The 144,179-nt window shown below is 41.1% G+C and overlaps 1 protein-coding gene across 1 annotated transcript; it reads left to right on the plus strand.

The window, feature by feature from the left end:
* Positions 3,812 to 96,523, plus strand: LOC108637259 (multidrug resistance-associated protein 4-like). Its single transcript, XM_018056305.1, has 17 exons — positions 3,812 to 3,819; positions 5,046 to 5,274; positions 6,074 to 6,111; positions 6,503 to 6,597; positions 18,411 to 18,557; positions 20,598 to 20,677; positions 37,187 to 37,337; positions 44,247 to 44,366; positions 45,465 to 45,575; positions 51,468 to 51,568; positions 52,836 to 53,027; positions 63,175 to 63,330; positions 76,320 to 76,463; positions 88,964 to 89,053; positions 93,993 to 94,165; positions 94,593 to 94,698; positions 96,290 to 96,523. The coding sequence occupies exons 1-17, from the start codon at positions 3,812 to 3,814 to the stop codon at positions 96,521 to 96,523; spliced, it is 2,175 nt and encodes a 724-aa protein (XP_017911794.1).

The following is a 144,179-nucleotide window of genomic DNA, read 5'->3' on the forward strand; positions in this document are numbered from 1 at the left end:
CTGTGGTACATATACACAGTGGAATATTACTCAGCCATTAAAAAGAATACATTTGAATCAGTTCTAATGAGGTGGATGAAACTGGAGCCTATTATACAGAGTGAAGCCAGCCAGAAAGAAAAACACCAGTACAGTATACTAACATATATATGGAATTTAGAAAGCTGGTAACGATAACCCTGTATGTGAGACAGCAGAAGAGACACAAATGTATGGAACAGTCTTTTGGACTCTGTGGGAGAGGAGAGGATGGGATGATTTGGGAGAATGGCATTGAAATGTATAATATCATATGTGAAATGAATCGCCAGTCCAGGTTTGATGCATGATACAGGATGCTCGGGGCTGGTGCACTGGGATGACCCAGAGGGATGGTACGGGGAGGGAAGTGGGAGGAGGGTTCAGGATGGGGAACATGTGTACACCCATGGCTGATTCATGTTGATGTAATGGCAAAACCAATACAATATTGTAAAGTAACTAACCTCCAATTAAAATAAATAAATTTATATTAAAAATAAAAAATAAAATGTAGCAGCAGTTTTTTTTATTGTAGAAAAGAAATTAAAGCTACTGGTTGGATGATTCCTGCTGTAATTTGGATTCCGTTCTTTCATTTTCATGTTTGGAAGGTGTTCAGCCCTAGTGAAAAAAGACTTGCTTCCTGGATGGGACTGGGAATGTTGTAGAGACTGATGGAAGCCACGCTGGCATTAATTTTGTATCTAGTACTATTTTGGAAGAAGTACCTAGAAAAATACACTCTGGCAAAAGTTAGCCAAGAATCTACTTTTTGTTTGAGTATGTACATCATTAATCATGAATAATCATCTAGAAAACTGCCTAAGATAAATGTACACATTTTTATATGACATGGATTCCTTTTTCCATTCCTACATAGAGATAAAAGTGTTTTAGTTCAGTCAAGTGTTTAGAATTCCAGTAGTAGTTGTTTTTCTTATGAAACATGTAAATGGGTTAAGCTGAGTTTTAGGCAAAAAAGCCTTAGCTGTTAGTGCCTTCTTCACGGATTGCTTTTTAGAATTTTTTAGTGTAATTATTGTTTAAAGTTTGCTGCTGATGACTGTGAGGACCTAGTCAGATTTATTGATTTATGTTTATTCAGTTTGTATTATTGGATTTGGTATTTAAACTACAGATCTTTGCTGTGTTGTCTTTGTCTCATGTTTACAAAATATGTTCCCAATTTGGAGCAGCCCCATTAATCTGCTTTTGTATACTGTACATTTTACATTTTGTAGATGTATTTGTCAAGTCTTGAGGGAGAAGATCACAGTCTTAGTGACGCATCAGTGGCAGTACCTGAAAGCTGCAAGTTGGATTCTGATATTGAAAGGTGTAAGTAATTTCTAGATGCTCTGTGGAACTTGCTAGCACTCAGGTGTGCTGAAAGCCAGGCCTCTCAGCAGGTCACTCTCCTTGGGTTCATGGTAAACACCTTCTTCTCCTCAGTTTTCCAGCTCCTTCTTCTCAAACGTGGTGTTCATGCCTCTGGTGATAAATCCAAAGACCTGTAGAAATGTCACTACTATACTCTGAGCCACATAAACCCTAAAGTATATAAAAGTGCTACCACAGGGTTACTGAGTCATCACTGTTCTTGTGAAATTTGTTAAGGATAATGATGCTATTTTATATAAGAACTTTTTGTTTTCCCCTTCCAGGATTTAAGTCAAAGTATATTATTTGGAAATTAGAGATACTAAGACCTGTTTGTAACCATGTGATTGTCATATGCAGTTTGCTAAAGAGCATCTTCCATTAAACACCAGAAGCGAGGTTGGGTATCTGAGCACCCGGGTCAGAGATGCCCACTCTGCTGGTGTCCCCAGTTGCTGGTCTCACTGTCTCTTTCTGTGCCTGATATGTGTGGGAGCCTGTGCAGCAGGACAATAAAGCTCTGCCTTATGGGGCTCCTGTTCTTATGGGGACAAATGTGACAAAGAGAGAGGGGTGGAGCTGACATCCTGGCTGCCTGCTTAAAGAGCTGGTGCCTCACAGTGGCCTGAGTAGGCATGAAGGTGGGGGCCATGCAAGTCACCTGGGGTAGGCAGGGTCTGAGGCAGGGGGTCCTAAGGAGGGAGCTGACCTGGCAGGTTGGAGGAACAACAGGAAGACCAGGTGTGTCTGGGGAGAGTGAGCAGGAGGGATGTGGAGGGAGCTGGTCTCTGAGCACTGGGCAGTGGGTGGAAGTGGGATGGAAGTCTTGGACAGTCCAGAGCAGAGGGGTGATATGGTCTGATGTGAGATTTAAAAGATTCCTTGCTATTCATCTGGTCCCATTTGCAGAAGGGAGAGGATGGCTGTCCTTTTGAAATTGTCAGCACTTGCTTGCAGAGTACAGTAGCAACCTTGTACCCACCAGTCGTTTCCTTCTGCATCTTACAGATGTGAAGTGGAAAGTGGTAATTTCATTTAAAAGGTGCATGAATTTTGCCTTCCAAGTGAAATAACACAATGTATCCTGAATAATTTTCCAGTTCTGTGGTGTCAGATGGTACCCAAAGTCTTCACTGAGTTTCTCCCAGGGGCCATCTCAGGGGATAGGGTGAGAGGGGGTCCAGTGAGCGTCCTGGGTCTTCTTCCACCTGACTTGTCTTAACCAGAGCTGCCCTCATTTTGTGAATTTTTCATTTTAGGGTTTTTTTTAAATAATATTTTGTTTGCCACTGACTAAATCAGCTGCATCTTGTTTCATGGGGTGAGAAAATTGTGACAATATCTGCATATTACTTTATATGACTTTGTAAGGGAGGGAAACTGTGCAAGGATGTGTCACACATATTCAAAGAAAATGATTAGATTGGCTGTAGCTTAAACAGAGGCCTCATTTGGGGAAGCCTCGTTGGCTGCTTGTGGTTGGTTGTTCCTAAGTCTTTTTCTTGGATCTGGGTGCACTGATTGTGGCTTAGCTTTTGGTTTGCTGGCTGCCAAGGCATGAGCGCCACCCCAATCTCATGGCCTCCTTGTTTAGTTGCTTCAGCAGGTGGAATATTGAATTTTCAGTTGGGAACTTCCTGCATTTGTGGGGAAGCTGTACAATACTGTGAGGATGTAGCTCCTGGGTTCTCTGTCCAGGGCTGGTTCCTACATGTCCTGTCCCAGCTAAGTGCATGATACTATGAAAATGACAGTGGTCAGTGAAGTTTTGATGAATGACTGTTACCTGTGTAGTTGTGTCAGTATTTTTCTTTCCTGGAATATCCTCCCCAATCAATGTTTTTAAAAATTCTGCTTCTCACATGAGGTGTCTCTCAGTTCTCGTGTTGTCTAAAAAGACAGTGCTGATCCTCCCACCCACCTCTGTACTTCTTGCTTCCCTAAGTGCCCACAGTAGTTATGTCAGTGGCCTCCATTCTTAACACATCATCACACATTTCTTTCATATCCCTCAGAACCTAACACAGGGTTTAGCAGAGAATAAAATGTTCTTTTCTGTGTAGAGTTGAACTGCATTAGATTTGTCAACCACAATGTCAGACCCAAGGATCATTTTCTTAGGAAAATCATAATTTATGACAGTTAACTTTAGTTGATTAGTGTTCAGATTATATTACTATTATCTAGTGCAAATATATTCCTCTTAAATTCTTTATTTTAGGGCACAATAGTACAACGTGGGACTTACATTGGGCTCCTGAAATCTGGGGTAGATTTTGATTTCCTTTTAAAGAGGAATGAGCAAGAACCATCTCCAGATTTGGAATCTTCTACCCTGAAGAATCAGTCCAGACCCTTGATGAGAGGTGCTGCTCCAGAGCTCCAAGATGTGAGTTTCTCGTCCTGCAACATGCCGCTGTATGTCTGCTCTTGGTAGACCTATGGAACTTCAGTCTGTTCCACTTGTGACATCTTCATTTGTCCTAAAGTAGATCCTAAGAGTCCAAGGCCCTGTTCCATGGAACTGGTAGAGTTAGAAGAGCATGATGGGAGCAAGCCTGCTTATGGTTCTCCTTCGGGTGTAGAATGGAGGATCTTATGGGGATCAGTAGAGGGTGCACTGCTATGATTTCCTGGGTGTATGTGACTCACCGTGATATGTGAACTCTTTCATTTACTGTAGTTACATACTACTCACTGTGGTGGGCCTCAGCTTCCCTTATGCATCCAGAGGATTAATGTGAAGACCCCTTAGACTGAGTCCTGATGTTGCCACATTAAATCAGCTACTTTTCCTATATGTTGGAATGTTCTGGCACTGCAGGTGACTGATGGTAGTATTTTGCCTCATTGTCAGATGATTTAGGATGGATCAGAGGTAGCCTGTGCAAAGAACCTGACAAACAGCAGACTTTGGAGTTAGTACCCATCTTCCTTTCTTATCTTTTAAGACTGAGAACCACGTCTAATTCACCTTGAATCCCAATGGTCAGGGTTTCAAGGAGGATTAGACATCATCAAGCTGAGGACATGCTGGGCTGCTGTGACTCTATAATGCATTCTAAGTCCTTCAGACAGAAATGCGGAAATGCACTAGATCTCCCTTAAAAACATGCACAGGTATTCTTCAGTATCCAAACTCTGGATGATTCTGATAAGCATTTGGATTAATTCCTCAGTTTCGAAACTCAGGAATCACTTTCTGAAATTTGGGAATCAAATAGATTCAGATGATATGCTTGTCTCTTACTATCCAAACCCATTTTACTCAAATTCACCCTGTGACCTCAGTTTACTGTATTTAGCTAGTGTTTTGAACCACAAGTATGCTGTATGTTTCATGTTTCTATGATTGAGTGACACAAATTATCTAGAAGGATACTTAAGCTTCATATCATTTTGTGTATTATTTTGGAACAAGCTTCTGCTGAGAGTCATGACTGACTTTAAGCAAAGCCACCCAACAGTGAATAAACTTGTACAAATGATACTTTCTTATTTCTAACAGATTCTTAGGAGCGGGATGGCTGGGTCTAAGCGTAAATACACACATGGTATGGCCAGATATTCCCACACTCCTCTCCATAGGAGATGGACCACCTTGCACTTCTACTTGTGTATGAGATGTATCTGTCTCCCCACAGCTTTGCTGTGGAGGGCTTTGTTGAACTTTTCACATTCAGGGGTTCTTTATTTAAAATTTTGTCTCTCACTGCCATTTTTCCCTCCCAGACTGAGAATATAGAGGTCACACTTCCTTTAGAGGACCATTTGGAAGGAAAAGTTGGTGTTAAGACCTACAACGATTACTTCACAGCCGGTGCTCAATGGTTTAGCCTCATTTTCCTTATTTTAGCGAACATCGCAGCTCAGGTAAATAAGGACATTTATTTTGGTGTGTGCCCTCAACTTGGTATTTACATATTTATACTGTATTTATGTTATCATTATTTTTAATATGTATATGAAAATTTTTATCTCAGAGAACTGGCTCATGCAGTTGTGGGATCTAGCTGGCTGAATGTGAAATGAGAAAGGCAGGCCTGAAGGCTGGAACTTCAGGCAGAAGCTGACCCTGCTATCTTGAGGCAGAATTTCTTCTTCCTCCAAGAAGCCTCAGGTTTTGCTCTTAGGGCCTTTGAGTGACTGGATGAGGCCACCACAGTGTTGAGTGTGATCTCCTCTACTGAAGTTCTGATGATGGATGTGAGCCACATCCACAAAATACCTTCACGGCAACATCTAGACAAGTGTTTGGTTGAATCATTGGACACTGGCCTGCCCAAGCTGACACAGACAGCTGACCATCACAGTACCTGTCAAATGTTTTTTTCTTGGAAAAATCCCCACGTTCGGACTATGATTACTGCATTTGGCAGTTCACTTGTGTTTACTTTGAAATACGTTATCTGTGGGGAGCAAACTAAGTGAAGCTTATCGGTATTATGTACATGATAGAGAACTTCCAGGGAAAAAAGAATATCTTTTAAAGAGTTTAAAATGTAAGATGCCCTCCCCTGACCTGTAGCCATCTGAGGTGTGGGGATTGGCACAGACCTGGGCTGAAAGGACCATCTCTTGTTTTCTGGAGCCTTTCCATCCCCCAGCCTGGTGAGCGGGGTGTGAGGCTCAGTGATGCCAGTGTGTGAGTGACTGTTGTTTCCTGCTCCAGGTTGCCTACGTCCTGCAGGACTGGTGGCTTGCATACTGGTGAGTGATTCCTGATCTGACCCAAAGTGCTGTGAAATCTGCATGAAACCTCACTTTCCCACAGTCAGGGGGAGAAGGGAGGGGCTTGTTCAGCCTCCTCTTCTGACCCTCACATAGTTTCCCTGAAGAAAAAGTAAAGTTCCTGCTGGTGGAGAGTGACGCTCACATTGTCTCTCCCCAAGTCTGACCCTCAGCAGCTTCCTCATAGATGATTTTGAGAACTGAAGGTTGTGATTCAAGTTGAATCTTTATAAGGTAGATGGACACAGAGCCCTGTGAACTGGGAGCCATTTTTCTAGCATAAAATACATTTCTCAAATTGAGATTTTTTTTTTTGTATTTGAATACATTCTGTCTGAAGCATAATATTTTTTTCTTCCCTGTTCCACAGGGCGAATTTACAAAGTGCCCTGTATTTTGGGGCATATGAAAGAGGAGAGACAGTTGTGATGCTTGATCTGAACTGGTATTTAGGCACCTATTCAGGTAAAGTTGTATTCTCCAGTCTATTATATGAAAGTCTGAGGTGCTTACAAGGAGCCTGTGTGAGCATCTAGGGCTTCCAGGCACAATTCAGTAATGTCTCAACAGATTTAAGAGTTTGATTTGCATTTGCTCTGTGAATTAACTAGAACAATTATCTTTAAAATCTAGGAGAAAGAAGTTGAATGGAGATTCTTGATTTATTGTGCACTGGATTTTGGTAGTTAAACCAGGATTGCACATTCAGAAAATCAGCCACTGTAAATACATGGCATTGTCTATTCTAATAGGTTGGTTTAGCTAAATCTTATATTGTTATATGGATGGACAATGGGATTAGAAACAGATCCCTACTCTGTGGTTCAGATTGTTCCAGTTCTGTCTGAATAAGCTCTGGCTTTTATTGATTTTAGTTAAGCCGTTAGTTAAGTGGCTTGGTCAGTCGCGTCTGACTATTTGCGACCCCGTAGACTGTAGCCCACCAGGCTCCTCCGTCCATGGGATTCTCCAGGCAAGAGTACTGGAGTGGGTTGCCATTTCCTTCTCCAGGGGATCTTCCCGACCCAGGGATCAAACCCAGGTCTCCCGCATTGCAGGCAGACGCTTTAACCTCTGAGCCACCAGGGAAGCCATGCAGGTATGCAAAGTCCCCTTCACCACACAGCTCATCTCTTGGGCATCACTAATTACTTGAGAAGCTAAGGAGGGGGAATCCAGCATCTGGGGATAGATTCCTTCTCTTTCTTACCTTGAGTTCACAGTGTTATCTTATCTCCAGCTGTGTGATTAATTTAACGTGACTAATATTAACATAACTCACTGTATTCACAAGAGCTTAGAATATATATAATATTACATAGTGTTTAAAGGATGTCTTCATCTAAAATTTTAAATATCTTTTTATCCATTCATTTGTTGATAGACGTTTAGATTGCTACCATGTCCTGGCTATTATAAATATTTGCTACTATGAACATTGGGGCATAATAATAAATAATAATAATATTAATTAATTAAATTTTAAGTTAAAAATAAAAATAATAAAATAATTTTATATTGGATTATAAATGATTGAGCTTCACTGGTGGCTCAGATGGTAAAGAATCTGCCTACAGTGCAGGAAACCTGGGCTTGATCCCTGGAGAAGGGAATGGCATCCAACTCCAGTATTCTTGCCTGTGATATCCCATGGACTGAGGAGCCTGATGGGCTATGGTCCATAGGGTTGCAAAGAGTTGGACATGACTGAAGTGACTTAGCATGAACACATAGATGTTTAACAATGTTGTGATTGTTTCAGGTGGACAGCAAAGACACTCAGCCATACATATGTGTATTCATTCTCCTCCAAATCCCTTCCCCGCCCCCCATCCAGGCTACCATGTAACTGAGCAGAGTTCCCTGTGCTATACAGTAGGTTCTTATTGGTTACCCACTTTAAATACAGAAGAGTGTGCATGTTGATCCCAAATTCCCTAACTGTCTCTTCCCCCTTCTTCTTTCCCCTGACAACCATGATTTCATTCTCTAAGTCTGTCAGTACATTTCTGTTACAGAAATACATTCATTTGTATAATCTCTTTTTAGATTCCACCTATAAGGGATGTTTTACAATATTTCTCCTTCCCTGACTTACTTCATTCAGCTTGACAGTCTCTAGGCCCACCCATTTTGTGGCAAATGGCATTATTTCATTCTTTTTTAATGGCCGTGTAGTAGTCCATTGTATGTATGTACCACCTCTTTGTCCATTCCTGTCAATGGTTATTTAGGTTGCTTTCACATGTTAGCTGTTGTAAACAGTGCTGCAATGAACACTGGGGTGCATATATCCCAGTATGTATCCATTTGGACCATGTTTTTCTCTGGGTATATGTCCAGAAGTGGGGCTCCTGAACTACCAGGGTCATATGGTAGTTCTATTTTTAGTTTGTAAAGAACCTCCATACTGTTCTCCATAGTAGTTATATCAATTTACATTCCCACCATAGTGCAAGAGGGTTCCCTTCTCTCTACAGCCTTTCCAGCATTTATTGTAAGATTTTTTGCTGATGGCCATTCTGATTGGTATGAGGTGATACCTCATTGTAGTTTTGATCTGCATTTCTCTAATAATTAGTGACACAGACTATTTTTTTCATGTTGACCATCTGTATGTTTTCTTTGGCAAACTATCTATTTATGTCTTCCACTCATGTTTTGATTGGATTGTTTGGTTTTTTGATATTGAACTGCATAAGCTGTTTGTATATTTTGAAGGTTAATCTTTTGTCAGTTGCTTAGTTTGCAGTTATTTTCTCCCATTCTGAGGATTGTCTTTTCGTCTCATTTATGGTACTTATATATAATGGAATATTACTCAGCTGCAAAAAAAGAATGAAATTAGCTCATTTGTAGAGACATGGGTGGACCTAGAGTCTGTTATACAGAGTGAAGTAAGTCAGAAAGAAAAGCAAAAAAATGCATATATTAACACAGATATGTGAACTCTAGAAAAATGGTATGGATGAACCTAATTGCAGGAATAGAGATAGTGATGCAGAGAACATAAGTATGGAAACATATCGGGGAGGTGTAGGAGATGAATGGACAGGTTAGGATTATACACTACCATACACTAGATAGCGAGTGGGAACTTGCTGGATAGTACAGGGAACTCGGTACAGTGCTCTCTGAGGACATTGAGGGGTGGGACTGGTTGAGAGGGGGAGGTATAGGAGGAGGGGTTATATGTACATATTGCTGATTTACTTCCTTGTACAGAAACTAACACAACATTGTAAAGCAACTATACGCCAGTAAAAATAAATAAATAAATAACAATATCCCCACAGGAAACACTTGTATAAACTTTCTACAAAGAATGTGTTATATAAAAATCCACTCTTTGAAATTTGGTATTTATTTTATGAATCACTTGCTAAGAAATCTAAATACGTTAGCTGTTTACCTTCTTAATTGATGGACTATGGGGGCTTAAAGGAAGAAGGAAAGGATTCTGTTATATATTCATATAGAGTAGTGGGCTAAGGCAAATGCTTGTTGATGGAATTCAGGAATCTGAGCAGGTTTCAGAGTTTAACACTGATGTGTCAGCTGAATGGAAAAACACTATGTGAAGGAATATTTATTACAAGGGTCATCACCCCTTTATTTACCATTGTGAGTTGAAGAGATGTTTGGAGGGCTATTTTCATTTTTATATGCTATCTTCATTTATATCAGTTCAGTTCAGATCAAGTTGCTCAGTCGTGTCCGACTCGTTGCGACCTCATGTACTACAGCACACCAGGCTTCCCTGTCCATCACCAACTCCCAGAGTTTACTCAAACTCAATGTTCATTGAGTCAGTGATGCCATCCCACCATTTCATCCTCTGTCATCTCCTTCTCCTCCTGCCCTCAATCTTTCCTAGCATCACGGTCTTTTCAAATGAGTCAGCTCTTTGCATCAGGTGGCCAGAGTATTGGAGTTTCAGCTTCAACATCAGTCCTTTCAATGAACATTCCAGACTTATTTTCTTTAGGATGGACTGGTTGGATCTCCTTGCAGTCCAAGGGGCTCTCAAGAGTCTTCTCCAACATCATAGTTCAAAAGCATCAATTCTTCGGCCCTCAGCTTTCTTTATAGCTCAACTCTCACACCCATACATGACTACTGGAAAAACCATAGCCTTGACTAGACGGACCTTTGTTGGCAAAGAAATATCTCTGCTTTTTAATATACTGTCTAGATTGATTATAACTTTTCTTCCAAGGAGTAAACGTTCTTTTAATTTCATGGCTGCAATCACCATCTGCAGTGATTTTGGAGTCCCAAAAAATAAAGTCTGTCACTGTTTCCACTGTTTCCCCATCTATTTGCCATGAAGTGATGGGACCAGATCCCATGATCTTAGTTTTCTGAATGTTGAGCTTTAAGCCAAATTTTTCACTCTCCACTTTCACTTTCATCAAAGGCTCTTTAGTTCTTCATTTCTACAATAAGGGCAATGTCATCTGCATATCTGAGGTTATTGATATTTCTCCAAGCAATCTTTATTTCAGCTTGTACTTCATCCAGCCCAGCATTTCTCATGATGTACTCTGCATATAAGTTAAATAAGCATGATGACAATATACAGCCTTGACATACTCCTTTTCCTATTTGGAACCAGTCTGTTGTTCCACGTCCAGTTCTAACTGTTGCTTCTAATCTGCATACAGATATCTCAAGAGGCAGGTCAGGTGGTTTGGTATTCCCATCTCTTTCAGAATTTTCCACAGTTTATTGTGATCCACACAGTCAAAGGCTTTGGCATAGTCAATAAAGCAGAAATAGAAGTTTTTCTGGAATTCTCTTTCTTTTTTGATGATCCAGCAAATGTTGGCAATTTGATCTCTGGTTCCTCTGCCTTTTCTAAAACCAGCTTGAACATCTGGAAGTTCATGGTTCATGTATTGCTGAAGCCTGGCTTGGAGAATTTTGAGCATTACTTTGGTAGATGTGAGATGAGAGCAAATGTGCAGTAGTTTGAGCATTCATTTCCTTTCTGTGGGATTGAAATGAAAATTGACCTTTTCCAGTCCTGTGGCCACTGCTGAGTTTTCCACTTTTGCTGGCATATTGAGTGCAGCACTTTCACAGTATCATCTTTTAGGATTTGAAATAACTCAACTGGATTTCCATTACCTCTGCTAGCTTTGTTCATAGTGATGCTTACTAAGGACCACTTGACTTCACATTCCAGGATGTCTGGCTCTAGGTGAGAGATCATACCATCGTGATTATCTGGGTCGTGAAGATCTGTTTTTGTACAGTTCTTCTGTGTATTCTTGCCACCTCTTCATAATATCTTCTGCTTCTGTTTGGTCCATACCATTTCTGTCCTTTATTGTGCCCATCTTTGCATGAAATGTTCCTTTGGTATCTCTAATTTTCTTGAAGAGATCTCTAGTCTTTCCCATTCTATTGTTTTTCTCTATTTCTTTGCACTGATCACTGAGGAAGGCTTTTGTATATCTCCTTTCTATTCTTTGGAACTCTGCATTTAAATGGGTATATCTTTCCTTTTCTCCTTTGCTTTTTGCTTCTCTTCTTTTCACAGCTATTTTTAAGGCCTCCTCAGACAGCCATTTTTCTCTTTTGCATTTCTTTTTCTTGGGGAGGTCTTGCTCCCTGTCACCTGTACAGTGTCACGAGCTTCCATCCATAGTTCATCAGGCACTCTATCAGATCTAGTCCCTTAAATCTATTTCTCACTTCCACTGTATAATCATAAGGGATTTGATTTAGGTCATACCTGAATGGTCTAGTGGTTTTACCTACTTTCATGTCTGAATTTGGCAATAATAAATTCATGATCCTAGCCACAGTCAGCTCCCAGTCTTGTTTTTGCTGACTGTATAGAGTGTCTCCATCTTTGGCTGCAAAGAATATAATCAATCTGAGTTTGATGCTGATCATCTGGTGATGTCCATGTGTAGAGTCTTCTCTTGTGTTGTTGGAAGAAGGTATTTGCTATGACCAGTGTATTCTCTTGGCAGAACACCAAGAGCCTTTGCCCTGCTTCATTCTGTACTCCAAGGCCAGATTTGCCTGTTACTCCAGGTGTTTCTTGACTTCCTAATTTTGCATTCCAGTCCCCTATAATGAAAAGGACATCTTTTTTGGGTGTTAATTCTAGAAGGTCCTGTAGGTCTTCATAGAACTGTTCAACTTCAGCTTCTTAAGCATTACTGGTCAGAGCATAGACTTGGATTACCGTGATACTGAATGGTTTGCCTTGGAAATGAACAGAGATCATTCTGTGTTTTTTGAGATTGCATCCAAGTACTGGATTTTGGACTCTTTCGTTGAATATGATGGCTACTCCATTTCTTCTAATGGATTCCTGCACACAGTAGTAGATATAAAGTTCTTCTGAGTTACATTCACCCATTTTAGTTTGCTGATTCCTAAACTGTCAAATTTTAGGAATTCGATGGCATTCACTCTTGCCATCTCCTGTTTGATTGCTTCCAATTTGCCTGGATTCATGGACCTAACAGTCCAGGTTCCTTTGCAATATTGCTCTTAACAGCATCAGACCTTGCTCCCATCACCAGTCACATCCACAACTGGGTGTTGTTTTTGCTTTGGCTCCATCTCTTCATTCTTTCTGGAGTTATTTCTCCACTGTTCTCTAGTAGCATATTGGGTACTTACCAACCTGGGGAGTTCATCTTTCAGTGTCCTATCTTTTTGCCTTTTCATACTGTTCATGAGGTTCTCAAGGCTGGAATACTGAAGTGGTTTCCTGTTCCCTTCTCCAGTGGACCACATTTTGTCAGAACACTCCACCGTGACCCATCAGTCTTAGGTACTCCTACATGGCATGGCTCATAGTTTCATTGAGTTAGACAAGGCTGTGGTCCATGTAATTAGATTGGTTAGTTTTTTTGTGATTGTGGCTTTCAGTCTGTCTGCCCTCTGGTGGAGAAGGATAAGAAGCTTATGGAAGCTTCCTGATGGGAGAGACTGACTGAGGGGGCATACTGGGTCCTGTTCTGATGGGCAGGACTATGCTCAGTAAATCTTTAATCCAATTTTCTGTTGATGGGTGGAGCTGTGTTCCCTCCCTGCTACTTACCTTGGGCCAAACTATGGTGGAGGTAATAAAGATAAACTATGGTGGAGGTGCATTTTCTTGGCAAAACTCTATTAGTCTTTGCCCTGCTTCATTCCACATCCCAAGGCCAAATTTGCCTGTTACTCCAGGTGTTTCTTGACTTCCTACTTTTGCATTCCAGTCCCCTATAATGAAAAGGACATCTTTTTTGGGTGTTAGTTCTAAAAGGTCTTGTAGGTCTTCATAGAACCGTTCAACTTCAGCTTCTTCAGTGTTACTGGTTGGGGCATAGACTTGGGTTACCGTGATATTGAATGGTTTGCCTTGGAAATGGACAGAGATCATTCTGTCGTTTTTGAGATTGCATCTAAGTACTGCATTTCGGACTCTTTTGTTGACCATGATGGCTACTCCATTTCTTCTGAGGGATTCCTGCCCACAGTAGTAGATATAATGGCCATCTGAGTTAAATTCACCCATTCGCAGTGCATTTTAGTTCACTGATTCCTAGAATGTCGACGTTTACTCTTGCCATCTCCTGTTTGACCACTTTCCAATTTGCCTTGATTCATGGACCTGATATTCCAGGTTCCTATGCAATATTGCTCTTACAGCATCGGACCTTGCTTCTATCACCAGTCACATCCACAACTGGGTATTGTTTTTGCTTTGGCTCCATCCCTTCATTCTTTCTGGAGTTATTTCTCCACTGATCTGTTTCACCTACTGACCTGGGGAGTTCCTCTTTCAGTATCTTATCATTTTGCCTTTTCATACTGTTCATGGGGTTCTCAAGGCAAGAATACTGAAGTGGTTTGCCATTCCCTTCTCCAGTGGACCACATTGTGTCAGCAAACACCCTCTTCCAACAACACAAGAGAAGACTCTACACATGGACATCACCAGATGGTCAACACCAAAATCAGATTGATTATATTCTTTGCAGCCAAAGATGGAAAAGTTCTATACAGTCAACAAAAACAAGACCAGGAGCTGACTGTGGCTCGGATCATGAACTCCTTATTGCCAAAGTCAGACTTAAATTGAAGAAAGTAGGGAAAACCACTAGACCATTCAGGTATGACCTAAATTGAATCCCTTATGATTATACAGTGGAAGTGAGAAAAAGATTTAAGGGACTAGATATGATAGATAGAGTGCCTGATGAGCTATGGTCGGAGGTTCATGACATTGTACAGGAGACAGGGATCAAGATCATCCCCATGGAAAAGAAATGCAAAAAAGCAAAATGGCTGCCTGGGGAGGCCTTACAAATAGTTGTGAAAAGAAGAGAAGCAAAAAGCAAAGGAGAAAAGGAAAGATACAAGCATCTGAATGCAGAGTTCCAAAGAATAGCAAGAAGAGATAAGAATGCCTTCCTCAGCGATCAATGCAAAGAAATAGAGGAAAAGAACAGAATGGGAAAGACTAGAGATCTCTTCAAGAAAATTAGAGACACCAAGGGAACATTTCATGCAAAGATGGGCTCGATAAAGGACAGAAATGGTATGGACCTAACAGAAGCAGAAGATATTATGAAGAGGTGGCAAGAATACACAGAGGAACTGTACAAAAAAGATCTTCATGACCCAATTAATCACGATGGTGTGATCACTCACCTAGAGCCAGACATCCTGGAATGTGAAGTCAAGTGGACCTTAGGAAGCATCACTATGAACAAAGCTAGTGGAGGTGATGGAATTCTAGTTGAGCTATTTCAAATCCTAAAAGATGATGCTGTGAAAGTGCTGCACTCAATATGCCAGCAAACTTGGAAAACTCAGCAGTGGCCACAGGACTTGAAAAGGTCAGTTTTCATTCCAATCCCTAAGAAAGGCAATGCCAAGGAATGCTCAAACTACCGCACAATTGCACTCATCTCACACGCTAGTAAAATAATGCTCAAAATTGTCCAAGCCAGGCTTCAGCAATACGTGAACCGTGAACTTCCAGATGTTCAATCAAGTTTTAGAAAAGGCAGAGGAACCAGAGATCAAGTTGGTAACATCCACTGGATCATGGAAAAAGCAAGAGAGTTCCAGAAAAACATCTATTTCTTCTTTATTGACTATGCCAAGCTTTTGACTGTGTGGATCACAATAAACTGTGGAAAATTCTGAAAGAGATGGGAATACCAGAGCACCTGACCTGCCTCTTGAGAAACCTACATGCAGGTCAGGAAGCAACAGCTAGAACTGGACATGGAACAAGAGGCTTGTTCCAAATAGGAAAAGGAGTACGTCAAGGCTGTATATTGTCACCCTGCTTATTTAACTTATATGCAGAGTACATCATGAGAAACGCTGGGCTGGAAGAAGCGCAAGCTGGAATCGAGATTGCCAGGAGAAATATCAATAACCTCAGATATGCAGATGACACCACCCTTATGGCAGAAAGTGAAGAGGAACTAAAAAGCCTCTTGATGAAAGTGAAAGAGGAGAGTGAAAAAGTTGGCTTAAAGCTCAACATTCAGAAAACGAAGAACATGGCATCTGGTCCCATCACTTCATGGGAAATAGATGGGGAAACAGTGGAAACAGTGTCAGACTTTATTTTTGGGGGCTTCAAAATCACTGCAGATGGTGATTGCAGCCATGAAATTGAAAGATGCTTACTCCTTGGAAGGAAAGTTTTGACCAACCTAGATAGCATATTGGAAAACAGAGATATTACTTTGCCAACAAAGGTCTGTCTAGTCAAGGCTGTGGTTTTCTAGTAGTCGTGTATGGATGTGAGAGTTGGACTGTGAAGAAAGCTGAGCACCAAAGAATTGATGCTTTTGAACTGTGGTGCTGGAGAAGGCTTTAAAGAGTCCCTTGGACTGCAAGGAGATCCACCAGTCCATCCTAAAGGAGATCAGTCCTGGGTGTTCTTTGGAAGGAGTGATACTAAAGCTGAACCTCCAATACTTTTGCCACCTCATACGAAGAGTTGACTCATTGGAAAAGACCCTGATGCTGGGAGGGATTGGGGGCATGAGGATAAGGGGACGACAGAGGATGAGATATCTGGATGGCATTACCTGACTTGATGGACATGAGTCTGAGTGAACTCCGGGAGTTGGTGATGGACAGGGAGGCCTGGCCTGCTGCAGTTCATGGGGTCGCATAGAGTCAGACACGACTGAGCGAATGAACTGAACTGAACTGAACTGAATGAATATAATGGTGACTTCCCTCAAAAGATCCCATGCATGTAATGCTACAGACTGTGCCCCCAACCCTGCTGCAGGCCACCACCGACCCACACCTTCAGCGGAGACTCCCGGACTCCCATAGGCAAGTCTCCTGTGGGGTCACTGTTCCTTCCTCCTTCGGTCCTGGTGCACAAGGTTCTGTTGTGCCCTCCACGAGTCTATTTCCCAGTCCTGTGTAATTCTGGCAGCTCTATGGTGGGGTTAATGGCGACCTCCTCCAAGAGGACTTATGCCATACCCACACCCAGAGCCCCTGTCCCTGCGGCAGACCACTGCCGACCCATACCTCCACGGGAGACACTCAAACACAGTTCTGTCTCAGTCTCTGTGAGGACCCTGGGTCCTGGTGTGCACAAGGTTCATGTGAGCCCTCTGAGCATCTCTGGCGGGAATGAGGTTTGATTCTAAACGTGAATTTGCCCCTTCTACCGTCTTGCTGGGGCTGCTCCTTTGCCCTAAACATGGGGCATCTCCTCACAGCTGCTCCAGTGCCTACCATCTTACTAGGTTTTCTCTGACCTTGGATGTAGGGTATCTCCTCATGGCTGCTCCTTCTGACTTTGTATGTGGTTTTATATGCATAGTGATACTCATTTATCATTGATAAAAAATTTTAAATGATAATATTTATTTATAAATGCTTTGTGTTTCCTTAAAACACTTAGTGAGAGGTTAGTTGCTTGTTTAGATTATCTATAAATTATTATTTAGGTTATAATTATCTCTTGTCAAAATATAATAGTTTCTTGCTATTTCTTGAATAGCAATAGTTTGCAAACTAACTGTTAGTTGCAAACAATTAAGTTGTCTGTTTGCAACTTAATATGGTCCTTCTGTACTCTTTAAAACTACTTGGACCTAGAAATTGCTATGTTATTTTAAAATTTATTTTATTTTTATTAATTTTGACTGGAGTATAGTAGCTTTACAATGTCGTGTGAGATTTTGCTCGTACAACAAAGTGCCATCAGTCATACGTACATTACACATATGTCCCCATTTTTTTTAAATTTCCTTCTCATTTAGGTCACCACTGAGTAGAATTTTCTGTGCTATAAAAGTAGGTTCTCAGGTAGCTACTTTACATATAAGTAAATTTTCATGTAAATTTACTGTTTACAAGGAAATGGTAAGTCATTTCTCCTGTAACTCTTCCTTCTCATGCTGATATCTAAAACTGAAGTATGCCTTGATTGTGGAATATGTAACTAGTGGGATTTGAAATGTGGCAAAGGTCAGAAGATCAACTATTTTTCATAATTATCTTTCTTTTTGTTTTTAAAAAGTGTATAACTAAAGTTTTTTTTTTTTTCTTTTTTAAGTTTTATTTATTGGCTATGCTGGGTCTTCATCAGCTGTGTGGACTTTCTCTAGTTGCCAAGGGCAGAGTCTACTCTAATTGCGACGTGCAGGTTTCTCATTGCATGCCTTCTCTTGTTTCAGAGCATGGGCTCTAGGGTGTGTGGACTTCAGCAGATGCAGCCAGTGGGCTTTAGTAGTTGTGGTTCTTAGGGTCTAGAGCACAAACTCAATAGTTATGGAGCACAGGCTAAGCTGCTCTGAGACATGTGGGATTCACCTGGGTCAGGGGCTGATCCCATGTCTCCTGCATTGGCAGACAGACTCTCCAGCACTGAACTACCAAGGGAGCCCTGTAATTATCTTTCTTTTGAGTTTTTATTAGAACTTGTAGGTGAATTAGGAAAGCCTGGAATGAAACTGTAATTTATATAAGAATTTCCCCCCTGTGTTGTTTCTATTTAATGAGAGGAAAATAGTGATTTTCATATTCTTCTTTATAACTGTATTTTGTGACAGCGTCAAGTTCTTATACAACCCATTTCATATGTATATTTACATATATATACATTTATATATATAAATTTATTCTATAGTCTACATGTATAAATTTTTATATAAATCTTATTTATAAAATAAAATACATAATATCTTTATAAACTGTCTTCCATGCTTTAGCATCATTGAGGATAAGGCAGAGATCTTGTGCTGAGTGATGTTTCTTTATTTCAGGGTTAACTATATCTACCATCCTTTTTGGCATCACAAGGTCTCTGTTGATATTCTACATCCTTGTTAATTCTTCACAAACTTTGCATAACAAAATGTTGAGGTCCATTTTGAGAGCTCCAGTATTGTTCTTCTATAGAAATCCAATAGGTAAGTCAGACACCAGGTTTCTCAGTGAATATGTCTTGTTAACACATTTAGTTCCTGATTACATTTGATTTTGAAAATGGAAGAGATGCTTAGAAGAAAATCACCATTCATTTTCTATGAAAAACTTCACTAATATTTTTTCCTACCAGAGAAAATCTGAATAGGAGTATGCAACCTTTTATTCCAATTTGTGTGTGTCTATAAAGATAAATGAATGTTTACTTTTCAGGATGATTTATGAATCCATTTGTAAGACATACGAAGCACCCAAGATATGATGCAAATGTGTGGAAATAATTTTGACTAGTTGTTGAAATGTTCCTGTGTTAATAATGTTAAGCTAACTAGGAAGGACCTTCTTCCAGGAACATCTCTATGGAGACAGGCTGTGTGTTTCTCTTTTTCATTGCTCATCCATTTCTGGGATCACAGAGGTCTGGCATGTGCTCATATTTTGAGGTTTACCTAAATGGTAATGGAAAATGGATTAAAACACAAGATCAGTTAAATGTATGCATCGTCTTCTATAAAGTCAACTCTCTAGTTTTATAATGAACTTCTGGTTACATTTAAGAGGCTTTGTGGTACATAGCAGGTGGATCTTCAGTATTAAGTAACAGTGTCCCTGATGGTTTCCCAGTGGTTGCTTCCTCTACTTTGAGGCCTTTGACCTGTATTGCTTCAGAAGACAGCCCCCTGACCTGGGTTTCTGTGAAGAGTTAGTTCTTTAGTGAACATACCCACTCTGTTCAGTTGGTTACACTTGTGCTGAGGCCCAGGGTGGCTTTGTTTTCTCACAGGTGATGATTGACAGGGCCTGTCGAGGCAGGGATGTGACTGGAGGGAGGACAAGTGTAGGCTTAGCCTGGTCATCAACTAGTCATGTGACTGAGGCCAAAGCAGGTAGATTCTACTGGCCAGGCAAATCTCCAGGCAGGATGTTGTCATGGTCTTAAGTGTGGACTCTGGAACCAGCTGGCTGGGTTCAGTCCTATTGCTAGTTAGCTAATAGTAATAGTTACAGTTATGGTAATACTTCTGTGCTAGTTATTTAATTTCTCTGTGTCTTGATTTTCTTACCTGTACAATGAGGATACTGTTCACACACTTACCAATATCTTGGTATTGTGGGCATTAAGCAGGTTAACAATTCACAGCACTTAGCACATGGGTGGTGCCTAATGAACCTTAGTGAGTATGATGACATGGTGTCTGGGAACTTCTCTCCTGTGAAATGGGAATAACCACTGCCCTTTCTGTTCCACAAGACTGCTGTGAGGATTAAATAAGAATGTTGAGGGCAGCATCTTGTGTAGATTTATTCAGCGCATGTTGTTTAGTCCAGGCAGTGAACAGAGCACAGGATGGTTAACTGCAGAGGCCCACACAGTTCTCATCTTATTATGAAGCCAGAGTGAGGAAGGGTTTGGAAGAGTTCATGCTATTATGGGTGTGAAGTTGCTCCACTTTGCCTGTTAACGTGAAAACTACAGTCATAAAGTTGAGAGCATTAAGTGGGACTGAATTTCTGTTCTCACAGCTTCTGAGTGTTCATGACCACAGTTAAGCAGGCTCTTTATATTCAAGACCTGTAGGCTTCTCCAGATGCTGACTTACTTATTATTCAAGGATTTGGGATCAAGTTTAAATCCTGAAGGCCACTAATCTTAGAACAGTCAGCACACTATATTTATCTTGTGTCCCCCTCCTGTATCTCTTAGCACAACTTTATTCATTCAAGAAAATAGAAGCCCAAATAAGTACTGCAAAGATAGGCCTGCTTTGCCCAAAAGGCTTAGGGGCTGTAAATTACTTACTCTTTTAGTGGTGTATTAAATTGAACTCTTTCCTATCTTTTATTTTCAAAAGTGGAATTTGTAATGTCCCCTGCATTGGCAAGCAGATTCTTATCCACTGTATCACCAGGGAAGTCCCTAAATACATGTGCTTTAAAATTATTGTTTTGATTTGTTCATGTATTGTTTCTCTTAAGGTTCCTATATGAGGAAATGAGTATTTTCTTGTATCCTGTTCTTGCAGGAAGGATTTTAAATCGCTTCTCAAAAGACATTGGGCATATGGATGACTTGCTGCCCCTGATATTTCAAGATTTCATCCAGGTAATGTACCAGTCCTGCCAGAATTCTCCCAGGGGAGAGCAGAATACCTGTTTCTCAAGGCCTTCTCTCAGGGGCTGAGGGTGGGCTTTCAGCCTGGTGTTGTGCCCTGTTACCTTCAGTAAAGGTTACATTTATGAGAGAAAGGTGCAGTTTGGGAGGCTGAGCTAACATGAGGAACACCTGGGTCAGGAGTGGCTGCACCGTCTTGTCAAGGCTGGTCTGAAGCAGTGACATGCTGGGTAAGTGGTTCTCCCTCTGCCTTCCAGGTTTCTGGTGTGGATTCCCTTACTGTGAGCACATTTCATAACAGGGAAAAGAAATAACCTCTCATGGAAAGATAGCCTAGATGAACTAAATTATGCATTGTATTGGGCTTCCCAGGTGGCTCAGTGTTAAAGAATTCACTTGCCAGTGCAGGAGACACAAGAAACAAGAGTTCAATCCTTGGGTCAAGAAGATCCCCTGGAGAAGGAAATGGCAAGCCACTCCAGTATTCTTGCCTGGAAAATTCCATGGGCAGAGGAGCCTGGTGGGCTACAGTCCATGGGGTTGCAGTCAGACATGCACAGGCACTGAATTACCACAGAGGACAGGTATTTACTGCACTATTTTATTTGGATAAAGCCAGTTGTGGTTACTTACAAAGAAAAAATTGGTAAAAATAAGGTGAAAATACTACTTTAACAAGGACAGTGTTGTTTAGTTGCTAAATTGTGTCTGTTTTGTGACCCCATGGACTATAGCCCACAGAAATGCAGCAGAGATCTGACTGCAGACAGTGTCAACTGTGGGCACGGCTTCAGCAGTTACCAGTGTGAACTACACTGAGACTCAGAAGCAGAGGACTTTTACTGCGAAGAGGTCTGATTTTTTTTCTATTCTGCAGACTTATTTTATAAATGTGCCCTTCTGGGTTTAACTACATAATTTATCCCCAGAAATGATTTTCCCCTGAAAACATTTCATAATGTTTTCACATTTTAACAGTGATTGTTAATTACTTTGAAAAGATTTTGTGAATGGTTCTGTTTCTTTCCTATAGCAATGCAGGCCAACTTGGGTTTCTGCCATGTGCTTACATGGTTAGTTAGTTAGTGGTCATAGTCAGATTGCCACATATTTTGTGCATGACATATAGAGGGACAGGGATAGATGCTACCTGATTTCAGTAGGAAACATTCCCATTTAATGAGGAGGGAAAATTCCAGTCTCACTGATTTCCAATCCCAGCTCTGCCACCTGTAGTTCAATTATCTTGAAGTTGGAGGTGGAGGTGTCCTGTAGGTCATTGGAAGTAAGAGTTTGGTGTTTGAGGGGGAGACCTGGGATGAGCATGGAGCCTGTGTACCCTTCACTGAGCAGGTAGTAGCTGAAACTGTGAAGATGACAAGATTGCCCAGAGAGAGGGAAGCATTTTAGGGGCCAATATAGGAAGACTCGATATCAGAGAGAAAGCAGAGAGAGAAGGGGAGGAGAGGAGACACACAGTGAATAGCAAGGGAGAAAGAAGGAAGTAGGTTGGGGAATCAAGGAAGGACAGATCTGCTCAGTGCAAATGAGAAGGTGAGTCTGTGAAAACTTGTTGGTTGATTTGGAATCAGGAGGTGTTGGTGACCCGAGAAGCAGGTTTCAGATGTGAGGAGGACAGAGTGCCAAGGGCTGAAAATCCAGGAGGTGTGGAGGGAGTTGAGGTGAAGACAGGCTACTCCTGGAAGGAGTTTGAATGAAGCAGGAGAGAGGCCCATCTGGAATATAGGGTTGAGGGGGTATTGCTGGGTGTTGGGGTGTACAGTTCGTGAGTTGCATGTGTGTGTGAGGTGGTGGGTGGCATTTCTCTCTCTCCCTCCTTCCCTTCAACAAACAGTGATTAGAGTTGAGGTCCTGAAGAACAGGGGTGAGCTAGACCCATCCCTTCATGGGTGGTCTCCTCCAGCCTCCTTTCAGGAGGGAGACATCCAGAGATTCACCCCTTGCTGCCTTTGGAATCCTAATTGTGGGAGCTCTGTGGAGGAAGTCCTGGAAGGCAAACTGGATGTGGGGGCTGGAGGCAGTTAGGGAGCCTGGTCCAGGAGGTGGGCGGAGCTTCTAGGAGGAGACCTTTCATCCCAGATGAAAAGAAAAGGCTGCTGTGGATGGTGGGGCTGGAGGTGCTGCTGGAAGCAAGGTTCCTGTGTAAGAACCTATCTTTCTCTCCCTTCACCAACTGAGAGGAGGGAAGGAAAGGGGCTGGAAGGGGGTTGCTCAATTTTATTTTAAAGGACATAGTTTGTGCCAAGTGTTTTCCATTCATTTTTTATGATTCTGCTTATCCTTGGTGTATTTGATAAACCTTGGAAGATTCTTGATCATTTTTATTTTTATTACTTCTAAAGTGTTTATTTCATATACTTTTCCTCATTTAATTCTTTCTCATTCCCTTAAATGATATCTCAGATAATTTATTTAATATTTTGTAATAGTGATGCCAAGTGTGGCTAAGGGAAGCCCTGAATTCTGAGTAGTGGTCCGCACTGCAGGACAGTCCATCCACTCAGACGATGTCACTCAGAGACCACATCCCACTAGAGGGCGATCATGCGTGTGTGCCCCATCCTGTGCACTGACTCTCACAGCGGCCAGAGAAGTTGCCTGTTCAGTCACAGTATAGTTGTTGGGCAGATTGGAGCTGTTCACCATTTTTAAAAGGGTGAAGGAAAAGCAGCCTAAAAAAATCAATTTATGTAGTGTGATTCCACCTGATAATCATTTATGATGTTGACAGTTTTAAAGTACAGTGGCGTGGGAAGCCCTGCAGTCTCCCTTTCCAAGCTTGAATCCCAGCTCTCCTTCCTGTCTCTACCCCACAAAGCCAGTCTCCTCTCAGTAAAATAGAGAAAATACTACCAACTCCATAAATGTTGTGGGAAGACAAAATGAAGTTGTTTTAATCTTATTCTTTTCATAACATCTAAATGCATGTTGAGCACTAAGTAGTAGGTAGTTATTTTTAAAACACCGTTATGTATTTTTAAGTGAGAAAAGTTGTCTGATGACAGCGGCATTATGTTGCATTAAATTTATTGTCAGACACAGTTTCCAGGCCCGTAAGTACCTTCTCAGTGTTTGTATTCTCTAGGTTTGTAATTCTTGAAGATCTTAAGGGACACTTTCTTATGTAGACTCACAGAATAAAAATCAGTTGTTTTCAAAACTGACCATTGGGCACTAAATATTTCACATTAACATAATTTTCATACAATTTTCCAAAGTCCTAAATAAGACTGAGTAAGGAGTCTCAATTATGCACTGTTTTTGTCATTGATATCATCACCTTCAAGAAGTCTTCCTACAAATAAAACAAGTGAAAATGAAGGTAAGATATGGAAGTTAAATTTAGGCATTTTAATTATCCTTAAATTAAAAATAAATAAATTTAAAAATACCAAAAATATCACTTATTAAATTTCAAAAAAGGGACTTTTCTGAGCATCAGAAGTTGCATACAGCTGCCCTCAGCAAAATGCTTTAATTTATTGAGGAAAACTAAATTGCAAAACCTTTCTTCCTCACACACACCTTATTCAGGAAGAGAAAACAATGACAATCATCAGCTTGGCTGAGTTTAAATGACTGAATCCTCATGTCCTTTCTGCCTTCATGGATCACAGCCTTGTCCTGGTGAAGGGGCTTGTGTAACTCAATGAAGCTGTGAGCCATGCCATGCAGGGCCACCCAAGATGGACAGGTCATAGTGGAGAGTTCTGACAAAACATTGTCCACTGAAGGAGGAAGTGATAAACCACTCCAGTATTCTTGCTGAGAGCCCCGTGAACAGTATGAAAAGGCAAAAATATATGACACTGTAAGTAGAGCCCTCTGGGTTGGAAGGGATCCAATATGCTACTGGGGAAGAGTGGAGGGCAATTGCTAACAGCTCCAGAAAGAATGAAGCAGCTGGGCCGAAGTGGAAATGACACTCAGTTGTGGATGTGTCTTTTGGTAAAAGTAAAGTCCAATGCTGTAAAGAATGATATTGCATAGGGACCTGGAATGTTAGGTTCATGAATCTATGTAAATTGAATGTGGTCAAGCAAGCAGGAGATGACAAGAGTGAATATTGACATCTTAGGAATCAGTGAACTAAAATGGACAAGAATGGGAAAATTTAATTCAGATGACCATTGTATCTATTTCTGTGGGCAAGAATCCCTTAGAAGAAATGGAGAAGCTGTAATAGTTAACAAAAGAGTCTGAAATGAAAAAAAAAAAAAAGAGTCTAAAATGCAGTCCTTGGGTACAAACTCAAAAACGACAGAATGATCTCAGTTCTCTTCCAAGGCAAACCATTCAACATCACAGTAATACAAGCCTATGCCCCAGCTACTAATGCCAAAGAAGCTGAAGTTGACTGGTTCTATGAAGACCTACAATACCTTCTAGATCTAATACCAAAAAGAGATGCCCTTTTCATCATAAGGAATTGTAATGCAAAAGGAGGAAGTGAAGAGATGCCTGGAGTAACAGGCAAGTTTGGCTTTTGGAGTACAAAATGAAGCAGGGCAGAGGCTAACAGAGTTTTGTTAAGAGAACACATTAGTCATAGCAAACAGCCTCTTCCAGCAACACAAGGGACAGTTCTACACAAGGACATCACCAAATGATCAACACCAAAATCAGATTGATTATGGTCCTTTTCAGCTGAAAATGGAGAAGCTCTATACAGTCAGCAAAAACAAGACCTGGAGCTGACTATGGCTCCAACCATCAATTCCTTATTGCAAAATTCAGGCTTAAATGAAGAGAGTAGGGAAAACCACTAGGCCATTCAGGTTTGACCTAAATCAAATCTCTTATGGTTATACAATGGAAGTGAGGAATAGATTCAAGAAATTAGATCGGGTAGACGGAGTGTCTGAAAAACTAGGAACAGAATGAACCACTGCTGTTGCCATTTAGTCTCTTAGTTGTGTTCGACTCTTTGTGACCCCATGGACTGCAGTGCTCCAGGCCCCTCTGTCCATGGGATTTCCCAGGCAAGAATACTGGAGTGGGTTGCCATTTCCTTCTCCAGAGGATCTTCCTGATCCAGGGATCAAACCCGCATCTCCTACACTGGCAGGCAGATTCTTTACTACTAAGCCACCAGGGAAGCCCAGTGAGCACTTTTAAGATCTTTTAATGATCATTCTGCTCTCTGAACTGAACAGGCTGTTATTCCCTAAGTAGCTGGGAATCTAGAACTGGCCCCCTCATGGGAGAGACCAGATAGAACCACAAGAAACCCAACAGGGTTAGAAAATTCAGACAGAAGGGGAAATATATGATATGTGATACAGTATCTATATGTGGTACAGTATCAGGCAGAAGTTAAAAGAAAAGACTTGGGGTCATAATGACTGAATTGTTTGAATTTGGGCAAATCAATTAGTCTCTCTGAGTATCAGTTTCCTGCCTTGCAAATGGAGAGGATAATCCCTCCTCATGTTGATGTGAGAATGAGATTATATAAAGCCTGTGAAATACTTGAGATTGGGGCTCATGACAAGTCTTATGAAGTGTCATCCATTATTGGTATTTGGAAGCATGGCATAACCATTACTTCTTGGCTTATTGGCTAGATCTAGAGAATTGTGGATTTCTGGGTTATGAGAAAACTTGTCATAGCCTCTAGCAATAAAGCAAGGTCTTATTTTTCTAGTTTTTTGGTTGGACAGGCTTTTAAACAAAACCATTAACATTTTCACAAGCATTATTTTCTTTTCTTTGCTGCTTTTTTATATATTTCACTTACAAGTCATTTAGAAACCAGTGTGGCTTGTCATAAACAGCTGCTCACAACACAGCATCCTTTTGGAGGATGAAAGATGCCATGGGACTTCCTTCCATAGGTGGTGGGGACCTATCCTCTGCCTTAGTCATCCTGACAACCTAACCAGGCTACTTGCTTCCACCAAGAATGCCGACCTGGAGTAGACACAGTTCAATTTCCTGAGATTCATGATTTTACAAAATACAGATTTTGTATTTCCACTGGTATCAGTGTACCAGTTCATGGTGCATAAAATAGTAAATGTCAAATTGATCTTTTCTTTGATCTATATTGAATAATCTTGTTTGGTTTTGTTGATTCAGAGGTCCAGCACTTTTCCCCTTAGTTCAGTTCAGTTCAGTTGCTCAGTTGTGTCCGACTATTTGCGACCTCATGAATCGCAGCACGCCAGGCCTCCCTGTCCATCACCATCTCCCGGAGTTCACTCAAACTCATGTCCATCGAGTCCGTGATGCAATCCAGCCATCTCATCCTCAGTCGTCCCCTTCTCCTCCTGCCCACAATCCCTCCCAGCTGCTGCTGCTGCTGCTGCTAACTCGCTTCAGTCGTGTCCGACACTGTGCGACCCCATAGACAGCAGCCCATCAGGCTCCCCCATCCCTGGGATTCTCCAGGCAAGAACAGTGGAGTGGGTTGCCATTTCCTTCTCCAGTGCATGAAGGTGAAAAGAGAAAATGAAGTTGCTCAGTCGTGTCTGACTCTTAGCGACCCCGTGGACTACTGCCTACCAGGCTCCTCCGCCCATGGGGTTTTCCAGGCAAGAGTACTGGAGTGGGATGCCATTGCCTTCTCCGTCCCTCCAAGCATCAGAGTCTTTTCCATTGAGTCAACTCTTCGCATGAGGTGGCCAAAGTACTAGAGCTTCAGCTTTAGCATCATTCCTTCCACAGAAATCGCAGGGTTGATCTCCTTCAGAATGGACTGGTAGGATCTCCTTGAAGTCCAAGGGACTCTCAAGAGTCTTCTCCAACACCACAGTTCAAAAACATCAATTCTTCGGCACTCAGCCTTCTTCACAGTCAAACTCTCACATCCATACATGACCACTGGAAAAACCATAGCCTTGACTAGATGGACCTTAGTCGGCAAAGTAATGTCTCTGCTTTTCAATATGTTCTCTAGGTTGGTCATAACTTTTCTTCCAAGGAGTAAGTGTCTTTTAATTTCATGGCTGCAGTCACCATCTGCAGTGACCCTAGAGCACAAAAAAATAAAGTCTGACACTGTTTCCACTGTTTCCCCATCTATCTCCCATGAAGTGATGGGACCAGATGCCATGATCTTCGTTTTCTGAATGTTGAGCTTTAAGCCAACTTTTTCATTCTCCTCTTTCACTTTTATCAAGAGGCTTTTGAGTTCCTCTTCACTTTCTGCCATAAGGGTGGTGTCATCTGCATATCTGAGGTTATTGATATTTCTCCCGGCAATCTTGATTCCAGTTTCTGTTTCTTCCAGTCCAGCGTTCCTCTGATGTACTCTGCATAGAAGTTAAATAAGCAGGGTGACAATATACAGCCTTGACATACACCTTTTCCTATTTGGAACCAGTCTGTTGTTCCATGTCCAGTTCTAACTGTTGCTTCCTGACCTGCATACAGATTTCTCAAGAGGCCGGTTAGGTGGTTTGGTATTCTCATCTCTTTCAGAGTTTCATCTCTTTTTCCACAGTTTCTTGTGATCCACACAGTCAAAGGCTTTGGCATAGTCAGTAAAGCAGAAATAGATGTTTCTCTGGAACTGTCTTGCTTTTTCCATGATCCAGCGGATGTTGGCAATTTGATCTCTGGTTCCTCTGCCTTTTCTAAAACCAGCTTGAACATCAGGAAGTTCATGGTTCACATATTGCTGAAGCCTGGCTTGGAGAATTTTGAGCATTCCTTTACTAGCATGTGAGATGAGTGCAATTGTGTGGTAGTTTGAGCATTCTTTGGCATTGCCTTTCTTTGAGATTGGAATGAAAACTGACCTTTTCAAGTCCTGTAGCCACTTGTGAGTTTTCCAAATTTGCTGGCATATTGAGTGCAGCACTTTCACAGCATCATCTTTCAGGATTTGAAAGAGCTCAACTGAAATTCCATCACCTCCACTAGCTTTGTTCGTAGTGATGCTTTCTAAGGCCCACTTGACTTCACATTCTAAGATGTCTGGCTCTAGATTAGTGATCACATCATCATGATTATCCGGGTTGTGAAGATCTTTTTGTACAGTTCTTCCATGTATTCTTGCCACCTCTTCTTAATATCTTCTGCCTCTGTTAGGTCCATACCATTTCTGTCCTTTATCGAGCCCATCTTTGCATGAAATGTTCCGTTGGTGTCTCTAATTTTCTTGAAGAGATCTCTAGTCTTTCCCATTCTGTTGTTTTCCTCTATTTCTTTGCATTGATCGCTGAAGAAGGCTTTCTTATCTCTTCTTGCTATTCTTTGGAACTCTGCATTCAGAAGCTTATATCTTTCCTTTTCTCCTTTGCTTTTCGCCTCTCTTCTTTTCACAGCTATTTGTAAGGCCCTCCCCAGACAGCCACTTTGCTTTTTTGCATTTCTTTTCCATGAGGATGATCTTGATCCCTGTCTTCTGTACAATGTCATGAACCTCATTCCATAGTTCATCAGGCACTTATCAGATCTAGGCCCTTAAATCTATTTCTCACTTCTGCTGTATAATCATAAGGGATATGATTTAGGTCATACCTGAATGGTCTAGTGGTTTTCCCTACTTTCTTCAATTAGAGTCTGAATTTGGTAGTAAGGAGTCCATGATCTGAGCCACAGTAAGCTCCTGGTCTTGTTTTTCTTGACTGTATAGAGCTTCTCCATCTTTGGCTGCAAAGAATATAATCATCTGGTTTCGGTGTTGACCATCTGGTGATGTCCATGTGTAGAGTCTTCTCTTGTGTTGTTGGAAGAGAGTGTTTGCTATGACAAGTGCATTTTCTTGTCAAAACTCTTCCATAAATGCTTAGGAGTTTCAAAACAGCAAGTCTTCACTAAGAAAAAGGATAACTTGAATGAGAAAAATGATACAGAATAAGAAAAGAAACTTCTCTTTAAAATATATATTAAAGAAGAAAAGAAACATCTCAAAAAATGTTACTTACTGCCATGTCCCAAAATTTGTCAGTCTTTGGAAGGCTTAGAGTTGGCAGGATAATTCAGACAGGACAAAAACTATAGTAGACATGAAGTTTATTGGTCATATTATTTTAAAAGTGCATCTTCAAACAAAATAGACCTCAGATGTGAATTTCACTGTGACTAAAGAAAAGCCACAGTCACTTTGATACAGGTGACCTCATCACCACATCTAGGAAAAATTGTACTTGCTCTTATACGTTCTTGGATAATATTAAACCGTTCTAGTGGTTAGAATGAGAGGCCTGTTAGGGCTCAACTTCATGAGATTCTTAAGATTCTTTGGGCTCATCAATCTATGAACACCTCATCCCTCCTCCCCTGGCTGCTGGCACCCAGAGCACACTGATGATAGTAATGGTGGAGTTAGAGTTTCTGTATGTTATGCATGAACTGGTTAACACTTTTGTGTGTGACCTCATTTAATTCCCATTACCATCTTTTTCATGTTGTTGGTATATCCCAGTTTTTACTAAGATTGAGAATGGGTGTAGAGTCTTACCCTCCCTTTTAATATGCAGGAAGATTTGTCCTAAACCCTGTCTTAGCACAGTACTGGGCTAGTGGAATAACCTCTCTAGGTATAGGCTGTCATTCTCTGCAAATTAAAGGACTTTTCTGAACTGTAAAAAATCACCATTTTCTCTAAAGTGAAAGATTTCATCTAAGAATTTCTTTTAATTTGTTCATGTGGATTCATGGACTTTGGATAGAATTTCCCAAATAGTGTGCTCCAATTGGGAAATATATAAAAGTAATGATTCTCTTTATTTGGGGGGCATCAGGACTTGAGTCACTTACTTCTGGGACAATATGTTTCTTTCTATATATCCATTATTGTCTCTTTGCCAGTGTGACAGAGGTGTAGAAACATTGGCCATGGTGATATGGGCCACCATATGGGCCTGAAATCCAAGCAGATGGGGGGAATTATGTGTGTAGGTTTAACTGGGCTTTTTGGAATTCCTGGGAATGTAGGAGAAAGAAATGAAGTTGACTTCAAGGAAGGGATGTGTATTGTACACCACAATCTTTTGTATCCTTCTTCAAATGACTTTTTGTTTATATACTGTTTTCATCTTCTGCCAACTTCTATAAAGAGTTTGAGATAGCTGGCAATAAAAGATTCACAAATGTATATTCATATAACTTTAAACACATACACTGTTTATATATATAACATTCTATCCACAATGTATTACCTACAAGTAGATGTCAGAAACAACCTCTTTAAAATATTTCAGAATTTAGTGGCATGAAATCTGAGGAATGTAACCTAACTTTGGAGCTCTGAGAGCATTAATAATGGGTCTTCTTCTTAAAGAGATGGGAATACCATACCACCTGAAAAAGGAGAGTGAAAAAGTTGGCTTAAAGCTCAACATTCAGGAAACTAAGATCATGGCATCCGGTCCCATCACTTCATGGCAAATAGATGGGGAAATAGTGGAAACAGTGTCAGAGTTTATTCTTTTGGGCTCCAAAATCACTGCAAATCGTGATTGCAGCCATGAAATTAAAAGATGCTTACTCCTTAGAAGGAACGTTATGACCAACCTAGACAGCACATTAAAAAGCAGATATATTACTTTGCCAACAAAGGTCCATCTAGTCAAGGCTATGATTTTTCCAGTAGTCATGTGTGGATGTGAGAGTTGAACTATAAAGTGAGTGCCAAAGAATTGACTCTTTTAAACTGTGGTGTTGGAGAAGACTCTTGAGAGTCCCTTGGACTGCCAGGAGATCCAACCAGTCCATCCTAAAGGAGATCAGTCCTGGGTGTTCAATGGAGGGACTGATGTTGAAGCTGAAACTCCAATATTTTGGCCACCTGATGCAGAGAGCTGACTCATTGGAAAAGACCCTGATGCTGAGAGGGATTGGGGGCAGGAAGATAAGGGGAAGACAGAGGATGAGATGGTTGGATGGTATCACCAACACAATGGACATGGGTTTGGGTGGACTCCGGGAGTTAGTGATGGACAGGGAGGCCAGGCGTGCTGCGGTTCATGGGGTCACAAAGAGTTGGATGTGACTGAGCAACTGAACTGAACTGAACTGAAGTGACCTGCCTCCTAAGAAATCAGTATGCAAGTCAAGAAGCAACAGTTAGAACTGGACATGGAACAACAGACTGGTTTCAAATAGGTAAAGGAGTATGTTAAGGCTGTATATTGTCTCCCTACTTATTTAACTTATATGCCGAGTACATCATGGTAAATGCTGGACTGGATGTAACACAGTTTGGAATTAGGATTTCCCGTAGAAATATCAGTAACCTCAGATATGCAGATGACATCACCCTTATGGCAGAAAGCAAAGAAGAACTAAAGAGCCTCTTGATGAAAGTGAAAGAGGAGAGTGAAATATTTGGCTTAAAACTCAACAGGCAGAAAACTAAGATCATGGCATCTGGTCCCATCACTTCATGGGATATAGATGGGGAAACAGGGGAAACAGTGACAGACTTTAATTTTGGGGCTCCAAAATCACTGCAGATGGTGACTGAAGCCATGAAATTTAAAGACCCTTGCTCCTTGGAAGAAAAGTTATGACCAACCTAGACAGCACACTAAAAAGCAGAGACATTGCTTTGTGGACAAAGGTCTGTCTAGTCAAAGCTATAGTTTTTCCAGTAGTCATGTATGGATGTGAGAGCTGGACTATAAAGAAAGTTGAGCCCCAAAGAATTGATGTTTTTGAACTGTGGTGTTGGAGAAGACTCTTCAGAGTCCCTTGGAAAGCAAGGAGATCTAACCAGTCCATCCTAAAGGAATCAGTCCTAAATATTCATTGGAAGGACTGATGCTGAAGCTGAAGCTCTAATACTCTGGCCACATGATGCAAAGAACTGACTCATCTGAAAAGACCCTGATACTGGGAAAGATTGAGGGCAGGAGGAGAAGGGGATGACAGAGGATGAGATGGCTGAATGGCATCACTGACACGATGGACATGAGTTTGAGTAGACCCCAGGAGTTGATGATGAACAGGGAGGCCTGGGGTGCTGCAGTACAAGGGGTCGCAAAGAATCAGACATGACTGAACGACTGAACTGATTGAACTGAATGCATACCTAAGGAAAAAGCATTGGCTCAGCTTCCATGGAGCCCTTCATTTAGATTTTTCCTCTGCTTCCCAGGTTATCTTCCAGGCTGTGTTAGTCTTAAAAGGCCCTCACCTGGGGAGAACCAAATTATTGAAACTGATTAATGTTGTCCATCAAATGATGTGAGTCTGCTCAGTTCAGTCAGTTGCTCAACTGTGTCCAACTCTTTGTGACCCCATGAACTGTAGCATGCCAGATCTCCCTGTCCATCACCAACTCCTGGAGTTTGCCCAAACTCATGTCCATTGAGTCAGTGATGCCATCCAACCATCTCATTCTCTGTCGTCCCCTTCTCCTGCCCTCAATCTTTCCCAGCATCAGGGTTTTTTTCAAATGAGTCAGCTCTCCACATCAGGTGGCCAAAATATTGGAGTTTGGGCTTCAACATCAGTCCCTCCATTGAACACCCAGGACTGATCTCCTTTAGGATGGACTGGTTAGATCTCTGGGCAGTCCAAGGGACTCTCAAGAGTCTTCTCCAACACCACAGTTCAAAAGAGTCAATTTTTCAGCACTCAACTTTCTTTATAGTCCAATTCTCATTTCCATACCTGACTACTGGGAATAGCGTAGTCTTGACTAGATGGACCTTTGTTGAAAAGTAATGTTTCTGCTTTTTAATATGCTGTCTAGGTTGGTGATAACTTTCTTTCCAAGGAGTTCAGTTCAGTTCAGTCAATTCAGTCTCTCAGTCGTGTCTGACTCTGCGACTCCATGAATCGCAGCACGCCATGCCTCCCTGTCCATCACCAACTCCCGGATTTCACTCAAACTCATGTCCATCGAGTCGGTGATGCCATCCAGCCATCTCATCCTCTGTTGTCCCCTTTTCCTCCTGCCCCCAATCCCTCCAAGCATCAGAGTCTTTTCCAGTGAGTCAACTCTTCGCATGAGGTGGCCAAAGTACTGGAGTTTCAGCATCATTCCTTCTAAAGAACACCCAGGACTCATCTCCTTTAGAATGGACTGGTTGGATCTCCTTAAAGTCCAGGGGACTCTCAAGAGTCTTCTTCAACACCACAGTTCAAAAGCATCAATTTTTCAGTGCTCAGCCTTCTTCACAGTCCAACTCTCACATCCACACATGATTACTGGAAAAACCATAGCCTTGACTAGATGGACCATTGTTGGCAAAGTAATGTCTCTGCTTTTGAATATGCTATCTAGGTTGGTCATCACTTTTCTGCCAAGGAGTAAGCATCTTTTAATTTCATGGCTGCCATCACCATCTGCAGTGATTCTGGAGCCCAGAAAAATAAAGTCTGACACTGTTTCCACTGTTTCCCCATCTATTTCCCATGAAGTGATGGGACCAGATGCCATGATCTTAGTTTTCTGAATGTTGAGCTTTAAGCCAACTTTTTCACTCTCCACTTTCACTTTCTTCAAGAGGCTTTTTATTTCCTCTTCACTTTCTGCCATAAGGGTGTCATCATGTGCCTATCTGAGGTTATTGATATTTCTCCCAGCAATTTCTCTTTTGATTCCAGCTTGTGCTTCTTCCAGCCCAGCGTTCCTCTGATGTACTCTGCATAGAAGTTAAATAAGCAGGGTGACAATATACAGCCTTGACGTACTCCTTTTCATATTTGGAACCAGTCTGTTGTTCCATGTCCAGTTCTAACTGTTGCTTCCTGACCTGCATATAGGTTTCTCAAGAGGCAGGTTAGATGGTCTGGTATTCCCATCTCTTTCAGAATTTTCCACAGTGTATTGTGATCCACACAGTCAAAGGCTTTGGCATAAGTGCCAAGGAGTAAGCGTCTTTTAATTTCATGGATGCAATCACCTTCTGCAGTGATTTTGGAGCCCAGAAAAATAAAGTCAACCACTGTTTCCACTGTTTCCCCATGTATTTGCCATGAATGATGGGACCAGATGCCATGATCTTAGTTTTCTGAATGTTGGGCTTTTTTTTTAAAATATAAATTTATTTATTTTAATTAGAGGTTAATTACTTTACAATATTGTATTGGTTTTGCCATACATCAACATGAATCTGCCACAGGTATACACGTGTTCCCCATCCTGAACCCCCCTCCCACCTCCCTCCCCGTACCATCCCTCTGTGTCGTCTCAGTGCACCAGCCCCAAGCATCCAGCATCATGTATTGAACCTGGACTGGGGATTTGTTTCATGTATGATATTTTACATGTTTCAATGCCATTCTCCCAAATCATCCCACCCTAGCCCTCTCCCACAGAGTCCAAAAGAATGTTGAGCTTTAAGCCAATGAGTTTGCTAAAAAATTGTAATTTGAATTTTTAATTTACATTTTAGCAGGTTTTTATGACAACCAGCAATGGCAAGCCAGATAACTTAAGACCAGACTTAGAAGGCCCTGGCAGAACCCCTCCCCAAGAGCATGAAAGTTATAGCAGACAGAATGCATATTTAATGCAGTAGCTGGAAGCAGCTGTTCTTCTGTAGGTCTAATAGGAGAGAGGTCAGTCAGGCCAATTTTTTTTCTACTAATGACTGGAAAGTATTGCCTCAGAATCCCGTCTTCTTCACTCTGGGTATTATTTTGATACCACAGCAGATGTGGGAAAAACAGGAAAAGTACATGGGTCTCCATCCAGATAATACAGTTTGGTTCCCAAGGACTCCTGAACACGGAGTCACAGTTCTGGACATTTCCTCCTCCTTCCAGGCTCCTCCTGCCTGCAGCCAAGACTCTAGGATTCCCCGAGTACAAACCGCTCCTGCCTTTCTCCTTGACCTGCAGTCCTTCCTGGGAAAACTTAGGATAACCACTTACCCTCCCATCTTTATCCCATATCTGTAAATGAAAATGGAGTTCTTACTATTCTCATTCACAAGATGGTTGTGAAGATCCTATGAAAAAACTGATCAGGAAGAGCTGTGAAATGATAACCCACATCCTTGTGATAAAGATATGACCACCCCTCACCCATCCCTCAGAGATGCACCTGGGCCAGCTGCCCTCGGTGACAAAGTGGGGAGGCCCTGGGGTGGCAAGCACAGGATGCAGGTGCTGGTGCTGAGAGGACCCAGAACAACCAGTGTTAACTCAGACAGGCATCTTAACTTCTCATCTCACCTCCTTTCTGGTCAAAATTTCCATCAATTGTAGTTGCTGCCTGCAAGTTTTTCTTGCCGCTCTTTCTATTCGTTAAACCAGCCTGTAACATTCAGCCATAAGTCTCTTAGAATTGTCTAAAAATGTTCCTGAATTCTTCTCTGTGTTTCCCCAGCACTCTCTGCCTTGTGCAGATCACCATGAATTTGTATCCACCTGAGATCATAAGCTTTGGAGGCCTTGGCCCAGACTCAACCTGCACATCCTCACCACCACACCCCACTGTCATAGCAGGCAGACACTAAATGTTGATTGCATTCTTAAAAAGTAAGGGTATCATACTTTTCCTGGTAAAGATGGATGCTTAAAGCAGCAACAACCAATGATTTTGTTTTCTCTTCTACCTGCTCTCTTTTTTTGACCAAGATAGAATAACCAAGATAGAATAATCTCATGGGATAATGTGATGCTTAAGAAAATGCTCATGGAACTCTAAGCCCATTGTCTTATGTACAGTAAACATTTGGTGAATGGAATCTGTTGTTGCTACAATCATTAACTTTTGGAATAGGCATTTTAAATACTTACTATAATGATAGATGGCTGTATATTGGGGGCAAGCTTAAATATGTCATAAAGCCTCGTGACGTGGACTTCCCAGTTTCGTGACTTAGGCTTTGCAGTGTCCATCGAGTTTTTTTTTCCTCTCCCTGTGCCTCACTCTCTCCATCTATAAAATAAGACAATGCTGTTACTAGATAGAGCTGTTGGGAGGATTAATGGGTTAATACATGTGAAGGTGCGAAGGTATAGCTCTGTATACAGTCAACACTCAGTAAGTATTAACTATGGATAGAAAATCTAGAAAGACAAATTCCTACTTCCAAAGGTCAACATTTAAATTTTGTCCTACTTTTCTGGACACAGAATTTGTATTTAACCACTTCTTTATTCCTCCATGTATAGCTGAGGCATTTGGATTCCTCACCTGTGATGCCTGCTTGCTCATCTCTCTAGTAACACCTGTTGACTCCTGAGAGTTTGGGATTCAGCTCCTACTCTCTGAGCCCCATATATTCTCATGATGTATGGCAAAACCAATACAATATTGTAAAGTAAAAAATATTAAAATAAAATCTGAGGGGAAAAAAAAGTAGTAATGCCTGCCTCAAACAGCTTCTGCGTGTATCACAAAAGCTGATACCTACAAAAGTCTTACTATCCTGTTCAACATATGCACTAAGTATCATGAGGACCGCCTATAATTTTATTTATTTGAAAGGGAAAGCATTCCCTGCTGTCCCAATAAGTCTTTTTGAGGAAAGAAGTTTAATCCTAATAGAACAAATCATTACAGTTTATCTTTGGCAAGTACCCTTCATAAGGAGGCCTCTGCATCTATTTTTGCTTTTTCAGACATTTCTTCTTGTTGTTGGTGTGGTGGGCGTGATGGTGGCTGCGATTCCTTGGACTGCTATACCTGTGATTCCCCTTGGCATCATTTTCTTTGTCCTCCGGTGGTATTTCTTAAGGACGTCACGAGAGGTGAAACGCCTGGAATGTACAAGTGAGTACAAAGGGCTCTCAGGTTGGGATGGCAGTGCAGGCTGGCTTCTGTTTATGCCATAATTAACCAGACCCCTGAAATTCTGCACTCTGTCTTCTGGAATTTCTCACAAGTCAATGTTAGATAATTGCATGTTATGGCCACTGTGAGTCAGCATGTTTCTTTTTTTTTTTTTAATTTTTTAAATTTTAAAATCTTTAGTTCTTACATGCGTTCCCAAACATGAACCCCCCTCCCACCTCCCTCCCCACAACATCTCTCTGGCAGATAGAGCTGGTGCAGGTCAGATGCAGCTTTGCATTTTAGCACAAGGAGGATGGATGTGAGCACCATGAGGACAGGGACCATTTCTGTCTTGTTCATGACATATTTCCTAACACAGGGTATCCACTCCGTAAATACTTTTCTTAAAAATATTTTATCATGTTGGAACTAATGTAGAAGGAAAATAGACAATTTTTCTCCTCCTAAAGTTACCAGAAATGACAAGGAAAGGAAAAGATTAGAAAAGTAAAGGAGACCTCATGAAACATATGTCAGAAGTGATATATTTTAAAAATACTTTTTTTCACATGTTCAAGTAAGTTGCAGTTGTTAAACGTATTGAAAAGACATATGTTAGTCGCTCAGTTATGTCTAACTTTTTGCGACCCCATGGACAGTAGCCCACCAGGCTCCTCTGTCCATGGAGTTCTCTAGGCAAAAATACTGGAGAGGGTAGCCATTCTCTTCTCCAGAGGATCTTCCCAGACCCAGGGACTGAAGCCAGGTCTCCTGTATTGCAGGTGGAGTCTTTCCTGTCTGATCCACCAGGGAAGCCCTATTGAAAGATAAGCCTTGTTATTTGCAGGTTTGCTCTTTATCATTACTAGTATTTGGGGGCGATTCCACACTGTTTGTGGCTCCCCTTTCTTAAAGTAATTCATATAAACGATGCTGAAAAGAAATCCTTGGAGGACACGAGAGGGAGGTCTGTTCAGTATACATTTAGTTTATTACTCCATTCAGCTTCCTGCTGCTGCTGCTGCTGCTGCTGCTGCTGTGTCACTTGTGTCTGACTCTGTGTGACCCCATAGACAGCAGCCCACCAGGCTCCCCTGTCCTTGGGATTCTCCAGGCAAGAACACTGGAGTGGGTTGCCATTTCCTTCTCCAATGCATGAAAGTGAAGAGTGAAAGGGAAGTCACTCAGTCATGTCCAACTCTTCTCGACCATATGGACTGCAGCCCACCAAGCTCCTCTGTCCATGGGATTTTCCAGGCAAGAGTACTGGAGTGGGGTGCCATCGCCTTCTCCGATTCAGCTTCCTAGTTTTAGAATAATGGGAACAGGGACTTTCCTGCGGTCCTATGGTTAAGACTCTGTGCTTCTGCTGCTCTACTCCCTGGTCAGGGAACTAAGAACCTGCAAGGTGCATCCAAAAAAAAAAATTTAAAATAGGGGATCACATTTTATGACTAATCATTCTATTGTGTAGATAATCACAGGTAATGAAATAATTGAATTTATCTTAATATTAATGCATATACTTCAATATTAAAACTAATAAGATAAGTAGAATTATTATATATTTTTAAAAGTTATAAAAACTGTAGCCAAAAAGTAAGGTGGGAATATGTTCATATCAGAGATCTCAACCATAAATAATTGTTACAAATTAATACCAGCTTAGATAGCATATTCAAAAGCAGAGACATTACTATGCCAACTAAGGTCTGTCTAGTCAAGGCTATGGTTTTTCCAGTAGTCATGTATGGATGTGAGAGTTGGACTGTGAAGAAGGCTGAGCACCGAAGAATTGATGCTTTTGAACTGTGGTGTTGGAGAAGACTCTTGAGAGTCCCTTGGACTGCAAGGAGATCCAACCAGTCCATTCTGAAGGAGATCAGCCCTGGGATTTCTTTGGAAGGAATGACGCTAAAGCTGAAACTCCAGTACTTTGGCCAACTCATGCGAAGAGTTGACTCACTGGAAAAGACTCTGATGCTGGGAGGGATTGGGGGCAGAAGGAGAAGGGGATGACAGAGGATGAGATGGCTGGATGCCATCACGGACTCAATGGACGTGAGTCTGAGTGAACTCCGGGATTTGGTGATGGACAAGAGGCCTGGCGTGCTGCAATTCATGGGGCTGCAAAGAGTCGGACACGACTGAACGACTGAACTGAACTGAACTGAACCTAGAAACCAAGCCAAGAAGAGAAGAATGTTGAGCCTCATGGTCTTTGTATCTACCAAGTGGAAAAAAAATCTCAGTTATCCAGTCAAATGAGTTTTTTCACTGTGGCAATTGCATGTTTTATTTTTATAATTAACACATAAGATGCTTGCTTCCCTGTTGACTTCCAAATCTTCCTGAAATGCAGGAGACCCTGGTTCGAACCCTGGGTCAGGAAGTTACCCTGGAGAAGGAAATGGTAACCCACTCCAGTATTCTTGCATGGGGAATTCCATGGAGAGAGGATCCTGGTGGACTATACTTCATGGGGTCACAAAGAGTTGGACATGACTGAGCAACTAACAATTTCACGTTTAAGGAGATATTTTCTAATTAGTTGCAAAAAGGATACTGATCATCCATTTCCTAAAAGCTGTAAAAAATTTTTTTCAGTCATCAAGTGAACCAGCTAACTTTTGTAAGGTCCAGTTTTGTGAGGTGTTTGGATGGATGGAGAGCAGTAGAGTCCAGGTGTGTGGCGTTCTGCTGATGTGACTTGTTTGATGGAAGGATCTGAGGAGATAAGAGGAATGATAAGCTCCATCCAGTCTTCTGTGAAGACAAGGCTTCAGACATTTTATGGTTTGAGGCTGCCCATGAAATGGGATCATTCGAGAGTCTTGCTGAAAAGCAGCTCTCTGGGACATTCAATGAGGAGTTGTTCCAGAAGGAACACTTGACAGAGATTTTTGCCTGGGGAAGGGCCATTTCACATCCATATGGAAGTGGAGAGAAGGGCACCTCTTGAGGCTCTTTTCAAGAAGCAGTACAGGATTTTCTCAATTTTGAGCTGGAGAGTCTGAGAACTTGTGCATCGTCTCTGTGGAATATGTGGATTTTCCTGCATCCTAGTACTCTGCAATAAGTTAGACACTAAACTCAATCCAGAGATCCCTTCCTATACACCCCAGGTAACCAAATGTGGTGAGCCAGTTGATTAGAACTGTTTATGTTCTCTCTAGGTGGTGGGTCTGTGCCTTAAATGCTGACATCACTGTTTTCTCTAAATAGTAACTGAAAGTATGTTTAGGGCTTCCCAGGTGGCTCAGTGATAAAAGAATCTGCCTGCCAATGCAGGAGACACAGGAGAAATGGGTTCAGTCCCTAGGTTGGGGAGATTTCCTGGAAGAGGAAATGGCAACCCAGTCCAGAATTCTTGCCTGGATAATCCCATGGACAGAAGAGCTTGGTGGGCTACCATCCATGGGGTCACAAAGAGTCAGACACAACTGAGCAACGGAGTGTCTTCAGGTCACTGCTGGAGCCACCAGCAAAAAGAAGGACACCTGACTGCTGTGGCCAGAAGGCATAATCCTGCCTGTGCTGTGAAAGGCTGCTGACGTCCTGAGGTTTAGTTTCAGATCCTACTGCGTAACTGCCTCTGGAAGCTTAGGTTGACATTTTCATCTTAATGACATTTGGCAGCTAATTATAATAGGGTTTTGAGGGGCACATTTTTGCAAAGGTGAGCATAGCAATGGACAAGTACATAAAACCAGGATGGCATTTGGTTGCATTTCTCCAACCAGTTTTTTGCCTTTGGCAGTGCCTAAATGATGAAGTCATATCCAAATTCTGTCTGAAAGGTACTGGGATCAACTAGCAAGGTCTGCTACAAGCATTGCTAGGGGAGGGTTAGGATGTGTGTCAGGTGTATTAGGACCATGGATCTTCAAGTCTGCTGTTTAAGGAGTTCTCATACTAGATCCCCAGGAACTTAGTTCAACCTCGGTGCTTAATAAGATGTGCAGTAGTGGGGAAGGCTGTTGGATGGTACCTGAGGGTTTTCTGAACATAAATAACAAAGTCTGGAGAAAAATGCACATCGTCGCACACGAGCATCCTTAACCCTGATTATGCTCCCTCTGAGACACTGCTGTTGTGATTAAAAGCACAACCTTGGGATTAAGAAAGTTATGTCTCACACCCAGGTCTGTCACTTTGGTGGGTTAAAATAGTTAATCTTGGGCAGTGAGTGCTCTTGATCCCTGTCTCTGGGGTTCTCATGAGGATTTCTTGAACTGATGCTTGTACATTACTTGCTGGCCATGACCAAAGGCACTGGACCCTTGGACATGAGGGAATTAGGAACTTACTCACAACCAGCAGGTCTCACATGGCTTGAATGATCATCTGCGGCAGGGCTGTCAGCCTGGGGTCGTCCTGCCCAGGAAGATCTGCAGTCCTGGTGGGGTGTGTCCCCAAGTGTCCTCAGGGTTGTGGGAAACACAGGCGTCAGTCCTGTGAACTGTAGGTTTACACGAGTCTGTGACTGCAGACAGACACCGTGACTGTGACATAGTCTGCTTCAGGACAGCGAGCTCAGTGCTTGTGGGAAAAGTGTTACTTTGGGCAACACAGCACCAGAGCCTTGACATCCCCTCTCCCCGTGTACTAGCTAATTTTCTCTGCAGACCCTCCAGTTCACTCTTCCTGGCATCCTGCTCAGCCCTAAATGGGGTTTGAGAGAAGCAGGATAGATTTTTACAGGCCCAGATTCCCTCAGCCTGTAACTCTTGGGCGTGAGGTGAGGTAGGTGATGGGGTGTTTGGTTCCCAGGTGTTCAAGGCTGAGATGACACCTGGTTTCTAAAGTCCACCCCACCCTCCATCCCTGCTGGAGAGAATCAGCTGCACTTTGATCTCCTGACAGGGAAGCAGGTGAGGGAGGCCATGCTGAAGCGTTCACTCCAGGACTCTCCCTGGGTGAACAGCCACGTCTGTTTCCTGCTCACAAGCCTTGTCTGTGATGGATAGTGTTGACATAACCTCATTTGCTCAGGAAATGAGAGCCTGGTTCTAGTGAGTTTTCTGTGCTCTCTGGAGCTGGACTCTCGCCATCCTTCTGACAGGGTGATGGGCCCTGGAATACCCCTGCATCATCCCTGTGAGCACCCTGCTTCCAGACCGAGTTCTGAGGGTGGGTTGGGGCACCTGCTGGACTGAAGAAAAGGTCTGAACACAGTCCCTTGCCTTTATTATTTTGAACATGAGCTCCATCTGAGTTTATGTTGCTCTTATAAGCACAATGGTATAGGAAGCTAAAAAGTCAGTAAAGAGAGAAAAAGCAGTGTAGAAGCTGGAATGAGAACACATGTACTCAACTGGATGATAAAGGCACCACCGAGTCACTTTCAGCTCTTTGAGTGAACAAAGGACAAAGCGGAAGTGCTAGATCATGTCGCGGTTCAGAGATGTAGCAGGGCAGTTATGAAAGCACCCATCAGGCTCCTGGAGTGGAAGTCAAGACCATTCAAAGGCTCCTCATCTGCTGGGTCCTGTGGGCACAAGGGCGATGCAGTGCCGGGTGCTCCGTGACCAGCACAGAGGCTCCTGGCTCAGGTGCAGGGGGAGGCCCAGGACAGGGGAGGCAGCAGACTGTCCCTTCCCTTACTTGTCTCACCCTGTCCTGGGTCTGGCTGTGGTCCAGGGTGGGGATGTACTGAGTCTATCCCAGTCCTTAGGTTACTCATCTAAGGTGGGGAGAAAACACAGGTAGCTCATCAAAATTCAGTGTGGTAAGGACTTTAATGATGAATTAAATTTTAGAATGCTACTGATTCAAAAATTAGTGAACAATGAAAAAGAAAATATATAGCCATTTGAAGCAACATGGATGGATTTAGAGAATAATATTTTTTTAAAAGTCAGAGAAAGACAAATATGGTATCACTTATACATGGAATCTAAAAATAATACAAATGAATCTGTACACAAAATAGAAATAGACTCAGAGACACAGAAAACAAGCTTACCAAAGCAGATTGGGAGGGAGGGAGGGACAAAGTAGAAATATGGGATTAATAGACACACTACTATTTGTCAAATAGGTATGCAACAAGGATTTGCTAAAGCACAGGAAATTTTATTCAGCATTTCATAATAACCTGTAATGGAATATAATCAGAAAAAAATAACTGAATGAATAACTATACACCTGAAACTAATACATTGTTGTAAATCAATACAGTATACTAACGCATGTATATGAAATTTAGAAAGATGGTAACAGATAACCCTGTATGTGAGACAGCAAAAGAGACATAGATGTATAAAACAGTCTTTTGGGCTCTGTGGGAGAGGGAGACGGTGGGATGATTTGGGCGAATGGCATTGAAACATGTGTAATATCATATATGAAATGAGTTGCCAGCCCAGGTTCAAGGCATGATACTGGATGCTTGGGGCTGGTACACAGGGACAACCCAGAGGGATGGTACGGGGAGGGGGGAGGGAGGGTGGTTCAGAATGGGAAACATGTGTATACCTGTGGTGGATAATTGTTGATGTATGGTGAAACCAATACAATATTGTAAAGTAACCTCCAATTAAAATAAATTTATATTTAAAAGACTATACTTCAATAAATTTTTTAAAATTTGTGAACAATTTACACCTGGAGAGATGCCAGAAGAATTTGGAGGGAGACATGTTTGAGAGGACCTTGATCAAAGAACCAGTAAAGAATTTCTTTATCTAAATCTAGCTGTGAAGGAATTTGGTCAAACATAGTTTCAAAGAGAATCTTTCATTCCCATGTCATTAAAGTGAAGCCTGATGTGAGCAGGAGTGAGGGTCACATGGAGGATTCCTATTGGTGGGATGTGTCACCACATATCCCAGGAGTTAGTGGGTTTTCTCTTATCCAGCCTCCTTGACTTTCTCTGTCGTGTGTCTATCTCTGCTTCCCCAGCTCGGAGCCCAGTGTTTTCCCACTTAGCATCTTCTCTGCGGGGACTCTGGACCATCCGGGCATACAAAGCTGAACAGAGGTTTCAGGAGCTGTTCGACACATATCAGGATTTGCACTCAGGTCTGTAAGTTTCTGGAAATAATTTCAGATGGGATGTGCTGCCTCCTGAGGCCTGACCTCCCTCTCAGGTGGCCTAGTAGGCTAGCACCCCTCTCTCTGTCACCCGCATGTCCCCCTCTGCACACCCACCTCCCCCACCCCTTCCTCTCTGCATCCCCTCTGTGCTCCCCTCTTCCCCATCACCCCCTGCTTTTCTCCCCCGATGGCTTGCATTGTCCTTCCATCACTGTCCTGTGGACTTCTGTCTCTTTAGGGCAGGACTCAGTAAAATTTTGTTTTTTGCAAAAATCCAGATGGAAAATATTGTAGGCTTTGTGTGCTATACTGTGTCTGCTGCAACTACTCACCTTGGCTGTTGTAGCACAAAGACAAGCAAAGATAATACATCAGCAAATTCTTGTTCCCCAGGCTGTAGTTTGCCAACTCTTTTCAGAGCATGGCGGTAGCAGACATGATTGATGAAACTAATTTCCTGATTTGCCACCCACTTGATTATACTTTGTATCGGTGAATTTGTTTTTCTTAGGTAGAAAATTCAGAATTTCCTCTAAGTCTATAAAATCCTGGTCAAACTTTTCAATTGTTACTATATTTTGAAGATAAAATGGCATTTTGAAAACCACATGCAGATCCTGTTATCTGATGGTCATATAGACAGTGGCTCCTAAGAATAAACACTACAGGGCCCTGTGGTGAGTGCAGAAGGTGCTGGAAACAGTGTGAGCTGTGCTCTCTGCTGTGTGAGAGCTTGGAACAGTCTAAGTGTGAGCGGACAATCTTCATGCTGGGCCCAGCACTGCAGAAAATGCAGCAATGAGACGATTTTCCATCTTATTTCTTGTAATTGTATTTCTGTTGATAACCTGTGGATTGACGTTTTCAATGCATGCTTCCTGGACTGATTCCTTTGTGTCCCATACCTTGCCTTGTGTTAGAACCTAGTTTTCTGGAACCTTCAGGTTCCTTGAATGTGTGACTTTGCTGTCCTACCTGTGTAAAATCTTCTGTACCTCAACTAGGAAATACTCTCCCTCATTAGAAGCAGCTAACATGGTTTTTCTGTTTATGTATTATGCTTATTACGGTTCACAAATGCAGAGGCTTGGTTCCTGCTTTTGACGACATCCCGATGGCTCGCTGTGTATCTAGATGTCATCTGTGCCATCTCTGTCACCGTTGTTGCCTTTGGGGCTCTGATTCTGGTAGAAAGTAAGTAAATGTGTGAATATTTGTAGTATGTTTACAGTTTATAGCTTTGTAGTTATTAAACTCTTGCCATCTTGTCTAATATATACTGTTTGGTTCTAATGAGTTAAAGTGTTTGCAGCATATGACTCCACAGTGTGTCCATGTGAAGACATTTGTGTCTTGAAAACTTTTATATTTTTTTCCATTTACTTATTTATTTGCAGTAGGTTTTTGTTGAGACCTCTTTAAAAATTTTTGATTGGTGTATGGTTGATTTATGATGTTGTGTTAACTTCAGGTGTACAGCCAAGTGAATCTGTTATACGTATATCCACTTTATAAGAGATTCTTTTTCCATACCGCATGGACATTGGGTTGCATGTATCTTTTTTTTTTAGTAATTTGCATTTTAATTAACTTCAAATAAATTGTCCTTTAGAAAATAATTTCTGGTTTGGATTTTCTGAATCTTTAAGAGCAAAGACCAGATATGAAAGTGCCTCCAGCAGACCTGTGGTGTCTTGGACCCCTGCTGTGGCTGGCTCAGACCATTCTTTTAAATTTTACTGGTTTACACAGTTGTCTTAGTTTATGGTGTATAGCAAAATGAATCTGAAATACGTATACATATATATATGCCTTTTTTGATTCTTTTCCTATATAGGTCATTACAGAGTTCCCTGTACTTTACATTTGTTTCTTATTAATTATCTATTTTAATATTTTGTATATAGTAGTATGTATGTGCCAACCCAAGTCTTTCAGTTTATCCCTCCCTTCCCTTATCCCCTGGTAAGCATAAGTTTATTTTCTACATCTGTGACTCTACTTCTGTTTTGCAGATAAGTTCATTTGTTGCCTTTTGTTAGAATTCTTGTATAAGCAATATCATATTCTGTGTTTCTCTGTCTGACATACTTCACTTAGTATAAAAATCTCTAGGTCTATCCATGTTTCTGCAAATGGCATTCTCTTCCCTTTGTTATGGCTGGATAATATTTCATTGTCTATATGATACCACACATCTTCCTTACCCATTGCTTGGTTGATGGACATTCAGGTCGCTTCCACATCCTGGCTATTGTAAATAGTGCTGCAGTGAATATTAGGGTGCATATATCTTTTATAATTATGGTTTTCTCTGGATATATGCCCAGGAATGGGCTTGCTGGATGATGTGGTAGTGCTGGTTTAGTTTTTAAAGGAACTTCCATATCATTCTCCATAGTGACTGTACCAGTTTACATTCCCAGCAACAGGGTAGGAGCATTTCTTCACATCCTCTCCAGCATTTATTGTTTTTAGATTGTTTGACGATGGTCATACTGACTAGTGTGAGGTGAGACCTCACTGGAGTGTTGATTTGCATTTCTTTAATAATTAGAGATGTTGACCATCTTTTCATGTGCTTTTTGGCCATCTGTATGTGTTCGTTGGAGAGTGTCTGTTTTAATCTTCTGCCAATAGTTTGACTGGGACTTTTTTTTATATTGAACTTCATGAACTGTTTGTGTATTTCAGAGAGTAATCCCTTGTCAGTCACTTTGTTTGCAAATATTTTTCCCCATTCTGAAGGTTGTTTTTTCAGTATTGTTTATGGTGTTCTTTGCTGTACAAAATCTTTTAAGCTTAATTAGGTCCCATTAGTTTATCTTTTATCTTCATTGCTCTAGGAGGTTGATCAAAAAAGATCTTGCTGAAATTTATGTCAGAGAGAATTCTGAGTTATATATCAGAATACATATAACTAAGAGTTTTCATCTAAGAGTTATATATTGTCTGGTGTTACCTATATGTCTATAATCCATTTTGAGTTTATTTTTGTGCATGATGTTAGGGAGTATTTTAATTTTATTCTTTTACACATAGCTGTCCAGTTTTCCCAGCACCACTTATTGAAGAGACTGTCTTTATCCACTGTGTATTCTTGCTTCCTCTGTCATAGGTGACCTTAGGTGCACGGGTTTATCTCTGGACTTTCCATCCTGTTCCATTGATCTATATTTCTGTTTTTGGTGCCAGTAGCATATTGTTTCAGTTACTGTAGCTTTGCGGTATAGTCTGAAGACAAGGCGCCTGATTCTACCCAGCTTCAAATTTCTACTCTGTTTTTCTCAAGGTTGCCTTGGCTTTTCATAGTATTTTGTGTCTCCATACACAGTGTAAAACCTTTTGTTCTAATTCTGTGAAAAATGCCATTGGCAGTTTGATAGGGATTGCACTGAATCTGTGGATTACTTTGGGTGGTTTGTTTGTTTGTTTGTTTATTTACTGTAGGTATTTGTTGAGAACTTTTATCCTTTTATCTTTCTTTAAATTGGTTGAGGTCCATGCAACTGTAGTAAGCTGACTTGAACATTCCAGGTAATGTCCTGGACATGGATGGAGAGAGCCAAATTTACTGTTAAGCTTTTTGTGCAGCTTAGGGTTTAGGTCTAACTTTAGGGCTACTTGGATCTCTTGGCTGTAGGTGCCTGGTGTACTGGGCAGAGAAAGATTCTCTGTAGCAAAGAACAGTGTCCTCACTGCTGTGTGGGTACCAAATGAGCAGCTGTTGGGGTGCATGGCATGAATTCAGCATTCCTAATATCAATAACCTCAGATATGCAGATGACACCACCTTTATGTCAGATAGTGAAGAGGAACTAAAACGCCTCTTGATGAACATGAAAGTGGAGAGTGAAAAAGTTGGCTTAAAGCTCAACATTCAGAAAATGAAGATCATGGCATCTGGTCCCATCACTTAATGGCAAACAGATGGGGAAACAGTGGAAACAGTGTCAGACTTTATTTTTTTTGGGCTCCAAAATCACTGCAGATGGTGACTGCAGCCATGAAATTAAAAGACGCTTACTCTTTGGAAGTAAAGTTATGACCAACCTAGATAGCATATTGAAAAGCAGAGACATTACTTTGCCAACAAAGGTCTGTCTAGTCAAGACTATGGTTTTTCCAGTGGTCATGTATGGAAATGAGAGTTGGACTGTGAAGAAAGCTGAGCACTGAAGAACTGATGATTTTGAACTGTGGTGTTGGAGAAGACTCTTGAGAGTCCCATGGACCACAAGGAGATGCAATCAGTCCATTCTGAAGGAGATCAACCCTGAGATTTCTTTGGAGGGAATGATGCTAAAGCTGAAACTCCAGTACTTTGGCCACCTCATGCAAAGAGTTGACCCATTGGAAAAGACTCTGGTGGTGGGAAGGATTGGGGGCAGGAGGAGATGGGGACGACAGCGGGTGAGATGGATGGATGGCAGCATTGACCCGATGGACACGAGTCTGAGTGAACAATGGGAGTTGGGGATGAACAGGGAGGCCTGGCATGCTGCGATTCATGTGGTCTCAAAGAGTCGGACGCGACTGAGTGACTGAACTGAACTGAACTGTTCCATAGTAATAACCCTGAATCACAGTATTTGATAATGGAACAACGAGAGTAATACTTTAGATTTTAAAACACTGGCTGTTAGAACCCATTGCCTTGTTTTTGTGGTTGCAACTGCAACTACATTGGATGTAGAAAGTGAAATTATACAATGAAAATTGGAGCCATAAGAACAAAAATCTGAATAACGATGTGTGAAAGTGAAAGTCACTCAGTCGTGTCTGACTCTTTGTAACCCCATGACCTGTTGCCTGCCAGGCTTATCTGTCCATGGAGTTCTCCAGGCAAGAATACTGGATTGGGTTGCCATTTGCTTCTCCAGGGGATCTTACTGACCCAGGGATTGACCTGGGTCTCCTGCATTGCAGGCAGATTCTTTACCAACTGAGCCACCAGGAATGACCTTGAATAATGACATGACCCTCACCTATATAGTACCATAAAGTGTATCTCAGTCCAGTTGGAATTAATAGGATAAATGACAGAAATCATAAGGACCTACGAGAATCAGAAGAGATTAGGAAGAGCTGGCAATAATACACAGAACTGTACAGAAAAGATCTTACTGATTTGGATGACCATGATTATGTGGACACTCACCTAGAGCCAGACTTCCTGGAGTGTGAAGTTAAGTGGGCCTCTGGAAGCATTACTATGAGCAAAGCTAGTGGAGGTGATGGAATTCCAGCTGAGTTATTTCAAATCCTAAAAGGTGATGCTGTTAAAGTGCTGCACTCAATATATCAGCAAATTTGGAAAACTCAGCAGTGGCCACAGGACTGGGAAAGGTCAGTTTTAATTCCAATCCCCCAGATAGGCAATTGCAAAGAATGGTCAGGCTACCATAAAATTGCACTTAATTCTCATGCTAGTAAGGTTATGCTCAAAATTATTCAAGCAAGGCTTCAACAGTACATGAACTGGAAACTTAGAGATGTACAGGCTAGGTTTATAAAAGGCAGAGAAACCAGAGAACAAACTGCCAACATTTGATGGATTTATACAGAAAGCAAGAGAATTCCAGGAAAACATCTGCTTCATTGACTACACAAAAGCCTTTGATTGTGTGGATCAGTACAAACTGCTGAAAATTCTGAAAGAGATAGGAATGCCAGACCACTTTACCTGTCTCCTGAGAAACCTGTATTCGGGTGAAGAGCAACAGTTAGTACCAGACATGGAACAATGGACTGGTTCAAAACTGGAAAGAAGTACAACAAGGCTGTATATTGTTACCCTACTGATTTAACTTATATGCAGAATACATTATGTGTAATACCAGGCTGGATGACTCACAAGCTGGAATCACAATTGCCAGGAGAAATATCAATAACCCTAAATATACAAATGATACCATTCTAATGGCAGAAAGTGAAGAGATTGAGAGTCTATAGTAATAAAATATCCCACTAATAGAAAGAAGAATGGATGCTTTTTAATTGTGGTGCTAAAGAAGACTCTTCAGAGTCCTTTGGACTGAAAGGAGATCAAACCAGTCAATCCTAAAGGAAATCAGTCCTGAATATTCATTGGAAGTATTGATGCTTAAGCTGACGCTCCAATACTTTGGCCACCTGGCACGAAGAGCCAACTCTTTAGAAACCCTGATGCTGGGAAAGATTGAGGGCAGGAGGAGAAAGGGATGACAGAGGATGAGATGGTTGGATGGCATTGCTGACTCGAAGGACATGAGTTTGAGCAAGCTCTGGGAGATAGTGAAGGATGGGGAAGCCTGGTGTGCTGCAGTCTATGGCATCACAAAGAGTCAGACACAACTTAGTGACTGAACAACAACAGTAACATTGTTAATGCTCTCTAAATTCAGAGTATTTTTATTTTTTTTATTTTTCTTTTTTTTTTTAAATCTTTAATTCTTACATGCGTTCCCAAACATGAACCCCCAATTCAGAGTACTTTTAAAATTTACTTTTTCATTTGGCTCCACTGGGTCTTAGTTGGGACACACAGGATCTTCAGTCTCAGTTGTGACAGGCAGGACTTTGGTTGCAGCAGGTGCCCTATCAGTTGTGGAATGCGGAATCTAGTTCCCTGACCAGGGATTGAACCTCAGCCCCCTGATGGGAAGCTTGGATTCTTAGTTATTGGACCACCAGGGAAGTCCCTCATGGTGGTTTTTTTTTTTTTTTTAAACTGTATTATTATCTCAATCAACAGAAGTAATATTATGAGTAATACTATCATTACATGCAAATGATTTAAATGTTATAAAGGAGTCTTTTCAGTACTATATATAAAATAGAAAACTAAAAATGACCTTCTGTATTGCAAAGGGAACTCTAGTTGATACTCTGTAATGACATATATGGGAAAAATAACTTTAAAAGAGTGGATGATATATATATGGCTAATTCACATTGCTGTACACCTGAAACTAACACAACTTTGTAAATCAACTCTACTTTAAAACTCATAAAAATAAAGGAGTCTTCTTCATAAAGTGACAGAAGGAGCTGCATGAGGGCTTGAGAAGGAGACTGACTTTATTCCTCTTCTTCCTCGTTTAGCTTTGGATCTCGGGCAGGTTGGCCTGGTGCTGTCTCTCACATTCACACTCACGAGGATGTTCCAGTGGTGCGTCAGGCAAAGCGCCGAAGTGGAGAATATGGTGATGACTATCTTTCCATTCTTAGCATTTTCAAGTCTCCTTGCTGTTAAATGGCATAAGAGCAATTCTTATGTAAAATAGTAAAACTAATATTTCACATCATAGTTAACAAAGTTTTTTAACATTTTTCTTCATCTGCTTGAAGTTTTTTTTTTTAATTTTTATTTTTACTTTATTTTACTTTACAATACTGTATTGGTTTTACCATACATTGACATGAATAAAATACATACATCTTTTCTCAGTCTTATGTGTGCCATGTCAGAAGGTTTTATATTCGTCACAAGCTGTCCTCAAATACAACAAATGTCTCTGTAGGAGAGAGGTTCTGAAATCCTGGAGAGAAGCTAATTTCTTAGCAGCTTGGTTATCTTTGTTTCTTAATAGGTGATTCCTCATATTTTGTAAAATAAAAAATTCATTTTTTTGAGGTTTCTTTAATTAATATGTTCCTATCTCCTGCCCCTCCCCCATTTTATCATTTATTCTTGTGTGTGTTGAACACCTGAAATTTCTGGTGGCCCTTCTTTCTGGTAGGATAAGCTCCCTATCACCCACTCCAGTGTTCTTGCCTAGAGAATCCCAGGGATGGGGGTGCCTGGTGGGCTGCTGTCTGTGGGGTCGCACAGGGTTGGACACAACTGAAGTGACTTAGCAGCAGCAAGCTCCCTCTCAGAAACTGCTCTCAAAGATGTGGAGTCATGGTTGTTTAGGAGGCCTTGGTCAATATGTAAATTATGCACTTTTGAATATTTGCAGCTTCTCCTAAAGGGAGAAAAACAATAAAAATGAAATCTTTCCACTTCTCGCTTCTAATAGAATAGAAAATGACTAATAATTAAATGGAGGTTTGATGACCATCCAGTTCTGTTATCTGTAATACATGACTCTTCTGTAGCCACACATTACTGACTGGTGTCCATAAATATTCTTTTCTTTGACAAAATGCTCTTGTTTTTCATTCAGGTGTGAAAAGTGGATCAATAAAGTCTTAGCATTCATTTCTCTAATTCTTTTAGTGTTAATATAAATTTGGAGGAAGTGGCTGTAAGTAAAAGTATTGAAGATGACAAACAAATTTGTAGTTCATCCAAGGCCTCATCAGACTCTCATTTCTGTCCTTTGTGGATGCTAAGACCTGGGATATTGTGAACTGTATAAAATCAGATATAAAGATAAAAAAAGCAAAATGTCTCATTTACAGTCTCTGAACCTCCATAAACAATACTCTCTGATACTAACTCATGTGATGTCATATGTGTTTCAGATGATTTCAGTAGAAAGGGGGATTGAGTATACAGACCTTGAGAAAGAAGCACCCTGGGAACTTGAGAATCGTCCACCGCCATCCTGGCCCCATGGAGGAGAGATTGACTTTTATTATATTAACTTCAGGTACAGCTTGGATAGGCCTCTGGTACTGAAGAACCTGAGAGTACCCACTGTCCCAAGAGAAAAGGTTAGTTTAAGCCATTTGCCTCTTTAAAATCCAGCTAAAGTTTTAGCACCAAATCTGCTCTTGGTTTCCTTGTCAGTGTGTTGGGGGTGGGGAGAGAGCTCTTTGTACCTCATGGATGCAGATTTAATCAGTGATATGTAGGTGAATCTTTCTTGGAAACTGACCACGGAATGGGGATGCAAGCATTTTTTATCCCCTGTATTGTGAGCTCCCTCATGGCGGTTGGTGGGCCCTGGGCTCCTGGGCTCAATTTTAACCTGACCCAGGACACTATATGTGACACCTGATTATTCATACAAAGTCTGGGAAGTCAGTCCTAGCTCCCTGTCCCTAATTCTCCACTATCTCCTTTCCATCTTTTCTTCTTTGTATTTCTGAAATCTTCTCTTCCTCCCACGGTGCCCTGTTTGCAACCTGCTCCTGTCTCTTGGTCTTTTCTGAAGACTTGTCCTCCTACACATCCACGCTGAGCTGCCATCCCCCTGCCCTCCCCCCAAAGACTACTTTCTTTAGCACAGATCTGATCCTTACTGGGCTGGGAGAGCTGGTGCGGGATCCAGAGCACAGCCCCAAGTCCACTCCAGCAGGGGCCATTGGATGAGCTCATTGTTACTAGAATGGAGACCAGAATTATGACTCAGTCAAGGGTGAGGAACCAGGACCTGTGATGGAGGCAGGACCTAGAGATTTGCTCAGAGTCAAAAGCAAATTGAACAGAGCAGGGAAGATCCACATGGGAGATGGCAGAGAGGCTTGTGACCTGAACCGGCCAGTGTCCATGGCTGCTGTGATGTTCCTTTATACTCAACTTGAGGCCCTTGGCCTGGACCAGGGCAGACTCTTGAAGAGAATAAACCAGAGCAGACAAGTTGATAGGAAGCTCTTCCTCACCTCCCTCTGCTGCCAGAATGTCTCCTGACTTACACACACCACTACACTTGGGTTGTGTGTAGGTTCTCCCAAAGCACCACATCCTCCCAGCTTCTGGTGTGCAGTCTGCCCCCTGCCTCAGACACCTCCCCCTCTGTCATCTGGATGGTGAAAGTCTCCTCATTTTCTGAGGTGATTCTAATGCGTCTTTGAGACCCTCAATTCTTTCTTAGGGTCTTATATATTCTTTTAAGGTAGCATTCACAGTACAACTGTGTTCATAGCAGCCAAAAGTTTGAAGGAACTAATCCTTACAATGGAATATCCAATGTTTAAAAGGAGGAAATTTATGACCAATGGCTAAACCTTGACAACATCTTCCTAAATGTCAGACATGAAAGGAACAAATACTCTGATTCTGCTTATGTGAGGTGGTGAAATTCTATGAATTTGACACAGAGTGGCCAAATTCAGGAAGACAGGAAGTAGGATGGTGGTCTCCAGGGACTTGGGGAGTGGCAATGGGTAGTTGTTTGTTTAATGATTATAGAATTTCAGTTTTATGATGCAAAAAAAAAAAAATTATCGAGCTTGGTTACACACCACGTGAATGTACTGAACATTAAACCATCCACTTAGAAATGGTTAAGTAGTTAAATTTTATGTTATGCGAACTTTATTGTAATTAAAATGTAAGATAGCATCTGTGCATGTTTTGTAATTTGAGGTCTCTATCTCACGGTACCTTGAGGCTTTTTAAAATCAAGGAGCATCTTATTTTCATGTTTGTTCCCTAGAAAGTGGCATTCTGCAGGGCTTAGAGAGGGTGCTGAGGGACTGCTGTCTGCAAGGGTGAGTAACACACAGGTGTGAGCAGCCAGTAACCAGAACATGCACACACGACAACTGCATGAACAACTAAAAGAACTGCTCTTTAACTCTTTCCACCACAACCCGCTAGTGGACTATAGCTGTAATTTAATGAATGATATCCTTGTAACATGAAATACATATTCAACTTATTGCCAAATGATACCCAGGGAGCAGCTTCAGTTAGTTGCAGCGTTAAAGATGACTCATAATTATTTCCAGTTCCATCGCAGTTCAGGAAGAGGCTGAGGACTGTTTTGTTGGGAAAACATTAACCACAGCTCTTGATACACTCCTGTCCCTGAGAGCACTGGAGGTGATGTTAGCTTACTCTCAGACAGTGTGTCTGTCAGATTTCCTGTTGTAAATGCGATTCTGTTAACTTGCACTTGTCTTAATTTTCCCCAAAGCCATAAAATAGGAATTATTTAAGAAACTCTGCAGCACAACTTACGAACATAATAGATTCTATTCTTCCTTCTTAAAAACTGCAAATCATAGGACTATTGAGATTCCAAAATATTTGAGAACAGATTGAATTTAGAAACTGAATTAATGACTGTGGTAGCTTGACTTTTGATCTCTGACTTGGTCTATTCCCTGTATCACAGATCAGTTCAGTCGCTCAGTTGTGTCCAACTCTTTGTGACCCCATGGACTGCAGCACCAGGCCTCCCTGTCCATTACCAACTCCTGGAGCTTGCTCAAACTCATATCCTTGAAGTTGGTGATGGCATCCAACCATCTCATCCTCTGTCATCCCCTTCTGCCTTGACAACGCTAGCTTCATTTCTGTGTTTGGAGATAATACCCATGCAGTGTGTTCAGGAAGTGATTCTACTCCACCTGTGAACATCCCAGGTTTCCTTCCCTGCTAATCTGTCTCACCCCATCACTCTGGGTCACCCCTATGGTGCTGGGTTTGACTGAAAGAGGCTGCTGTGGGGGATGTGGGAGTGAGCCTGCCCAGCCAAAATGGGGCTTTATTCTCTTTCCATTGTTTCCTCTGCTGTCCTGATTCCTGAAAGTTAGAGTCAATAGGAAAATGTAGTAGGTACTACATAGAATTCTAATTCATGGAAGAAATAGCAAGTAAAAATAAAGACCTCAGATGAGGTAAATAGCACCTTAATCTTCCCAGTTAGATTCTGAACACAGGTTACAGTTTTCATTTAGATGGTTTTGTGGTTGATTTAATGATTTTAGAGTTCTGGGACATTTTAAAGCATTTATCCAGCTCTCACGATAGACTGGTTTTGGTTTGTTATTTTTTTTCTTGCTCAGAGCTCTTACTTCTATAATATACTTTTAGAGATGCTTACTAGACCTTGCTGTAATGTGCAAAAATATTAGTTTCCTACATTTTCTCCTTTTTTACATAGTATCTCCTCAGCAACCCCTCTCCTCACTCCAGATTGTCCCACTTCCCTTCAGTTCAGTTCAGTTCACTTCAGTTGTTCAGTCATATCCGACTCTTTGCGACCCCATGAATCGCAGCATGCCAGGCCTCCCTGTCCATCACCATCTCCCGGAGTTCACTCAGACTCACGTCCATCGACGGCTTTCTAATTTCTTGTGACTCAGACTGTGGTGTCAGGGCCAGCAGCTCCTACCTCTCTTGGAGCTTTCTATAAATGCAGAGTCTCAGGCCCATCCGGACCTCTTACTCATTTGAACAAGACCTTCTGGTAAATTCCTTTCTCTCCCATAGGCATTTCTTATGAGTGATAACCTGTGATTTCTATTAAACATCCTTTGACAGGTTGAAGTTGAGCTCAGAAGTTACCCAAGTCCCTGTTATGACTGAGCATGAGGCTCTAGAAAGTTCTGTGCCACTTCCCCTATAGATTTACTCACCTTCAAATTCCGCAAATTGCGCTTATGCTTTATAATTCAACTCTGTGAGATTCCACTGCATTTCTTTGCATCCTCTTGGTGGAGTCTCGTCTTCATCACTGGCAGTTTTCATCCTGCTCCTACCTTCCCCACACAAGCTTCCTACAGGGACTGGAGGGATTTCCCACAGGCTCAGCCCTGCCTGGACCTGGAGTCAGAGACAGCCTTGTGCAGCAGTGTGTGTGCGGCTCTTTCACCACCTGATGGGATAAAGAATGAGTCTCGCTCCCCAAGCAGGGCAGGAGGTCTGTTTGGTTTGTCTCCTGGGGAACCATTGCCCCACCAGGCTGCAGGTTTCTCTTCCAGCCCACCTGGGGTGCTGGTTCTTCCTGCTGACAGCCAGCCACCTGACCTCAGGTACTCTCTTCCTCAGTGATGTCATCCCTCTTGTCCCACTCACCGTGTTATATGTACCCATGTCCACATCACGCTTCACCTCTCTGGCCACAGGATCTCTATGGTAGGCCTGTTCCTTTAACTGCAGCTATACCTCTCCCCACTTTCTCTGTTCTAGCTATACAGAAACATGATAAGATACCAGGCCATCCAGGTTTAAGAAGTTCATCAGCAGAATGGAAAAGAGGCTGACAGATGTGGGTTTGAGTCTCATCCTATAGAGATGGGAATACCAGATCACCTAATCTGCCTCTTGAAAAATCTGTATGCAGGTCAGGAAGCAACAGTTAGAACTGCACATGGAACAACAGACTGGTTCCAAATAGAAAGAGGAGTACGTCAACGCTATATATTGTCACCCTGCTTATTTAACTTATATGCAGAGTACATCATGAGAAACGCTGGGCTGGAAGAAACACAAGCTGGAATCAAGATTGCCAGCAGAAATATCAGTAACCTCAGATATGCAGATGACAGCACCCTTATGGCAGAAAGTGAAGAGGAGCTAAAAAGCCTCTTGATGAAAGTGAAAGAGGAAAGTGAAAAAGTTGGCTTAAACCTCAACATTCAGAAAACGAAGATCATGGCATCTGGTCCCATCACTTCATGGGAAATAGATGGGGAAACAGTGTCAGACTTTATTTTTTGGGGCTCCAAAATCACTGCAGATGGTGACTGCAGCCATGGAATTAAAAGACGCTTACTCCTTGGAAGAAAAGTTATGACCAACCTAGATAGTATATTCAAAAGCCGAGACATTACTTTGCCGACAAAGGTCCGTCTAGTCCAGGCTATGGTTTTTCCTGTGGTCATGTATGGATGTGAGAGTTGGACTGTGAAGAAGGCTAAGTGCCGAAGAACTGATGCTTTTGAACTGTGGTGTTGGAGAAGACTCTTGAGAGTCCCTTGGACTGCAAGGAGATCCAATCAGTCCATTTTGAAGGACATCAACCCTGGGATTTCTTTGGAAGGAATGATGCTGAAGCTGAAGCTCCAGTACTTTGGCCACCTCATGTGAAGAGTTGACTCATTGGAAAAGACTCTGAAGCTGGGAGGGATTGGGGGCAGGAGGAGAAGGGGATGACCGAGGATGAGATGGCTGGATGGCATCACGGACTCGATGAACGTGAGTGTGAGTGAACTCCGGAAGATGGTGATGGACAGGGAGGCCTGGCGTGCTGCGATTCATGGGGTCACAAATAGTCAGACACGACTGAGTGACTGAATTGAACTGAACTGAACCAAAATTTCAAGCAGACTAATTAAGCCTCAGTCTTCTTTTGGAAAAATGGAATTGATAGGACCTAACCCCTAGGCTTGTTGTACGACTTAAACAAGATAAGACATGTAAAGCACCCAGCACATGGGTCAGAGTAAGTGCTTGACCAATGATGGTTATAGTTTTTATACTGTATAAAATGACCATAACCACTTACATGGTGGAAGTTGTTGTCTGTCCCATAAGAATGAAGTGTTGGCCATTTGAAGTTTTATTTATGGCTGTAGGATCCGTCTACCATGTTTCTTTTTGTCCAACTTATCATATGTCTAAATAATATGATGATAAATTTTCCATAAATTCTCTGGCCTGATTAAAAATCTCAGCTTTCTGCAGAAGCTTCTTTGTCTCAGGGCTCCACAGGGAATAAAAATCAGAAAAAGTCAAGTCCAATACAGATCCTGCTGTCAACATATACAGGCCAGTTGAAGAAACAAGAAAATAGGTATATTCTGTAAGCTAGAAGGTTATCAGAATTTTTATATAAATTTAGGAAAAGATAATACAACACCTGTTAATATTGAGATAAGCACACATAGGGGACAGGGAGAGCATTTCTGAAGAATCAGTCACGTGAGACAGACTCAGTGATGTGTGGTCAGGGCTTCAGCAGGTGGAAATGCATGTGAAAGCCATTCTGGGAGGTGAGACCAACATGAGCAAAGGCACGATGCCCTGATCCAGTGAGTGGAGAACTAGGCACCTGCAGGGCATTCAGGGAAAAGAACTACCAGGTGTGTAACACACATTTTCATATCCAACCCTCGCAACTACCTAGTGACCCCAAGGAAGCTGACTCATGGACATGAAGGATGGAGAGGTCAGTGGGGACAGTTCTGTAGAAGAGATATCCTGGAGTGGAGTGACACAGAGCCAACCTTTGGGGTTTAATCTGAGAAGTGAGAGCACGTGGACCCGAGTGGGCAGGTGCAGGGGACAGGGAGTCAGGAGCTGTTGTGTTTCCAGTAAGACGTCCTGGGAAATAGACTCCACTTTTTGGAATCAAACTGATGTTAATTAAAACAAAGCTATAATACCCAGGTTTATGAATGTGCAGGGAAACAGGTGGAAGTTGAAAATGGTATCATTTTTCTGGAGGTTGGCAATACTTAGCAGCTTTCTCTTAAAATGTACGTACCTTATTCTCAGCAATTCCACATCTGAGAATTTATCTGAAAGAAATAATTAAGGTTGTTTGCAGAGACTGAGCCTCAGGGATATTTGACACAGTTATTTATGATAGCAAAATATTGGAGATTGTCTAAATATCTACCAGTAGAAGTTTGTTAAATGATCACATATACTGTAATGTTATATAGCCATTTAAAATAAATATTTTTATGAAATTCTAAATGAAGATACATTATAACAGTTCAGTTGAGTTCAGTTGCTCAGTCGTGTCCAACTCTTTTTGACCCCATGGACTGCAGCATATCAGGCCTCCCTGTCCATCACCAACTCCCGGAGCCTACTCAGACTCATGTCCATTGAGTCAGTGATGCCATCCAACCATTTCATCCTCTGTCATCCCTTTCTCCTCCAACCTTCAATCTTTCCCAGCATCAGGGTCTTTTTCAATGAGTCAGCTCTTCACATTAGGTGGCCAAAGTATTGGAGTTTCAGCTTCAACATCAGTCCCTCCAATGAACACCCAGGACTGATCTCCTTTAGGATGGACTGGTTGGATCTCCTTGCAGTCCAAGGGATGCTCAGAAGTCTTCTTGAGCACCACAGTACAAAAGCATCAATTCTTCGGCACTCAGCTTTCTTTATAGTCCAACTCTCATATCCATACATGACTACTGGAAAAACCATAGCCTTGGCTAGATGGGCCTTTGTTGGCAAAGTAGAATAAAATAAAAATTTGAAATTCTAAATGAAGATACATTATGTTCATACTAATCATATTTTGTTTAAATATGTAAATTTGTATCTTTAAGACCACATAACACAAATCTGGAAAATCAAAACATCAACATCTCAAGATTGGTTTTATCAGACTTCTAGGGTATATCTAGTCTTTATTTACTTTTCAAATTCATTTGCACTGATTATGATTAAGAAAAGAGTTTGTTTTATTTTGTTTTTTAAACGATAATGCATCCTGACACCCGGGTGGTGAATGTGGACTTTAAAGTGAGGGATCGAGCCATGAAACACTGCAAGAGTAGAGTCTTCAGGGCTTGTCAGCATGCTGGACTCAGGGAAAGCTGGAAGGAAGGTGGACAGTTGTGCCTATGAGCCTGGGAAAGAAGCAGAGTGGGGAAGTCAGAGGACATGGCTGTTTTATGTGGGGCATCAGATGTTGATCATGTTGAGTTTGATGTGTGAAGAGAGATCCAGGAGCAAGTGTCTAACAGGTTGTTGTGGTCATCAGAGATGAACCCTGGCCTGGTTCCCTGCACATTCACAAACCTGGGATTTATAGCTTAATTTTATTGGACATCAGTTTAATTTCAAAAAGTGGTATCATTTTCCCATGACATCTTGCTGAAGACACAACAGCTCCTGTCTTCCTGTCTTACACTTCCCACTCTGATCCAAGAGGTAGGAAAAACAGAAAGGAGCTGTTGTGAAGCAGCTAAAGTAAGATTTTTTCCAAGTGTCTTTGGTGTAAACTTACTGATACTGGTGACACTTTCCGTGTGGAATTGGTAAAACCCATTGGTGACCCAGATAAGACATTCAGACTATATTTATAGGTTTAATGATTTAACTGTAGAATTAGCCAGAGCCAGGTTTTTTTTTTTTTTTTTTTCCTTTGAGTTGCCTTTTTTGGAGGGGATGTGTGGCTATATAGCATGTGCGATCTTAGTTCCATACCAGGGATTGAACCCAAGTCCCTTGCAGTGGAAGCTCAGAATCTTAACCACTGGACTGCCCGTGAAGTCCTTTGTTTCTTATTATTCTCCTCACTGGAGTTTGGAGCTCACAGTCCTGTGGTCATGACTGGCGTTCAATGCCCCTACATATCTCAGCCCATTATCCAAAGTCTACAAATGTTCCCATTTGCACAGATGGATCAGTGTCAGTAGAGCTCATAACATGGGAACATACACACATTCTCATGGATACAGTTGTCACCTGTGTCTTAACATGTGTTGATTTATGTATGAGAACACCCAGACAGACGCATATTTTTATTGTGCTTCACAGATAATGCTGCTTCTTTTTCTTTTTTTTAACAAACTGAACATTTACAACAACTCATTTTTGAACAAGTACATTGGCACCATTTTCCCTACAATATTTGCTAACTTCATGCCTCTGTCAACTTTTGGTAATTCTCACAATATTTCAAGCCATTTTATTATTATTAAACTTGTTTTTCTGATCTGTCATCAGTGTTTTTTAGTGTTACTACCCAATAAAGGCTTAGATGGTGGTTAGCATTCTTTTAGCAATCAGTATTTGAAAATTAAGGTATGAATATTGTTTTTCATACATAATACTATTGTGCACTAAGTAAACTACAACATAGTATAAACATAACTTTTTACAAAATAATTTTATTTATTTATCTTTGGCTGGGCTGGGTCTTTGTTGCTGCTCTGGTTTTTTCTCTGGTTGGAATGAATGAGGGGTCACTAGTTGCAGTGAGCAGCTCTCTAGTTGCAGTGCCTAGGCTTCTCACTGCGGTGGCTTCTCTTGTTGTGGCTCCCGGGTCTAGGGCGTGTGGGCTTCAGTAGGTGTGGTGCACTGGCTTAGTTGCTCTGTAGCTGTGAGATCTTCCTGGATTAGAGATTGAACCCATGTCTCCTGCACTGATAGGTATTAGTTGCTTAGTTGTGTCCAACTCCGTTGTGACCTCATGGATTGTAGCCTGCCAGGCTCCTTTGTCCATGGAATTATCCAAGCAAGAATACTGGAGTGAGTTGCTATTTCCTTTTCTGGGGGATCTGCCCAACTCAGGGATCAAACCTGAGTCTCCTGCATTGACAGGTACATTCTTTACAATTGAGCCATCAGAAAAGCCTCAATCTTATCGTTAGTGCACTGAATTTCTCTCTGCTTTGGTTTTAATGACTTGACTGACACTTGACATGTATCTTTCCAAGGTGCAATTGCAAGTATTAATTTGTTTATAAAATACCTTTTGAACTGCTCCAGTGAAAGGTCCCATATAAGTAGCAAATGTTGTGTTGATGTTGACTTTATTATGTGTATTTTGTCTACTGTCCTCTATAAGACACTGAGATCTGCATTTTATAATTTTAAGATATTTTCTTTCAAGATATAATATAATTAAGATATTTAATATTGGGAATTTTTTTAGTTTTTCTACCAAAGAATAATTCCTCTTAAATAATTAGGCCCTTGAAGAAGTGAATACTCTTTTTATGTATAATACTTCTAACTTTATTTGTTGATATCTCCATAAAATTAGTCACATAATTCTCCAGGTCAAATTACTCAGGCTATAGAAATAAAGCTAATTTAAAGGCTGACTTCTTATGGACCACTTAGGAGATCGCTGGCCTTTCACTGCCAGCAGATTGTCATTTTTAACTCTTCTTGGGACTAGGGGGCTCTCAACCAGGGGACAGTTGTCAGTGTCTGAAATATTTGGTTGCCACAGTTGATTTAGGGAGTGCTACTGGTACTGGTATCTAGTGGGTCAAGTTCAAGGCCACTGCTAAGCATCCTACAATACACAGGACAAGCCCTCTTCCCCCAAGAATGAAATCTGGCCCATAAATGTCAACAGTGCCATGACTGAGAAACTTATAGACTACTCTTTATATAGAACTTTTAAAATTCATCATCAATAGCCAGCATTTCTCCCAGGTTTGTTGCATTTTGTTAATTCTTACTCTCTCCTGGATCTCTCTACAGCTTGGCATTGTAGGAAGAACAGGGGCTGGAAAAAGTTCCCTCATCGCTGCCCTTTTTAGACTGTCAGAACCTGAAGGTGGTGTTTGGATTGATGAAATCAGGACAAGAGATATTGGACTTCATGATTTAAGGAAGAAAATGTCAGTTGCACTTCAGGTATGCACTCACATGTTCTTTTCATAAGCCACCTAAGTTTACTTATTTTTTATTTTTATATTTTTCAAATTAAACAAAGGGTTAATCCTTTTTACACCTAGTAGAGCATATTTTTTAGCAGCAGGTATTTTCAACAGATACTTTCATCATATACTAGGTTTTGTTTCTTTGTTTATTTGTTAGTTTTTTGTGCATGTGATTTAATACTTTACTGAGATGGATTTCTGGACTCAAGACTTTTTCAGGTTCCACAATTTTATCCACTGATAACCACATAATTCTGAGAACAAAACAGTAAATTGTTTGTTTAGCGCTGGAGAGGTTTCTATAGGGAAATGAGAATTTTAAGTGTCTTCCAGATAGAGCTTTGCTGTAGGAAATGAGGACATCCTTTCAAAGGTGATTGTGTCCCTGGAGGGTGTTCTGTGAAACTGTGGGGCTTTGAGAATTGCAGAGTGTATGGATGCTATGGGGAGACTTTGACAAATCAGCCGTTAATAAGTAATTTTCTCCAGGCAGTCAGTACAGAATAGTGAGGAAGAGAAAGGGACTTGGAATTCCACCTCTGTGCTCCTCAGTTTTCTGTCTTATAAGGCAGCTAACAATACCAACCCTTCAAGGTGTTCTGATGGCAAAATAGATCGGTGCATGGTATAGAGTGCTTCACCCTGAGACCCAATGTGTGGCTGCTGTGATGGTGCAGCACTGAATTGACCATCTCTCCCTCAGCTCTGATTCTGTTTTCTTTTCTTCTGCTTCTTAAAGAAGTATGACTTTCAGAGAGTGTGTTGGAAATTGAATTATGTGCACAGTAGAAGCTCCTGTCTTTCCTTGTGATTTATCCACTCAACATACTTTAGTGAATATTTACTGAGCAATTACCATCCTCCAGGTATGCTGTTGTTGTTCAGTTGCCCAGTCGTGTCTGACTTCGTGACCCCATGGACCTCACCATCTCCCAGAGTTTGCCCAAGTTCACGTCCATTTCGTATGGTGATGCCATCCATCCATCTCACCCTCTGTTGCCCTCTTCTTCTTCTGCTTTCAGTCTTTCCCAGCATCAGGGTCTTTGCCAATAAGTCAGCTGTTTGCATCACGTGGCCAAAGTATTGGAGTTCAGCTTCAGCATCAGTCCTTCCAGTGAGTATTCAGGGGTGATTTCCTCTAAGATTGACTGGTTTGAACTCCTTGCAGTCCAAAGGACTCTCAAGAGTCTTCTCCAACACCACAGTTGGAAAGCATCAATTCTTTGGTGCTCTGCTTTCTTTATGGCACAACTCTGACAACCATACATGACCGCTGGAAACACCATAACTTTGACTATACAGACGTTTGTCAGCAAAGTGATGTTTTTGCTTTTTAACACACTGTCCAGATTTGTCATAGCTTTCTTGCCAAGAAGCAGCCATCTTCTAGTTTCATGGCTGCAGTCACCATCCACAGTGACTTTAGAGCCCAAGAGGAGGAAATCTGTCACTGCTTCCACCTTTTCCCTTCTATAGGCCATGAAGTGGTGGGGCTGGAAGTCGTGATCATAATTTTATTAATATTTAGTTTTAAACTGGCCTCTTCACTCTTCTCCTTCACCCTCATCGAGAGGTTTTTTAGTTCCTCTTCCTTTCTGCCATTAGAGTGGTATCATCCACATATCTAAAGTTGTTGATGTTTCTCCTGCCAGTCTTGATTCCAGCTTGTAACTCATCCAGCCCAGCATTTCTCATGATGTTCTCAGCGTATACATTAAATAAACAGGGTAACAATAAACAGCCTTGTTGTGCTCCTTTCTCAATCCTGAACCAGTCAGTTGTTCCATGCAGTGTTCTAACTGTTGCTTCTCGACCCGCATACAGGTTTCTTAAGAGACAAGTAAGATGGCCTGGTATTCCTATCTCTTTAAGAGTTTTCCCAAAATTTGTTATGATCCACACAGTCAAAGGTTTTAGTATAGTCAATGAAACTGAGGTAGATGTTTTTCTGGAATTCCTTTGCTTTCTCTAAGATCCAGCAAATGTTGGCAATTTGATCTCTGGTTCCTCTGCTTTTCTAAACCCAGCTTGGACATCTCGAAGTTCTTGGTTCATGTAATGCTTCAGCCCAGCATGCAGAATTTTGAGCATAACCTTATTAGTGTGGAAGATGAATGCAATTGTCCAGTAGTTTGAATATTCTTTAGTATTCCCCTTCTTGGGTATTGGGATGAGAATTCACCTTTTCCAGTCCTGTGGCCAGTGCTGGGTTTTCCAAATTTGCTGACATACTGAGTGCAGCACTTTGATAGCATGATCTTTTAGGATTTTGATAGCTCTACTGGAATTCCCTTGCCTCCACTAGCTTCGTTTGTGCATGCCAAGTCGCTTCAGTTATGTCTGATTCTCCGCAGATCCTATGGACCGTAGCCTGAGGGGCTACGGTCCATAGCATTCTTCAGGCAAGAATTCTAGAGTGGGTTTCCATGCCCTCCTCCAGAAGATCTTCCCAACCCAGGGATCAAACCCACGTCTCTTATGTCTCCTGCATTGGAAGGTGGATGCTTTACCACTAGTGCCACCTGGGAAGCCCAACTTTGTTGGTAGTGATGCCTTCTAAGGCCCACTTGACTTCATACTCCAGAATGTCTGGCTCTGGGAGAGTGACCACAGCATGGTGGTTATCTGTGTCATTAAGATCCTTTTTGTACAGTTCTTCTGTGTATTCTTTTCATTTCTTCTGATATCTTTTGCTTCAGTTAGGCCTTCACCATTTCTGTCCTTGACTGTGTCCAGGTATATAGCCAAGGGCAATGTAGGCAGATGTCTTGATCTTCCATCCTGCCCTATGTTTTGAGAGACTTGCTGTTTTCCTTTTTTATTTGAGGTTTTATTTTTGTACTCCATAATCATCTGCTTATCAAACAGAGCTCAGAAAACACCCTCTTGAGATGGGAAACAGAGAAGAGATGAGACACAAAGAGCCAGGGGAATGTGCTTCCTGGAATCTGGGTGTAACGTGCCCTGAAACGCCTGTTTATTAGGAAGCATTTCAGCATGGCACCCAAAGGGAGGGAGAATGTGGGCTTGGGCCTTATGACTGAGTACAGCTGTGGCTACCTACCTGTGGCCTCTAAAATGCCTGGAATTACTCTAAGTACTCTTTTTTTTCTAATTAATTTATTTTTAATTGAAGGATAATTGCTTTACAGTATTGTTTTGGCTTCTGCCATATATCAACATGGATCAGCCATAGGTATACATATGTCCCTTCCCTCTTGAACCTCCTTCCCACCTCATCCCACCCCTCTAGGTTATCACAGAGCACCAAATTTGAGTTTCTTGCATCATACAGCAAATTTCCACTAGCTATCTAATTTTACATATGGTAATGCATATGTCTAAGTACTTTGGAAACCAAGATATAGCTTTTTCAGACTCCAGTGAAATGCTACTCATACCCCTTAAGACATCTGCTATCAAAAAAGAAAAATGAAAGAGAGAAATAAAGAATGGGTTGGCAGTATTGGCAAGGATGTAGGGAAATTAGAATCCTTGTTCATTGCTGGTAGGAATGTAAGATAGTGCAGCAACTGTGGAAAACAAGTTGGCCAATTCTCAAAAAAGTTAGATAGAATTATTATATGATCTAGCAATTCTACTTTAGAGTGTAAACCCAAAAGAATTGAAAGAAAGATCTTGAAGTGATACCTATACTTGTATGTTCATAGCAGCATTATTCTCAGTAGCAAAAAATGTGGAGGCACTTAACGGTCCATTGACTGATGAATTGATAAGCAAAATGTAGTGGATATATGTATACAGTGGAGTATTATTCAGTCTCAAAAAGGAAGGAAATTCTGACTTGTGCTACAACACAGATGAACCTTGAGGAAATTAAGCTAAGTGAAATAAGCCAGTCACAAAGCACAAATACTGTATGATTCTACTAATATGAGGTACCTAGAGTACTGAATTCATGGGGACAGGAAGTAGAATGGTGGGTGCCAGGAGCTGCTCGCTGGGAGTGGGAGTTGTTGTTTAATGTCTACAGATTTTCAGTTCTGAAAGACGAAAGGAGTTCTGTGGCAGGATGGTGATGATCGCTGTGCAACAGTGTAAATGTACTCAATATCTCTGAACTGTGCACTTACAGCTGGGTCAAGCTAGTAAATTTCATGTGTATTTTACCACTATTTTAAAAAATTTTAAAGGTATCCCTTTCAGAAAAAATGGGAAGAACTTTTTAGCACTTTTAGTCTCCATATTTAAAGATTCCTTCTGGCTATTTAATTCGTGACTTCTGGTTACAGTAGAAAATAAATGAGTTTTAGATTCCCAAGTTTACATTTTGATGTACTCATCTCTGGAAATGTCCAAGTGAGATTGGTTAGTAGAAATAAAGGGCATGTCTGTAGAGTCCTTTCATTTCCTTTGATGCAAAGGCTTTTGAAACATATACTGCCTTATTTTTAAAGGTTCTTAATTAGAAAAAAATGTATGCTTGTGTACATAAAACAACTCCATAAGTAAAGAAATAACATTGGAAGATCCTTGGCTCTGCCAGTAATGTTTGGAAGCACATCTGAGCAAAGACTAAAACATACCTTTGCATCAACATGGTCTGGTTCTGTTCTGTTCTGTTGATTTCCGCCCTTCCTTTGAGCATGTTCAACATACACACTCCAGAGAACATCCTTACAAAATAGTGCCAAGCTTAGTATACATGTAGGTTCCTCTCTATATGCCTTTGTCTCTAAGCTACAATACTGGTTGATAAAAGAAGGGTATCTGTAGAGAACTTGCAATGTGCAAAGTTCCCAGGAAATCATTCCAGAGGCAGCTAGGGAGAGAATGTTTGTGTAGACGAGTGTCAACGTGACCCGCAGATTTATTCCTGCTCTGCCTCAAGGACTGTGGGCCTTGATGACATTACTCAGCTTCCAGACTTCAGGGTCCTCATCTTTAAACCAGGTCTTGGAATCATTGCACACACAGATGTGTTGTGAAGATGTATCTGGGCTTCCCAAGTGGTGCTAGTGTACAGGACTGCCTGCCAATGCAGGAGACATAAGAGATGCAGGTTCAATCCCTGGGTCAGGAAGGTCTGCTGGAGGAGGGCATGGCAACTCACTCCAGTATTCTTGACTGGAAGATCCCTTGGAGAGATGAGCCTGGTGGGCTACAATCCATGGGGTCACAAAGAGTCTGACATGACTGAAGCGACTTAGCACACAACTGGGTGAGAGGTTTGTGTCCATGTCTGTCTGGTTGGGAATGCTCAGTCATCAGGATCTGTTATTATTCTTAATGATTGGGTTACTGGCCTTGAATATTATTTCTGCTTAAGTAAAAAGAGTAATACTTTCTGGAATGACTTTACTCTTTAATTTCTCATATGTGTTCATGGTGCTTGGTGATTATATTTATTGTTTATAATATAAACTAAATTGTTTGTATAAATATAAATAGTAGAGCAAAAAGCAAAAATTTAAAAAAAAAAAACACAATAGGAATTTGTGGGAAGGTGTAACAGAGACCTGTGTATCTAACATTTCCACCAAAGGCAAAAAGAGAGAATGACACTTCTTGTACTTTGATTTTATTTTCCCCTCTCAGCAGCTTCTTTCCTGACCACCACCTTGTACACATTGTTACTTACCAGTCTTCCACCAAGACCAATGGCCTTTTTCTCTCAGCCCTCCCCATAGTCTTGGCTATTTTCTTTCTCTCCTTGAGGATCTGCTTGAGGATACAGAAATGTAGCTCTCATTTCTGCTCTTCTGTGCGTATTACAGTCCCTGACAAGTACTGATAAGAATTCCTAACATTTGTGGAATCATTAACATGTTTTAACCCCTTATCCTACCATTTCCTGCTTAATCCTCACAATTCTGTAGTTATCTTTAACTAACAGATTTAAAAACTGAGGCCCTGGGGGCTTGTCTCACTTATCAAGGGGCAGAGCCAGGAGTCAGATTTTGTGTGTGTCTGATTATTTTTCACAGTGTTTCAATTGTATAGCAAAGTAGTACTGTGTATTTCTTAAGCACAGATTTTTAACTTATCCTACTCCTCTACTCTCCTCTTTGGTAACCATTAGTTTGTTTTCTATGTTTGTGAATCTGTTTCTGTGTGTGCTGTAAATAAGTTCATTTCTATCAATTTTTAAGAGTCCACATATATAAGTGATCATATATGATATTTGTCTTCTCTCTGCTGACTTATTTCACTTGGTCTCATAATCTCTAGGTTCATCCATGTTGCTGCAAATGGCATTATTTCATTTTTTTTATGGCTGAATAATATCCTCTGTGTGTGTGTGTGTGTGGATACATCATATCTTTATCCATTCATCTGTCCATGGACATACCTTGGCTATTATAAATAGAAAAGTTGTGAAAACTGGGGTGCATGTATATTTTTGAGTTAGGGTTTTTATGTTTTCCAGATATTTGCTGAGGAGGGGAATTGCTGGATCACACAGTAACTCTTTTTCAATTCCTTAAGGAACCTCCATATGGTTTTCCATAACAGCTGCACCAATTTACATTCCCACCAACAGCGTGGAAGGTCCCCTTTCCTCCACACCTCTCCAGCAATTTATTATCTGTAGATGTTAAATGATGCGTTATTCTAACCAGTGTGAGGTGATACTTCATTGTAGTTTTGATCTGCATTTCTCTAATAATTAGTGGCTATAAAGAAAACTCAGCACAGAAGAATTAATGCTTTTGAACTGCGATGTTCAAGAATACTCTTAAGAGTCCCTTGGACTGCAAGGAGATCAAACCAATCAATCCTAAAGGAAATTAGTCCTAAACTATTAATTAGAAGCGTTTTCTGATAGGGAAATGAGAATTTTAAAGTGGTTCTTCAGATAGAGCTTTGCTGTAGAGAAATGAGGACATCCTTTCCAAAGGTGATTGTGTCCCTGCGAGGGTGTTCTGTGAAACTGTGAGGGCTTAAGGAATTGCAGGAGTGTATGGATGCTATGGAGGAGACTTTGCACAAATCAAGCCCGTTAATAAGTAATTTCTTCTCAGGCAGTCCAGTACAGAATATAGTGAGGAAGAGAAAAGGGACTTTGGAATTCCACATCTGATGCTCCTTCAGTTTTCTTGTCTTATAAGGCAGCTAACAATTACCAACCTTCAAGGTGTTCTTGTGCAAATATAGATCGGTGCATGGTAATAGACGTGCTCACCTGAGACCCAATGTGTGGGCTGCTGTGACTGTCAGCACTGAATTTGACCATCCTCCCTCAGCTCTGATTTCTGATTTTTTTCTTTCTGCTTCGTAAAGACAGATATGGACTTTCAATGAGAGGTGTGTTGGAAATGAATTTTATGTGCACAGTAGAAGCTCCTGTCTTCTTTGTGAATTTATCCATCAACATACTTAGTGAATATTACTGAGCAATTACCATCCTGCAGGTATGCTGTTGTTGTTCAGTGCCCAGTGTGTCTGACTTCGTGCCACCATGGACCTCACCATCTCCCAGAGTTTGCCCAAGTTCACGCCATTTCGTATTGTGGATCCATCCATCCATCTCACCCTCTGTTGCCCTCTTCTTCTTTCTGCTTTCAGTCTTTTACCCAGCAATCAGGGGTCTTGCCATAAGTCAGCTGTTTTGCATCACGATGGCCAAGTATTGGAGTTTCAGCTCAGCATCAGTTCCTTCCAGTGAGTATTCAGGGGTATTTTTCCTCTAAGATTGAACTGGTTTTGAACTCCTTGCAGTCCAAAGGACTCTCAAGAGTCTTCTCCAACACCACAGTGGAAAGCATCAATTCTTTGTCTCTGCTTTCTTATATGGCACAACTCTGACAACCATACATGTACCGCTGGAAACACCATAACTTTGACATATACAGGACGTTTGTCAGCCAAAGTGATGTTTTGCCTTTTTTAACACACTGTCCAGATTTGTCATTAGCTTTCTGCCAAGAATGCAGCCATCTATCTAGTATTCATCAGCTGCAGTCACCATCCACAGTGACTTTAAGCTCCCAAGAGAGGAAATCTTCACTCCTTCCACCTATTTCCCTGTCTATAGGCATGTAAGTGGTGCGGCTGAGAAGTTCGGTGATCAATAATTTTAATTAATATTTAGTTTTAAACTGGCTCGTTCACTCTGTACTCCTATTCACCTCATCGAAGAGGTTTTTTAGTCCGTCTTCCTTTCTGCATTAGAGTCCGGTATCATCCACATATCTAAAGTCTGTTCGATGTTTCTCCTGCAGTCCTTGATTCATTCTTTGTAACTCATCCAGCCCAGCATTTCTCATGGATGTCTCAGCGTATACATTAAATAAAACAGGCGGGTAACAATACAACAGCCTTGTTGTGCTCCTTTCTCAAATCCTGAACCAGTCAGTTGTCCATGCAGTTGTTTCTAATGTTGCTTCATCGACCGCATACCAGGTTCTTAAGAGACAAGCTAATATGAGCCTGGTATTCCATATTCATTCTTAAGAGTTTTCCAAAATTGTTATGACATCCACACAGTCAAAGGTTTTAGTATAGTCAATGAGAACTGAGGTAGATGTTTTTCTGCGAATTCTTGCTTCTCTAAGATCAGCATAATGTGGCAATTTGATCTTCTGGTCTCCTCTGCCTTTTCTAAACACCAGCGTTGGACATCTCGAATTCTTGGTTCATGTAATGCTTCAGCCCAGCATGCCAGAATTTTGAGCATAAACCTTATTAGTGTGGAAGATGAATGCCAATTGTCCAGTAGTTTGAATATCTTTGAGTATTCCCCTTTCTTGGGTATTGGGATGAGAATTCACCTTTTCCAGTCTGTTGCAGTGCTGGGTTTTCCGCAAATTTGCTGACATACTAGTTGCGCAACTTTTGATAGCATGATCTTTTAGGATTTGATAGCTTCTACTGGAATTTCACCTTGCCTCCAACTAGGCTTCGTTTGTGCATGCCATAGTCGCTTCAAGTTATTGTCTGATTCTCCCCAATCCTATGCGAACCGTAGCCTGCACGGGCTACTGTCATGCATTCTTCAGGCAAGGAATTCCCTAGAGTGGCGTTTCCATGCCCTCCTCCAGAATCTTCCCAACCCAGGGCATCAACCCACGTCTTCTTATGTTCTCCTGCATTGGAAGGTTGGATCGCTTTACCACGTAGGCCACCTGGGAAGCCCAACTTTGTTGGTATGATGCTCTTCTAAGGCACACTATGACTTCTTACCCAGAATGTCTGGCTTCTGGAGAGTGACCACCAGCATGGGTGTACTGTGTTCATTAAGATCCTTTTTGTACACGTTCTTCTGTTTATTCTTTTCATTCTTCTTGATATCTTTTGCTCAGTTGAGGCCTTCACCATTTCTGTCCTTGACTGTGGTCCTAGGTTATATACCAAGCGGCAATGTAGGCAGATGTCTTGATCTTCCATCCTGCCCTATGTTTGAGAGACTTGCTGTTTTCCTTTTTTATTTTGAGGTATTTATTTTTTACTCCTAATTCATCTGCTTATCAACAGAGTCAGAAAAAACACCCTCTTGAGATGTGGAAACAGAGAAGAGATGAAGACACAAATACGCAGGGGAATGTGCTTCTGGAATACTGGGTGTAACGTGCCCTTGAAACGCCTTTATTAGGAAGCATATTCCATGGCACCAAAGGAGGGAGAATGTGCCGGCTTGGGCCTTATGACTGAGGTACAGCTGTGGCCTTACCTACCTGTGTCTCTAAAATGCCGGAATTGACTCTAAGTACCTTTTTATTTTCTAATTAATTATTTTTAATGAAGGATATTCTTTACAGTATTGTTTTGGCTTCTGCCATATATCAACTGATAGCCATATATACATATGTCCTTCCCTCTTGAACCTCCTTCCCACTCTCCAACCCCTCTAGGTTATCACAGAGCACAAATTTGAGTTTTCTTGCGCAATCATACAGCAAATGTCCACTAGCTAATCTAATTTTTACAATATGTAATGCATATGTCTAATACTTTGTGAAACAAAGATATAGCTTTTCAGACTCCAAGTGAAATGCTACCTCATACCCCTTTAAGACATCTGCTTTATCAAAAAAGAGAAAATACTGAAAGAGGGAGAAATAAAGAATGGGGGTTGGCAAGTATTAGAGCAAAGGATGTAGGGCAAATTAGAATCTTGTTCATTGCTGGCTAGGAAATGTAAGATAGTGCAGCAACTGTGGAAAAACAATGTGCCAATTCTCAAAAAAGTTTAGATAGAATTATTATATGATCTAGCAATTCTACTTTAGAGTGTAAACCCAAAAGGAATTGAAGAAAGATCTTGAAGTGATACCTTATACTTGTATTTCATAGGCCATGCATTAATTCTCAGTCTAGCAAAAATGTGAGAGCAACTTAACGCGTTCCATTGACTTGATGAATTGATAAATGCAAAAGTAGTGATATATGTATACAGTGGACGTATTTATTCCAGTTTTCAAAAAGGAAGGAAATTCTGCTTGGTAGCTGACAACACAGATGAACCTTGAGAAATTAAGCTAAGTGAAATAAGCCAGTCACAAAGCACAAAAATTAAAAACTAGTATGATTCTTACTAATATTGAGGGTACCTAGAGTACTGAAATTCATGGAGGACAGGGAAGATAGAATGGTGGGTGCCAGAGCTGCTCGCTGCGGAGGAGTGGGATTGTTGGTTTTAATGTCTACAGATTTTCAGTCTTTGAAAGATCGAAAGGAGTTTCTCTGGCAAGGATGGTGTGATGACGACTGTGCAACAGTGTAAATGTAACTCAGATATCTTGAACTGTGCGCACTTACAGCTGGTCAAGCTTAGTACAATTTCATGTGTATTTTTACCACGTATTTTAAAAAAATTTTTAAAGGTTATCCCTTCAGAAAAAATGGGAGAACTTTTTTAGCATTTAGTCTCCATATTAAAGATTCTCTTCTGGCTATTTAATTCGTGAACTTCTCTGGTTACAGTAGAAAATAAATGAGTTTAGATTCCCAACGATCTTAGTTCCATACCAGGGATTGAACCCAAGTCCCTTGCAGTGGAAGCTCAGAATCTTAACCACTGGACTGCCGTGAAGTCCTTTGTTTCTTATTATTCTCCTCACTGGAGTTTGGAGCTCACAGTCCTGTGGTCATGACTGGCGTTCAATGCCCCTACATATCTCAGCCCATTATCCAAAGTCTACAAATGTTCCCATTTGCACAGATGGATCAGTGTCAGTAGAGCTCATAACATGGGAACATACACACATTCTCATGGATACAGTTGTCACCTGTGTCTTAACATGTGTTGATTTATGTATGAGAACACCCAGACAGACGCATATTTTTATTGTGCTTCACAGATAATGCTGCTTCTTTTTCTTTTTTTTAACAAACTGAACATTTACAACAACTCATTTTTGAACAAGTACATTGGCACCATTTTCCCTACAATATTTGCTAACTTCATGCCTCTGTCAACTTTTGGTAATTCTCACAATATTTCAAGCCATTTTATTATTATTAAACTTGTTTTTCTGATCTGTCATCAGTGTTTTTTAGTGTTACTACCCAATAAAGGCTTAGATGGTGGTTAGCATTCTTTTTAGCAATCAGTATTTGAAAATTAAGGTATGAATATTGTTTTTCATACATAATACTATTGTGCACTAAGTAAACTACAACATAGTATAAACATAACTTTTTACAAAATAATTTTCATTTATTTATCTTTGGCTGGGCTGGGTCTTTCGTTGACTGCTCTGGTTTTTTCTCTGGTTGGAATGAATGAGGGGTCACTAGTTGCAGTGAGCAGCTCTCTAGTTGCAGTGCCTAGGCTTCTCACTGCGGTGGCTTCTCTTGTTGTGGCTCCCGGGTCTAGGGCGTGTGGGCTTCAGTAGGTGTGGTGCACTGGCTTAGTTGCTCTGTAGCTGTGAGATCTTCCTGGATTAGAGATTTGAACCCATGTCTCCTGTACTGATAGGTATTAGTTGCTTAGTTTGTGTCCAACTCCGTTGTGACCTCATGGATTGTAGCCTGCCAGGCTCCTTTGTCCATGGAATTATCCAAGCAAGAATACTGGAGTGAGTTGCTATTTCCTTTTCTGGGGGGATCTGCCCAACTCAGGGATCAAACCTGAGTCTCCTGCATTGACAGGTACATTCTTTACAATTGAGCCATCAGAAAAGCCTCAATCTTATCATTAGTGCACTGAATTTCTCTCTGCTTTGGTTTTAATGACTTGACTGACACTTGACATGTATCTTTCCAAGGTGCAATTGCAAGTATTAATTTGTTTATAAAATACCTTTTGAACTGCTCCAGTGAAAGGTCCCATGTAAGTAGCAAATGTTGTGTTGATGTTGACTTTATTATGTGTATTTTGTCTACTGTCCTCTATAAGACACTGAGATCTGCATTTTATAATTTTAAGATATTTTCTTTCAAGATATAATATAATTAAGATATTTAATATTGGGAATTTTTTTAGTTTTTCTACCAAAGAATAATTCCTCTTAAATAATTAGGCCCTTGAAGAAGTGAATACTCTTTTTATGTATAATACTTCTAACTTTATTTGTTGATATCTCCATAAAATTAGTCACATAATTCTCCAGGTCAAATTACTCAGGCTATAGAAATAAAGCTAATTTAAAGGCTGACTTCTTATGGACCACTTAGGAGATCGCTGGCCTTTCACTGCCAGCAGATTGTCATTTTTAACTCTTCTTGGGACTAGGGGGCTCTCAACCAGGGGACAGTTGTCAGTGTCTGAAATATTTGGTTGCCACAGTTTATTTAGGGAGTGCTACTGGTACTGGTATCTAGTGGGTCAAGTTCAAGGCCACTGCTAAGCATCCTACAATACACAGGACAAGCCCTCTTCCCCCAAGAATGAAATCTGGCCCATAATGTCAACAGTGCCATGACTGAGAAACTTATAGACTACTCTTTATATAGAACTTTTAAAATTCATCATCAATAGCCAGCATTTCTCCCAGGTTTGTTGCATTTTGTTAATTCTTACTCTCTCCTGGATCTCTCTACAGCTTGGCATTGTAGGAAGAACAGGGGCTGGAAAAAGTTCCCTCATCGGCTGCCCTTTTTAGACTGTCAGAACCTAAAGGTGGTGTTTGGATTGATGAAATCAGGACAAGAGATATTGGACTTCATGATTTAAGGAAGAAAATGTCAGTTGCACTTCAGGTATGCACTCACATGTTCTTTTCATAAGCCACCTAAGTTTACTTATTTTTTATTTTTATATTTTTCAAATTAAACAAAGGGTTAATCCTTTTTACACCTAGTAGAGCATATTTTTAGGCAGCAGGTATTTTCAACAGATACTTTCATCATATACTAGGTTTTGTTTCTTTGTTTATTTGTTAGTTTTTTGTGCATGTGATTTAATACTTTACTGAGATGGATTTCTGGACTCAAGACTTCTTCAGGTTCCACAATTTTATCCACTGATAACCACATAATTCTGAGAACAAAACAGTAAATTGTTTGTTTAGCGCTGGAGAGGTTTCTATAGGGAAATGAGAATTTTAAGTGTCTTCCAGATAGAGCTTTGCTGTAGGAAATGAGGACATCCTTTCAAAGGTGATTGTGTCCCTGGAGGGTGTTCTGTGAAACTGTGGGGCTTTGAGAATTGCAGAGTGTATGGATGCTATGGGGAGACTTTGACAAATCAGCCGTTAATAAGTAATTTTCTCCAGGCAGTCAGTACAGAATAGCGAGGAAGAGAAAGGGACTTGGAATTCCACCTCTGTGCTCCTCAGTTTTCTGTCTTATAAGGCAGCTAACAATACCAACCCTTCAAGGTGTTCTGATGGCAAAATAGGTCAGCGGCATGGTATAGAGTGCTTCACCCTGAGACCCAGTGTGTGGCTGCTGTGATGGTGCAGCACTGAATTGACCATCTCTCCCTCAGCTCTGATTCTGTTTTCTTTTCTTCTGCTTCTTAAAGAAGTATGACTTTCAGAGAGTGTGTTGGAAATTGAATTATGTGCACAGTAGAAGCTCCTGTCTTTCCTTGTGATTTATCCACTCAACATACTTTAGTGAATATTTACTGAGCAATTACCATCCTCCAGGTATGCTGTTGTTGTTCAGTTGCCCAGTCGTGTCTGACTTCGTGACCCCATGGACCTCACCATCTCCCAGAGTTTGCCCAAGTTCACGTCCATTTCGTATGGTGATGCCATCCAGCCATCTCACCCTCTGTTGCCCTCTTCTTCTTCTGCTTTCAGTCTTTCCCAGCATCAGGGTCTTTGCCAATAAGTCAGCTGTTTGCATCACGTGGCCAAAGTATTGGAGTTCAGCTTCAGCATCAGTCCTTCCAGTGAGTATTCAGGGGTGATTTCCTCTAAGATTGACTGGTTTGAACTCCTTGCAGTCCAAAGGACTCTCAAGAGTCTTCTCCAACACCACAGTTGGAAAGCATCAATTCTTTGGTGCTCTGCTTTCTTTATGGCACAACTCTGACAACCATACATGACCGCTGGAAACACCATAACTTTGACTATACAGACGTTTGTCAGCAAAGTGATGTTTTTGCTTTTTAACACACTGTCCAGATTTGTCATAGCTTTCTTGCCAAGAAGCAGCCATCTTCTAGTTTCATGGCTGCATTCACCATCCACAGTGACTTTAGAGCCCAAGAGGAGGAAATCTGTCACTGCTTCCACCTTTTCTCTTCTATAGGCCATGAAGTGGTGGGGCTGGAAGTCGTGATCATAATTTTATTAATATTTAGTTTTAAACTGGCCTCTTCACTCTTCTCCTTCACCCTCATCGAGAGGTTTTTTAGTTCCTCTTCCTTTCTGCCATTAGAGTGGTATCATCCACATATCTAAAGTTGTTGATGTTTCTCCTGCCAGTCTTGATTCCAGCTTGTAACTCATCCAGCCCAGCATTTCTCATGATGTTCTCAGCGTATACATTAAATAAACAGGGTGACAATAAACAGCCTTGTTGTACTCCTTTCTCAATCCTGAACCAGTCAGTTGTTCCATGCAGTGTTCTAACTGTTGCTTCTCGACCCGCATACAGGTTTCTTAAGAGACAAGTAAGATGGCCTGGTATTCCTATCTCTTTAAGAGTTTTCCAAAATTTGTTATGATCCACACAGTCAAAGGTTTTAGTATAGTCAATGAAACTGAGGTAGATGTTTTTCTGGAATTCCTTTGCTTTCTCTAAGATCCAGCAAATGTTGGCAATTTGATCTCTGGTTCCTCTGCCTTTTCTAAACCCAGCTTGGACATCTCGAAGTTCTTGGTTCATGTAATGCTTCAGCCCAGCATGCAGAATTTTGAGCATAACCTTATTAGTGTGGAAGATGAATGCAATTGTCCAGTAGTTTGAATATTCTTTAGTATTCCCCTTCTTGGGTATTGGGATGAGAATTCACCTTTTCCAGTCCTGTGGCCAGTGCTGGGTTTTCCAAATTTGCTGACATACTGAGTGCAGCACTTTGATAGCATGATCTTTTAGGATTTTGATAGCTCTACTGGAATTCCCTTGCCTCCACTAGCTTTGTTTGTGCATGCCAAGTCGCTTCAGTTATGTCTGATTCTCCGCAGATCCTATGGACCATAGCCTGAGGGGCTACGGTCCATAGCATTCTTCAGGCAAGAATTCTAGAGTGGGTTTCCATGCCCTCCTCCAGAAGATCTTCCCAACCCAGGGATCAAACCCACGTCTCTTATGTCTCCTGCATTGGAAGGTGGATGCTTTACCACTAGTGCCACCTGGGAAGCCCAACTTTGTTGGTAGTGATGCCTTCTAAGGCCCACTTGACTTCATACTCCAGAATGTCTGGCTCTGGGAGAGTGACCACAGCATGGTGGTTATCTGTGTCATTAAGATCCTTTTTGTACAGTTCTTCTGTGTATTCTTTTCATTTCTTCTGATATCTTTTGCTTCAGTTAGGCCTTCACCATTTCTGTCCTTGACTGTGTCCAGGTATATAGCCAAGGGCAATGTAGGCAGATGTCTTGATCTTCCATCCTGCCCTATGTTTTGAGAGACTTGCTGTTTTCCTTTTTTATTTTGAGGTTTTATTTTTGTACTCCATAATCATCTGCTTATCAAACAGAGCTCAGAAAAACACCCTCTTGAGATGGGAAACAGAGAAGAGATGAGACACAAAGAGCCAGGGGAATGTGCTTCCTGGAATCTGGGTGTAACGTGCCCTGAAACGCCTGTTTATTAGGAAGCATTTCAGCATGGCACCCAAAGGGAGGGAGAATGTGGGCTTGGGCCTTATGACTGAGTACAGCTGTGGCTACCTACCTGTGGCCTCTAAAATGCCTGGAATTACTCTAAGTACTCTTTTTTTTTCTAATTAATTTATTTTTAATTGAAGGATAATTGCTTTACAGTATTGTTTTGGCTTCTGCCATATATCAACATGGATCAGCCATAGGTATACATATGTCCCTTCCCTCTTGAACCTCCTTCCCACCTCATCCCACCCCTCTAGGTTATCACAGAGCACCAAATTTGAGTTTCTTGCATCATACAGCAAATTTCCACTAGCTATCTAATTTTACATATGGTAATGCATATGTCTAAGTACTTTGGAAACCAAGATATAGCTTTTCAGACTCCAGTGAAATGCTACCTCATACCCCTTAAGACATCTGCTATCAAAAAAGAAAAATGAAAGAGAGAAATAAAGAATGGGTTGGCAGTATTGGCAAGGATGTAGGGAAATTAGAATCCTTGTTCATTGCTGGTAGGAATGTAAGATAGTGCAGCAACTGTGGAAAACAAGTTGGCCAATTCTCAAAAAAGTTAGATAGAATTATTATATGATCTAGCAATTCTACTTTAGAGTGTAAACCCAAAAGAATTGAAAGAAAGATCTTGAAGTGATACCTATACTTGTATGTTCATAGCAGCATTATTCTCAGTAGCAAAAATGTGGAGGCACTTAACGGTCCATTGACTGATGAATTGATAAGCAAAATGTAGTGGATATATGTATACAGTGGAGTATTATTCAGTCTCAAAAAGGAAGGAAATTCTGACTTGTGCTACAACACAGATGAACCTTCAGGAAATTAAGCTAAGTGAAATAAGCCAGTCACAAAGCACAAATACTGTATGATTCTACTAATATGAGGTACCTAGAGTACTGAATTCATGGGGACAGGAAGTAGAATGGTGGGTGCCAGGAGCTGCTCGCTGGGAGTGGGGAGTTGTTGTTTAATGTCTACAGATTTTCAGTTCTGAAAGACGAAAGGAGTTCTGTGGCAGGATGGTGATGATCGCTGTGCAACAGTGTAAATGTACTCAATATCTCTGAACTGTGCACTTACAGCTGGTCAAGCTAGTAAATTTCATGTGTATTTTACCACTATTTTAAAAAATTTTAAAGGTATCCCTTTCAGAAAAAATGGGAAGAACTTTTTAGCACTTTTAGTCTCCATATTTAAAGATTCCTTCTGGCTATTTAATTCGTGACTTCTGGTTACAGTAGAAAATAAATGAGTTTAGATTCCCAAGTTTTACATTTTGATGGTACTCATCTCTGAAATGTCCAAGTGAGATTGGTTAGTAGAAATAAAGGGCATGTCTGTAGAGTCCTTTCATTTCCTTTGATGCAAAGCTTTTGAAACATATACTGCCTTATTTTTAAAGTTTCTTAATTAGAAAAAAATGTATGCTTGTGTACATAAAATAACTCCATAAGTAAAGAAATAACATTGGAAGATCCTTGGCTCTGCCAGTAATGTTTGGAAGCACATCTGAGCAAAGACTAAACATACCTTTGCATCAACATGGTCTGGTTCTGTTCTGTTCTGTTGATTTCCGCCCTTCCTTTGAGCATGTTCAACATACACACTCCAGAGAACATCCTTACAAAATAGTGCCAAGCTTAGTATACATGTAGGTTCCTCTCTATATGCCTTTGTCTCTAAGCTACAATACTGGTTGATAAAAGAAGGGGTATCTGTAGAGAACTTGCAATGTGCAAAGTTCCCAGGAAATCATTCCAGAGGCAGCTAGGGAGAGAATGTTTGTGTAGACCGAGTGTCAACGTGACCCGCAGATTTATTCCTGCTCTGCCTCAAAGGACTGTGGGGCCTTGATGACATTACTCAGCTTCCAGACTTCAGGGTCCTCATCTTTAAACCAGGTCTGGGAATCATTGCCACACAGATGTGTTGTGAAGATGTATCTGGGCTTCCCAAGTGGTGCTGGTGGTGCAGGACCTGCCTGCCAATGCAGGAGACATAAGAGATGCAGGTTCAATCCCTGGGTCAGGAAGGTCTGCTGGAGGAGGGCATGGCAAGCTCACTCCAGTATTCTTGACTGGAAGATCCCTTGGAGAGATGAGCCTGGTGGGCTACAATCCATGGGGTCACAAAGAGTCTGACATGACTGAAGCGACTTAGCACACACAACTGGGCGAGATAAGGTTTGTGTCCATGTCTGGTTCTTGGGAATGCTCAGTCATCAGGATCTGTTATTATTCTTAATGATTGGGTTACTGGCCTTGAATATTATTTCTGCTTAAGTAAAAAGAGTAATACTTTCTGGAATGACTTTACTCTTTAATTTCTCATATGTGTTCATGGTGCTTGGTGATTATATTTATTGTTTATAATATAAACTAAATTGTTTGTATAAATATAAATAGTAGAGCAAAAAAGCAAAAATTTAAAAAAAAAAAACCACAATAGGAATTTGTGGGAAGGTGTAACAGAGACCTGTATCTAACATTTCCACCAAAGGCAGAAAGAGAGAATGACACTTTCTTGTACTTTGATTTTATTTTCCCCTCTCAGCAGCTTCTTTCCTGACCATCACCTTGTACACATTGTTACTTACCAGTCTTCCACCAAGACCAATGGCCTTTTCTCTCAGCCCTCCCCATAGTCTTGGCTATTTTCTTTCTCTCCTTGAGGATCTGCTTGAGGATACAGAAATGTAGCTCTCATTTCTGCTCTTCTGTGCGTATTACAGTCCCTGACAAGTACTGATAAGAATTCCTAACATTTGTGGAATCATTAACATGTTTTAACCCCTTATCCTGTCATTTCCTGCTTAATCCTCACAATTCTGTAGTTATCTTTAACTAACAGATTTAAAAACTGAGGCCCTGGGGGCTTGTCTCACTTATCAAGGGGCAGAGCCAGGAGTCAGATTTTGTGTGTGTCTGATTATTTTTCAGAGTGTTTCAATTGTATAGCAAAGTAGTAGTGTGTATTTCTTAAGCACAGATTTTTAACTTATCCTACTCCTCTACTCTCCTCTTTGGTAACCATTAGTTTGTTTTCTATGTTTGTGAATCTGTTTCTGTGCTGTAAATAAGTTCATTTCTATCAATTTTTAAGAGTCCACATATAAGTGATCATATATGATATTTGTCTTTCTCTGCTGACTTATTTCACTTGGTCTCATAATCTCTAGGTTCATCCATGTTGCTGCAAATGGCATTATTTCATTCTTTTTATGGCTGAATAATATTCCTCTGTGTGTGTGTGTGTGTGGATACATCATATCTTTATCCATTCATCTGTCCATGGACATACCTTGGCTATTATAAATAGAAAAGTTGTGAAAACTGGGGTGCATGTATATTTTTGAGTTAGGGTTTTTATGTTTTCCAGATATTTGCTGAGGAGGGGAATTGCTGGATCACACAGTAACTCTTTTTCAATTCCTTAAGGAACCTCCATATGGTTTTCCATAACAGCTGCACCAATTTACATTCCCACCAACAGCGTGGGAAGGTCCCCTTTCCTCCACACCCTCTCCAGCATTTATTATCTGTAGATGTTAAATGATGGTTATTCTAACCAGTGTGAGGTGATACTTCATTGTAGTTTTGATCTGCATTTCTCTAATAATTAGTGACTATAAAGAAAACTCAGCACAGAAGAATTAATGCTTTTGAACTGTGATGTTCAAGAATACTCTTAAGAGTCCCTTGGACTGCAAGGAGATCAAACCAATCAATCCTAAAGGAAATCAGTCCTAAATATTAATTGAAAGGACTGATGCTGAAGCTGAAGTTCCAATATTGGCCTCCTGATGCGAAGAACTGACTCCTTAGAAAAGACCCTGATGTTGGGAAAAATTGAAGGCAGGAGGAGAAGGAGACATCAGAGGATGAGACAGTTGGATGGCATCACCAATTCGATGGACATGAGTTTGAGCAAGCTCTGTGAGTTTGGTGATGGATAAGGAAGCCTGGTGTGCTGCAGTTTATGGAGTCGCAAAGAGCTGGACATGAATGAGCGACTGAACTGAATAATTAGTGATGCTGAGTATCTTTTCATGGGTCTGTTGACCATCTGTATGTCTTTGGAGAAATGTCTATTTAAGTCTTCTTTGCATTTTTTGATTAGGTTGTTTGTTTCTTTGATATTGAGCTGTATAAGCCATTGTTTATACAGATATTGACTGTATTGATATAGACTAGAAACAAAGTATCAGAAAGAGAAATTAATGAAACAATTCCATTGACATCACATCAAAGGGAAAAAAAAAAAAACAACAACTCAGAATAAACCTACCTAAGCATGGAAAAAGCAAGAGAGTTCCAGGAAAACATCTATTTCTGCTTTACTGACTATGCCAAAGCCTTTGACTGTGTGGATCACAATAAACTGGAAAATTCTGAAAGAGATGGGAATACCAGACCACCTAACCTGCCTCTTGAGAAATCTTTATGCAGGTCAGGAAGCAGCAGTTAGAACAGGACATGGAACAACAGACTGGTTCCAAATAGAAAAAGGAGCACATCAAGGCTATATATTGTCACTCTGTTTATTTAACTTATATGCAGAGTACATCATGAGAAACGCTGGACTGGAAGAAACACAAGCTGGAATCAAGATTGCTGGGAGAAATATCAATAACCTCAGATATGCAGATGATACCACCCTTATGGCAGAAAGTGAAGAGGAGCTAAAAAGCCTCTTGATGAAAGTGAAAGAGGAAAGTGAAAATGTTGGCTTAAACCTCAACATTCAGAAAACGAAGATCATGGCATCTGGTCCCATCATTTCATGGGAAATACATGGGGAAACAGTGGAAACAGTGTCAGACTTCATTTTGGGGGGCTCCAAAATCACTGCAGATGGTGACAGCAGCCATGAAATTAAAAGACTCTTACTCCTTGGAAGAAAAGTTATGACCAACCTAGATAGTATATTCAAAAGCAGAGACATTACTTTGCCGACTAAGGTCCGTCTAGTTAAGGCTATGGTTTTTCCTGTGGTCATGTATGGATGTGAGAGTTGGACTGTGAAGAAAGCTGAGCGCCGAAGAATTGATGCCTTTGAACTGTGGTGTTGGAGAAGACTCTTGAGAGCCCCTTGGACTGCAAGGAGATCCAATCAGTCCATTCTGAAGGACATCAGCCCTGGGATTTCTTTGGACAGAATGTTGCTAAAGCTGAAACTCCAGTACTTTGGCCACCTCATGCGAAGAGTTGACTCATTGGAAAAGACTCTGATGCTGGGGAGGATTGGGAGCAGGAGGAGAAGGGGACAACAGAGGATGAGATGGCTGGATGGCACCACTGACTCGATGGACGTGAGTCTGAGTGAACTCCGGGATACGGTGATGGACAGGGAGGCCTGGCGTGCTGCAATTCATGAGGTCACAAAGAGTCGGACACGACTGAGCAACTGAACTGACTGACTGACTGAACTGAAGGAGGTAAAAGGCCTGTATACAAAACCTGTAAGACACTGATGAAAGTAATTCAAGATGATACAAACAGATGAAAAGATAAACTGGATTCTTGGATTGGAAGATTCATTATTGTTAAAAATGACCATACTACCCAAGACAATTTATAGAGTCAATGCAATCTCTATCAAGTTGCCAGTGGCATTTTTCACAAAACTAGAACAAAAATTTTTTTTTAATTTGTATGGAAACAGAAAAGACTGCAAATAGCCAAAACAATCTTGGGAAAGAAGAACACAGCTAGCTGGAGGAATCACAGTCCCTGATTTCAAACTATATTACAAAGTTACAATAATGAAAAAGTATGTTACTGTCACAGAAACCAGACGCATAGATTAATGGAAAAGGATAGAAAACCCAGAAATAAACCCTCACACTTATGGTCAGTTAATCTAAGACAAAAGAGCTAACAATATGTAATAAAGAACAGACAATCTCTTCAATAAATAGTGTGGGGAAATCTGCACGACTGCATGTAAACGAAATAGTTAGAACATTCTCTAATACCATATAAAAAAATAAAGTAAAAATGAATAAATGAACAAAGACCTGTAAGACAAGATACTTAGTAAGACAAGATCTTAGAGGAACACATAGGCAGAATACTCTTTGACATAAAGCACAGCACTATATTTTTGGACCTGATCCCAAAAGTAATGGAAGCAAAGCAAACATAAACAAATGTGACCTGGTTAAACTTAAAAGTATAGCACAAAGAAAGCCATTAAAAAAGAATAAACCAAAAAGACAACCTAAGGAAAAGAAGAAAATATTTGCAAATGACATGATCAGCAGTGTATTAATTTCCAAAATATACTAATAGGGTTCAAAGTAAATTTAAAAAGATTCCCAACTCCAGAGGCTGAGAAGTGAATTACTCTGCTTGTGCAAGACTTCAGGTGGCTGTTGACTGTGGTCCTTGATAGAACTGCTTCATATCATGATTTCATGTGCATGCATGTGCACACACACACACACACACAGATACACATACACAGAGGAACAAAAATGTCACAAAACAACATTCCTATTGCTCTGTGCTCTGATATTTTCTGTGATGCCAGTTCTATTCTACTTCATATAAAAGACAAAATGATGATCACAATGCACAAAATTAATTTCATAATCCACTGACTACATCTGAAGTTTGGCAGACACTGTCCCTGCCTGTCCCCCTGTTGGGCTGGGCTCCTGGTCCATGTTAGCATCACGTCAGGAACTTCATTGTTGTTTCAGATTGTCACAGCAACCTTGCAAGGCTAACCCTAGTTTCCAGTAATGGAACTGTCTTGGAAAGATAAATAATTTACCCTGAGTCTAATAATTATGAGAAGTTGAATCAGAACTTAGAACTGTCTGACTCCAAATTTGTTTTTTGTTTTCAATAAATGTTAGTTAAACTGAATGATGTTCTCATGAGATATTTTCCCCAAAACATAACAAAAGTTTAGTAAAGTCAGAAGATATGACTCCTCCTGTTTTGAGTCTCATTTGGAGAATATCAGTTTTGAAATGTTTTTTTTTTTTCATTTATGTGTTATGGGCTAATAAGTATCAGGAGAAGATATTCAAAATCTTACCCCTCCCCAGCCAAGAGCCCTTTGTCTTTACAGTGCCTTGTTGGCTCAGAGATGGAGAAAAGTCTGTTGGTTTGGTTACTTGAAATTAACTTGTCTAAGTGCAGAAAATGTACATCTCTCTTCCCCTCAAATGAGTAGCAAGCAGTGATGCTTGTGTGTCAACACCCTGATTCAAGTAACCTGGGAAGCTGAGAGCAGACTCTGCAGAAGGGGGAGCCCAGTGCTGTTTCGTTGAGTTGCCCCACCCAGGTGAGCCAGGCCCACATCATGTTCCCCGAATCCCTGTTACCTGTGATCCTGGGAACAGCAGCAAGCTTCTGGGGTCATCTCTCTTTCTCTCCCCCAGGCTTATCCCGATCACTGTTTGTCCTGCCATGAACAGGTCAGAACTGGGGGAGGTGTGATAGCAGCAAGGACCTGAGTAGGAACCAGAGACAGGGGAGTCAGGACATAGACCATCAGTCCTGGGGGGAACTTTAAAAGAGGAATACTGTGTTCTTAAGAAGTACTCCTCAATTTGTGTTCAAAGTTTCAGGAAAAAGCAAAAATGAAAGGGTTCCTAAATAATTTCCTTAAACGCAACAGGGAGTTGAAGTGTATGCGTCCTTTGTGCTCAAGATCTGAAGTAGTTCAGTATATTCCCCAGGAAGAACGCCAGTTGAGCTTACATTCAGGGAGTACCTGCTTACTTGAAAGGATCTGGATAATGGAGGGAAGATTGGAGAAGAGAAGGGTGAGGAATACTGGGGACCAGCCTCCCCTCACCTCCCCGGTTGTTTGTATAAACTTCATACATACAGCTAAAAGATGAGAAATAGCCTGCATAGGGGAAACTTAGGGTTGAAAATTACAAAAAGTAAAAAGTTTTTATAAAAATCTGGGGTGCAATGATGGTTATCCTCCTGACAAGGAACTGTTACTATTGCTTAGATGGTTGTTAATCTTTGTTCCTAAATTCAAGAGTTTTAAGGGAAACTTTAAATTTGAGTCTCTGGTTTTTTCAGTTCAATTCAATAATCATCTTGAAATGTTGTATGTCCAGTGATTTTCAATGCTTTGTAGGTTTATCGGTCACTTAATCAACTTTGGGCAAATGAAGCTCCCTACATAGTATATTTTTAATTTGGGACTTTCCTTAGGGATATATCTCTTTTGGTGGCACACTGTCCTGTGCCTTCTGCATTCATTTCTTGATCACTTGACTTAAAACTGAGACAATAGGCAAAGAAGGTATGGGAGGCTCTCTGTCATTCTTCATTGTGACTAGGGAAAAGAAATGTCTGTCTTCTTCATCTTTCTTCTCAGGTTTTTATGAAGTTAGGAGGAAAATCCAGCCCCAAGGCCAGGCGGGATTTGAGGCTGGTGATTCTGAGCAGTTCCAGGCACTTGTGGAAGAGTCAGGTCTCCTCTTGTTCCCACACATGTGCCTCCCCTTGTCCTGCCCCCTTCACTGAAAGGAGCCAGTTGGGCTCTTCTCTGCTGCCCGTATTCTTATGACCTGGCTTACTAGAGCCTTCCAGAAGAAAATGTAAATTGTCTACATGAGCTTATGTACAAGATTCTCTCTTGAAACTCAGGAGGTGTGTTTCCAGTGTAATTTACTTGTAGCTCGTCCTGATGATGAATAGAAAAAGCTATTTAAACAGTTTTATTATGGCTCACATCACAGTGGGTTTCAGGTCCTTCTGGCCTTGAAGTTAGTAACGAGGTTCTGTGAGGCAGGTCATCCTGATGCACAGGTAAGAGAACGTGGGGACCAGCTGGTGCAGAATCAGAGGTGATCTCTCCATGGACAGAGGTGCCTCAGGCCCCAGGAGCTGACGTTCTCTTTGAACGTGCGGGGAGGTTCCATTCATACCTGGGGAGAGATTCCAGATCTTAGAAGAGAATCTGACCAATGGAGAAAATAGCCTAATTTATTTTTCAGTGCCAAAGTATAAATATTGAATGGTTTTGCTTTGAAGCACAAACCTCAACTAATCATGCAGCTGATGTTTCCCAATCACACCAGGATTGACACTTAATTTATGTAGATCTTGCTGTAAGCTTTCTCATGTGATTTGAATGTCAGTTTGTGTGTGTTTAAGCAGATATTTATTACCAGAATGGCAACTTTAAAAAAAAATCAAATTTTCCTTTCTTTTCTTCAGTTTTTTTTTTCTTAAGATGAAAATACTTCTTAAACACTTTTCTTCTTTTAGTGTTTAATAGTCCAGAGGATTTTTTGTAGCACACTTTGTACAATGGAAAATTAGTTTAGAGATACTGTTTTGTAAACATACATTTGAAACTTCAATATTAATAATTGCAGTAAATTTTGATATTTGGTATTTTCATTTCCTATAAGCATTGGTTTAAAATGCAAAGAGATTAAGGTACTAACATTCACTATTTCATGGTATTTAGGAACCTGTTTTATTCACTGGAACAATGAGGAAAAATCTGGATCCCTATAATGAGTATTTGGAGGAGGAACTGTGGAATGTCTTAGAAGAGGTAATTTATGTAATGTTATTAACTTGTTAACATCAGTATCTGTGTGTGTACATTCATAGCATTGCAGGTAATTAAGGGAAGCTTGTCATTTTAACTGTTTACTTTCTAGGAGAAGAGTGATGAGATGGGTACACCTAAAATGTGTGTACTGATAATGAAAACCAACAATATAATTCCTCTTGTTTTCATTTTAGCTTTTTCTATAGAACCCCAAGCAACTAGATTCATTATTTTGTCTTAACAGAGCATTAAACTAGACATTAAAACTGTGGGCTCAAATTCTATGAGTGGCCTGGTAAATTAATTACCCTAATTACCCTCCAATGTTCATTTTATTCCTCTGGCCTTAGGGGATATCTAAGTGAAGACACTAGTTTTTCATTATTAACTGAAAGATAAACAAGATCATTCCAGTAAAATGCTATGAAGTTTTATAAGAAAGTATTTATAAAAGTAAATTATTTAGTTGGAATGTGATGATGATTACTTATTGGTGATTATATCATTTTAATGCTGCAGCCTGAATGCAGGTAACAGAACCCTGGTGTTTGGGCTAAGATTTTACATGGATATGTTAATTTATAGAGGAGCTCCTATTATTTGTGTCATGTTTCCCCTTGCCCTACTTCACTGAATTTCCCTGCCCTTGCATGAAAACTAATTTAACTATTAAGTTGCTGTTGGTTTGTATATTTCAATACTAATTATTTTGTGTATTAGTCCTAGTTTTGCAAATTGATTCTACTGATGGCAGAAACTTTAGATTTCTAAACCACAGACAGACTTCTAGTCTCCCATGGGATCTAGCTCAGTCTTTGGATTTTAAAAAAGTAGCACATGATAAAGTGAAAGTGAAGTCGCTCAGTCGTGTCCAACTCTTTGCGACCCCATGGACTGTAGCCTACCAGGCTCCTCTGTCTATGGGATTTTCCAGGCAAGAGTACTGGAATGGATTACCATTTCCTTCTCCAGGGGATCTTCCTGACCCAGGGATTGAACCCGGGTCTCCCACATGTAGACAGACACTTTACCATCTGAGCCACCAGGGAAGTCAGCACTTGATAAATAGGTGCTAAATGTTTGGTTGATTTCTTCATTTTAGAGAAGCATGGCTTATTTCTTTAAAAAATTTTGTGTTACACAAATCCAGCATTGATAGTATCTCTGTTAGTGCACAAGTGTGTCTCATCACACAGGAAACCAAGATACAGAAACCTGGGCATCAGCAGCCTGTGCATCAGGAACCACGTGGTTCAGTCCTTGCTGTGGGACAGCTCACATGTCCATTTCCTGGCACATTGTGTTAGGTGAACAGGCTGACCCTTTACTTCCTTTACTGCTGGCCCTGCTCTAGTAAAATCTCTTCCCCGTCTGTTGACTGCATTTCCCTGTCTCCTTCCAGCCCTCACCAGCCTTGCTTTTTGAGAAGTAAGAAAGTCCCACGAATTGTCAGAAGCACCTGACATCTATGTTAACCTCCTTTGAGAGGTGTTGGCACCTGCTGGAAACACTACGCAGCAGGTTACTTTAAAAATGTTTATGATGACAGAAATAGGATACCTTATAAATTCAGTTTATTGCTTGTCAATTTTGCTATGTTCCATTATTGATGACTAGGGTATCTTATAAGTTCAGTGCCGGGGTCCAACCCCCACAGGATCCAGGGGAACCCGAGAGAAATGGCATTGGCGAATGAATGAGAGAGGAATAAAGGAAAGAAAGAGGCTAATATTCCTTGGCTTACACAGAAAGCCAATAAAGCCCCAAGACAAGGAGCTTGCCCTGTTCACGGAGGCCGCAGGTGCCCTCCTGGTTTCCCGAGGGAGTGAAGACACAGAATGTCTTCCCGTTCAGGTCTTAGAAACCCGGGCAGATAAGTGAACGCAGGGAGCCTCTATGCTCCAATGGATCAGCCTGAAAAAAGAGAGTAAGAGAGAGAAAGAAGAAAAGACACGGGGTGACCAAGCTTCTTCGAGTGAGGCCCATTACTTTATTTTTAAAAGGGACTTTTATACCTTAACTCGTACATAGAGGGAAATGGAAGACGCAAGATCATACAGAGTCACCCCAAACATTCCAGCAGTTTTGTCCTTATCGAAACCAGGATTTTTTTCTGCAAACCTTTCCCACAAATGATGTTGTGTACATTATCTTTTGGCCTTGGAGTCCTGCGAACATTTTATGACCCTCTTTTGATAAAGGCTGCTCAACCAGAAAACTTATTTTCCCTCAAAGTGTTTTTTCTTTATATTTCTAATCTATCTCAGCCTCAGAAAATGCTAAACAGAGTTACATTTCTCACGGAGCAAAGGTGCAGTGAGTTACAAGAAAGAAAGAACCAATTAGCTCAAAGGTCTGATGTGGTTAAATTCAAGGCTACACTTGTTTTTCTTATATTCTAAATATGTTAACTAATGCACTCCCAGATACACAGTGGATAAGAGATATGGGAACTTAGCAACAAGCATTGGCCCAATAATGAAATCTTACACCAGCACTACTCTAATAACTTTTAACTCTTTGAAAGGTTCTATGTTTTAGGCTTCCTGTGCCTCTCACAGTTGGGAGGCTGTGAATAATCACATGTTTAGCTGCACGAGTCTGGATAAACCTGCCAAGCAAGCTAGAATGCTAACAGAGGGGTTTGATTTGAAATATTCCTTTAATGTCCAGGAGACTTATTAGCTAGAGCCCTAAGTTGATTTTCTCCAGAGAAAGGTGGTCGGGGATAGCCCCCTGTATGTCAGGAGAGTTGGTGAAAGGCACAAAATAGTAAGACAGACAGATTCTGGTTTTGGGGTAGATGCTCGAGCTGGTCTAGGGAGCCCCTCGAGTCCTGAAGCCTTGCTTAACAGTTCTCTTCCACATGACCTTGTCATGGGTGGGATGGCCCATGCTGGCTCCCGGCAGTTCAGTTTATTGTTTTTCAATTTTGCTATATTTTGTTATTTTCCCAACCTCAAAAATGATCTGAACTGTTTAATATTGAGATATATAGTTTTGATTAGTATTATTTGCTCTATTTTCCTTAAATTATAACTTTTTATATTCTTTCCACAGTTTACAGTGTGATGTGATATTCTGGAGCCAGTTAATTGTTATAAGAATATAATCCTTTAACACGTAATAATAATGTTATATATAACCTGTCTATATGGATTTACTTTCTAATTTATAGGGACAGATATGTCATATGATGAGATTCACTTCTGCCTTGACACAGCCAACAAATATCTCTGAGAGCTTCTTAGACAGGCATCGTTGCAGATTCTGGGTCTATCACAGTCATCAAGAGACACAATCTCTGTCCTTTTCAAGGACATTCTCTTGCATAATCCAACACAATTATCTTGATTAAGAAATAAAATAGTCATGTTACACTGTCGTCTAATGTGTTCAGATTCTCCAGCTGCAACTTCTAGTTATTATTGTCTACTGCATCTGTTGCCCTTTTCTTCCATTGTAATGTTTTATACCTTGACTTTATGATTACACTACAGAGGGCCTGATATTCATATTATTTTCATAACCGTCCCTGATTCATAAATAAATACAATATCTCAGAAAACAGTATTTTATGAAAAACACTTCCCTTTACAACTCTTATTCGTCATGAAGCAGATATGGACAACCTGAAGGAAAAGGAAAAACCAGATTAGTTATGTGATGTCATCCAACTCAGGAGGAAGTGTGAGATTATTTCCTCAAAGTTAGAATGTCAGTCTTAACAAAGACCAACCACTTGCACCACAATCCAAATCTTACCCTTTACAGTTTGTACACCTTTTATGCTGGCACTAAATACCAATACCATATTTAATCCTAACTCAGAATCCTGCTTCCTAGGGATTGGACTCCATCAGGAGTACAGTTCAGGATCACATTCTTGGAAGTGCTCCAGCATTTAGGATATCACGAAAATGCTAATCATTCACCCTTGATGTTTTGTTATCTGAAGTTGTAGTGTGTCACATAACTTATTGGCCATCAATCTGTTGGTTTCTTAATTTGAAGTGTATTTCTTCTTTGTTCTTTCACTTTAAGTACAGCCTGAGTTTGCTTCTTGCTCCATAATATTTCTCCAAAATGAATATTCATTGAACTGACCCCTATCACCAAGTGTACTTTCAGATTATATTTGGTGGTTAAAGATTTGTTTTAATCTTATGAGTATAATTTTATGAAGATCGATTAGTATAAACATGACCTAAATCCATATTGTGGGGGAAATAAGATGTAATATTCATTTTGTTTTTTGTGAGTTTTCATTCACTGGAAGACATTTATGATATTGAAGAAAATGCATTTGACTGGTCCACTATTTATAGACTAAGCTTGGGAAATGTTCCAGGATTACTAACGTATAAGACAGAGTTTTCCAGTGTTTAAATTTGTATTATTTTACATGTTAAAAAATTGTAAAGTGTTAATAATATATCTTTAATGAACCCAATTTTCTGTAATATTTTTCAACTCCTATGCAAAATGTACTTTGGTAAAGTTGATTGAACCATAAATATCCTTTTAGATTTTCTGTTGTCAATGTATGGCAAAACTAATACAGTATTGTAAAGTAAAAGAAAGCAAAAATAAAAACTAAAAAACTAAAAAATAAAAAAAAATAAAACTTTTGAAAAAAAAAAACACATTGGGAGAAATAGCTTCAATTTTTGAGAGACTTTCTGAACTAATTCCTAGGTGGGAGTTGTTGGTGGGTGGCATGTGGCAGGGATGGGGGGGACATTGAGATCTTTCTGTCCTGACTTGACTTTACCCATCTTTCTCAGTGAACACTAATTGGAAACAGCTTTTCCCATCACGTGACTGTACATGTAAGATACATAAGAAGTTATGAGGACTTCAAAGCTCTAATGTCTATGAGGCTTTTCTACTTCTGCAGCAGTTTGTTTTTGAAATGTTATTCTTTCTGTATCCACAGGTACAACTTAAAGAAGCCATCAAAGCTCTTCCTAGTGGATTGAATACTGAATTAGCAGAATCAGGATTCAACTTGAGTATTGGACAGAGACAACTAGTGTGCCTTGCCAGGGCTGTTCTCAGGAAAAATCAGATATTGATTCTTGACAAAGCCACATCCAATGTGGATCCAAGGTATGGAGCTGAGGTCCATGAATCCTGGAATCCAAATTGTAAATGTAGTAAATGGAAAACATTTAGTGATGCTGAAAAATGTTTCTATGCTCTCTTTGGCCCACAGATGTCTTTTAGTAATATTAATCACAAACAAAGGAAAGCAAAGAAAGAAACCAAGACAGTTATATGCTGTTAATATTGTTGTGAGGCATCCTAAGAGAGCTGGATTTAGGAACTCAGCCCGTTTCAATCCAGATAGTTTTAAACAGTTTCAAGGGAAGGCTATTTTTCATCACTTTATGGAAAATAGTAAAATTATAAATAGACTTTTTATACTTAGTTTTATAGGAACAAGATTATATGTTAAAGTATTGATTTTTAATTTTTAACTCTTTAGTCTGCCTTTCCTGTCTTCAATGAAGTATATCAACTTCTCTGATTTCAGAACTGATGAGTTAATACACAAAAAAGTTCGTGAGAAATTTGCCCAGTGCACTGTGCTAACCATCACACACAAGTTGAGCACCGTTATTGACTGTGAACGGATACTGGTAAGACCCTCACCATTTCAGTTTTTTTCACTTATATTCAATTTAGCACTGATCCGTCTTTGTAAAACTTGATAGAAACCTCCAGTAATTTAATTTTCTCTTGATTTCTCTTCTCATTCCTGAAAATAACTCGAGTAATGAACTTTACTTTCAAAATGTGCTATTAAATAATATATCCAATAACCTTATATTTTATATAATATTCTTATATTTGAATTGTTATCTTTTAAGACATCCAGACATGAAAATATTCCAAAGCCAAATTGTAGCTTCATATTTCAAGAGGCTAGAACACAGTCATTTTCACTGTCACAGTTTCAGTATTTTTCAATTCCCTTAATCAAACTATTAACCTTTCATTTAGATTGCCAGGAGGTTGTTGGCTAAGGTTGCATAATTTTTCAGCTCTTGGTGTCAGAAGAGAGTCCATAAAAAGAAACGGCCTTGTGAGAAAAACAGTATTTCAGCTGAAAGGATTTAATATAGGAAATTTGCTACATAAGAATAGGAGGCTAGAAAAATGAAAGGAAACACTGGGGTAATGATTTTAGGAAGCAGCTACCATGTCCTAGGACAGATCTCCAGACCTAAGAACTCAGAAGAAAGGCCCTACAGTTGGTGCTGAAACCTCCAAGGAGAGGCCCAGTTGCTGGTCATATGTGCTGAGGAAGCAGGATGGGGCTGTTTCTCCATGTGCTAATAGAATCTGGGAGCTGGAGTCAGGCCCCACTGATGAGGTGATGCTGCAGGAACAGTGACTCAGATAGAACATTAGCTCTGTCCCACTGTCAGTCTCCCTCTAGTGCCCACTTACTGGCAGAACCTAAAAAAAAGGCCAGCTTCCCAAAGAGCCTCTGAAATGTGACTTGCAGAGACTGAACCTGTGCATCACAGGTGAGAATTTAGAAAAGAAGGCAAATCAAGTCTGAGAGACTGTAGACAAACAATGAACAAGTCTCTTACACAGTAGGTCCAGGCACTGCACATGCAGTAGGCTCCAAGCTTTGGTCTCTGGATATCTGTATAGTATCTTCCCTCCAGATTTGATTGGCTCTTTCCTCTCAGTAATTTAATATTTCCTTCCTTATTTTCTTTTCCTTCCTCTCTCTATCCCTTATCTCTTTTCATATTCTCTTTGTTGGTTCCCTCTGCTGCTGGCTGAGTTTCAGTAAATGTTAGAATGTGGCTTTATAAAATGATATAGAAAGCATGGCTCAGATGAAAACCTTTGGCTGCATATGATCCCCAAAGAATGTGTTTGTCACTCGGTCATGTCCGACTCTTTGTGACCCCATGGACTGTAGCCTGCCAGGCTCCTCTGTCCTTGGAATTCTCCACGCAAGAATACTGGAATGGGTAGCCATTCCCTTCTGCAGGAAATCTTCCCAATTCAAGGACTGAACCCAGGTTTTCTGCATTGCAGACAGATTCTTTACTGTCTGAGCCACAGAGGTAGTCAGTCCCAAAAGAATGCAAGATATATTTAGGTATTTTGATGGTCCACACAAAATAGGTAATAATCTATAATAAACAGTAACATCCAAACTTCCTTATGTCTTATGATAATGGAACTGTCTCTTTGATGTCTTAGACAGTTTCTGGAATGTCACCCCCTCCACCTACTTCACATGCATTGTCAGATGGATCATCAGTGGGGACACTGAGTAGATATCAGGCTGTCAGCATTGAAGCAGTGCCTGTAGCCTCACTCACTGAGCTGGACATGCATAGGAGTGAGCTCCAAGGAGTCCGACGACAGGAGTGGGGCATCCCCAACCAAAGGGATGTTCTAGGCTCCAGCAGTGTAGCCAGTTGTCTGGACTAGATCAGCTCAGTAGGAAGCCGACTCCACCTGCAAACTTTCATGAGATATTGGGTTAAATTCTAAGACTACAGGACAGTAGCTCAAATTCCACAAATGTTTTTAGCACTTGGTATTTTTAGACCCTCATTTTGTGTTCTTGAATACTAATTGGAAAAGTAGCCTTTCATTTCTACTTTTTCCTTGTTTCTTTGTTGTTCTTACCTCTTAGCACTGTATATTTTGAAGACTGTCCCCCAAACATCTTTCTTCCATAATAAATAAATGATGCTATAAAATTTACCTGTTTCCAGCCCTTTGTCAGGTTTTAGAGGCAGCAGCAGAAAGATGGCTTGATCTCCAGCTCACTTAGGGGGTCTGTTCAAATAAATTCTTTGTTCCTATATGTACCCTGCAGCTTTATTTTTAGTTTTTGGTATTCCAGCATTAATAGTAGCAGATCATTTTTATTATCTAATTCTTAGAAATACTGTCACCTTGGAATGTGTGATTGGTTAGGGAAACAGTGAGGAAGGACAGAATTTGGAAAGTCTCTCTGCTGGTCAGTCCTCAGTCTTATCCCTCAGCACCTTATTTACAGATGCGAATGTCTGTATCCCCTGAACCAATCAGCTTTGTTGCTGTTATCAAAGTATGTTCAATTTATTTAATGCTTTACTTACTCGTGTGTGTTACTTGCTCAGTCACGTCCCACTCTTTGCAACCCTGTGAACTGTACCTTGACAGGATCCTCTGTTCATGGGATTTTCCAGGCAAGAATACTGAGTGGGTTGCTATTTCCTACTCCACAGGATCTTCACAACCCAGAGACTGAACCCAGTTCTCCAACATTACAGGCAGATTCTTTACCATCTGAGCCACCAGGGAAGCTTATCTTCTGGTAAATTTCTGTAACCTCAAATTTTCCTCAGTTGATCAGTGTACAAATCTTTAACATGTTTTAACAAAGCAGTTTACAGCCCAGGCCCTCCCCACCTTTCTAGTTTTGTCCCACTCTGCCACCCCTCCTTCCTATATAGCTAAAGCCCCATTGATGGTCCTCAATTCTCCAAATGCAGCGTTCCCTCTCTCTTGCAGTTGTGCCCTCTTGACTGTTGGTGGCTGAGACTAAGGTGTCTGCAGTGGAAATGATGAGATGGTTGGATTTGGAGGAGATAAGGAAGAGGAGCCAAGTGATGAATTGAATGTGGGACCTGAGGGGAGAGAGAGGAATCGATGCTGGTGTCTGGGTGTGGACACTGACCATCTGGGTGAATAGGGAAGATAGAGAGAGAAAAGATATGTGAGGGTTCTCTTTGGAGCCTGTCACCTTTGCAATGACTGGACTTGTTTTCTATGATGTCCTTTACTGTGGAGCTGCCCTTCCCACTCCTATGTTGGGAGACCTTCAGTTTAAGGGTCCCTGGTTGAGGTCATCTGTGATGTCACAGGGAGGTCCCACCAGATGATGTAAACTCAGCCACTTATTTACATCTTGGTCCAAAATGATTGTGGTTGCTGACTCCTCTTGTAGGAACAGCAGGATTAGACCTTAGGGGACTACAGCATTTTCCCACTCCGTGTCTGTGTCACCTTTTGATAATTCTCACAATATGTCAAACTTTTTCATTATCATTACATTTGTTATGGTGATCTGCGATCAGTGAATTTTGGTGTTACTTGCCAAAGTCTCCAATGATGGTTAGTATTTTTTAAGCAATAAATTATTATTATTATTATTTAATTTATTTTTTAATTGAAGGATAATTGCTTTGCAGAATTTTGTTGTTTTCTGTCAGACATCAACAAGAATCTCCCATGTGTATGCCCATGAGCAATAAATTATTTTTTAAATTAAGGTCTGTAAATTGTTTTCTCAGGCATAATGCTACTGCACACTTGCTAGGCTACAGTGTAGTCTAAACATAACTTTTATACACCCTGGGAAACCAGAAATTTTGTATAACTGACTTTATTGTGATATTCGCTACATTCCAGTGTCCTGGAACTGAACCCCCAATATCTCCAAGGGATCCCTGTACCTCTTTCCTTTCCAGAAAGCAGGTAACTCTCTGTTCTGAAAGCTTTAATGTGGACATGAAACAAGTCAACCTGCTGCAAAATGTGACACTCCAGAGGGCAGGCAGCCAGCCTGAGGGAGGGGCTGATACTGACGAAGGGCATAACTGACAGGGTTGTCACCATGAAGTCGTGTGGCTATAGGTGTTGAAGGTGTTGTTGTTTAATTGCTAAGTTGTATCTGACTTTTGTGCCACCTTATAGATTGTAGCCCACCAGGTTCCTCTGGCCATGGGGATTCTCCAGGCAAGAATACTGGAATGGGTTATCATTTTTTGTAACAAGTACACTTTGTTGCACTGGTGAATATATCTGCACAAAGACAGATGGGTATGGTTTTATTTTGTTCTTATTCAGTTGCTCAGTCATGTCCAACTCCTGGCAACCCTATGTACTGCAGCACACTAGGCTTCCTTGTCCTTTATCATCTCCTACAGTTTGCTCAAACTCATGTCCATTGAGTCAGTGATGTCATCCAACCATCTCATCCTCTGTTGTTCCCTTCTCCTCCAGCCTCCAATCTTTCCCAGCATCAGTCTTTTCTAATGAGTTGGCTCTTCACATCAGGTGGCCAAAGTATTGGTGCTTCAGCTTCAGCATCAGTCCTTCCAGTGAATATTCAGGGTTGATTTCCTTTAGGGTTGACTGGTTTGATCTCCTTGCAGCCCAAGGGACTTTCAAGAGTCTTCTCCAAAACTACAGTTCTTCAACACTCAGTCTTCTTTATGGTCCAACTCTCACATCTATTCATGACCACTGGAAAACCTTACCTTTGACTATATGGATCTTTGTCAGCAAATTACTGTCTCTGTTTTTTAATACACTGTCTAAGTTTGTCATAGGTTTTCTTCCAAGGAGCAAGGGTCTTTTAATTTTAAGGCTACGATCACCCTCTGTAGTGATTTTGAAGCCCAATAAAATAAAATCTCTCACTGTTTCCATGTTTCCCCATCTATTTGCCATGAAGTGATGGGACAAGATGCCATGATCTTAGTTTCTGAATGTTGAGTTTTAAGCCAGCTGTTTCACTCTCCTCATTTGCCTTCATCAAGAAGCTCTTTTGGTCCTCTTTGCTTTCTGCCATAAGAGTGGTGTTATCTGAATATCTGAAGTTGATATTTCTCCCAGCAATCTTGATTCCAGCTTGTGCTTCTTCCAGCCTGGTTTTTCACATGTTTTACTCGGCAGAGAAGTTAAATAAGCAAGGTGACAGTATATAGCCATGAAGTATGCCTTTTCCCATTTTGAACCAGTCTATTGTTTCATATCCAGTTGTATCTATTGCTTCTTGTCCTGCATACAGGTTTCTCAGGAGGCACATAAGGTGGTCTGGTATTCCCATCTCTTGAAGAATTTTCCACAGTTTGTTGTGATCCACACAGTTGAAGGCTTTAGCGAAGTCAATGAAGCAGAAGTAGATGTTTTTCTAGAATTTTCTTGTTTTTTTTCTATGATCTAATAGATGTTGGCAATTTGAGCTCTGGTTCCTCTGCCTTTTCTAAATCCAGCTTGTACATCTGAAAGTTCTTGGTTCACATGCTATTGAAGCCTTGCTTGAAGGATTTTGAGCATTACTTTGCTAGCATGTGAAATGAGTACATTGTGTGGTAGTTTGAGCATTCTCTGGCATTGCTTTCTTTGGGATTGGAGTGAAAACTGACCTTTTCCAGTCTTGTGGCCACTGCTGAGTTTTCCAAATTTGCTGGCATATTGAGTGCAGCACTTTCACAGCATGATCTTTCAGGATTTGAAATAGCTCAGCTGGAATTCCATCACCTCACTAGCTTTGTCTGTAGCGATACTTCTTAAGGTTAACTTGACTTCACACTCCAGAATGTCTGGCTCTAGGTGAATGATCACACCACTGCAGTTATCTGGGTCATGAAGATCTATATTGAACGTTCTTCTGTGTATTCTTGCCACCTCTTCTTAATATCTTCTGCTTCTGTTAGGTCCATAACATTTCTGTCCTTTATTGAGCCCATCTTTGCAGGAAATGTTCCCTTGGTATCTCTAATTTCTTGAAGAGATCTCTAGTCTTCTCCATTCTGTTGTTTTCTTCTATTTCTTTGCATTGGTCGCTGAGGAAGGCTTTCTTACCTCTCCTTTCTATTCTTTCAAACTCTGCATTCAGATGGGTATAACTTTCCTTTTCTCCTTTGCAGTCTCTTGTCTTCTTTTCTCAGCTATTTGAAATGGTTTTGTTTACTGTAAGTAAATTAAGCAAAAGACTTGTTGGGAACAAACTGGCTTAGTTAATAGCTTTAATTATTTGTTGACTCTTCAAAGGGATTTACCTAACTTTGGTTTATTAAGTACCATTAGTGTTTCAGAATTCTATTTTACAAAGATGTTCTCTCATTTTTTAATTTTATTAAACATACTGACCTGCCTTTTGAGAAACCTATATGCAGGTCAGGAAGCAACAGTTAGAACTGGACATGGAACAACAGACTGGTTCCAAATAGGAAAAGGAGTACGTCAAGGCTGTATATTGTCACCCTGCTTATTTAACTTATATGCAGAGTACATCATGAGAAACGCTGGGCTGGAAGAAGCACGAGCTAGAATCAAGATTGCCAGGAGAAATATCAACAACCTCAGATATGCAGATAACACTACCCTAATGGCAGAAAGTGAAGAGGAACTAAAAAGCCTCTTGATGAAAGTGAAAGAGGAGAGTGAAAAAGTTGGCTTAAAGCTCAACATTCAGAAAACAAAGATCATGGCATCTGGTCCCATCATTTTATGGAAAATAGTGTCAGACTTTATTTTTTGGGGCTCTAAAATCACTGCAGATGGTGACTGCAGCCATGAAATTAAAAGACGCTTACTCCTTGGAAGAAAAGTTATGACCAACCTAGATAGCATATTCAAAAGCAGAGACATTACTTTGCCAACAAAGGTCCATCTAGTCAAGGCTATGGTTTTTCCAATGGTTATGTAGGGATGTGAGAGTTGGACTGTGAAGAAAGCTGAGTGCCAAAGAATTGATGCTTTTGAACTGTGGTGTTGGAGAAGACTCTTGAGAGTCCCTTGGACTGCAAGGAAATCCAACCAGTCCATTCTGAAAGAGATCAGTCCTGGGATTTCTTTGGACAGAATGATGCTAAAGCTGAAACTCCAGTACTTTGGCCACCTCATGCCAAGAGTTGACTCATTGGAAAAGACTCTGATGCTGGGAGGGATTGGGGGCAAGGGGAGAAGGGGACGACAGAGGATGAGATGGCTGGATGGCATCACTGACTCGATGGACATGAGTTTGGGTGAACTCTGGGAGTTGGTGATGGACAGGGAGGCCTGGCATGCTGCAGTTCTTGGGGTCGCAAAGAGTCGGACACAACTGAGTGACTGGACTGAACTGAACTGAAGTGAAGCATAATGGAGTCATATTGACAACTAATTTAATCATCCTTATTTGCTCCATAACAGTGGTGTAAGACAGATAAATTAGAAATCCTCTTTCTCCTAAGACTCACCACTGTCTCTGCATTAAAAGGTGAGTTCTTCTTGTGGCTTTTAGGATTTTCTGGGTGCTTATGACCTGTTTTCTCTTCAGCCAATAGCACAGTTGTCCCCTCCCATCTCTCACACTCCAGTCTTCATATCACCTGTATTCTCCCTAGAAGTACAAGCAAAGGCATATATGAAAATCTGCACTTACCCTAACAGAGTTGTTTTCTGTGGTCAACATTTTCACTGTCTGCCATTTTTCTTTGAAAACGAATGACATAGGACAAAAACCAGGGCCAGGAATCTCAAATTCTACCTCTTCTATTTGTAAACAATATTGTGCCTATTCTTTACCTCTTTTCCTCAACTCAAGCCTCTTCTAAGTATAATTTTTCCCAGAGTCATCAAAACCAGAAACTGTTGAATATACCCACCTGAAAAGCCCAAAACAGCTTATACCTAACTAGCATTTTACTTAAATTCTGTTTTTTACCTTCATAGATTTTTTTTCTTTAATAAGCCTACATAGATATAGTTACAACATTTTAGAAGAGAAACGTCCTTCAAAAGCATGCCAAGTATTTTCATTAAAGTTTTTAGAGAAAAGATAACTAATGTGAAAGCAGAGAGCACAATACAGGAAAATAAATACTTTATCAAGTGGGTGCTTACATGCAAAAGCAGCAGATTTGGGAGAGCAGTTATGGAGGTGACCGTGATGCAGCTTTCATCATTCCTTGGGCAAGAAGAATGACTTCTTATTTCAAGATCTAAGAAAAAAATTTGAGTTAATACCTGCCACAGTGTCCAGTCTCTGAGAAAATCACAAGAACCTGTTTAATTAGGGACCAAATTTCCAAGTTGGATCCAAATTGGACAATTGTTCCTGTGTCACCTGGCAGCCAAAAATAGAGGTCTAATACTCAGATCTTCACCTCCCCGCTCTATTTGTCCCTAATGGGATCTCACGTTAATGTTTGTCACCATATTAAAAACCATTTCTGGCACCTCTTCCTTACTAGGCTTTTCTTCCAGCCTCTCCTGCCCCCACCTCTCCCTGAAGCCACTCCATTGTCACTGATGGCGTCCTGCCAATGAAAACAAATCATATTACCTTCCAGTGGCTCCATTTAATCTTTATGTGGAGGGCAGCTCCCTGGAATATCTGTGGCTGCACTGCCTTCCTGCTCCTCTCAACTACGCCCGCCCCCTCCCCACTATATCTTTTCTTCTTTATCTTTTCCAGTATTTGACATAAATGAGTTTAAAGCCTCCATCCTCAACCCTGGTTTGACCCTCTCTCATTTTCCCTCTCACTCTCCCTCTTGTCCTCAGCCATCAACCTGATGGAGAAGGCAATGGCACCCCACTCCAGTACTCTTTCCTGGAAAATGCCATGGATGGAGGAGCCTGGTAGACTGCAGTCCATGGGGTCGCCAAGAGTCGGACATGACTGAGTGACTTCACTTTCACTTTTCATTTTCTTGTATTGAAGGAAATGGCAACCCACTCCAGTGTTCTTGCCTGGAGAATCCCAGGGACGGGGGAGCCTGGTGGGCTGCTGTCTCTGGGGTCGCACAGAGTCGGACACGACTGAAGCGACTTAGCAGCACTTAGCCGCATCAACCTGAAGCATGTGGTCCTCCAGGTCCAAATCCCTCATCCTGACATCCCTGTATCCCCTGCCTTAGCTGTTCCCCATGCCAGCTGGACTTATCCTCCCCTTGATCTCACCCTGTAGTTTTGACAGATCACACCAGTGGGTTATCACCCAGTACGCCCTGAATTTAGTTTCATTTGTATTTAATTTTAAACTGTCATCTACTGTGTGCCTGTTACTTATCTTGTATAATGCCAGGGCCCTGAGATGCAGCAGTGAACAAGGAAAACTACATAACCCTGCCCTTAAGGAGCTGCCAGGCTTACTCCTATCCACTTGGCCCATGATAGTCCATGTGTCTGGAATGACTACTGTCCACCCATCCACCTTTGTTTCTGCATTTTCATGCCTGTCCTTTCTTCAAGGCCTAGTTCATTGCCCTCTCTCCTCCTTGAAGCTCATCCTCAGAGCCTCTGACCAGAAGTCATCTCTTCTGTTACTAAACCCTCTTTGTTGTGCTTTTTTTTTTCCTGCATGATACATACTTGAGGTTTTCTTCTCTCTCTCCTCTCAGTATAGGCTGCCTAAGGGCAGGGTCTGTGGCTTATGTATGTTTTCATTTTCCACAGTATCCAGCAGAATGCCATCAGTGCACATAAATGTACAATAAATGTTTGCTGAATCAATTCAGAAATTAATGAAAATTTACTTAAGTGTTCCTCAAGTGTGTTTTGGTTATGTGCTACTCCTGTTTGTAAACATGAAATAAAGTTGATTGACAGTATTTTGTTAGTTTCAGAGTATAGCAAAGTCATTCACCTAAATATGTATATATTTTTTCAGAATGTTTTCCATTATAGGTAATTACAGTATATTGGATATACTTCCCTGTGTTATACATTAAATCCATTTTGCTTATCTGTTTCATTTATAGTAGTTTGTATCTGTTGATCCTAATTTTTATGCCCCCTCCTTTCCTCTTTAGTAACCATAAGTTTATTTTCTGTGTCTGTGAATCTGCTTCTGTTTTATATGTAGATTCATTTGTATTATTTTTTCTGTTCCACATATAAATGATATCATATTTGTCTTTCTCTGTCTGATTTACTTCACTTAGTATGATATTCTCTAGGTTCACCTGTGTTGGTACAAATGGCAGTATTTCATCATTTATTGTGAAATGAGGGATATTCCACGGTGCATACATGTGCACACGCATGCATCGGTGTGTGTGTATCACATTTTCTTAAACCAGTAATCTGTTGATGGGCACTTAGGTTGTTTCCATATTTTGGCTATTGTAAGTGATGCTGTTATGAATGTTGGGGTGTATGTATCTTTTTGAATTAGGGTGTATGTATCTTTTCATCTTTTCTTGATACATGCCCAGTGGTAAGATTGTTAGATTGTATGGTAGCTCTATTTTCATTTTTTTTTCAGAAATCTCCATACTGTTTTCCATCGTGGCTGCACCGAGTTATATTCCCACCAATAGTGTAGGAGGTGTATCCTTTTCTCCACATGCTCTCCAGCATTTGTTATTTGTAGACTCTAATGATGGCCATTCTGACCCATGTGAGGTGGTACCTCATTTTGACTGATTAACATTTCTCTGATAATTAGTGATGTGGAGCATCTTTACCTGTTGGTCATCTGTATGTCTTCTTTGAAGAAATGTCTGTTTAGGTCTTCTGTCCATTTTTTGATTGGGTTATTGGGTTTTTTTTTATATTGAGTTATATGAGGTGTTTGTATATTTTAGATATTAACCCCTGTTGGTTGCATCATTTGTAAATATTTTATCTCATTCATTCGGTGTTTTCTTTTCATTTTGTTGGTGGTCTTCTCTGCTCTTCAAAAGCTTTTGAGTTTGATTAGGTCCCATTTGTTTACTTTTGCTTCTTTTCTTTTGCTTTGGGAGACTGATCGAAGAAAACATTGTCATGATTCATGTCGAGGAGTGTTCTGCCTGTGTTTTCCTCTAGTTCTATAGTATCAAGTCTTATATTAGGTCTTTAAACCATTTTGAGTTTATTTTTGTATATGATTTATTTTGTATGGTTGTACATATACAAAAAGATTAGTGTGTTCTAACTTCATTTATTTCCATGTAGGTATCCAGCTTTCCTAGTATTATTTACCAAGGAGACTGTCTTATCTATTGTATATTCTTAATTACTCTTTCATCGATTAATTGATCATAGGTGTTTGCATACCTGTGTTTAAAAATTGTGCTTTTTCTTCCTTGGCATCAGAATGAGTAGTTACATTCTATCATGTCATACTTAAGCAAAATTATACAATCAGAGCATCTAAGTTGGCCAAGTTACAGAAGATATAAATTATTATGTGGATGATACAGATCCTGTTATTCTTGGGCTCTTTTGAGATAGCTGCTCTTAGCAATGATCCACAGAAGTTAACAAAAGGTTAACCAGAGACTTGACTTTATGAGACTTAATAACTATTTCTAGTTAAATACAAAGGATGAAATTAACTGTAATACTTTTATGTGGAAAAACAACCTATGTCTTGTTTATAGAGTTTCAGCATTTTCTTTTAAGATACATTTACTCTAATGAAGAATGAAATACATCAGAACTGTTTATATAGTTATATCATATGAGCAAATTGTTTTAGACACTCCCTCCTCCCCCACAAAAAACAAATCATTAACCAAAGTCACCAATAAGTAGAAAGAGGGAGTTAAGAGCCCCTTCCTCTCTTTCAATTTCCAATTAGCAAACATATTGTGCTTAGTCCAGTATTCTGGCTGGAGAATTCCTTGGACCGTACAGTCATGGGGTTGCAGAGTCAGACATGACTGACCAACTTTCACTTCCACTTCACTTCATCCTGCTTAGTCAGTAAGCACAGACCTATTGTGCTAGTTGCTCAAGTGCCCGACTCTTTGTGACCCCATGGACTGCAGCCAGCCAGGCTCCTTTGTCCATGGGGATTCTCCAGGCAAGAACTAGAGTGGGTTGCCATCCCCTCATCCAAGGGCTATTCCCAACCCAGGGATCAAACCCAGGTCTCCCACACTGCAGGTGGATTCTGTATGGTCTGAGCCACCAGGGAAGCCCAAGAACACTGGCGTGCATAGCCTATCCCTTCTCCAGGGTAACTTCCCAACCCAGGAATTGAACAGGGGTCCCTGCATTGCAGGCGAATTACTTATTAGCTGAGCTACCTGGGAAGCCCAGCAGACCTTTTAATGAGCAATAAAGGGGGTAAAAGGAAGGCAGCTTAAGAAAGAAAGAGAAAGATAATTTGTGAAAACAGGTTCAGGTCCTAGGCAATTTAGATTGGGCTGCCTCCATGTGCTATGTGGGCAATGATCTCTAGAATTACAAGCTCAATTTCTTAATTGCTTCTTTGATCTTAGCCACAGAGAAAATTGGATTTCTAGTGATTTGTGTGTGTGTGTGTGTGTGTGTGCAGAGCAGTTCTACTAATTCTTCTGTGTAGCAGCTCCTTTTGCCAGTCTTTCACTCCCAGAATAACAACATACAACCACAACCAACTTTAAGAAGTATCTTAACCTCTCATATAAAGGATTCTGCCCCTCTTAGCAGCTGGCAGTAATCCAGAACCCTGAAGAAATTCCAGAAGCACCCTTTTTCCCCCAAATATTGATCAGATTCTGTCAAACCAAACTGACAATTTGCTGTCAGGTCACTGCCATCTGGTTTGCATGACATCAACCTACATTTTAGATAAATTGACTTTGATTTTCTTAAATCAAGGTATTTGCCAACTCTGTGTATCTGTACAAATATCCCTCAGAGCTTAGAGCCAGAGCTAAAAGGACTAACTAATGATAACAATCCAAAAAGCCCTGGGCAGGATATTAGATGCTTCAGCCTGTTGAGTGCCAGTATTCCTAGTGTAAAACTTCCATTTTCTTCCTTTCCTATGACCTTATAATAATAAAATATCACATTAGACCTTTGTCTGTCTAGTAAAACAGGTTAATCAAACCATTTAAATGCCTACCACCCAGATAGATTCTCTCTATTCTCCCTGTCCTGCCCATTTCTGAAATAATTGTCCTAGTTACATTACTGTGAAACATTTGGTGCTCATAGTAAAGAACCCACCTGCCAATTCAGGAGATTCATAAGAAACATGGGTTCAATCCCTGGGTTAGAAAGATCCCTTGGAGAAGGAAATGGCAACCCACTCCAGTATTCTTGCCTGGAGAATTCCATGGACAGAGGAGCCTGGCAGGTTATAGTCCATCGGGTCACAAAGAGTTGGACACAACTAAAATGACATAACACACACACACAATATGATACTGTGAAACATTGGTGCTAGTTGGTTTCTTTCTGCTCATTAACAGGTTTTGGATTCAGGGAACGAGGTAGAATATGATGAGCCGTATGAGTTGCTGCAAGATGGAGACAGCCTGCTTTACAAGATGGTGCAACAACTGGGTGAGGCAGAGGCCACTGTCCTCACTGAAAGGGCAAAACAGGTGAGCCTGCTGCAGGGTGTTGTAATTGAAGTTTGTTTGCAGATTCGCTCTTCGGAATCTCCACCAGGGGTCTCTGTGCCCTTTTCAGTCATAAGCCTCCAGAGACTAAGCTTCATGACTGGGTCTTAACAGCATGTGGCAGGTTGAAGGCAGGTCTGCTGAGAATCTGCAGCAGTGGTGAGGGTAGGATGAGTGTGCGCTTCTGTGCCCGCGCACCTGTGCCTAACAGATTTCGAATAAGACTCACCGCACACTTGGACCCTAGGTTCATATTCCCTTAGAGCATGGAACACTCTCATTTTGCAGACCCTTACGTTTCATTCTGACTGGTGCTCAGCACATTTGTGATGCGAGTGCTGTCAAGGAATATCCACAAAATTTGAGAGTTTAAGGGAAAAAAAAATTTGAAATACTTTGAGTCTAGGAAGATTAACTAGGGAAAGGTATAAGTTGCTTCTGCTTCTAACCTGTAAAGAAAACTCCTACATGATACTGTCACTTAATCCCTAATTCTTTTTTGTTTACAATTTTATCCAGCTACCCCCTCCCCACCATACTCCCTCTAACTTCCAGAAGAAGGTAGATTGTCATCAGGATAAATCAGGAATTCACAATACCTTAACACTGTACTCTTGATGGTGCTTGAACATGAGATTTGTTAAAGCAATAAGCACTGTACATGGTGTGAAGAAGGTACTCGAGTGACATTCACTCATGTGGTGTCTTTCTAACAAAGGTGAGGTGGTAGTGTCTTGTACAGATGTGACAACTGAGGTCTAGTTTGAGGGATTTAGTGATCGTCATGCAGCCACCTGTAATTCATTCTGGAACAAGGTGGGCTTGACCCTGATGGGAAAATAGAGGGAGGGAGGGAAAGTGTGGTGTTCTTGCCACTTGAGATGCGTGGTTCGAGGTGGTGTGAGGTTTCTAGCTGTATGTGATTAGGTTTCCCCATTGAAACTGTTTCTCTAGTTATTAATTATGGATGCATTTTATCTTCTTCATTTCTGCATTTCCCAGATATTCACTTGTAAGTAGAATAAAATTACTTGTGTAATATTTAAATTATCTGTTAAAGAAAACATGCCCCAGCATCTAACAATATTTCTGTATGACAAATATATCTAAAATGTGGTCTAATTTTCCTCTGTCACTGTTTCATCTCAATCCTCCTTAGAAATGAGGAAATGCACAGCAGTACCTTCCACTGTTCATAGGATAGGAAATAACTTTTTATAAGTACTGTATTGTATGCAAATATTAAGCTGAACATGGAGCTCTGTATTTTTGTGCCAAAAATTCACAGAGTGCTATCATCTGCTAGAGTGCCTCGCAGTCAGAGTTTCTCTCCTGAGACCTGATAATCATTTGTGATTCCCTATATAACCTAATCAAAAAACAGTCAAGACTCTTAAAACCCTTTTGTTCTTTAGAACTTAGGCATTACACATCAAAGAGAGGTGTCCCCACCTATGTGTCAAAGTGTTCATTGAAAATCTATATTATCCTTATGTATGATCAAGACATTGAGTAATGAGAAATTGATCTCAGAATTTTAGATATTTTCAGATAAGATAATAGGATTCAACATCCTCATTTTACAGGGGAGGAAACTAAGTCCTCTTAGAAGGAATGTGGTTCCATGCATATATACAACTGGTGTTAAGCTAGTTTGCAGCAGACACAGAGTTATAAATTTGTTCTTTAAGTATATATATATATATTTTTTTTCCTTTAATCCATTTTTTTAAATTTTACTTTATTTTACTTTACAATACTGTATTGGTTTTGCCATACATCACCATGAAACCGCCACAGGTGTACACGTGTTCCCAATCCTGAACCCCCCTCCCACCTCCCTCCCTATATCTTCTCTCTGGGTCATCCCAGTGCACCAGCCCCAAGCATCTTGTATCCTGCATTGAACCTAGACTGGTGATTCGTTTCTTACATGATATTATAATTGTTTCAATGCCATTCTCCCAAATCATCCCATCCTTTTACATATGATATGTACAGAAACAGACATAGGTCATAGAATTAGAGATCTTGTGATTCCTGGTCTATTAATCCTGCGCCTACTGTAACAATATTAATGGTAAGTTACATTTGTATAGTTCTTTATCATATATTTTACATGGTTCTTGCATGTATGATTTCACTGAATCCTCATGACTGCCCTTTTTTATCCCATGTCATGGATGAAGAGATTGATCCAGGGCTCACCTAAGGTCACAGAGCTAGTCCAAGGAGACAGAGGGGGATTGCTGGGGAGGCTGAGTGCAGTCCTGGTTTCTGTGTTCTGTGTCGAGTCTGAAAACACTGTTCTTTTCACGTGGTGGTCAATGTGGAGGTGGTCACTCAACTTCACAGGGTGACAGAAACTCACTCTTAGATTTCAGTCCTGCCACTGGCTCAGGTCACCTCTACAGAAACAAATGCAGTTCTTCATTCTCATCCCATCTTGACATTATTTCTGCATACTCTGCATCCTCTTAGGAGGATAAACTGTCAGATTATCAGTTTTCTGAATGTGCGAGCATTAGGTATCAATGTATTGTTCAGAGCTATAACACCAGGAGCATTAGCCTCAGTCACAAGGTTTCACTGATAGAACAGAATTCATTTATCTGAAAAGAAAACTCAACATCTGGGAGAAGGTGCTTCCACATCACACTTTCTAAAGTTTCTTTGTTCCCAGTGTGAAACTATAAAATCCTCATATCCAAGCTCTGAGAGCCTGGATCCGTTTGAATCGATGGAGGAGGCACTTAGCCTCCACGTGGCCTTGCGATCCCCCAAGGTCTCTGAGCCTCAGGTCCTCACCTGTGTGTACAGCAGGGATTACAGGCCTGCTGGCTTCTTCACACTTATTACAGGGATCAGATGAGAGAGCAGATGCTTAAGGGCTTTGAGAATATAGAGCGTTTTACAGTATAAAAGTGGGATCATTTTTTTAAAGGCTGTAGACAGAAGACTTGCCTTCCAGTAATAAAAAATACACCTATAGTTCAAAGTAGCTTTAGAGACTCTAAATCAGGGGTCCCCAACTCCTGGGTTAGACTCGTATGGCTCGTGGGCTGTTAGGGATTGGGCCACATGGCAGGAGGTGAGTGGTGTGCAAAGCAGCAACGCTTCAGCTGCTGCCCCCATCGCTCACTTTACACCTGACCGTCCCCTTTCTCGCCCTGTCTGTGGAAAAAGTGTCTTCCAGAGACTGGGTCCCTGGTGCCAAAAAGGTTGGGGACCACTGCTCTAAACAATTAAAATGTATTTATAATAATAGATTTTAAAACACATATCTAATGCTACAAAATTTTAAAACTTTTAAAAATACTTTTTTTAAATGTATGAACAAAAAGTAAATCACTCTCCACTCCTGTCATCACACAGCTTCAAGGTGGAGCCCCAGTACCACTGTCGACTGTTCCGTTGAGCTGGTCTGTGTATCAGGAAGAAAATTCCTGTTTCTAAGCACAAATGATAGCTCTTCTTTCCCTTTTTTTCACTTAATGTTATATCTCAGATTATATCAATGCATATGGTTATCTCATTCTTTTTAATGACTACGTGTGTGTCTGTGTGTTAGTCGCTCAGTCATGTCCGACTCTTTGTGACCCCATGGACTGTAGCCCACCAGGCTCCTTTGTCCATGGGATTCTCCAGGCAAGAACATAGTATTATGCGTTCTCCATTTCCTACTCCTTATTTTCGATGCTTGTCAATCAGAGTTTATAAAATATAGGGATTACACCCTGATATTAACCTCCAAATTTGTGCTCATTTTATATGTAAAAATGAGAAACCCTTGGTCAAGCACTATTAATAGATTTCCCAGACTCTTTGTTACCTTGTTTTTAATTTCTCTCCAGGTTTTGAGTTAGTAAAATGATTTTACTTATCAATTTACTCTAGTCTTAAAAACATATTTGTGAATCAGAATGATCAGAACTCAAGTGTATCTACAGGTGGCTTGGCATCATGTCCAGCCCCAGTGAAGGTTTTAATGGGGCTTCTTCTTCCATAGAATAAATACTGGTTTTTCCTATTGTGCCTCTAGTAGTGATATGATTTGCTTCACATGAAGCAGTGGACCTAAGAATGTGTTGCCTTAGAAGAAGGACTTTAAAACTCATAAACGTCTGGTTTTTGTCTCCCCTCCCTCAGGTGCACTCTGAAATCGATTAACCAGATATCACTCACAGTGACCATGTGATTATGAATATTATGAATGGCCAATGGACAACTCTCAGCCTTCACAACTTTTGAGTCAACTCTGTGATTCTACCATGAGTTCATGTCTATTCCAAAGGCATTGTTCCAATCGGTTTCTGCACTGCATAAATTATGTTGTTCTTTTTTCACACCAGCAACAGATATTGACATATTATAAGATATTAATCTATAATTTTTCTCCAACTTCACTCAGTGATTTCAAGCTCTTTCAAAAAGATTTATTGTATTTATTTATATGTTATACTATTTTCTTTTTTATCCAAATCAGAGGTGCAGGCCACCAATAAAAGATGTCCCCCAGGTTTTGTGTCTTGAGAGACTCTGGAGCCAAACCTATTTTCTAAGTTTGACACAAAGTTCTCACAATTTTTTTTTTTTTTTTACTGTTCTCAGAATTACATATTACTTTCCAATTATATCAGGGATTCTTGAAGACTGTGAAGTTGCCGTTTTGTGTCACCACTTCCTTACTAGAACTATAATCTGTTTTTCCACTCAGAGATCTCTGATTAAAATACTACAGAGAAAACTAGTAGGAAAAAGATCCAACACAAGTAATTTAAGTAACATTATAGGAGAGAGAGGTGTTGCCCTCCAAAAAATACAGGACAATATTGTACATTCATCTCCTGTGTCTCCTGCATTGAAGGCAGATTCTTTACAGCTGAGCCGTTGGGGAAGCCCTCTAAAAGAGAAGGAAGAGAAAATATGCCTTCCCAAAGTAGGAACCCTTCCAGGGGATTTGCTAATGAAGGACAGATGTGTTCTAGACTGTCTTGTAGATAGAGGGTTTTATATTTTAACAATTTAAAAAATTGTAGTAAAATATATATAATATAAAATTTACCATGTAACCATTTTTAATCATACAGTTCAGTGACATTAATCACATTTACAAGATTGTGAAACCATAATTCTCTGGGTAACTTTTGTTAATTATATTCTTCCTATTCAGTGTGTTATTTCTGCAGAGTCATTTTGGTAAGTTTCATTTTTCTAGAAGTGCATCTGTTGAGTTTTGAACTTGATTGGAATAAATGTATTCACAATATCTTATATATTTAATCTCTGCAGCATCTCTGTGTTCTTTTAGCCTTTTAATTTTCTTTGAGCCTTCTCTATTTTATGAATAATCTTGAATAACTCTTCCTGTTTTCAAAGAATCAACTTTTGCTTGATTGATGCTCTGTTTTTCTTTTTAGTTCATCATGTCATTCTTTCCTTCAACTTTCCCTTTACTTTGAGATTTTTCTCTAAATTCTTAAATTGGAAGCAGATTAATAATGTAATTATTTTTCTAATAAGTATATAAAACTGACATTTTTTATGAGATCTGCTTTAGCTATAACCTACAAGTTTTGATACTTACAAAACTTTTGGTAGAAAAATTTTGTTACTTACAATCAATATTCAATGTATTATGTATTTTCTAATTCCTAATTTATTAACAATATCCTTTTCCCATGAGTTATTCATAAGTATAGTGTTCTATAAATTTCAAATGCCAATGGACTTTTTTCTATTAGATTGAACATGTGGACCTGCTAACATTCAACCTATTTTAAAGCTATAAAATGGCACTTTCATGTGTTTCAACATAATAGTTTTCTTTTGTTATTGATATGTTAATTTCATTTTGGTCAGGCAACATTAGATTGTGGATTTTAAACCAAGGGTAACCATATTCACACAAAAAGTCCTTGTTTCCACCAATTTGTATTTTATTTGGGGGTTTTAAAATGTTATAAGGACATGTGTAACCAGTAATTTTCAAATAAAAATCCTTCTTGAGTACTGAAATGTTTTCTGATACGTGTTGCGGGCTGGTTCTCTGGGATGCAGACTCGGATGGAGTTTAGAGCTGGGATGTGTATCAGGGTGCCCTTGGGGTCAACACTGTGGAATCAGAGGGAAAAAACAGGGTAAGGCAGAGGGAAGGATCAAGCTGGATCACTGGCCAAATGACCTGAGCTGACCCCACAGGGGTCTGGAGTAAAGATGGCCCTCCAGGTTTGTCCTGACACGTCCACTGGCCAGGCTGTCATACCTCTACCTGGATGGATCACGGCATCCAGGCTGCCCCGAGAGGGGCTGGTGGTTTAAGGTCACCCACTGGCAGCACTTCCAGCAGCTGGACAGCGAGTCCATGAAGGGAGGTCTGGACGATATGTCTTCATGTCCTCCCACAGCATGTGTCACTGCTCCAGAGGTAGGTGATGAAGATGTACTGCGGGGGAAACGCTTGATGACTGATGTGTAAGTCAAAATGATGACTCAGTGATTCTCATCACTACACTCTGTTCTAAAAAATGGAGGACAAGGTGCACGTAGGTGAGAAATCTCATTTTCTAGGGTCAGGCCAGTTGTTACCTCTTCTAGGAAGTCACCTTAAGATCAGTCATCATTCTAGGTAACTCGTATTTCTGTAGGACCCTGAGAACTCTCATCTGTTAAACTGAACCATACTTGGTTAGTGTCCTATTGTCTGGTATGGTGATTTTTAAGCAAAGGGCCCTGTTCTTTCCATTTTACACAGGTTATGTAAACTATGTAGCCTCTCCTGACGATGAGTATTCATACATGGTCCATTTTCTCACTAAACCAAGAGAAAACAATATATGGAACTGTCCCTTATTTAGTTTTTAATTACATCTTCCAGCACAGTGTCTGTCACATAGGAGGTGCTCAGTTAAATGTTTGCTGAAGGAATAAATGATGACTGAAAACAAGCCTTCCTTGCCAACTTTATAATTTTTAAATTCTAAGAGGTAGCTTAGGATAACAGACAGCCCTGGTTTTGGAGTCAGTCACACTCACCTGCAGTTCTTTCTCTGCAACTCGATAGCAGTGTGGGTGTCCAAAGAATGTACTGTCCAGAGTGGGGCACTTGAGAGTCAAGTTAAAGTGATAACTTGCCACAATGCCAGGGAAATAAAGTGGCACCATCCTTGAAAAAACGGACTATCAACACCCTACGGCCATGTAGCCTTAGTTACATGCTTGGGCAAGTATCTTAATCTCTGAATCTCAGCTTCTTCATCTGGAAGATGGATATGCTTCCTGCACTTGGAGTTCTTTGGTTGGGATGATGGATGGACCAAGAGCATCCAGAGACACAGGGTGGAATCACTGACCTTGGGGATTCCTAATCACCCGGAGAGGAGGACAAGATGAGTGTGGATGAAGGAGGTTTGTAGACTGTAGAAGGTGTATTTGAGGAGGTCCTCATCTGATGACCCAAACCAAGCTGTTCTTCCTCCACATGTAGTTAAAATGACATAAGCCCACAAGGAGGAGCACAAGCTCTGGAGTCAGCCTTCCAGGTACAAATACTGACTCTAGGCATTGCTGACTGGGTTTGGATACATATTCTGCTTCTGTCAATCACGAGCTCTTAAGGTTGGGAAGTCCACTGTGCTTCAGTGTCTTTGAAAGCTGACATGGGGATAGTATGGTTCACAGAGGATTGCTGTGAAGATTAAGTATGACAGAGACGCTTACTGTGTGGTCTGTGCACTCGTGCCAGTCCATGAACTGTATGTAGCCAGGTAAGAAGTAAGTACAGGAAATTCAAGAAAGCTGGAAACTCAGAGCCATCAGCTATTGCCATGACATCCACACTTAGGGTGGGTGGGATCCTGAACAGTCCAGAGACCAAGTGTGCGTGTTGCACTTGCAGGGGGAGGTGCACAGCGCTGAGCGGTGCACTAGCAGTGCACAGTGAATCAGTGATTAGGTGGCAGTGGCTGAAAATGTAAAATTAAGTAAACCTGATTCTTAGCCCCAGACAGGTGAGAAACACTGCTTTTGAACACTGCTAGATGTGTGATTAGCTGTCAATCAGTACTACCCTCTCCAGCACTACCCTCTTTCTGAATTGTTACCATCATATTTATGTGTAAAATTAGACCATATAGACTTTTAAAAGGCCCTACTATACATGATCAATATTTTTAATAGCATTAAAAATTTAGAAGTAATCAAATTTCTGTTCAAGTTTAGAGGGTTTTTTCCCCAAGTCTAAAAGCAATAGTGTGCATGTATTTACACCAATTCTATTCTTGAATCAGTAGCATGGTCCTAATGAAGAAGGTACCTGGAAACATGGCACAGTTGTGTTTTAAACCCTTCATAGTTTTTTGTTTAAGCACACGGTTTTATGTGTAAGCTGTTAATTTTCCTTTAGAAACAAAGAATATGCATTAACTGAACTACTGCTTTTTAAGCCTAATGTTCTAAGGAATTTTTTTTTCCAAAAACCAAAACAACAATGTGTGTTGAAAGCTGGGAGAAAGATATATTTGAATTTAGAACTGAAAAAATAACATTATCAGAAGGAATAACATGCCCCAGCCCTATGAAATCTCCATCTATAGTCCAGGCCCATCTGACTTGCTTTAGGAGTCAAATTGGGATTGTGTGATTTTTTTAAGAACCAAAGTTAAGACTTAGACACACTGAGAATGTTTTACACAAAGTTTACATTGGATGGTTCTGACTAAATTCACTCTTTCACTCAGCAACCATGCTCACTAGTATCCATCCCATTAGGCGGAGGCTTTGGGTATTGCAAATCAGTGTTTGATTCAATAGTAAATCATGTTTACATTTTGAGGGCATTGTATGAAAAACATTTTAAATTAAATTTTGAAGAATACCTAGAAAAGAAATGAGTCTCTGAGATGGAGTTTATATCACATTAGAAGTGTTGTAAGTAATGATAAGAGGACTGAAGGTTTTTAAACCCTATATTTTACAACAATATTATTTTTAAAAATCCATGAGTCTATACTAATTCTGATAAGATATAAAATTGGAAGGGAAAGCTTTTTTGCAGTAGAATGTCAACTCACAAATGTAGAAATATTACAGAGTAGTACCATATAGCAGCCATCATCATAAATAATTTAGACAGAATTCATCATTAGCTGAATATATGGTGAATATTTGGCAGGTTGGGGAAGACATGGAATTTTCAGAGTCAAAATACCTTCCCAGATAATTCTTTAGGAAAGAATTGCATTTTTAAACTGGAAAAATCTGGTAGACACCAGGCTAACCAAATGACCAGAGTTAATGTTATTAATATTGAACCTACTGACACCCTTGGCTTTTTTTCTTGTTTCTTTAAAAATTTATTTCATTAACGTACATTTGACTTACACTATTGTGGTAAATTTTGCTTTACAGCAAAGTGATTCAGTTTACATATAATAGATTCTTTTTCATTTTTTTCTTTATAATTTATCACAGGATATTGAATATAGTTCCCTGTGCTATAATGTGGGACCTTATTGTTTATCTAATCTATGTATAAATAGTTTGCATCTGCTAATCCCAAACTCCCAATCTATCCCTCTCCTACACCTCCACCCCTTTTGGCAACCACAAATCTGTTCTCTACGTCTGTGAGTCTGTTTCTGTTTCATAGATAAGTTCATTGCTGACCCTCATGGCTCTTGATGTGTGAGATAATGACAACAATACATCATTTCTATGGCTTCTTGCCTGCCACCCACCCTCGCAGGCCCCATGAAGAAGAAAGCAATTTTGTTGTTGTTGTTGTTGTTGTTGTTTAGTCACTCATGTCCAAATCTTTGTGACCCTATGGACTGCAGCAAGCCAGGCTCCTCTGTCCTCTACTATCTCCTCAAATACATGTCCATTGGGTTGGTGATGCTATCTAACCATCTCATCCTCTGCTACTCCCTTATCCTTTCTCCTTCAATCTTTCCCTCCACTGGGGTGATTTCCAACGAATTGGTTCTTTGAATCAGTTGGCTAAAGTATTGGAGCTTCAGTTTCAGCATCAGTCCTTCCAATGAATATTGAGGATTGATTTCCTTTTGGATTGACAGGTTCAATCTCCTTGCAGTTCAAGGGACTCTGAAGAGTCTTCTGCAGCATCACAGTTTAAAAGCATCAATTCTTCAGTAAGGAGCCTTCTTTATGGTCTAGTTCTCAAATCTGTACATGCTACTGGAAAAAACATAGCTTTGACTATACAGACCATTTTTAGAAAAGTGATGTTTCTGCTTTTTAATATGTTGTCTAGATTGGTCATAGTTTTCCTTTCTAGGAGCAAACGTCTTTTTAATTTGACAGCTGCAGTCACCATTGGCAGTGATTTTGGAGCCCAAGAAAATAAAATCTTTCACTACTTCTAATTTTTCCTTTTCTATTTGGCATGAAGGGATGGGACCAGATACGATGACCTTAGATTTTCTTTTTTTTTTTTTTTTCTTTTTCATGTTCTTTTTTTTTTTTTTTTAGTTCTGCAGACTTTTATTTATTTATTTATTTTTTTAGATACAATTAATGTTCATTTGCTGTTGTATCTTTTTTTTTTTTAATTTTAAAATCTTTAATTCTTACATGCGTTCCCAAACATGAACCCCCCTCCCACCTCCCTCCCCACAACGACCCTGTATGCAAGACAGGAAAAAAGACACAGATGTGTATAACGGACTTTTGGACTCAGAGGGAGAGGGAGAGGGTGGGATGATTTGGGAGAATGGGAATTCTAACATGTATACTGTCATGTAAGAATTGAATCGCCAGTCCATGTCTGACGTAGGGTGCAGCTTGCTTGGGGCTGGTGCATGGGGATGACCTAGATTTTCTTTTTTAATTTTTATTTTTACTTTATTTTACTTTACAATACTGTATTGGTTTTGCCATACATTGACATGAATCCACCATGGGTGTATATGCGATCCCTAACATGAACCCCGCTCCCACCTCCCTCCCCACAACATCCCTCTAGGTCATCCCTGTGCACCAACCCCAAGCATGTTGTATCCTGCATTGGACATAGACTGGTGATTCGATTCTTACATGATAGTATACATGTTAGAATGTCATTCTCCCAAATCATCCCACCCTCTCCCTCTGAGTCCAAAAGTCTGCTATAAACATCTGAGTCTTTTTTGCTGTCTTGCATACAGGGACATCATTGCCATCTTTCTAAATTCCATATATATGTGTTAGTATACTGTATTGGTGTTTTCCTTTCTGGTTTACTTCACTCTGTATAATCGGCTCCAGTTTCATCCATCTCATCAGAACTGATTCAAATGTATTCTTTTTAATGGCTGAGGAATACTCCATTGTGTATATGTACCACAGCTTTCTTATCCATTCATCTGCTGATGGACATCTAGGTTGTTTCCATGTCCTGGCTATTATAAACAGTGCTGAGATGAACATTGGGGTACATGTGTCTCTTTCAATTCTGGTTTCCTCGGTGTGTATGCCCAGCAGTGGGATTGCTGGGTCATATGGCCGTTCTATTTGCAATTTTTAAAGGAAGCTCCACACTGTTTTCCATAGTGGTTGTACTAGTTTGCATTCCCACCAACAGTGTAGGAGGGTTCCCTTTTCTCCACACCCTCTCCAGCATGTATTGCTTGCAGATTTTTGGATCGCAGACATCCTGACTGGTGTGAAGTGGTACCTCATTGTGGTTTTGATTTGCATTTCTCTAATAATGAGTGATGTTGAACATCTTTTCATGTGTTTGTTAGCCATCCGTATGTCTTCTTTGGAGAAATGTCTATTTAGTTCTTTGGCCCATTTTTTGATTGGGTCATTTATTTTTCTTGAATTAAGTTGCTTAAGTTGCTTGTATACTTGTATACAAGCTTGTATACTTCTTTGCTTGTATACTTGTATACTTGAGATTAGTTGTTTGTCAGTTGTTTCATTTGCTATTATTTTCTCCCATTCAGAATGCTGTCTTTTCACCTTGCTTATATTTTCCTTTGTTGTGCAGAAGCTTTTAATTTTAATTAGATCCCATTTGTTTATTTTTGCTTTTATTTCCAGTATTCTGGGAGGTGGATCATAGAGGATCCTGCTGTGCTTTATGTCGGAGAGTGTTTTGCCTATGTTCTCCTCTAGGAGTTTTATAGTTTCTGGTCTTACATTTAGATCTTTAATCCATTTTGAGCTTATTTTTGTGTGGGGTGTTAGAAAGTGATCTAGTTTCATTCTTTTACAAGTGGTTGACCAGTTTTCCCAGCACCAGTTTTCACTTGTTAAAGAGATTGTCTTACTCCATTGTATATTCTTGCCTCCTTTGTCAAAGATAAGGTGTCCATATGTGTGTGGATTTATCTCTGGGCTTTCTATTTTGTTCCATTGATCGATATTTCTGTCTTTGTGCCAGTACCATACTGTCTTGATGACTGTGGCTTTGTAGTAGAGCCTGAAGTCAGGCAAGTTGATTCCTCCAGTTGCATTCTTCTTTCTCAAGATTGCTTTGGCTATTCGAGGTTTTTTGTATTTCCATACAAATCTTGAAGTTATTTGTTCCAGTTCTGTGAAAAATATGGCTGGTAGCTTGATAGGGATTGCATTGAATTTGTAAATTGCTTTGGGTAGTATATTCATGTTCACTATATTGATTCTTCTGATCCATGAACACAGTATATTTCTCCATCTATTAGTGTCCTCTTTGATTTCTTTCATCAGTGTTTTATAGTTTTCTATATATAGGTCTTTAGTTTCTTTAGGTAGATATATTCCTAAATATTTTATTCTTTTTGTTGCAATGGTGAATGGAATTGTTTCCTTAATTCCTTTTTCTATTTTCTCATTATTAGTGTACAGGAATGCAAGGGATTTCTGTGTGTTGATTTTATATCCTGCAACTTTACTATATTCATTGATTAGCTCTAGTACTTTTCTGGTGGAGTCTTTAGGGTTTTCTATGTAGAGGATCATGTCATGTGCAAACAGTGAGAGTTTTACTTCTTCCTTTTCAATTTGGATTCCTTTTATTTCTTTTTCTGCTCTGATTGCTGTGGCCAAAACTTCCAGAACTATGTTGAATAGTAGCGGTGAAAGTGGGCACTCTTGTCTTGTTCCTGACTTTAGGGGAAATGCTTTCAATTTTTCACCGTTGAGGATAATGTTTGCTGAGGGTTTGCCATATATAGTTTTTATTATGTTGAGGCATGTTCCTTGTATTCCTGCTTTCTGGAGAGTTTTTATCATAAATGGATGTTGAATTTTGTCAAAGGCCTTCTCTGCATCTATTGAGATAATCATATGGCTTTTATTTTTCAATTTGTTAATGTGGTGAATTACATTGATTGCTTTGTGGATATTGAAGAATCCTTGCATCCCTGGGATAAAGCCCAGTTGGTCATGGTGTATGATCTTTTTAATGTGTTGTTGGATTCTGATTGCTAGAGTTTTGTTGAGGATTTTTGCATCTATATTCATCAGTGTTATTGGCCTGTAGTTTTCTTTTTTTGTAGTATCTTTGTCAGGTTTTAGTGTTAGGGTGATGGTGGCCTCATAGAATGAGTTTGGAAGTTTAGCTTCCTCTGCAATTTTCTGGAAGATTTTGAGTAGGATAAGTGTTAGCTCTTCTCTAAATTTTTGGTAGAATTCAGCTGTGAAGCCGTCTGGACCTGGGCTTTTGTTTGCTGGAGGATTTCTGATTACAGTTTCAATTTCTGTGCTTGTGATGGGTCTGTTAATATTTTCTATTTCTTCCTGGTTCAGTTTTGGAATATTGTACTTTTCTAAGAATTTGTCCATTTCTTCCACGTTGTCCATTTTATTGGCATATAACTGCTGATAGTAGTCTCTTATGATCCTTTGTATTTCTGTGTTGTCTGTTGTGATCTCTCCATTTTCATTTCTAATTTTATTGATTTGATTTTTCTCTCTTTGCTTCATGATGAGTCTGGCTAATGGTTTGTCAATTTTATTTATCCTTTCAAAGAACCAGATTTTGGCTTTGTTGATTTTTGCTATGGTCTCTTTTGTTTCTTTTGCATTTATTTCAGCCCTAATTTTTAAGATTTCTTTCCTTCTACTAACTCTGGGGTTCTCCATTTCTTCCTTTTCTAGTTGCTTTAGGTGTAGAGTTAGGTTATTTATTTGACTTTTTTCTTGTTTCTTGAGGTATGCCTGTAGTGCTATGAACTTTCCTCTTAGCACTGCTTTTATAGTGTCCCACAGGTTTTGGGTTGTTGTGTTTTCATTTTCACTAGTTTCTATGCATATTTTGATTTCTTTTTTGATTTCTTCTGTGATTTGTTGGTTATTCAGAAGTGTGTTGTTCAACCTCCATATGTTGGAATTTTTAATAGTTTTTCTTCTGTAATTGAGATCTAATCTTAATGCATTATGGTCAGAAAAGATGCTTGGAATGATTTCGATTTTTTTGAATTTATCAAGTTTAGATTTATGGCCCAGGATGTGATCTATCCTGGAGAATGTTCCATGAGCACTTGAGAAAAAGGTGAAATTCATTGTTTTGGGGTGAAATGTCCTATAGATATCAATTAGGTCTAACTGGTCTAATGTATCATTTAAAGTTTGCGTTTCTTTGTTGATTTTCTGTTTAGTTGATCTGTCCATAGGTGTGAGTGGGGTATTAAAGTCTCCCACTATTATTGTGTTATTGTTAATTTCCCCTTTCATACTTGTTAGCATTTGTGTTACATATTGCGGTGCTCCTATATTGGGTGCATATATATTTATAATTGTTATATCTTCTTCCTGGATTGATCCTTTGATCATTATGTAGTGGTCTTCTTTGTCTCTTTTCACGGCCTTTGTTTTAAAGTCTATTTTATCAGATATGAGTATTGCCATTCCTGCTTTCTTTGGGTCTCTATTTGCGTGGAATATCTTTTTCTAGCCCTTCACTTTCAGTCTGTATGTGTCCCTTGTTTTGAGGTGGGTCTCTTGTAAGCAGCATATAGAGGGGTCTTGTTTTTTTATCCATTCGGCCAATCTTTGTCTTTTGGTTTGGGCATTCAACCCTTTTACGTTTAAGGTAATTATTGATAAGTATGATCCCATTACCATTTACTTTATTGTTTTGGGTTTGAGTTTATACACCCGTTTTGTGTTTCCTGTCTAGAGAATATCTTTTAGAATTTGTTGGAGAGCTGGTTTGGTGGTGCTGAATTCTCTCAGCTTTTGCTTGTCTGTAAAGCTTTTGATTTCTCCTTCGTATTTGAATGAGATCCTTGCTGGGTACAGTAATCTGGGCTGTAGGTTATTTACTTTCATCACTTTGAGTATGTCTTGCCATTCCCTCCTGGCCTGAAGAGTTTCTATTGAAAGATCAGCTGTTATCCTTATGGGAATCCCCTTGTGTGTTATTTGTTGTTTTTCCCTTGCTGCTTTTAATATTTGTTCTTTGTGTTTGATCTTTGTTAATTTGATTAATATGTGTCTTGGGGTGTTTCGCCTTGCGCTTATCCTATTTGGAACTCTCTGTGTTTCTTGGACTTGGGTGATTATTTCCTTCCCCATATTAGGGAAGTTTTCAACTATTATCTCCTCAAGGATTTTCTCATGGTCTTTCTTTTTGTCTTCTTCTGGGATTCCTATAATTCGAATGTTGGAGCATTTCATGTTGTCCTGGAGGTCTCTGAGATTGTCCTCATTTCTTTTAATTCGTTTTTCTTTTTTCCTCTCTGATTCATTTATTTCTACAATTCTATCTTCTATTTCACTAATCCTATCTTCTTCCTCCATTATTCTACTATTTGTTGCCTCCAGAGTGTTTCTGATCTCATTTATTGCACTATTCATTATATATTGACTTTTTTATTACTTCTAGGTCTTTGTTAAACCTTTCTTGCATCTTCTAAACCCTTGTCTCTAGGCTATTTATCTGTGATTCCATTTTGATTTCAAGATTTTGGATCATTTTCACTATCAATATTCAGAATTCTTTCTCAGGTAGATTCCCTATCTCTTCCTCTTTTGTTTGGTTTGTTGGGCATTTCTCATGTTCCTTAACCTGCTGAGTTTTCCTCTGTCTCTTCATCTTGGTTATATTGCTGCATTTGGGGTGGCCTTTTAATATTCTGGTTATTTGTGGAGTTCTCTTTATTACGGAGCTTCCTCACTGTGGGTGGGGTTGTATCAGTGGCTTGTCAAGGTTTCCTGGTTATGGAGGCGTGTGTTGGAGTTCTGGTGGGTGGATCTGGGTTTCTTCTCCCTGGAGTACAGTGGAGTGACCAGTAATGGGTTATGAGACATGAAAGGTTTTGGAGTAGCTTTGAGCTCCCTGTATATTGAAGCTCAGGGGTGTGTTCCTATTTTGCTGGAGAATTTGCATGGTATGTCTTGCTCTGGAACTTGTTGGCCTTTGTGTGGAGCTTGGTTTCAGTGTAGGTATGGAGGCGTTGGATGAGCTCCTATTGCTTAATGTTCCCTGAATTCAGGAGTTCTCTGATGTTCTCAGGCTTTGGACTTAAGCCTCCTGCTTCTGGTTTTCAGTTTTATTTTTACAGTAGCCGCTAGATTTCTCCACCTATACAGCACCGATGATAAAACATCTAGGTTAAAGATGAAGTTTCTCCACACTGAGGGACACCCAGAGAGGTTCACTGAGTTACATGGAGAAGAGAAGAGGGAGGTGGTAGTTAGAGGTGACTGGAATGAGATGCGGTGAGATCAAAAGAGGAGAGAGCAAGCTAGCCAGTAGTCACTTCCTTCTGTGTGCTCCATTGTCTGGACCGCTCAGAGGTATTTACGGAGTTATACGGGGAAGAGGAGAGGGAGGAAGTAGATAGAGGTGGCCAGGAGGATAAGAGAGAGGAATGAAAAGGAGAGAGACAAATCCTGCCAGTAACCAGTTCCTTAGGTGTTCTCCACCATCTAGAACACACAGAGATTCACAGAGTTGGATAGAGAAGAGATGGGGGAGGAAAGAGACAGAGGCCACCTGGTGGAGAAAAAGGAGAGTCCAAAGGAGGAGAGAGTGGTCAAGCCAGTAATCTCGCTCTCAGGTAAAACTGGGTAGTGAAGTTCGGGTTTTTAAATGTACAAAATTGACAACAAAAACCAAAAAGCAAGGATTAAAAATCTAGAGTAGAGGTTGGATTTTCAAAAATACAATGTTAAAGTAAAGAAGCAGAAGGAAAAAAGAAAAAAAGAAATAAAAAAGCCACAGGAATTATTAAAAAACTCCAACCACAACCACATAAAGACTATATATGGTGTTTGCCTTAAAAAAATAGAGTCTTTTTTTTGAAAAGTAATAGTAGGTTATCGAAATAAAAATTAGAGGGGAAATAGAAGACAACAATTTAATAAAAAGTTAGGGAAAAAAAAGCAAGGAGTAAAAAAGAGGAGAAAAAAAAGGAATAATTGTAAAAATAGTAAAGATATACCTGGCCCTTCTCTGATGTTGTGGGCCGTGTGGGGTCACTTCCAAGGCGGTTCCCTCTGTTTAACTTCTTCTGTTTGCTGGTTTTTTAGGCTCACTAGTTCAGTCGCGCTGTGGGGAGGGGGTGATGCTGCAAAAAAATAGCACTGTCGTGTGCCCAGTGTCTCAGCCCCCCTGGACCTGTCCCTTCTTGCGGTGCACAAACCGCTCCAGTTCTAAGATGCTTAGCTGGGAACCGTCTGAGGCCGGCCCTAGGCTATGTGCACCTCCCCGGTCTAAGCTGCTCAGGTTCAGCACTCAGGTAGCCCTCAGAGGCTCAGATTTTGGTTGGGACTGTGTTTTGTGCCTTTCCCAGGTCCGAGTAGCTCAGGAGTTTGGCGAGCGCAATCGCTGCGACTTGTCGCCTTTCCTGTCTCTGCTGCTCAGCTTGCGGGGTGGACCGCTGGCGCCCCTTGTGAGGCAGATGGTGACTGTCCAGCACCCCCAGAAGTCTTAACAAAGACGCCTGCTTGCAGTTTGGTAGGTAGAGTCTCTCTGGGGCTGCAATTGCTCCTTTCCAGCCCTTACGGCTCTGGCTGCCTGTCCCCAGCGGGGGATGGTCTGCAGCCGGCTTTTTCTGTTCCGTCCTTTGTTCTGTGCTCGGTCCTGGCGGTGTCTTATGTTCGAGCTTTTCGCGTGGTAGCTATCCCACAGTCTGGTTTGCTAGCCCAAGTTAGATCGTTCTGGTTGCACGTGGGGCGTTCCTGCCCGATTCTTACAAATCTCTGCAGCCCGCGCCTCCCGCGCGTCCCTGCCCTGCCCCCACTTCCTAATGGTGGATGCAGGCGTCTACGCTGCTTTTCCGCTGGGGGAGTTACTGTTGGGCTTGTAATCTCTTGGTTTTAATTATTTATTTATTTTTCCTTCCTGTTATGTTGCCCTCTGTGTTTCCAAGGCTCGCCACAGACTCGGCAGGGAGAGTGTTTCCTGGTGTTTGGAAACCTCTCTTCTTAAAATTCCCTTCCCAGGACAGGCTTCCCTTCCCGGGACGGAGCTCCCTCCCCACCTGCTTTGTCTCTTTTTTTATCTTTTATATTTTTTCCTACCTGTTTTCGAAGACAATGGTCTGCTTTTCTGGTTGCCTGATGTCCTCTGCCAGCATTCAGAAGTTGTTTCGTGGAGTTTGCTCAGCGTTGAAATGTTCTTTTGAGGAATTTGTGAGGGAGAAAGTGGTCTTCCTGTCCTATTTTTCTGCCATCTTAGGACCGCCCTCCTAGATTTTTTAATGTTGAGCTTCAAGCCAACTTTTTAACTCTCATCAAGAGGCTTTTTAGTTCCTTTTCACTTTCTGCCATTAAAGTGGTGTCATCTGCCTATTTGACGATATTGATATTTCTCCCAGCAATTTTGATTCCAGCTTGTGATTCATCCAGCCTGGCATTCATATGATGCACTCTGCATATAAGTTAAATAAGCAGGGTAACAGTATACAGCCTTGACGTGCTCCTTTTCAATTTTGACCCAGTCAGTTGTTCCACCTCCACTTCTGAATGTTGCTCCTTGACCTGCATACAGGTTTCTCAGAAGCCAGGTAAGGAGGTCTGGTATTGCATCTCTTAAAGAATTTTCCACAGTTTTTTGTGATCCACCCATTCATAGACTTTCAGTTCAGTTTCATCACTAAATTGTGTCTGACTCTTTGTGACCCCATGGACTGCAGCATACCAGGCTTCCCTGTCCATCACCAATTTCTGGAGCTGGCTCAAACTCATGTCCATTGAGTTGGTCATGCCATCCAACCTTCTCATCCTCTGTTGTTTCCTTCTCCTCCTGTCATCAGTCTTTCCAAGCATCAGATTCTTTTCCAGTGAGTCACTTCATCCCATGGTCACTTCTTCCCAGTTGTCACTTCTGGGCATTGGGTGGCCAAAGTATTGGAGTTTCAACTTCAGCATCACTCCTTCCAATGAATATTCAGGACTGATTTCCTTTAGGATTGACTGATTTGATCACTTTGCAGTCTGAGGGACTCTCAAGAGTCTTCTCTAGCACCACAGTTCAAAAATATCAATTCTCCAGTGCTCAGCTCTCTTTATAGTCCAACTCTAACATCCATACATGACTACTGGAAAAACCAAAACCTTGACTAGATGGATTATTGTCAACAAAATAATGTCTCTGCTTTTTAATATGCTATCTAGGTTAGTCATAGTTTTTCTTCCAAGGAGCAAGTGTCTTTTAATTTCATGGCTGCAATCACCATCTGCAGTGATTTTTGGAGTCCCCCAAGCTAAAGTCTTTCATTGTTTCCATCATTTCACCATTCATTTGTCATGAAGTGATGGGACCGGATGCCATGATCTTAGTTTTTTGAATGTTGAGTTTTAAGTCAATTTTTTCATTCTTATCAAGGGGCTCTTTAGTTCCTTTTTGCTTTCTGCCATACGGGTGGTGTCATCTGCATATCTGAGGTTACTGATATTTCTCCCAGGCAATCTTGATTCCAGATTGCGCTTCCTCCAGCCCAGCGTTTCACATGACGTACTCTACATATAAGTTAAATAAGCAAGGTGACAATATACAGCCTTGACATACTCCTTTCCCAATCTGGAATCAGTCTGTTGTTCCATGTCCAGCTCTAACTTGTTTCTTGACCTGCATACAGATTTCTCAAGAGGCAGTAAGATGGGCTGGTGTTCCCATCTCTTTAAGAATTTTCCACATTTTGTTGTGATCCACACAGTCAAAGGCTTTGGAATAGTCAATAAAGCAGAAGTAGATGTTTTTCTAGAACTCACTTGTTTTTTCAATGATCCAACCACTATAGTGTAGTCAATAAAAGTCAATAAAGTCAAAGGCTCTAGTGTAGTCAATAAAGCAGAAGTACATGTTTTTTTGAGTAGAGAGTATATGGACTTCCTGATCCATTATAGGAAAACTCCACCCACCCTTCCCTAGAGCTCCACTGTTCTAAGGGAGGCCTGTGGTCCAGTAGCATCAGCTTGGCCTGGAAGGCTGTTAGGAACACTGAATCTTGGTCTCTATCCCAGACCTACTGACTCAGAATCTCCAGATCCCAGGTGAGTCCTGGTCACAGTACAGTTTGAGAAGCGCTGGTTTAGAGGCCCTGCTCAGGTTATCCTGTGGTTGCACACCCCTCTCCCCCCTCCAGGTGCAGGTAGCCAGAGAGGACCAGGGGCTGTGGCCATCTAGAGCCCCTCCCCTTCCAGGCCATGCTCTGAGCACCTGGACCTAGAATCCCTCCTGAACCCCCTGCCAGAATCCACTGAGTTGTTTATCAAAACTTTAAATTCTCAGGCCCCATTCTGTGACTCTCTGGATCAGGTCTTTGGGGCTGGAGCCTAGGACTCTGCATCCTGACCCCTCCCCTGGTGACTCTGATCTATAACAGAGCTACAGGAGTACTTATAATGTGGGGCTGGGGAATGTGGGGTGTGGAGAGGAGCTCCCCCAAGGGGCAGGCAGCTCAGGGAGAAGAGGAGAAGGTCCCAGGTCAGAGGAAGGTGCTGACCACGAGCTCACATCTTCCTGCTTCTTTCATGATTCTCCTCACAACCTGCCCTGACTCCACCCCCAGAAGTTGTCTGCTGGGAGAAGCTACCAGAATGGGGCAAAGGTGTCCTCCTGCAGACCCTGGGGCTCTCGGGGGCTGCCCTGCAGAAGGAAGGACCTGAGTCAGGGGCAATAGGAGCAAAGGGGCTGCGGGCACCTGGAGGAACCACACGGACCCACCTGAAGGGTCAGGCTGAAGTCGCTGAGCAGGTCTTTGAGCAGGGAGACCTCCTGGTCTTGCCGGGACATGGGAGGAAGGGGGACAGATTGCGCAGTCCCACCAGGGCTCAGAGGCTGCATCAGTCAGTTAGGGGTCAAATGACCTTGACCAAGGTCCTTAAGCTCTGTAGGCTTGTATCTTTGTCTCTGAAATGGGGATTCTAATACCCTCTGAGCTTGTGTCAAAATTAAACGTGATAGTCAAATAAAAACACATCCTGCCACACAGAGAAGGATAAGAGGTGGTTGCTGTTTATTGGGAAGCTTGTCACCTTACACCTCAGCACTTACTGATGCTTGGTATCATAAGCACTTGTCGCTATCTGATAAGACCAATTTCCTCAAACCCCAGGCATAGGAAGGCTCCAGTCACAGACATGTGCCAGACCTGTGCTTGACCAGTGACCTAGAGCTCCCTGAGCTTCCCTGTGCAAGATCGACTCCTGAGGTTACTGCCAAGCTGCTCATCATGTGCAGTTCCCAGGATTTCCCTCCCAGCAAGCTACACCTTGGAAATTCTGCTCTTAGGGTTTTGCTGAACTACAGCTGGGCTTTCAGGAAACCTCCAGGGACAACTACGCCATACTGAAAACTACCACCAGGGGGCAGCAGAAACCAGGCATCCAGGTGAGCAAAGGGGAAAGGCCATGGAATGTGGGTCTGTAGGCCACACAGGCAACTAGAAGGGTGGGGGGGCCCTAGCCTCATCCTCCCCATCTACCCACCCTCCACACACAGGAAACACACATTCCTGCTCCTGCAGAATCATGATTACTTTTACTGTTTCTTTGTCCAGCTACAGTTCTTTATGGCTTCCCTAGTGGCTCAGACAGTAAAGAATCTGCCTGCAATGCAGGGGACCTGGGTTCAATCCCTAGGTCAGCATTTTCAGACTTTCACTCTCTCTCCAGCCTGAGCGCCAAAGTGTCTTAATCCCTTTCAGTTCCTTGAATCCACCAAGCTCTCCTTTCTTCTGGATCTTTGGGCCCATCTTTCCACTGCCTGGAAATTCCCCTCTGTCTTTTATTGACTGACTCTTACTCTCAGGTCCAAGTGAAACATGAGTCTGCCAAGCAGGACTTCTCCTCCATGAGATGAGACCCCCACTTCCCTGTCCCATTTCCTGACTCTCCTGTGTTGGCTCCTTTCTCATCTCCTTCCTCCTTCAGCCTGGAAGGGCAGGGCAGCAGCTTTGTCTCCTACGGGACCCCAGCACCTGTCTGGGAGCCTGGGCACAGGACGGCTCAGCTAGTTCAGCTAGACTTTGAAAGCACCCAGGCTGTAGGTGAACAACTTTCCAGCCCCAAATGCTTCTCTTTTCCTCTTGAACTAGGGACTTAGTGGCTAATAAATTTTAGGTGTGGTAGGGTGAGGGCATCAGAGTAAGGACACGTATATGATTTAAATAGAAGACAGTTGGAAAGAGAAGGGAGAAAAGAACTTGCTAGTTCTGGAAGAGCCTGGCCAACAGCCAGTTGCCATGATTTACACAAAGCGGGTCCTGTGTGTGTGAAGGGGGCTCCCAGGATGAATGTGCCATGGAGAAGTTCCCTGAGGGCCCACTCTGGCTATTCTGACATGTTGAGGCTCTGAGGTCAAGGCTGTGAATGGAAACTGAGCTTGAAGGAAACACGTGTTGTGTCTCTTTGTATAAATAGTTGCTACTCTCCACCCTCAAAGTAGGGACATCACACATTGTATAGTGTTCAGATCTCTCATCCGCTCCCAGGGTAGGAAGGACATGGATATCACTTAGTCCTATCTTTCAGCCTTTGAAAAATTTCCCCTCATCTTCCCAAGAGGAGCAGGGCTGAGGCCATGAGAAGGCTTGTTGTGTCTCCATCACCAGCTCCCTGACGGTAGTGAGCCCATGACTGACAGGTGGGGAGGAGGGTGAGATGAATGAGCATCCTCTGGCCCCACAGCCAGTCCTTCCCCTCCCTGACCCCTCACCACCACCCTTCTTTTCCCTCTGCCATTGGACTTCCCCTCACATGCATTCAGGGTTCCCCAGAGTTCTGAGTCAGAGCTGAAATCTTTCTTAAGTCATCTTCTGGGTTCTTTAAAAGCTTAACCCTTGATATTTGAGTGACTTCACTCAGAAGGACAAGGTGGAAAGTGGGAGGATGGAAAAGCCAGGAGGGTCTGAGGTGTTAATTGGGTTCTTCTTTCAGCTTTTAAACTAGAGTATGGAATACGTAACACACAGCGAAAGCAAATGTCACAGCATTTTCACCAGAACAAGATCCCCTACACCTGTGACAGGCAGGAAAAGTTACCTTTGTTGGCCCATGACCTCCATGTCACCTGCAGCCCCTCCCACTCCAGGTCTTTGGTATGTTCCTGCTGCTGCTGCTGCTAAGTCGCTTCAGTCATGTCCGACTCTGTGCAACCTCATAGACGGCAGCCCACCAGGCTCCTCTGTCCCTGGGATTCTCCAGGCAAGAACACTGGAGTGGGTTGCCATTTCCTTCTCCAATGCATGTAAAGTGAAAGTGAAGTCCCTCAGTCATGTCTGACTCTTCGCGACCCCATGGACTGTAGCCTACCAGGCTCCTCCGTCCATGGGATTTGCCAGGCAAGAGTACTGGAGTGGGTTGCCATTGCCTTCTCCGTGGTATGTTCCTACCTCTCCTCAAAGTGAAAGTAAAAGTATTAGTCGCTCAGTCATGTCTGACTCTTTGTGACCCCATGGACTCTAGTCTGCCAGGCTCCTCTGCACATGGAATTCTCCAGAACAGAATACTGGAGTGGGTAGTCATTCCCTTTTTCAAGGGATCTTCCCAATCCCAGGGATCACACCCAGGTCTCCCACATTGCAGGCAGATTATTTACCATCTGAGTCATCAGGAAAGCCCTCAAACTCATGTTTAAGACTATGCTTGTTGGGTGGAAAATTATCTCATTAGCTTATTGCATAATAATGACAAAAGAAAAGGAGTGATATCAAGATAAGACTGAAGCTCTTTATCCAGCGTTTCAAAGGGAAGAAATAAATCATTCGAGAAACTGCCTTCATGTAAAATTCCAAAGTGCAGAATTAAACCAATGGCTTGTGATGATTTAGAAAAGGAAGCAGTGATCATTGGAATAACCTCTTGGGTTCAATAAATAAATGATTATAATGTTAAATTAAATGCATATGCTATAAAGGCTGATGGATCTGAAGGAAACTGTAGTGAAATCCTAGCATTAAGATTTTAGCAGGCATCTGCCAGTTTCTTTAGATGTTCTTGAGATATAGTACTGAGTGTGAGTGTATTTGTCTATGTATTATCTGCACACACACACGCATACATTGTTAAGGTAAGAGTAAGGATTAGTTGCTCTGTCCTGTCCGACTCTTTACGACCTCATGGGCTGTAGCCTGCCAGGCTCCTTAGTCCACAGGATTCTCCAGGCAAGAATACTAGAATGGACTGCCATTTCCTTCTCCAGGGATCAAACCTGGGTCTCCCACACTGCAGGCAGATTCCTTATCACTGCACCACCAGGGAAGCCCATATTGATATTGAGGTGATTATTAAAGGTACTTTGCTTCTCTTTCTCAAGTCTTTAGCTCTTAAAAATGTGTACTGGAATATCAGTGGGTGAAATTATAAGAATTATAAGAATCTGGGAGTCATGCTAGATACTGGTAGCACTGTCACAAAAGAGCAAAATTTAATGAAATGAAATGGACAACATGCAGATAACTGTTGAAGTTTGCTTTGTAGAAGTTCGATAAACACCTACTTCCCACGATAGGATACTAACAAATAAGAACTAAGGAAAGGTCTTTGATCAGGTGAATTCCTAGTGTTTCTTTTCTAATATATATTTTTTAAATTGGAGGCCGATTACTTACAATATTGTGGTGGTTTTTGCCATACATGGACATGAATCAGCCATGGGTGTACATGTGTTCCACATCCTGAATCCCCCTCCCACCTCCCTCCCCATCCCATCCCTCAGGGTCCCACATACATATTCATTATGTAAAAAGAAACCTGTATGTGGGTCAAGAAGTAGCAGTTAGAGCTAGATGTGGAACAACTGATTGGTTCAAAATTGGGAAAGGAGTACATCAAGGCTGTATATTGTCACCCTGCTTATTTAACTTCTATGCAGAGTATATCATGCGAAATCCCTGGCTGGATAAATACAAACTGGAATCACGATTTCCAACAGAAATGTCAACAACCTTGGCTATGGGGATGATACCACTCTAATGGCAGAAAGTAAAGAGAGAATAAAGAGCCTGTTGATGAGGGTAAAAGAGGACAGTGAAAAAGTTGGCTTAAAAAGAGACACAGATGTATAGAACAGTCTTTTGGACTCTGTGGGAGAGGGAGAGAGTGGGATGATTTGGGGGAATGGCATTGAAACATGTATAATATTATATAAGAAAAGAATCGCCAGTCCAGGCTTGATGCAGGGTACACGATGCTTGGGGCTGGTGCACTGGGATGACGTGGAAGGATGGTACGGGGAAGGAGGTGGGAGAGGGGTTCAGGATGGGGAACACGTGTATACCCATGGCAGATTCATGTTGATGTGTGGCAGAACCAATACAATATTGTAAAGTAATTAGCCTCCAATTAAAATAAATAAATTTAAATTAAAAAGAAAACTAAAAAAAAAACAAACTCAACATGAAAAAAATCAAGATTATGGTACATGATCCCATCACTTCCTGGCAAATAGAAAAGGAAAAAGTGAAAGCAGTGACAGATTTTATTTTGGGGGGCCCCAGAATCAATACAGACTGTGACTTCAGTTATGAAATCAAAAGACACTTGCTGCTTGGTAGAAAAAGTATCACAAAGCTATATAGTGTTTTCAAAAGCAGACCTTACATTGCTGACAAAGGTCCATATAATCAATGCTCTGGGTTTTCCCATAGTCGTGTATCCATGTGAGAGTTGGAGCATGAAGAAGGCTGAGGGCCAAAGAACTGATGCATTGGGATTGTGGTCTGGAGAAGACTCTTGAGAGTCCCTTGGATAGCAAGGATATCAAACCAGTCAGTCCTAAAGGAAATCAACCCTGAATATTCACGGGAAGGGTTGTTCCTGGCCAATACTTTGGCCACCTAATGTGAACAGCTGCCTCATTGGAAAAGACCCTGATGCTGGGAAAGACTGAAGGCAAAAGGAGAAAGGGGTGGCAGGGGATGAGATGGTTAAATACCTTCACTGACTAAATGGACATGAATTTGAGCAAACTCCAGGAGACAGTGGAGGACAGAGGAATCTGGTGTGCTACAATTCATGAGATCGCAAAGAGTTGAACATGACTAAGTGACTGAATAAGAACAAGAAAAACCAAGGGAATGAGGACACAATTATACTTAAAAAGAACATGGTTGCCTCCGCAGACAGATATCCTAAGGTCTGCTACCAGTGCCTCAGAAAATTCATTCCAGAGCCCTCTCTCCATTGCCCTCATGTCTCAGTTTGCTCTTCATACCTCTAGACTTCCCTCATTCAAAAATAAGCCTGGGAGGAGTTCCCTGGTGGCACAGTGAATGAGAACCCACCTGCCAATGCAGGGACACAAGTTCGATACCTGGTCTGGGAAGATTCCACATGCTACAGTACAGCTAAGCCTGTGTGCCACAACTACTGAGTGCCCATACTGCATCTACTGAGGCCCGCATGCCTAGGGCCTGTGCTCCACATCAAGGGAAGTCACTGCAACAAGAAGCTCACACAAACAATGCAGAGCAGCCCCTGCTCTCCTCAACTAGAGGAAGCCGCATGAAAGCAACAGAGACCGAAAGACCAGCACAGCCAAAAATAAGTAAACAATCCTGGGAATAACCAACATTCTTTCTTTCTCTCTCTTTTTGGTTTTTAATGTCACACTGTGCGGCAGATGGGATCTTAGTTCCCCGACTAGGGAAAACAAGATTAAACCTGTACCTCCTGCATTGGGAGCATATAGTCTTATTAACCACTGGATCACCAGGGAAGTCCCTTTGGTTGTTTTTTAACTTTTGAGTTTTTTTGCCCTGTCTTGCTGATTTTCAATCAGTTCCTTGGTCAAACCTTGACCCTACATGAGCAATCAATTCCTTGATCAGACTCTGACACTATATGAGTGCTGCATCAACAAACTACAACAGGGTGAAAGAGAACTTTACATTCCACATAATATCCTTTGCCATCCAACAATGAGTATCCCCAATACAAGACCAGATTCTTTCTTCAGAGCAGGTGGAATGTTGAAGGAGGGAAGCAGAGAGAGGATTGAGAACTGGATTATTGTGATGGATCTGTCCATGCAAGTACTGCTGGGTTCATCTCCTGGTCTCTGCAGTCCCATCTGCTCATCTGAGCTCCGCTTCCACCACTCAAGCCAGGTGAGGGGTATTTCTCTCCTGGAAGACAGAGGAAACCCTGCATTCATTCCAGCCCAGTGGTTCTCAACCAGGAACTCCAGATTTCCTGGAGAGTATCTCGCTAACAATGTCTGGACACATTTTTGTTGTCATGACTGAGGGAGGAGGTGACTGCTGCAACCAGTGGATAGAGGTCGGGGATGCTGTGACACACCCTGTGATGTACAGGTCCCCTCACCAAGAAGGACTTGTCTGGTCCAAATGTCAACCCTGCTAAGGTTGAGAAAGCTTGCTCCAGTCCCCCTGTAAAACTTGGAATGCATAATCATGCTGTTTCTTTAAAGAGAACATCAGATCATGTCACCCCATTATTTAAAGCTTTTCAACAGTTTCCCACTCTTGGTACAAAGATTAAAAACAAAGAAAAAAAAAAAAAACTCCTTAGCTCCTTGAACTTGCATGACCTGACACTCACCTCCCCTCTTTTCTTATATTACTAGCAGTAACCAAGCTAACCTTATTCCTGTTTTTCTAGAAAGCATCATACTTCCTCCTACCTCTTAGGCACATGTTATTCTCTCTTATAAGTCAATTTCCACCCTCTTCCCAGCCTCTCCCCCCTTTTCCTTGCCCACTGATGCCTTCTAATCATTTAGGAGACTTCACCTCGGAGGTGACTCCATCACAGACTCCCTCCCTGACCACCGAGCTGTCAGCAGCCTGAGATGAGAGGCCACATAGGGAGAGAAACCAGGCCACCTCAGGTCCTCCAGCCATCCCAGCTCAGCCCACAGTAGAAGTGAGGCCCATCTGGACACCCAGCGCCCATAGGCCCCCAGCTGTGGGCAGGCCTGTGAGTGACCCCAGGAGGCCAGCAACAACCCTGCCTCATCAGCCTCACAACTGTACTGAGTAATGAAAAAGTGACAACTGCTTTAGGCTGCTTATGTCTCAGGTGGTTGATGTAGTGACAGCAGATTCGCTCTCCCTGATGTTCCTGACTGTGCGGTAAGGAGAGCTCCCTGCTACTGTGGGCAATTCCCCCCTCACCTCCCGCTCGGTCCCCTTCCCAGGACTGCTGATACTGTGGGGAATTCTCCCCTTACCTCCTGCTCTGTTGTGCTCACTGGACTGCTCTCAGGACCTGAGTTTCTGAGTCACAGTCCACTTGACTGGATGACACTCTCTCCGCAGTAGGTCAGTGAGTGGAGATGGGGAGACTGTTCCCCTTTCCTATATCACCAACCTGTCCCATCAGCTTCCCTGGAACTGCAGCCTGCACTGGGCAGCGATGGTCTCAGTTAACTCAAGAACTAGCATACGTTTAAAAGTGTAGGCATCTACTTCAGTAAGCAGGGAAATAGCTAAAGTTTTTCCAATAGTCTTTCCCCATATTCTAAAGGGAAAGTCACTTAAAGAACTGAGCCTTCAGGCTTCCCTTGTGGCTCAGATGGTAAAGAATCTACCTGCTATGTGGGAGACCCAGGTTTGATTCCTGAGCTAGGAAGCTTCCCTGGAGAAGGAAATGGCAACCCACTCCAGTATTCTTGTCTAGAAAATTCCATGGACAGAGGAGCCTGGCAGGCTACAGTACTTGGGTCACAAAGAGTTGGACATGACTGAACAACTACAGTTTCTTTCTCTTGGGGAAAATCCCCAGGGTAACACCATCCCTCTTGAACCTGTTTTTCTAATCAAGGGCCCACTTCTGCTCTCTTCACATGAATCTGTACCTGCCTCCTGAAGGAGATACATCCTTATAGGAAAATCTCATCTTTATGAAGGTCTCATCACTTGAGTTACGCTCCATTTCCTGGTTAGTCACCAAATCTCAAGTTTAAATCCTCAGATTAGCATGACAGGATATTTCCTGGGACTCAGGTCAGGAAGGGTGGGGAAGTCTGAAGGAGAAAATGCTCTGATGCTCTTGGCTTCTGGGTCTAGTTTGAGCCTGGTCTCCCAGACAATGGATTTCTCTCAAGAATCCCACTCTGAGAGGTTCCCGAATCTCTGGTTCTTTATGTCTTTAACCTGATAGAACTGGAAGATCTATAAGTCTCACCTGGCTTCTATCAGGAGGGGGGGCACATGTTTCCAAGAGTAAACATCACTTTTAAAGGGAATGATGCAGACTACATGGGTATTAAGTAATAATTTCCTTAACTAGTCTGTTGCTTCTCCCTTAACTAGGTCTCTTGGAGAATCACATTCTGTTATTGGGCAGAAGAGGGTTGGATTTCTTCCTAGTCTGTTACCCACCCTCCCACGTCAGACCCCAAGAAGCATCCTTTGCCAGGTGTGGCTTGTTCCAATAGAACTTGCTCTGGAGCACATGCTCTCCCCTGAAAGCCCTCCAGGGGCTGCTGCTTGTGGTTCATGTGAGCAGAGAGGGGTGGGCTTCTCCTGGGAGGGCTCAGCTGTGTAGCTGTGTGCCCAGATTGCAGGGCCAGGTGCATCATTTCTGCACACGGCCCTCTCACCGCCATCTTGAATAACAGCACCCTGAGCAGCGTCTTTCCACATGGCCCTCGGAGCTGAGGTGTCAGCACAGCCATTTCTCCCCAGGAACTCTGATCTAAAAGGCTGGGAACATCAGGCCTCTGCAGGAAGTGACCTGTGAGCAAGTGAAAGTCAAGTCAGCATAAAGGGAAAGAAAAAAGGTTAAATTCTGCGACCCAGATTCTACTTTTTGTTGTTTAGTTGCCCAGTCGTGTCCAACTCTTTTGTGAGCCCATAAACTGTAGCCCACCATGCTCCTCTGTCCTTGGGATTTCCTGGGCAAGAATACTGGAGTGGGTTGCCATTTCCTTCTTCAGGGTAACTTCCTGAACAGGGATCAAACCCATATATCCTGTGTCTCCTGCATTGGTAGGCAGGTACTTTACCACTAAGCCACCTGGGAAGACCCAGATTCTACTTTTACTCCCAGAGAATTGTTGATGGGCTTTTCTAGTGACTGCTTTATCAGCGCCCAGCCTCCTGGAATATTAAGGGCACCACCTCACCTTTAATGACTGCTTCCTTTGTTTCCTGTGGTGATCACCCTGATGAAAAGAAAGAAATCAATTTGTTTCCTAAACCTGAAGAAAGGTAGTCATATAATCAATTTTGTTTGTTTTGTAGCTTTTTTACCCGTAAAGTAACTCCCTCTTGGCAGGGGCTTGATGTTGCTCCTGAAATGAGTGGAAGTCCTTGGTGCCCATTATTTGAGGAAGACAACTAGTATTGTTTAAATAGGGAAGGGAAGGGCCTATGCATCAGGGTGCAAGAGAACCAGGTCTGAGCTCCTGAGAAAGGGGCTAAGGTGGCCTCTTTGCTATGGAAACGGTGTATCTATGCTCACAGCCTTGTCTAACTCAATGAAAGTATCAGCCATGCAGTGTAGGGACACCCAAGACAGATGGGTCATGCTGGAGAGTTCTGACAAAATGTGGTCCACTGGAGAAGGGAATGGCAAATCACTTCTCAGTATTCTTTCCTTGAATACATGAGCCCCATGTACAGTATGAAAATGCAAAAAGATAACACACTGAAAATTGAACTCCCCAGGTCAGTAGGTGCCCAATATGCTACTGGAGATCAGTGGAGAAATAACTCCAGAAAGAATGAAGAGACGGGGCCAAAGCAAAAACAACACCCAGTTGTGGATGTGACTGTGATGGAAGCAAGGTCTGATGCTGTAAAGAGCAATATTGCATAGGATCCTGGAATGTTAAGTCTGTGAATCAAGGCAAATTGGAAGTGGTCAAACAGGAGATAAGAAAGAACATCAACATTTTAGGAATCAGAAAACTAATATGGACTGCATTGGGTGAATTTAACTCAGATGACCATTATATCTACTACTGTGGGCAAGAATCCCTTACAAGAAATGGAGTAGCCTCATAGTCAACCAAAGAATCCAAAATGAAGTGCTTGGATGCAATCTAAAAAACAACAGAGTGATCTTTGTTCGTTTCCAAGGCAAACCATTCAATATCACAGTAATCCAAGCCTATGCCCAGCCAGTAATGCTGAAGAAGCTGAAGTTGAACAGTTCTAGGGAAACCTTCAAGACTTTCTAGAACTAACACCAAAAAAAGATGTCATTTTCATTTTAGGGGACAGGAATGCAAAAGCAGGAAGTCAAGAAACACCTGGAGTCACAGGCAAATTTGGCCTTGGAGTACAGAATGAAGCAGGGCAAATGCTAATAGAGTTTTGCTGAGAAAACACACGGGTCATAGCAAACACCCTCTTCCAACAACATAGGAGAAGACTCTATGCATGGACATCACCAGATGGTAAACACCAAAATTAGATTGATTATATTCTTTGCATCCAAAGATGGAGAAGCTCTATACAGTGAGCAAAAACAAGACCAGGAGCTGACTGTGGCTCAGATCATGGAGCTGACTGTGGCTCAGATCATGAACTCCTTAGTGAAAAATTCAGTCTTAAATTGAAGAAAGTAGGGAAAACAACTAGATCATTGAGGTATGACCTAAATCATATCCCTTACGATTACACCCTGGAAGTGAGAAATAGATTTAAGGGACTAGATCTTATAGAGTGGCGGATGAACTATGGATGGAGGTTTGGGAAACTGTACAGCAGACAGGGTTCAAGACCATCACCAAGAAAAATAAATGCAAAAATGCAAAATGGCTGTCTGAGGAGGCTGTACAAATATCTGTGAAATGAAGAGAAGTGAAAAGCAAAGGAGAAAAGGAAAGATATGCCCATTTGAATGCAGAGTTCCAAAGAATAGCAAAGAGAGATAAGAAAGCCTCATTAGTGATCAGTGCAAAGAAATACAGGAAAACAGTAAAATGGGAAAGACTGGAGATCTTTTCAAGAAAATTAGAGATACCAAGGGAACATTTCATACCAAGATGAGTACAATAAAGGACAGAAATGGATGGACCTAACAGAACAGAAGATATTAAGAAGAGGTGGCAAGAATACACAGAAGAACAGTACAAAAATGATCTTCATGACTGAGATAATCACTATGGTGTGATCACTCACCTAGAGCCAGACATCCTGGAATGTGAAGTCAAGTGGGTCTTAGGAAGCATCACTACGAAGAAAGCTAATGGAGGTGATGGAATTCCAGTTGAGCTCTTTCAAATCCTAAAAGATGATGCTGTGAAAGTGCTGCACTCAATATGTCAGCAAATTTGGAAAACTCAGCAGTGGCCACAGGACTGGAAAATGTTAGTGTTCATTCCAATTCCCAAAAAAGGCAATGTCCCATTGAATGTTCAAACCATGGCACAACTGCACTCATCTCACACACTAGTAAATTAATGCTCAAAATATTCCAAGCCAGGCTTCAACAATATGTGAGCCATGAACTTCCAGATGTTCAAGCTGGTTTTAGAAAAGGTAGAGGAACCAAGATGAAATTGCCAACATCAGCCAGATCATCAAAAAAGCAAGAGTGTTCCAGAAAAACATCTACTTCTGCTTTGTTGACTATGCCAGAGCCTTTGACTATGTGGATCACAATAAACTGTGGGAAACTCTGAAAGAGATGGGAATACCAGACCACCTGACCTGCCTCTTGAGAAATCTGTATGCAGGTCAGGAAGCAACAGTTAGAACTGGACATGGAACAACAGAATACTTCCAAATAGGAAAAGGAGTACGTCAAGGCTGTATATTGTCCTCCTGCTTATTTAACTTATATGCAGAGTGCATCATGAGAAACGCTGGACTGGAAGAAGCACAAGCTGGAATCAAGATTGCTGGGACAAATATCAATAACCTCAGATAGGCAGATAACAGCACCCTTATGGCAGAAAGTGAAGAAGAGCTAAAGAGCCTCTTGATGAAAGTGAAAGAAGGGAGTGAAAAAGTTGGCTTAAAGCTCAACATTCAGAAAACTAAGATCATGGCACCCAGTCCCATCACTACAAGGCAAATAGATGGGGAAACAGTGTCAGACTTTATTTTTTGGGGTTACAAAATCACTGCAGATGGTGACTGTAGCCCTGAAATTAAAAGATCCTTACTCCTTGTGAAAAAAATTATGACCAACCTGCTGCTGCTGCTGCTAAATCACTTCAGTCATGTCCGACTCTGTGTGACCCCATAGATGGCAGCCCACCAGGCTCCCCTATCCCTGTGATTCTCCAGGCAAGAACATTGGAGTGGGTTGCCATTTCCTTCTCCAATGCATGAAAGTGAAAAGTGAAAGGGATGTCACTCAGTCATGTCTGACTCTTTATGACCCCATGGACTGCAGCCCACCAGCCTCCTCTGTCCATGGGATTTTCCAGGCAAGAGTACTGGAGTGGGGTGCCATTGCCTTCTCCATGACCAACCTAGACAGCATATTTAAAATTGGAGACATTACTTTGTCCACAAAGATCCATCTAGTCAAGGCTATGATTTTTCCAGTAGTCATGTATGGATGTGAGAGTTGGAGTATAACACCAAAGAATTGATGCTTTTAAACTATGATGTTGCAGAAGACTCTGGAGAGTCCCTTGGACTGCAGGGAGACCCAGCCAATGCATCCTAAAGGAAATCACTCCTGAATATGCATTGAAAGGACTGATGTCGAAGCTGAAACTCCAATAATTTGGCCACCTGATGTGAAGAGATGACTCAGCTGAAAATACCCTGATGCTGGGAAAAATTGAAGGCAGAAGGAAAAGGTGTCAACAGAGGATGAGATGGTTGGATGGCATCACGGACTCCATGGACATGAGTTTGAGTAAACTCCAGGATTTGGTGACGGACAAGGAAGCCTGGCATGCAACAGTCCATGGGGTCACAAAGATTCGGACACGACTGAGCAACTGAACTGAATGCTTTTGAGATAGGAAGGAGGGGGCACAGGTGTTAACAGAATGAGGAGGGGGCAAAGATATTAAGAAAAACAGAATCCCACAAAAACTGTCTGAAACAAGCTACAATCAAAATTGTATTGAGCATGGTTTGGTCACTGACCTCTAAATCATTTCACCTTCATCATTACACTAAAAATCACTCCCTTCACATCATGACAGGCACTGTGATAGTCCAAGGATGACCATAAAAAGCCTAGAAGTGTGTGGTGGTTCAATTCCTGAAAATCCATCTCTTCCCCAGAATAGCAAAGATATTCCTCCTACTCTCTATCCTATGAAATTATCCATCCCATAAAAACTCACAACCACATACTTTGGAGGCACCCTTGCCTTATCAGAGAGTCTACATCCTGTCTATAGAGTGTTTATCTCCCTGGATAAGTCCATTTTCACTCTACTTCAGCTTGCTCTTTGATTCTTCCCTGTAAAAGCTAAGGATCCTCACTGGGCAGCTGGTCCCTTGGCTCCCAGGACAGGATATCTCATTTTCCTGCACCACTTGTAACCTGGAGGATGAAGATTAGGGATTATAGATCTAACCTGATTATAAAGTAGTTAACCTACATTTAAGAAGAGTTCTTATTTATTGTCCTAGTGTCTCCTAAACTTTAGCAAGTCTGATTTATTCTTTCACAGCAGATTTTTAAAATTTGTTTTGTTTTAAAAATCAACTCTGCTATGGGATTTTGGGGCTTCCCTGATAGCTCAGTTGGTAAGAAATTGGTCTGCAATGCAGGAGACCCACTTTTGATTCCTGGGTCAGGAAGATCTGCTGGAGAAGGGATAGGCTACCCACTCCAGTATTCTTTGGCTTACTTGTGTCACAGCTGGTAGAGAATCCACCAGTAATGTGGGAGACCTGGGTTAGATTCCTGGGTTGGGAAGATCCTATGAGGAAGCGAAATGCGACCGACTCCACTATGCTGCCATTGGAGAATTTCATGGACTATATAGCCCATGGGGTTGTAAAGAGTCAGACATGACTGAGCGACTTTCACTTCAATTCAGTTCAGTTCAGTCACTCAGTAAGTCCGAATATTTGCAACCCCATGAACCACAGCACACTAGGCCTCCTTGTCCATCGCCAACCCGGAGTTTGCCCAAACTCATATCCATTGAGTTGGTGATGCCATCCAACCATCTCATTCTCTGTAGTCCTGTTCTCCTCCCTCCCTCAATCTTTTCCAGCATCAGGGTCTTTTCAAATGAGTCATCTCTTCACATCAGGTGGCCAAAGTATTGGAGTTTCAGCTTCAACATCAGTCCTTCCAATGAACACCTAGGACTGATCTCCTTTAGGATGGACTGGTTGGATCTTCTTGTGGTCCAAGGGACTCTCAAGATTCTTCTCCAACACCACAGTTCAAAAGCATCAATTCTTCGGCATTCAGCTTTCTTTATAGTCCAACTCTCACATCCATACATGACTACTGGAAAAGCCATAGCCTTGACTAGATGACTCTTTGTTGACAAAGTAATGTCTCTGCTTTATAATATGCTGTCTAGGTTGGTCATAACTTTCCTTCCAAGGAGTAAGCATCTTTTAATTTCATGGCTGCAATCACCATCTGAAGTGATTTTGGAGCCAAAAATAAATAAATAAATAAATAAAGTCAGCCTCTGTTTCCACTGTTTCTACATCTATTTGTCATGAAGTGATGGGACCGGATGCCATGATCTTCGTTTTCTGAATGTTGAGCTTTAAGTCAACTTTTTCACTCTCTTCTTTCACTTTCAT

The sequence above is a fragment of the Capra hircus genome, chromosome 12 (assembly GCF_001704415.2).
Source record: "Capra hircus breed San Clemente chromosome 12, ASM170441v1, whole genome shotgun sequence".
Taxonomy (NCBI): domain Eukaryota; kingdom Metazoa; phylum Chordata; class Mammalia; order Artiodactyla; family Bovidae; genus Capra; species Capra hircus.

Excerpts from the sequence above, each read along its gene's own strand:
- LOC108637259 (XM_018056305.1), top strand. Across the intron at positions 5,275-6,073 it reads TAGCGAACATCGCAGCTCAG|GTTGCCTACGTCCTGCAGGA; the intron begins GTAAATAAGGAC and ends TTCCTGCTCCAG. Across the intron at positions 89,054-93,992 it reads TGTGGAATGTCTTAGAAGAG|GTACAACTTAAAGAAGCCAT; the intron begins GTAATTTATGTA and ends CTGTATCCACAG.